This window comes from Lytechinus variegatus, chromosome 15 (assembly GCF_018143015.1).
Source record: "Lytechinus variegatus isolate NC3 chromosome 15, Lvar_3.0, whole genome shotgun sequence".
Taxonomy (NCBI): Eukaryota; Metazoa; Echinodermata; class Echinoidea; order Temnopleuroida; family Toxopneustidae; genus Lytechinus; species Lytechinus variegatus.
Genome location: NC_054754.1, coordinates 25910096 through 26054274, shown reverse-complemented (window position 1 = coordinate 26054274; position 144179 = coordinate 25910096). Strand labels below are relative to the sequence as shown.

The window sequence follows — 144179 nt, the reverse complement described above, 5'->3', positions numbered from 1 at the left end:
TTATTTCCTGTAATAAAAAAAAGGAAAATTCAAACTTTATATTTAAAAATCTTCTGTTATTTGTTGCAGTATCGTAACAATGTTCCATTCGAAGCCTTTGCCGAGCGAGTGCTCAAACAAAAGGCATTTATATTTAGCGTCCATGTTGGTCAGAGAGTTCCTTGCAAGTAAGGGAAATTCAAATTACTTCTAGATGCGGACATTCAGGCAATCTTGGAATCTTCTCTAAATGATGGAAAAACACTTTGATATTCAAGATAAATGTTTAAAGTACATTGGATTTTTGGGGCCCTGAAAGCATTGTGCAGAGATCAATGAATGTACAAAACTAACAATATCCTGCTTTGGAAAGTCAGTGAATATAAAGTTAATGGATATGTCTAACATGGAATTTGCATGATCCATCAGTTATGTTTGCTCTGTAAGCTTTATCAATGGAATCAAGCAATGAATTTTCAATTTGATTTCACCCCTTTAATTCTTATCATAAATTCTGAAGATACTGATAGTGATTTTTCTTAAAACTTTATTTCATCTGTAAGCTTACTCAGTAAAGATTAATTCATAATTGTGACAGAACAAGTGATTTTGTAGTGAAACTCTCGGCCCAGGGCATAAATGCATTGGTGCTGGCTAACTCGACCCCGCTGAAAACTAAGTACACGAGAGGTTTATGGTAGGAGATGGGAATGAAAAAAGAGGAGGGAAGGGGGGGGGCACTGTATCTTGGAATAGTGCACCCTATGAAGGCAGTCAGTATGGACAAGCAGATACAGCCCTGGATTTTTTTTTCAATTTACTATTTACTTTCCCATATAAGCCACTGAAAGTGTGTGTGTTTGTGTGAGAGGGGGGTATGTTCTTCTTTTTAAATTGAGTTATTAGTTCTTGGAATTAGTCTACCAAAAAATGTGGTTTCAGCACCTTTTTTAAATTCCTTTAAGAATCGGCTTAATAATCACTGGAAGGATATTGCTTTTGTGTACGACTTTGAGTAATGGATTTTATATCTTGCCACATGTAACTAATTGAAACTGATAGTGTGGAGAATATAGTGTATTCCCATGGACCGATGAACAGGCATAGTCCTACAAACATCTTTGGATAAAAGTGTGAGGGGTGGGGCTAGGGGAGGAAGATATATAGATGGAGGGGGGGGGGGAGTGCTAGACTGAAAACTCTGGATATGTTGCACTGAGACTTTGTCTGGCTTAGCGGCATAAACCTTTAAGAAAAACCCAGATTTTTCTGTCGGGAGGGGGGGTACTCTAATGGAGAGGGAGTATTTGAATGGAGATAGGCTCATCATAAAGACCACTATACAGTATAGGTATCCAGACACAGACCTTGATTGTAACTTTAATCAACAATTGGCCGGGTCTATAAGGTCTGTCCAATTAACAGCCTATTGTGTTTCAAGAAGCCGATATATCCATATCCTGCCTGTTTGTAAAGATCATTGAGCATATAACATCATAGACCTATACTACAAGTTTCAAGTTAATTGATTTCAAAAGGATTACAACTGAAATAAAATTAACATTTTTTTTTACAAATTATCAAACCCAGGTTACAATGATGAAGCAGCTAGAGAATGGAACATGAGAATGCAGCGTTGTATATAGAGATAATCGTCTTTCCCCCCCCCCCCCTCAACATGTTCCTCATAACATTAGGGAGAAAATTTCCATGTTTGTGAACTGGGAATGCATTTCTTTGTTTACTTATTTGCCGATACTTGCCACGCCCACTGTCACACCTGTAAAACTAAAATTCTTGAAAAAAAGTCTTGATACAAAAGAAAAAATGGTAATAATGATTAATGCACTGTTATCGTTTAAGATAATGAATTATCTCAATAGTATAATTGTAACACTTTTAATGATCATTTGTGATTTCAAAGTCAACCTCAGCAAAAAATTATTTGGATTCGGATTTGGGGATTTTCTCACTCCACAATGAAAGCTCGTGAATTATTTCAAAGAAATTAACTCGGATAGTCTTAAACGAGGCCAGACCCAGACTAACAAAAGCAGATCGGCTAGTGCAGTTATACAGCCTAAAGTTACAGGTATACAGCTTGAATACATATATAAATTAATATAAATTGTTCGTTATTTTTACTATCACACCATAAGTCTGGCTTCTTCTAGATTGATAAAGTGAAAGAAACGTATATCCCAGTAGACCTGTGTAAAAAATCAGAAATAATTCGACTGACTTATATTGGCATTGCTTGGCCTAACCATAGAGCTATAGCTCCATGTTTCAACCAAACTTGGATGGTAGATGGACTTGGGGACGACGGCGGCGGCGTCAACACAAAATCTTAACCTAAGGTTAAGTTTTAGAAATATCATCTTAACTTAAAAATATATGGACCTAGTTCATGAAACTTGAACAAAAGGTTAAGCAAGTATTACTGAACGTCCTGCTTGATTTTCACGTCGCATGACCAAGGTCAAAGGTCATTTAGGGTCAATGAACTTTGGCCAAGAGTAATCAAGTTTCACATCCTGTGCGAGTTTCAGGTCACACAATCAGTGTCAAAGGTCGTTTAAGGTCAATGAACTTTGGCCATATTGGGGGTATTTGTTGAATTACCATCATAACTTTGATAGATTAATGGTCTAGTTCATAAAACGTGGACATAAAGTGATCAAGTATCACTGAACATCCTGTGCAAATTTCAGGTCACATGACCGAGGTCAAAGGTCTATGAACTTTGGCCATGTAGGGGGATACTAGTATCTGTTGAATTACCCTCATAACTTTGAAAGTATATGGATCTGATTCATGAAACTTGGACATAGGAGTAATCAAGTATCACATCCTGTGCGAGTTTCAGGTCACACAATCAACGTCAAAGGTCATTTAAGGTCAATGAACTTTGGCCATGTTGGGGGTATTTGTTTAATTACCATCATAATTTTGAAAGTTTATAGATATAGTGTATAAAATGTGGATATAGGGGTAATCAAGTTTCACTGACAAGTTTAAGGTCACATGATCAAGGTCAAATGTCAATTAACGTAGTATTGTATCATTATATGAATGGTGTTTTTTGTGAAAAGTTATTTTATAGTTGTTATCAAAGTCAGCACTGGTGCTATATTGAATCACATGATGCAGGTGAGACTGCCAGAGGCATTCCACTTGTTTTAGCAAGGCTAGGCTTACTGTACCTGTATGTTTTTATGTGTTAATAAAAAGCAGGGACAGAGAGAAGAAAACAACATTATGAAATTTTATGTGTAAGAGAGGATAAAGGCCACTCCAGAACTTTATGTAACATCCCCATTAAAGTTAATGTCTTGCTATTTATCCTTGCTTTGTAATCCAAGATAAAGTTATATTGTGTGTGCAGGCAAAGGAATCAGCTATCTAATTTCATTTTTGACAATAGTGTGAAATTCATGTATGCATTTTAAGTGATTATTTTGTGATGACAATCATTCCAAATATTCCTAATCAGATTCATATTTGCATTCCCAAAATTTGCAGCTGATGTTGATATAAATTTGGTATTTAGAAACATGATATGTAGAGTGAATAAAGGTAGTGATAAAAGATATATACTGTCCAAGGAATGTTTTGTATTTTTAATATTGTCATTAACTTTCTTGCTGATCATATAATGGTTATTCCAATGATGGTCACACACCCAACAAAAAGTTGATCTATTCCTTGTGGTATTTTGGTCATGAGGAGGGGAGGGATGGGGGCAGAGAATCGCTGCCCCCACCTCAGGTGTAAAAGGGGTGGTGCAATTTAAGACACCGCAAGATTTTGATTGTGGGGGGTACATGGGGCAATATGACCTAAAGGTGATGTTGGTGACAGGGGAAGGAGGGGGGGGGGGTTGCAGCAGACAGACACTGCCCCACCTCAGGTGTGTTACTAGATTTTGATTGTGGGGGTGGGGCAATATGACCTGAAGGTGATGTTGGTGTAGTCTGCTATGCTGACTCTGAATGGCTCGTGAGTTGGGGTCTGCTCCTGGTTTGCGAATCGAACCATGCAGCCTGAAAGGGCGAGCGAAGCGACCTTGTCTGCTATGCAGACTCCTTCAATCAGCTGTGGTACACACTGCAGATATGGGTCTACATTTGTAGACTAATGTTGGTGAGGGGTAAGGGTGGGGGTGCAGACAGACACTGCCCCACCAAAGGTCTTGTGGGGGGGATGTGGGCAACGTGACCTAAACTGAAGGCGATGTTGGTTATGTCCTATTTTTTTTCCATTGAATTTTAGGGGTGTCATTTAGTTACCCCGTGTAGTTACATAATCGTGGGCATATTTCATCAACAATTTCATCCCACATGTCCGATCTGACCACCCTCCCTCTCTCCCTTTATTTTTTCTCCTCTAATTAAGGGGAGGGCAGTAGTCCCCTGCTACCTGCCACATGCACCACCCCCCCCCCCCATTTTTTATCTCGCGATCGCCAAGATTATCAACTTTTCATCCATCCACTTGATAACAGATCTCGCCATTTTCTTCAAGTCAATGGTTTTTTAAAGCTTTCGTAGAAAACATCTTTTTTTTCTTCTCTCTTTCCAATGCCCTATTAGGGCTCACAGGCCTATTTAATTCATTCCCATAGACTCGTGTGTTAAAGTGGCACTTCAAAAGAATTCATGAAAATAAAGAGGAAATTCGAGGGTTGAATGTTTACTACCAGTGGATAGGATAAATGTCTGACATTCCACATCTGACCAGAAAAGGGTACCTCGACCGGCTCATTTTAAAAATAAATCAGCATTTACGAAGACTACACCTGACGGGACTAAATTCATCACTTGAGAGAGTAAAATGACCCTAATTCTTCTGCCAGTAAAAATATAGTTCCATAGTGGTGAAATATCTTTCCAATTTAAAAAAGTAAGTTCAGTAGGTACCCTCCCTAGAATCAGTGTTAGATTGTCAGTCATATTCATACATTTTTGTCAATCAGCAATGTAAAATTAAAAAATTGAGGTTGGCTCGAATGAATATCTTTCGCCTGCCAGTTGTGAATAGGCCCGTGCAGCTTATTAACCAAACGTTGGGGGTAATATATACGACTTTTTATGTCAATATCGCATGGCTTGATCATCGGGCTTGACTGAACTGACTTTGGAAAATGGATCCGGATGCCTCTAGATCTCCCCCATCTCCCTCTTTATCTCTTCCCCTTTCTTTCATTATCTTCCCCTAGCTCTCTCCTTCCTGTCTTCTCTTATTCTCTCCTTTTCTCTCTTTCTTTTTCTCTCTCTGTGACTCGCCATTCTTCCTATTCGAAGCCCCTCCCTTTTTTTTAAATGAGTAAAAACCCGATATCTAGATTCCCACTCTTTCTCCATACACAAACTCACCATGTCCTATGTTGTACTCATGCAGTCCCTTAATTGAAACAAATTCAATTTGCTCAGATTTTATGTAACCAAAAGGTCTTACAATTTATTACACGAATGAAAATACACTTAGTAGAAACAATAGTAAAAAAACATTAAAAAACCCATTTGATTGTATTATTATTTACATCATTTTATGAATTTAAAATAGATAAGTATTCAAAATTGTCTAGGCCTACTACTCATTTACACACTATAACTTGACATTCGGGCATTTTATTTACACGTCTATATTTCATGGTCTGTATTATTTTAGTTAGAGTCATCTGGAAAATTACAACAATAAGGCCATATCTCACAAACGATAATAACTTAAGATTTATAACGCAACTTCTGCGACTTGTTAAACTAGCCGTATGCGATCATCATTGGCTGTCATGATAGGGGAGGGGGAGTTCAGATCACCACTCAATCCATTTTAAATTACCAGTATAGAAAACTGTAGCTGAATTACATTCACTTAATATACATTTCTCATTTTTCCCATCAAAATAGAAGCCTGGCATTTGAATATTGGGTGCAAATGGGGCATTCTGTGAAGAGAAAAAAGATATTTAATGTTTATTATAAACTTTAAAATTCGAGGGGGTGTGACCCCCAAAAAATGATCAAGGGGGGGGGGACTACCGGGATCACCCCTGTATGAGTCCTCATATTTATTCATTATTTGTGAAAGTTTCTGTGATATTCCTATTCCCGCGGGCAATAATTATTTCTAACTTTTTACATTATCTAGTATATCTATTGAGAATAACTTTACAGAAGAAATCTGGAGCAAATCAACGAGTGTTTCTTGAAGTCTGGATAGGAATCTTCTGGGAGTATGGTTTCAGGCATCCATGACCAAGCTTTGTCCACCGATCTGTCCCCAGTTAGAACTCCATTGAGGTCTCATGAGTACGAAGAGTCTGAAATGATATGATAACGAGTTATTTTATAAAGCTAACCGAAACATATACAAAAGGTACCAATATCGGTTTGGTCGGATTTTTAACTGTTATTTCAACCCCTCTCTGGTGTGGACCGATATAGATGCCGGGCTGATGTTTAATCAACACCAGTGTTTTTGCAGTGTTACAGCCAATCAATATATTCCTGTAATTTTGAAATGAATTTATGAAGGAACCGAACAGCATTTAAAAAATAATGTGTGGACCAATAGCGTCGGATGGGGGGGGGGGACTCGGGGTATGACCCACAACAATTTCATGACAAAGAAAAAAAAGGATAAGAAAAAGGGTTAACCCTAATAATACTTTGGGGACCGCCCCCCCCCCCTCAACATTTTTCACAATTAATTCGCCGCGCAATTTTTTTTTACCGTGTCGCTCGCTGACTTATAACTTTTAAGTCTCGCGCAACTTTTGAGACCGAAATTGCGACCCCCGGGTACATGGTTCCGAAATTACGCAACATTTCGTAAGTGCATGCATGCTGACCAAAAGTAGCCCCAAAACGTGAATTCATTTACAAATCCAATGCAAATGGTGTTTTTAGCAAAAATTCATAAATGTGTCATTATTTTTCCTTTTACTGATTAAAATTAATTAATTTCACCTTTTTTATGGTCAAAATGAGATCTTTGACAAGTCGAAAAACAAAGAAATGCATATAAGAAATTTAGAAAGCCATTTAGGGGCATTATTTAATTAATTAGAGCAAACTTTTGATTTTTTTCATAAATTGGCATAATTAATTAGCAGTGAGATTATTCACAGAATTTGATCTTTCAATTTTATTTTTGTTTAGATTATGCCATGGGTAATGGGAGTGTCATCGACGTGATTGACGGTCGAGATCATTCAGCCCCCCCCCCCCCCCCGTCTTCTTAGGCAATAAATAGCCCAGTCTGTTTAGGGTCAAACTCAATATCATGTCAAAATATATCACAAAATAAGAAGTTTATATTGAAAAAAGGTTTAAATGTGTTATTTTTCTCATTCCTAGCTTTGTAGAAATTTTGGTCCATTGTCAGGCTTCATAAAACATAATAATAACTTAAAGAAATAGCCTCATGACCAGTGGCGGACCGTGACTCGGAGGAGACAAAGCATGGGGGGGCACGGCATTGTTCACAGACAATGCAGTGCCCCCCCCCCAATGCTTTGTCTCGTCCGGGTCACGGTCCGCTACTGCTATGACCCTACTTGTTTTTAGTATGTAATTCTTTCCAAAAATGTAAATGGGGGAATGTACCTTGCCTGAGGTATCCCTGAATCTTTTTGTAATAGCTGAATAAGAGCCGTTGTATCCTCTCTGTTCTTCTCCGCGTCGTCAAACACACCTTCACAACCAAAGAGCTCGATATACCCGCATGGATCCAGGGTCCCAGTTCGCATAAGACGGAGACCTTCTCGAAGTAAAACGACGATGTTCTAAGAAATAAGCAGACATATATAATTCGTTTACCATCTGATTATTAAGACCAAATTAAATCTCACATTTTATATATTTCTTAAAGTGCTAACGTCACTGATAGGCAAACCTTGAAAGATATAAAGGCATTTAAGAATTTTCGTAATTAATTTATGATTTATATCGGGGGAGGGCACCGACAACGACCAAAAATGTCTTAAATTCTTAGTTCAATAAACACGACGAAGGTGTATTAGTTTCGGTTGCATCCATGAAGTAAAAATGCCCAGAAATTTCTAAAGAAGCTTCCATAAAATCAAATATATATATCCTTTCACGCCGTACACAATATTTGGGTCAATTGTTTTGCGCAACATGTGCATGTGAAATTTAATCCATTATTCTGACACACACAAAAATATTTTTCCCACTGGAAACCGAAGGGGGGAACTCAACCTCCCTTTTGATTACTAAGTAGTATGGAAAAAAAAAGAGAAAAAAGGGAAAACTGAATGAAGGAATAAACAAATGATTATAAAAAGAAGGGTCTGTGACTGGCGCCAGTTGTAACATAAGCTAAATATAATTCAGTTCCGAGTCGACGTAACTAGGAAATGATCGAATCACTTTGACTTGAAACAGCGTCAAATACCATCTGGCACCATTCCGAGTCAAACTTGACTTCTTAATTTCGTTTTTTTACTGATAAGAAAATTGCCCCCGATCAAAAAGTTGTTTAAGGAGGATTTCAAAATCTTGATTTTGCGAATGGTTTTGGCACGATCCCACGAAAGGAAAGCCAGGATTCCAGCCATACACGTTTGGCGAAAAGCCAAAAAAAAAAAAACAATTGTAAAGCCTTCGATTTGGAGAAGATTTTTTCTTGTGATAATGAGGTCGTTGACCATTCTTGCGCAATTTGTACTTCATATTCACGACATTTTATTATGCAAACACCGCGACTTTCGGTAAAATATCCTATGTGGTTTGGGATTTTGTGAACAAATGTCGAACGTTTTGGGATTTTGTGAACAAATGTCGAACGTTTTTGACGAAGCTTTCATAACAAATTACGAATAAAAACACTATACATGATGAGGGGGCCGTAAAAACAGATTTTTTTTTTTTATTTTTGACGATGCTTTGAACATTATATTTTGCTCTGAAACTGGATAACGTAAGTAGGTATTATAAAGCACAAACTGCGTATCTCAATAATCCTGCACGCGCGATGCGAAAGCTTTTCGATTATAATCATTTTTTTTAATTTAAACATAGAATCTGGACATTCTAAACACTTTTTTTTCATCTTGAAAGGAAAGGATATCATCCTAAATCAATGGCGAGTGCAAAGCAACAGCAGCAAACTTTTGATATTCCGATTTGAAAAGGGTCAATGTAAGCATTATGTCAGGCACTGTGCTGGAAAGAAATAAGTGATGCGAGCGCGATGGGTTTTTTAATCATTATTTTGACCTATAGGAACAAGACATTTTAATCACATTTTGTCATCATAAATATGAAAAGAGTAACTATCTTTCTATTCCTTTTCCATAGCGCGAGCTGAAAATTGCTGATATTCCGATCTGAAAAGTGTGCAATTCAAGGATTAAGATTTCATGAAAAGGATATCTTAGAAAGCCTATGCCTGAAAACTGGACATTTCAACCATTATTGTATTTATGAACAAGATACATGGGTTAATATATTTTTAACATAAGCGTGAGCAGAAATTTTTTGATAAACCCTCGTGAAAAGGTGATCTAAAGTTCACTCTAAAAAAATATTGGGTAAAAATGATCCATGAGAGTAGGTATGTGTCCAAGAAACCAACATTGGGCATTGAAAATTATGCCATTCTAAAGTAATTGCTCCTTATTTTATTTTGTTAACCTAACTGGAAAATATGCTTCCCGCATTGGGTACAATACTTCCCCTCATTGGTTGGATACGTACTTACCCTCGTGCTAGTTACAATTTTACCCAATATTTTTTACAGTATTTTTTATTAGGATTTAAATAGAAGTACAAGTATCTCACTGATCAAAATGCGAGCGCACAGCGGTAGCTGATAAGTTTTGACATTCAGACCTGAAAAGGGATGTTTTGAGAAGTAATATAATACACGAAGAGAATAGGTACGACGGTACTTCAAAAATCAAATAATGCGAGAGGGCAGCACGTGCTGAAAATGTTTTATATTCAGACCAAAAAACGAGACTTTTACAGAGCACTTCTTTAATAATCGATTTGTAAATCAAACAAAAAAAAAAGCTCGATGGACGATCTGAAATTTGTTTTGTATATTGACTTCCAGGCTGAATATTTTTAGCACCATTTTAGCTTATATTGAGCAAACACATGTATGAAATGCGAGCGATTTTTTTTATAGTGACATGATTTTTTTACAAGTGCTCCTCTCTCCTTCCTCTTCCTCCTCTTATTTTTTTTGTTTCTCCTCTCCTTTCCATCCTTTTCTTGTATTCCCTTTTTTCCCCTTTTTTGCGCCGCTAGGGGGGGGGGGGGCGTCCCTTATAGATCCGCAGTTTGACTTAGCATGTTTTGACATTCGCAAATCGTTCGCATGCCCCTTAAAAATCACAGTTATTTTAATGACAATTGCCGGCTGAAGCTTTGAAAAGGCACGACTTTCGCTCAGCGCAAGAATAATGGACAATTTCGACGCCCTATTTTAGTCCGGATGCACGGATGCAGCAAGGAGTGAGAAGAGAACGTTATCAAAACCCTCTGATATAACCTCAAACTTCGGGCATCCTGGTTGCGATTTCTAAGCAGTCGGGTGCAATAACCATTACCTAAGCGAATTAGCCAATATTATACTCATTGTAATAATATTGTAATGAAACTCTCAATTAATCTCTGTCCACTAACCTTCCTGCAAATCTAAAGGCCTTGTAGTCTCACAGTCTTCTTACATATAGGCTCATTGCCTTCCTCTCTCATCTATGAAGTATTTTGAATTTGATACTGGTTACCCCCCCCCCCCCCTCCAGAGGTCTAAGATAATTACGTTTGTAAGACTTTCTTATATTACAATGTGTTTTGATCCTTGGAACCCATGGAAGAACAGTATACTGTCTATGACCAGGGCTGAAATGGGTGTCCTTCCGTTTTCACCATCCTGATGCCTCTTGGTATACATACATATATATATATGTATATAAATATATATATATAATATATATATATATATTTGTTTGTTTGTTTCTTTGTATATGTTTATTTCTTACTTGTTATTTTATATCTCGCTTTTATATGTTCATTTGTTTTTTTATTGTGAATTTCGGAGAATACATAAATACAAAACTCACCCCTTTTTCAAGATTGTATCGTTTTGAAAGCATAGTCGTCAGCTGATTCCTGAAACCATCGCTTAGTTTGTTGACTGGCGTGTTCACATGTACCACACAACGCATCATCTTGAATAAGCACCAATATGGCAACCGAAACCAGGCAAAAAAACCCAGATGATATTGATATGGACTGATGAATTTCAAACTTGTTCTTCTTTCGAGTTTTCCAGCCGCTTGTCCTTATTTCGAAGGGAATTAATTTTCAGGAATCTTGCCCTGGCAGCGATAGGATTTCGAAATGGAGACTTGGAAAATTCTGTCCTTACAAAGTGAAAGATAATTCACTTTTGAGAGAGGAATAGGCTTATCAATGCGGGTACCATCAAAAGTATAGGCCTAGTAGTTTAGAAATAGTGAACCGAGAGAACGCAAATTTATGCAAATGGGGGGGGGGGGTATGCATACGTCGTTAGGGTTTATGGATCACAATAATAATTGATCTATTTCTTCATAATATAGTTTTTGTTCTTCATCGTATTCTTATTATTCCTATTCTATAAAATTGTGTTTTCTTTTATTTCTGTCTCTCCTTCTCCTCCTCGACTAAAGATCTTTGCAGTAGTGTCGTTTAAACGGCTTAAACAATGCGTTTTAATTCTTAAACAACAAACTGTAAGGTTGTTTAAACTGTTCATGGAACTCTGTAAGAATCATATAGTCAACTAGCTTGTATACAATTTTAAAGATTTACTGACAGTGTTACTGAGTAGTTCCAGAAAACCTAATTAAAAATATGACTCAATGGCACAGGCAAGAATGGCGGGAAAATGGGAGAAAGAGGCAAAGAGAAAGGGAAATGAAGGTAGAGTCAAAAGCTAAATTGAAAATCAGAATATGAAGAAAGGGACAAGAAAAAAAAGAACACAATAACACGAGCGAGCTGCCGAGGATTTAAAAATAGAAAGAACGGATAAAAAGGTGGATGGCATATATTACAAGCTTGCTAATTTTTTTATTGCAATAACGGTCTCAATCATTACAAAAAGATCCTTAGCCAAGGGCTAGTTATATACCCCCTAGGTCGATCATAACCTATAAGTAAAGTTTTACGCCTGTTAAATTTACCGTACAAACCTCTCAATGTTTACTTTGGTTAAATTTTCAAAGTTGTTATCACATAATTAGAATTTAATTTCAAAATCTTTTTATAAAAGTCAAAATTTTCTGACTTGCTTCGCTCCCTGGCGATTTTTTTTTCTTTTACAAATTTTACCACAATTGCTATGTTGTGCTGCCTCAAAATATTTCATTTATTATCCGCAACTGCTTTAAAGTTATGTGTTGTGTATGTTCCCGCGGTTAGATAATTAAGTGGCCATCTGCAGTGTTTAAAATATCACGAGGTTCCGGGGGCTCCGCTTCAGACCAGTGACGTCACCAAGAGGGAGGCACGGGGGCCTTTGTCCCAATGAATTGGCCCCCACTTGCTCCCCCCACCCAAAATTCTGGAAAAAAAAAGATGTGTAATTATTGTTGTCATAAGCATCCTAATAAATCTGCAAAGTGCTCCAAAACTAATTTTCGTTCTTTAAATTTTGAAAATTTTCTCATCCACTCACTGTTAGCTCCCAACAACATTATGTCAACATAAATCTCTCAGGTCTTTATAAAATTCAAAATTTCGCTCGCGCTACGCGCTCTCAGTAACTGTTGACTGAATAAAACATCATGTGTACACCCAAAATCGGGCCGACAGTCATAATTATCTAGCAGGTGCCGTGGCCGAGTGGTCTAAGGCGCCGTGGCTATACATGAAAAGCCCGGGGTTCGATCCCCGGCCGCGGCACCTATGCCCGTGAGCAAGGCATTTAATCTACAATGCTCTTTTATCCTGCTTTCAGATAAATGGAAATGCTATATGCATTACTGGTAACTAGGTGTGCACTTGTTTAAAAAAAATTATCTAGCAACAAATATTGTTTGATCCACCTGTTGTACATTTGGTTGAATTTCCTTTGCAACTTAGTGGTGTGAAATCAACACGGGTTAACCAACGTACACCATCACCAACCTTCGCTTATTTTTCACAGTATATGTAATGAAGTGTTTTGTAACTACATCTTTGAAATACTACCAGTAGAAAGTTTATATCTGGAACGTACTTCCTATTCATCATATGACAATAAAAATTTAGAATCCCCTGTCATGGCACGCAAACCCCACAAAAAATAATACTGGTACTATTACAATTCAGAGGTAGGCAGTGTGTTTTAATGTTAAGAGGGGGGGGGGGGGGCAAATGACCCCAAGAGGAGAAAAATAAAAATGGGGATTTTGTTTTCGAATTTCACGATCGTGATCAAGTCCTTTACAAGACCTTTCTCATCTTCGCTGACAACCTTTCTTCTTCTTTGCCCGTTTTCCTCTCTTCATGTAGAAATATTGTTAATTTCTTGAACATCATGGGGGCGTTCGACCCCCGCCCCGTGTGGCATCGCCCCTGTTCCATTGTGTGAGGATCGGCTAACATGCTGGTATACCGATCATGAGAATTTTCTGTGCCCCCGGATATTCCTACCATGCCGACCATCTTATTTTCGTCCTGACAGCCCTGCCTTTGCTTATCTCGATAATCATTAAATTGCACCAGTAAACATTTTCATTTTGTATCCTAGCTGATATATTCTTCTGTAGTTTACTCTTGAGCTTCCACTTTACTAGTTTACCATTCATTTTGTTTTTGGTCTTATGTTAAAATTCTACCCCTCGTATTTGACGCAAGGTATTTGAAATTCATCATTCATTCTATTCTGATATTCTTGACCGGTCTAGTCCGCTCTTCAGCTTGAATAATTGACCCACATTAAACACCGAACTTCCCTTGTTTTTGGCGCCAAGTAAAGATTCCTGAACAACATGCCTCTCTGCATCTTCCATACCAACATTTCTTCTGATCGCATCAATGATGAGATTCATTCAAAGCTGTCAAAGATCATTTCGGAGTTGACGGGGTCAAACGAAGCGGTAAGTCGAACTCGTACCATTGTAATTTTTGTTGTTGTTTCGGTTGAGGGGGATCTATCCTTAATAAAATGATGAAAATAGTATTGTGTTTTGTGCAGAATATTGAGTGTTGGGGAGGAGGGGCGGGGGTGGGGTGTGTTTCGTAAAAGTTTTTAGAATTGAATAGATTGTCAGTATTGACATAGTGAAGTGCTTGGTTTTAATTGACTAAGCACTGGCCTTTGACTGTTAAGGTCTGGTCACACCGCCCGATCGTTGTCGGAGCGGAGAGAAAAAAAAATCATTACCGCTCGCTTCCGTTCACCATTTTCGATTGTTTTTATTTTGTTTTCGATTTTTGTTTTTCGAATTTTTTCCCAAATTTTGTGAGCGAAATTCGACCCCCTCTCCCTACCGCTCCACGACCGCTCCAACAACACTCGGGCGGTGTGACCAGGCTTTAAGGCATGGTCACACCGCCCGAGCGTTGTTGGAGCGGTCGTGGAGAGGAGGGAAAAAAATCATCACCGCTCGCTCCCGTTCACCATTTTTTATTTCGATTGTTGTTATTTTGTTTTCGATTTTTGTTTTTTATTTTTTCGCCAATTTAGTGAGCGAAATTCGACCCCTTCTCCCTACCGCTCCACGACCGCTCCAACAACGCTCGGGCGGTGTGACAATGACTTTAGTATGGTAACTTGAAGGAGAATTACGATTTTTCAATAATGCCAACTTTAATGAAACGGTCGCTAAACCTCTTCCTTTTATAGGCCTATATGCATCTTTCTTCTTTCTCCCTCTCTCTCCACATATTTTTCTTCTTGTTTTCTCATTAGCACTTGGTGGCCACCCCTGCCCCCCCCCCCGTGGTGCCGCCTATCTCTCGCATCAATCAGTAATCAATGTTATTATTATTATTATTTTTTTAATCAAGGTTATTATTTCTTTAATTCCCAGTGAGAAATGTTGTAATTATTCCTCTAAATTTCCTTTCATTACTGCTTCTTTCAGTCCATCACCGTCGAGCTCCGTACGGGCAAGAACATGTGCAGGGCGGCTCAACCAGAAGCAGACTGGGGGTTCTTCGAGCTCCATGCCATTGGTGTTTCTGGAGATCCAGACCTAAACCGGGAGCGCGCGGGCAAGCTCTTGACGTTCTGCGAGACCGAGATAGGGTTACCTCAGACAAGGTGAGATCATTAGCGTAATGACCCCCCCCGAAAAAAAAAGAGGGGGCAGATGTGACGTATGGGGCAACATTTCTAAAAATAAATAAATAAATAAATAAGGAAAAAAAAAAGCTGCGAGAGAGCATAAATTTTTTACCTTTTCAATACGAAATCTAAATAAATTTTGTGATAGATTTTGACATAATATCCAGAAAATAATATAGTCCTATGTTTCCCCTTTCCCTTCTTACTCTTTCTTCCTCCCTTTTTTCGTAGCCGTAAAAAAATCGGGGATCCATGGTCCGAAAGCCCCCAATCTGCCTGCCAGTAGGTGATTACGAAATGTTGCATTATTAGGTTTACTTTATGCTATGTTTCGCGAAATTGTGATTCATAGAAATTCGTTTTTATTTTTATATGAGAGAGAACATAGGGAGGGAGGGGGGGGGGGAATGAGGCATGGCGGAAACCTCTCCCCAAAGGTAGAGGGACCAGGGGCGGATCCAGGATTCCCCCGGAAAATTTGACAAGCAAACAAGAAAAGGTAAACAACCAAACTTCTTTTTGTCCAAAATAAATTTGACAAGCAAAAAGAAAAAAAAAGAGAGAAAAAAAGATTATCACCCAAAATGTAAGGTCATTTCTTCATTTTTTAATGATGTATTTTTTCTCATTAAAAGACCACAAATAGTTGGGGGACATTTAATATAATGCCCCCCTTTCCAACTGTTAGGGGGATGCGTCCCCCTGGGATTTTCGTCCATTGGGTGAGGTCAGGAGAAAACTATGTCAGACACCCACAGCATACAGGTGGAATGCGGTCATTAGTTAACTATATTTCACGTTTTAAACTTTCTGGTGGCAGCGGTGGGATTAAGTAGTAAAGTTGAAGTCACATCAACAAAACTGAACTACAAGAGACCTCTATCATGTCTATTAAAAATAGCGTATTCAGTGGAAAGCCAGCAACGTCAAAAATCTAAAATACTTGTTTGTTCGAAATATTTTCTACAAAAAATGATGACTTTTATATACATACATTCAACGTTTTATTGACAAATAAGTATGCTTTTCTTTGTTTTCAAAGGACATTAGGCAAATTTCCTAAAGAAAAAAATTATGACATTGATGGGTTTCCATAATACTTGCGATTGATCAGATCAATTATATGAAAGACGGGGCCCTAAGTGGAGTCTATCTCGCCTGTGTGACTGTCGCATCACCCAAATGGGTATACTACAAGGATTCAAGTAATGCAGTTGAAAGTGGTGTTCTGAATAAAATTATATCATGATTGGGAATTTTCGCAATTACGACGCAGACACGTTCTACAACGCAGAGAATCTATTGTCAAAAACGTGCCAATTACAAATCGGTAAATCAAAACGGCAGTGACGTCCTAGACTATATGTGAAAACCATATATTTGCATTTTTTTGTCTGCTGTCCCGGGGGGCGTTTCATGAAAGGACTTGTCGGACGTTTTATCCGACAAGTCCCATTTTATCCGACAGTTACCATAGGAACAGTGCCTTTCAGCCAATCAAAATCATGGAAATATGTCAGATCTGACAACTTGTCGGATGAAAATATTGATGAAACGCTCCCCAGGTCCAACCTTTTTCGACAAAAACCTCTCAGCTGTACATTGTGATTTGACTTTCATTTTCCAAGGTATTGGTGCGTTGTAGAAGGCGACTGATTGTAGAAATTCCCCCAAAGAAACCAGGGCCCTTTTCATAAACATCTTACAACGTTTGTAACTTTGTGTTTATGACAACTACCCGCGGGCCACTGCTCAGCAGCCAATCACTTTCAAGGTTCCCTTGGTCGCGATGCCATAATTGCAATCGAATCGGAACTCTTTATGAAACGATCACCTGATTAAGCCTTTAATATTTGTGTTGATACTATCTTGATGTTTCTTTTGTGTGCGTTTTTTTTTCGAATCGGGACGTCTGTTTACTCTGTCATGCCTTTATTAATGGTCATCATGTCGCTTGACTCTTTGTCATTTTTTTGTTTTTGTTGGTTAATATCAAAATGTATTATTTGTTGTTTCATTTTTTATCACAAATTTAAATGAATTAGGCTTATAGTACGTGTTTTTTTGTATAATTATTTTCCCCTTTCCGTTCTCTCCATCTCTCCCCCATCCCTCTCTTCCATTTTCTTCTGCAGTTGCTTTTTCATGATGCATAACAATGACCCGAAGCACATTGGACTAGGTGACAACAAGTTGTGTGCTGATAAACCCCACTTCAAGAACTACACACATATCGAGCTCTTCGATAACATGCGATCATAGCTCCTGAATTGACAAGAGGCGGCGCCGCAAGGAAAGGGAGGGGGGGGCATCTTTTTTTTTCAAGCAATAATGTAATACCTCGATCCGACTGTCATGTGATCCGTAACAAACGCCACAACTATAACCCTTCGTTGCTGATCGCGATTTGATTTTAATACCTCGGTCACATTTGCTCTTCGGTGGCCTTACAGCGTTTCGAAAACAGCCGTTTTATTCATTTTTATTCAAACCACCTATATGTAGCTGGCACAAAAAATGTTAAAACGGCTGTTTTCGACTCGCCATAAGGCCGCCGTAGAGCAAATGTGACCGAGGGATAAGCGACAGTGGGAGTTATAGGTATAAAATGAAATCATGGGGGAACGAGAAAAGGGTAAGAAGCTAGGTAGAGTATTAGAAGAGAGGAATGGGTCGTAGATTATTTCCAGACCTGCATCTTTTGGTTTCATTGGAAAATAATAACGGCACCTTCTCCATGTGTAGCTCGCCTGTGTGAAATAGAAGCCCTTCAATGGTTGATATTCATAGCATTGAGGCTCAGATCATTTGTTAATATATATCTCGGATGCTCGTTGCATGAAAATGTTGAAATGAAAAAAGAAGAAACGGATAATTTGAAGATAACATCGATCAGTTGATTATAATGAGTTAGAATTCTATATTGAAAAATATGAAAAGGAATATAAAACATTCCTCTCATTCCACAGAATGTGTTGACAAAGATTCGATAAACTAGTTACCATGGAAACCCATCATAATGATACAATTTCTATACAAGCTGGATTACTATGTGAACTTTCGTGTGTGTTTTTCTTTTAGAGGTTGAAAAGACTTTAATCAAATGTTTTGAAAATTATAACATCAATTATGTTCATTTTTAACCAGGAAAATCAATACTAAAAAGAATACATTGCTGTCTATTTTGTAACATTTTGTTTGAAAATTACACATTACCTAATCCGTGCATGTTGTTAAAGCAGGCTGTAGGAAGCATGTTAAATTATGTAGATGAATTACTTTTTTTAATGAGACAGGTCAATGCTTTCTTTTATTTTTTTTCATTGATTGTGCTATAAATAAACCATCACCTCCCTTAGATGATAAAAGGTGAAAAGTACACTTATTTATAAGGTATGGAGTAAAGAGGGTATTCTCCCTTCGATTTTTAATGACACCAAACTCATAAGGTGGGTTGTTCCTTTCTATTTTGATGTTGTTATTCTCCTTTTTGTCTAAATTGATGATGTATTTTGTATTAAAAAAGAAATGTACAAGTGAATGTGAATGACATAAATACTGCAACTGATTTTCCACGATCTCCCCTCTCGTTGATTGTCATATACTCCAGAGAGTGAAGGAAGGAAGGAGGGGTGATTGGGTTAAGAAAATGAATGAAATGGACAGATCGGACAGGGAACAGGGGGAAAAAATCGGAAAGAAAATCTAACAAACAGCTAAGCAATTCATGCTCCCAAGAAACACTTCATTTACATGTTCCCCAAATGGAATATTCATTTGTTAAGAAGGGTGTATTGAACGAAAAAGTGACATGATTTTGCCATGCCAACGCACATCGTTGATAGGTCGAAGTCGCCAACGTAAGGTAAAATATTTCGGCATCTCATTAAGAAAGAGGGGGGGGGGGAAGAAGGTGAAAAAGGGAGGAGGGGAGGGAGAAGGAGTACGGTTAGAAATATGAGGGATGGAGCATGCAGAGAGAGAGAGGAGAGAAGGGGGAGATACACTCTAACAACTACAGTAACTATTAAAATTTTTCAAACAAATGTTTAGACTTTTTAAACAACCTGTTGTTAGAGTGACAGGCTTAAACAACGTGCTATTTTTTTACTGTGTAAGGAGGGGGGGGGGGGTGAATGCAATGTGCAATGAGCTCCTCTCCTGAAATTCGACATGCATTTCAGCCTCTTTGCTCTACTCTCCCCCTCTATCTCTTACTCTCTCTCTCCCCCTCTCTCTTTCTTGTTTCATCTCCACTTTTCCCGTCCCTCTCATTCGCATTAAATCTTTATTCTTCAGCTTTTCATTTCTCCCTCTCTCCCGTTCCGCCTCTTTCTGTTTCTACCTCTAGCGGGTCCAGGGGCCCAGTCGGCCCGCCGTGCCTCCCTTTTGAAGAAAAAAAATATTAGAATATTAATTATTTAATTTGTGACGTCATATATTGCCGAATATTGCCTAAAATTTGAGGAAAATCCATGAAAGAAAAAAAAAGTTATTAGAATTTAATTATTTGCTCTGTGACGTCATATGCGAGCAGCTTCGCTAAATCGTATAGTAAAAAAATCAATGAAATGTCATTTTCTCAGAAAATTGAAAATGGGTTTTGTGTATACCTTCTGTATATCCATATACAGCCCGTCCAAAAAAAAATGTCCCTCTGTCATAGGACTGGATTAATTCTAAAATATGGAAGGATTCTCAAATAAATGTGCATGAGTAGAAAGCTCATTTCATGATCTAACTTCTATGAAAATTTCATTGGTCGCGCTTCAGCGGTTTTGAATACACACTCTGTTTCGTAACATTGGTGCATTTTAGCCCATTCCAAGTTTGCAGTATTGATGCATTTCTTCATTTGTCTATGGCATGTTAACCCCCATTCTTACATCCAGGATCTTAGCAGGGATATTTCCCTAATCATATCCAGGCTCATTAAATCATAAACTTGAGCATGTTCAGAAGGACAAGAAACATAAGAATTAAGTTTGTTTGATGATTGATAAGGCGAATCAGTGCACCAATTTTAAAGAAAATGTGAATGATGGATGGGTAAAATAAGCTGAAAGAAGGGGGAATCCACAAGTTAATCACCCTTTGCGCAAAGGATTTTTTCCATAGAAAATTTTGACTTTTTCTTTTAAAAGTTACATTGAATTATTAAACTTGACCTCAGTTGCTTACTAACAAAAAAAATAAATTAAAACAAAGATACAGTATTGTTGGAATTATGCATGAAACAGACATGACCTGTTGTCTCAATCCTTGTGCATCTCCCGTTTATCAAACATGAAATGCACTGTCAAATACTGTTTTCGCCCTTCTGAACATGCTCCAGGTTGTGATTTGACGAGCTTGGTTAGATCATGGAGATTCCCTGGTCAGATCAGGGAATTCCTTGGTCAGAACAAGGAGATAGAGTTAATATCTCCTTGGTCAGAATGGTCAAAGGGGGTTGATATGCAAGAAAATGCAGAACACAGAGCAGTGCTGCATGCATGCAAACTTGGAATGGGCTGAAAAGCACCACTGTTACATAATAGGCTGTGTATTCAAAACCACTGAAGCGAGACCAATGCAATTTTTATAGAAGTTAGAACAAGAGATGGGCTTCCTATATCCATACATTTCATTGAGAATAATTTTATTTTTGGAAGTTATTTAGCCGCATATCAGAGGGACATTTTTTGGGGACGCGCTCACATCTTTTCCTAAAAAGAAAAAAAAGTCATCGCGAACCATTAAAGATTCTAAATTTATTCATTTAACAAAAGGAGGCGCGATAGCTCAGTCGGCAGAGCGGGGATCCGTTTTCCGGTGACCCAGGTTCGATTCCCACTTGGTGCGCTAGCAGGCGCAGATCCAGGAGGGGGCCGAGTCGGCCCCGGCCCCCCTATTTTTTGACAACCTGCATAAAAAGGTGTACTCTTTGCCTTCACAGAAACTACGAAAACAGAAAGAAAAGTGAGAAAGAGATATTATACCCATGATGTGTAATTTATAGCCTCGTAAAGACCGGCCCGACCCCGAAAGGAAACTAGAAAAAGGTGAGGGGAAGAATTGGAAAATAGACTTTATATACAAATTTTCTCTCGCGCTCGCATCGCCTGTGTAATGAATCCCATTCAAGTGGGTTAAATGACACTTAATATATCCAGTTTTGATATCAATTTGCACACAATGTTTTAGCTCGCACATCAAGCTTTCATTATTTTGTTTGATTTACACAAATTGTTAATGTATATCAAAATTTTCAGCTCGCGCTGCGCGCTCGCATTTTTTGATTTGTGAGATACCTATCCTCTTAGAAATTCTTACCAAAGTTTGTCAAAATATTCCTTTATCATGTCCGTATATCAAAAAATTAAGCTCATGCTTGGCGCTCGTATTTAATTCTTTGAGACACACAGCTTGTTCTTTATCTGAATAAAAACGCGCTTAGACTATCCATTTTTCAGGTCGGAATATCTTAAATTTTGAGCTCGCGCTTCGCACTCTCATTATTCAATTGGTGATATTTGTATCTTTTTCATTAGTCACTAAAAAGGGTCCTAATTTTCACGTTAATATGATAAAATTTCGGCTCGCGCTTCGCGCTCGCATTGTTTAGTTGGATACTTATCTTTGTTCATGATTATAAAAACTGCTCTGAATCTTCAGTTCCAAGGACATAAAAATCAAAGATTTTTAGCTCGCGCTTCGCGCTCACATTATATATTAGGACCACATGAGATACCTTATATTGTTCATGGCAATAAAAACTAACATATACTTAAACTTCAGTTTTTAGTTAGGACTACCCCCTGAAAAACAAAACAAAAACAAAAAACAGATTATAGCGGCCAATCGATAAAAATGTTGAAAATATTTTTTCGCCCCCCCTCCCCCTATTGGCGAAAGCTGGATCCGCCCCTGGCTAGTGCCCTATGGTAAGGCATTAATCCTCAGTACCAGGTCCTTCCGAAGCCGTCGGTCCTGTGGTTGCTTGCTTACAAGCATTCATGCTTTCTTAGCAATCAGGTAAAAAAAAATCACCACCATAACAAAATATATGGGATAGCTGCTCGTATATGACGTCACAAATCCGAAGTTTAAAATTCTAATAACTTTTTTAATCTTTAACGGATTTTTCACAAACCTTCACCAATGTTTATTTTAATTTTATTTGATATTTTCACAACAATTTTTTTTCTTCAGGGTGAACTTCCCCTTTAATACTTTGATGTCTTCTTTATTCGTACATTATTTTGAATTGTGCTTTCATTAGTTCCACTGAAAACCTACAGTCCATTAGCGGCTGGTATCTTACAGTTGGCCAAGTATGTCAATAGCAACATGCCGATGTATTCAGAGTAGAAATGCAATACCTTCCTAAAGTGTTCATTGATGTGCCATTCCAGTCACCCGATCTATGCAATAATGCTCCCTGCTATGTCAGGCATGCTTATATAATATGCCAATCGTAATGAAGTAACTACGAATTGGTTTAGGACTTTGCTATGTCGAAAATTCTAAATATTCTTTGAATTCACCATGTATTATGTTTGTTTTTCCATGAATATATTGTGATCGATTGCTGCATTTCAAGAACTCATGAGTGTTTCATAAAGCTGCTCGTAAAGCTACGCACAACTTTACGCACGACTGGAACATGTTCTTAGGTCCTAACATATAATAGAGATATATCACTTGGCATGAGAAACGGTTACCAGTCGTGTATAAAGTTATTCGTATCTTACGAACAGCTTTATGAAACGCCCACCTGGATTCTACTATGACCCCGCCTGGCCCCCGTAACACGTTTTGCGACGGATACTTAAAATAATTAAAAAAGGAGAGAAATCTGATTAGTTTCTGGTTAGTGTTTTGAGAAAAAATGAGGATGTAAAATTGATTTGATTAATCATTGCCACTCCGCGATTGATTGTAAACTATTGTGTGACGGCGTCCTTGGGCATCGTAACATGTAAGCTAAGCAATTATCGTTTAACGTTCTTTTTTACAACGATTGATTGCAATGGCTAGAGTGTACAATTAATTTAAAAACCGGTACCCAGGATTCCTTTAGTAGAATTCCTTTATACTATAGTTTTGTAATATACGTATTGAAACTAAGTTACGGGGGCTTGCCTCCCATACAAGCTTCGCTTTTCTTGGCAAGCCCCTCCGTTCTGTTTTATTATAGTTATATTCAAAGTTACTTTAGTTTGCATTTGTTCTCATTGTTATACCTTATTCCGATGGATGTTGTACTTTAAATTTGACTATGTACTGTTTGTTTTTGTTGTGATTTGTGAACGGAAAATGAATAAATCTAAATCTAGAAAGAACCACAGGGGCGTGTATGGTGTTTACCGTGTTTTAATAAGGGACAAAGTGAACGAAATTTAACATGTTTAAGTTATTAATTTTCATACGAGTATAGATAGTAACGGTCAACTCTAATCCTTTATGTAGGCTTCAAATTTTTCTCTGTTCCACTCTCTGTGGTTCTTATTACTTTCCTTCCTTCTCCTGCATCGGGCCTGCATCATTTGAACCATATAGGCGAAAACTATTTGTCCGTCCCGTGTATCGCCACCACGAGAACCGGCCACTAATTACCTACCAAGATTTCCATGGTAACCAGGGGCAGATCCGGTATTCTCCAAGGTGGGGGTATATGTTCACAAAATTGTTAAGTGTTGTCATGGCTTTCAGAGGAGGGGGGGGGGGCAGATTCGCCCCGACCTGGATCCGTCACTTGGCCTGTAACAAAGTATGAGAATTGTTGTTTCAATTTGTTTGCTATGAGGCCGTGATGGCGCGTCTTTTCTTGGAACCCAGTGACGAGGCATATGGACCCATTCTGAGGCAGCATCGGATTAATCTGATATAGGGGCAATACGACCTAAATACATTTCTTTTCTTCTTTCAATTAGTTAACAGGAGGGCAATTCCATGAAATGATCAATCTTTTGTACATCCGACCCCATTGTTCCAAAGTCTTACTTCACTTAATAAACTGACCAAGTCATGGTCATTTGACAGCATTACAGACTGTGAAAAAGAACCCCAAAATCAGAGACAGAAAATTTCATGAAGGTCCCAAATATAGGGGGTCGGACGTACATATTTTATGGAATAGACCAGTTCGTAATTACTTCATGGGCAATTTTGGTCAAATGACCTTTCATTTCTTTCATCATGATAGGCAGATTTCAAAGCAAGATATTACGTAAGCTTGCCTTACATAGCAGGATGAAGGAATTGAATAGACCAGGTGACCAGAATAGCACACCAATGAACGCTTAATGAAGGTATTTGTTGCATTCCTACTTTGAATGCATATCTTAGCATGTTGCACAATGTACTTGACAAACTGTGAAATACTAGTCGTTCGTGGAAGCATTGTTGTTTTTTGTGGATGTAAATGAAAACGACAATTCAAAAGAATATATGAATAATCAAGACATCAAAGTTGGTGCTTATCTCATTAGATTTTAAAGCACCATGTCACTTTAGTGCAAATGACCTTCTTCTGATCATGCGCAGAAAGGAACGACGAACTGGCTATAGCACTAGTGTATCCAGCATCAGCAATAACAAATAAATGTAAGGGCCCCTGCACAAGCATAACAGAGTCATTATTGTCCCCAGACAATTATTATTGGGCCCATGAATTAAATGCTTAAATTTGTAGAGTCAGATGCTGGATACGCGCCTGACGGGTTGCAAAGACCTAGATAATGATGATAATAATAACAATAATGATGATAAAGATAGTAATAATCATAATGATAATGATGATAATAATATTTTTATGTAGCGCATATCAGCCTACTAATATAAGTATGTTTATATGCACTTTAGGATATAAAAAATATGTCTCTATGCAATCCGCTTATTCTTGCTTCATTTTTCTTCCTTTTATTTCTTCCTTCTTCTTTCTCCCGTTTCTACTTCTTGAAAAATCCCAGAGGCGCACTTGACACCGCCCCTGAATTTATTCAGCCTGATAATAATGGATGAAGTAAAATGGAATCCAGTGTATCTGACAAGCATCTGGCAAGTCTTCAAGTTGTTAAGAAAACTTTTATGCAGATGGTATGCATGAAATGAACCTACTGATGTAATAGACCGGTTTACTAATGTAGTCAAATTTATCAGGGGCCGCGGAAGCGCGGGGTGGGGAGGGGGCGGGTTCAGACCCCCACTTTTTTCTAAAACCGTGTACAAAAACGTAAAAATGACCATGTGATTGTGATCTTTTGCAAGGTCAGCCCCCCCCCCCACTTTGAAAACCGTTCCGCGGCCCCTGTTTAAGGATGTTTCTTCCCTCGGGGCCTAGTAAGGAGTTATTCTATTAACCTGTAACAATGATATTTCCATACTTGGAATCCACTTTGCATACATTAGTTGTTGCTATGTCGGGCAAACCTCGGACAAGCTGTCCAGTTGTTAGGGGAAACCTTTGTTAAACTGGTATGCATAAAATTTGAATGTTAGTAAACCGGTCTATTGAAGAGGTCGAATCCATGCATGGTAGTAATTCAAGAGATCATTATGAGCATAGCAACATGGGACGGCGCCAGGGTATTTTAATGGGGGAAAAGATAAACTAATTGTGATCTCATTTTTTCTCAGTTAAATAACAGAATTAAGAGCCTGGTTAAGATTTACACGACCTATATCTTTCACTTTCTTCTCATTTTTTTTCTTCTCGTCTATCTCCCCTTTTTTAACGCAACAATTATAGGGAGCGGTACCCCTGTAGCCGCCATCCCTTGCCTAGCAACAGCTATTGATTCTGCATTCATGGCATTAGCACAAAGAAAATGAATAGGCTTCAGGCAACTGTTTAGTTAAAATTGTCCATTTTCGGTTGAAGTAGCTTGAATATTTTAAACATGCACTAATACCGCTGAAGAATCTTATAGGCCTATTCAAACAGCATCACATTTTAGCAGAGAATTTATAGTTTAAGGGTATAAATACAAGTGTCTTTCCCTATTTCGGTACACCTTGTCACTGCTTCCTTGCCACAGGTCTCTCTGTCTCTCGGTCTGTACCATCAAGCATCGAACAGCTTCAAAATGCAGTCTTTCGTCGTATTCTTGACCGTCCTCGTCGGGACTGCTCTCGCCAACCCGATGGTTGTCACGTCCGACGACCTGAAGCAACAGAACAGGGAAATCTCGTCCAAGGAATACCTGAAACGAGTCTTTCAGGGCTCTGACGTTGCTTTTGTCGGAAAAGAGAGCCAGGACATCGTCGAGAAGCTTAACGACATGGGACTTCGTAAGGCAGCGGCCATCGCCCTGCAGGTCGATCTGAGGTCGATCATTAGAGACAGCGATGTTTGTAAGTTTCCCTAGTATTTCAACAAGAGACGCGTTACAATAATGTTGGTTAATTCTTTTGTGTGCCTGTAAACATAGGCGGCGGAAGCGGGGGGGACGTGTCCCCCCTAAATTTTAGGTGGGGGGACGGTCCCCCCCTAAATTTTGTTTTGATAACCTTTTTTTTTTGTTTTGTTTTTTTTTTGCTTGTCAATTTTTTTCCTGCGTCCCCCCTAAATTCACGTGGACCCCCTTGACACGTGTGTTGTCTCCCCCTAAAATTTAGGTTGACCTTTTTTTTTTTTTTTTGCTTCTCAAGAATTTTTGGGTCGCTTGTCCTATTTTTTACATGTGTCCATCCAAAAATTTCAGGTGGACACCCCCTAAATTTATTGGCTTCCGCCGCCAATGCCTGTAAATACAATATTTTCCGCTGCGATTTAACGATCTGATTATTTGCTTTTCAACCAGTTACAGAGCTCACTTTTATACCATTTTCACTGAATTTCATAAAATATTTTCCTTTTTAGCATCCGTCACTCTGTGCATGCCCAGTGACAAGGCTGTCCAGAAGTGGAGGCAGGAACTCCCCGAAAGCCTGAGACCGGACAAGGAGGAGTCTTTGAAGAACCTGGTCAAGGCTTGGATTATTTCCGAAAGGATCGGATCAACGGAGATCAGAGACAACCAGAAGGTTCAGAGCTTGAATGGCGCCAAGCTGAGATTCAACATCTACCGTGATGACGTCAAGAAGGTAATTCTGAATGCATGAAATCGTCCATTTTGACCTTATGATCAAATCTTAAACCATATGTATTCAAATTGCACACTATTTTATTTCGTTTTTGCATATAGAAGATAATTGAAGAAACATTTCATTTAAAATTCCTTAATGAAAATCTACACTTTCCATACTTTAGTGTGTATGAAATCATTTAACATAAATAGTAATAAGCGGATTTTCTTGCAAGTACAAGAATTCACATAGATGAAGAGAAATCACTGTTATTGTATATTGCAAAGAATAAACCATTCCTATATATCCATTTTACTAACGATTTACTTTCAGGTGCTTACTGTTAATGGTGCTCCCATTGTTGACGCCGATGTAACATTCGCCAAAGGACTAATCCAGGTAGTCGACAAGGTTATATATCCACTTCCGTTTGGTGACGTCATCGAGACCTTGGGAGATAACTTCGTCTTCTCCGTCTTCATCAATTTCGTGCGCCAAGCCGACCTCGTAAATGAACTCGGTAAGATTAGTCACAAATATCGGGTCAATGTTAATTTTGTTTTTTCTTTCTATGTGACACAGTGAGCACAAATACAAAAGAGGCGTAGGTTTTCTTAAATGATTGTAAATTTTTTCTCCAAGTAAATTGGGATTTCATTTGCCAATGAATCCTATTGTAATTTAGCATTAATTTATTACATTAGGTGTCGTGACGTGCATCTAGCTCGTATAGTATCACCAACATCCGATTTTCGTGATATTCACTGTTTTGCAGAATGAGATTTTAGTATTGCAGAAGAGAATTTTCCTGACTATTTTTTTTACAACCAAAAGATCTGTTCGTAAGAGTCTCATCATGATTAGCATGATTTAGCACAGACTCTATATTATTACACATTGTGTTGGTAATATCAGGGGAGCGTTTCATGAAAGGACTTGTCGGACGTTTTATCCGCCAAGTCCCATTTTATCCGACAGTTACTATAGTAACAGTGCCTCTAGCCAATCAGAATCAAGGAAAGATGTCAACTTGTCAGACAAAAATGAAACGCCCCCAGACCTCGACCAATCACCTCTTCACTTCATGTGCATTTCGTGCATTTCGTTGCTCTAACTAGCCTTACATAATTTTTGTGGTATCCTCCTCCAGAATCGGACCCCATCACAGTTCTTGTACCAACCATTGACGCCTTCATGGAGCTCCCAATGGATGTAGTCAACGACCTCGATCGCGATAGCGAAAAACTTCGCAACGTGCTCAGATACCACGTGATCTCTGACGTCAGATATTCTGCCTCCTTGTCGTCTGGACAACGCATCCAAGCTTCAAATGGACAGGATGTTTTCATCACCCGCGACAATGATGGTAGGATATTTTCAATCGACCCCCATTTTTGTTCTCGAAATCGAAAATTTACCCTTATTATAATAGGCCGGCAATCTCAAATGTTTGAATCAAGAAATTTTATTTTAGTTCGCATAAGACTTAAACTTTTATCAATCGGATGGGAAAATTGACATTTTAACTAAAGGTGAAAGGACTTTAGTACATCACAATTTTTATTAGGGGTGCTATAAGGTTTCCTACACTTTTCCGTTTTTTATGTACTTAAACATCTATTGATATGTATTTAAGAATGCTTGCTATTTATACTTTATACTCTACGTGTGTAATGGTTAATTGTTTTAGTTATGTAGGTTAAAGGACAAGTCCACCCAAACAGAAAATTGATTTATGTAAAATAAGAAAGTTATGGCATTTTATGCACATCTCGGTCGGTATGCAAATGAGGAACTGATGACGTCACTCACTATTTTGTGTTTTATTATATGAAATATTTTTATTTTCTCGTCATGTGAAATGAAGTTTTATTCCTCCCTTTATTTTAACATTTTGTGCTTCAGGCCAGGAGGTGCGAACCGTCAAATTCGTAAAAATTAAAATATTGTATAATTCAAACAAAAACAAGAAATAGTGAGTGAGTGACATCATCGACTCTCTCATTTGGATATAACTTGCTCGTTCATAGAACTATTTTGTTAAAAATAAGCGAAAATTTGAAATGTCCTTATTTTACATCCGATTTTGAAATTTTCAGCATTGTGCTTGTCTGATTTTTCTCTATTGATTTCAACATTTTTCTGAGGTTAACTTGACCTAAAGTTTTGTAACATAACGGATTTGTGGAAATAATGAAATGAATAAAATTAAAAAAAAAAAAGCTCAACCCGGGTAAATCTTAGGGGTGTTTCAGCACCCTCCCCCTTTCATATAGATCATGTGACAAAATGTCACGAAGCTATCGAAAATAGGCGATATGTCATTTTTCTTTGAATTTGCTCTTCGATGGACCAGGCCACTGGGAGAATGGTCATGCACATGATATGAGTAAACCCATTATCACTTTCTCTTTAAATTTGAATTTTTCATTTTCTCTATCATGTCTATTTCTGTTTTCCGCGGTACAAGCGTAATTGCGTAAATAGTTTCATCATTCTCCTTTCACTCTTGCAATTTTTTTAGATCAAATTTTCCTGAACACACTGGCTGATCTGTCCAAAACGGCAAAAGTGATCGAGCGTGATATCCCCACCACCAACGGAGTCATCCATGTTGTCGACCAAGTCCTTCTCCCGCCTCAAAGACACTTCATTCTCGTTTAACCCGACCTGACAACATACTACAGGACTGTACACCTGTATAATTAAGTACATTCATGATCCCAATATGATTTAAATAAACGTATTTTCATTCTGTATTCAAATGGCAGAAATAAAACTCATTTCTATATTGCAAAACCAAGAGTTATGATTATTTCTTGAATGATTTGTATAGTGTAAAGCCATTGTGCTGTGTTTCAAGAAGCTTGTTATGTTCAATTACAAATCCTATCATCTATCCTTGATCCCATTGGGCGTTGCAAGATATTTAGCCGACAATGAATTCAAATAATTTGCCCCTTTTTCTTGGATATGACAGTTGATCGCAAGTTTCTTGAATCAAATGTAAAGAATGATAGTGATCACGTGAAGCTGAGATTTACTTTTTTTTTCGTTACACTTACTAGCAGCCCTGCACGCACCTTTCCTGAGCTTAAGTAAGATTCCATCAAATTCGATTTTTTTTCTCTTGAACCCTAATGAATCACAAGCTTGTTGCTCAGGAAGGGGAGGAAGGGTCATCGGTCATGCTGGATTTATAAAGGACAGGTCCACCCTAAGCAAATTGATTTGAATAAATTCAAATTAATCATCGTTTATTCAAACGAGGCTATATATTTTCAAATCTGCAATGTTTATTTGTTCTCAAATCCTTTTATTTTCTTTTGGTGGACTTGACCATTATAAATCGGCATCTCCCTCAATTTCCTGTTCTTTAATTACCCCCTTAAAATGTCTTCGTTTTTCCCTTTTCTATTAACGCCCCCTATTCATCGTTCAAAAGGATGTTTCAGAGTGGAACTTTTCCGCTTCTTATGTCGGAGTATGAGAATAAGACGAGTGCACACCCTTTCTGAAAGAAACTATTCAATAAGATAATGCAGCGACCGCATGACGCTGTTTATAATTAATCACACTTAATTTCGGGTCACTTTCAATGTATGATAGAATTGTCGTCATCGACGATTATTCATGTTCAAATTAATTTTTAAAGATAAGATGAATTATAAACTGCCGCGTCTGGGGATCAACCGTGTGACATGCCTTGAAATGATTTAAAAAAAGTATGTAATATACGCGTCTGGGTGTGAGTGTGTGTGCGTTTGGTTTGGGAGGGGGGCACAAAACTTGACTCTCAAATCTTCGGGTTATCTTCCGGGTAACAGGCCTACAACAAATACAAGTCGGCTGACGTCAACCAGCTAGTATGGGAAGGCGGGGTAAGTTGTGACACTTTTTGCATTTTGCATGTTAGAATTGATATGACTAGTACTATTGTAGAAATAAGTACCTTGCCTTTAAATTTGATTCTTGGGAAATGTTTTTCACCTACATATAACTTTCTAACCCCACACTGAAAGTCATAGTGACCTTTGAAAAAACCGATGTCAAATGGCTCAACTTGCCCCATAAATGGGGTAAGTTGTGCCACAAAAACTACGTACAAAATGTATGGGGGGAGAACCAGCATGTCATTTTTTTGTTTAAAGTCTTTTCACTTGCTACTTCTCTATAAATACTAATGTCCTTTAAAAGGAAAAGAGCAGTCATGTAAATTTGCTCCTTTCAGCCTGCATTTCAATCGATTTTTATGGTTTGTTTGTTTTTTAAGATACATTACCATAAGAATTACCATGGCTCAACTTGCCCCATGCTGTTTGGCTCAACTTACCCCAGTCCGAATTTAGTGCGATAATTTTGTATCCACACATTTATTATGCATCCATCATATAAAAGACTATAATAAGAATGAAGATCCATACCTGGACTAACAATGTTATCATGTCTTTACTATATTCAAAGACGTGTGTGTGTATAAAGCACTTATCTATTTCACACTCTTTTTTTACTTTTTTGGCTGAAATTCATACTTTTCCCTCTAAACTACTTTTTGTTTCAAAATGGAAAACAATGTGGTGGGGTTAGGGGTTGTGCTATGGGTCATCAATACATGACACCACCACAATGTCTGACTCATTCATTATTAGCCTGGGGCTGATGGCTCAACTTGCCCCTATGCTCAACTTACCCCGCCTTCCCCTATAGATTTTTTTTATCAGGATTGTGATGCCCATCAGGGGCGGATCCAAGATTTTCCAAAGGGGGGGCACATTTTCCAGAGGAAAATTTTGACAAGCAAAGAAAAAGGTCTTAACTTTCAAAGGGGGACACACTTCTGTTTAACGGCATTTTTACATTACAAATTTTAATTGTGCCTCTCAAGGGGGGGGGGGCACGGGCCGGCTTTGCCCCCCCCCGTCCTGGATCCGCCATTGATGCCCATATTTTACAGAATCGATTTATGCTCTATATTATACTGTTTTTTTTTTACGAAGTAAGAATGCCCTTCTGTAAAATTGTATTTGATTTGTATTGTTTTATATTACTTTGTATTATGTTTTGAATGGAAATGAAATAAAAGAATTGAATTGAAATTGAATTGATACGTGCCTGCAGATTTCTAGCGAAATTGCTACGAGGAATGATGGCATATCAATGACTTTTTATTTCTGCTCTTGTTTGCTGCCCTCTTTAGGGTTATCCATGAGACGTCTGGGGCCCGGGGTGGTCGGTTTCTGGGAAAACTTTTTCACATTTGAATTATTTATTACATTTTTACTCTAATGATGCAATTTTATATCTCCTAAAAAATATGGAAAATCATTGCTGTTTTAAAAACGGCATTGGTTTGACAATGTAATCAGTAAATCACTGTAGGCCTAAATTGGAATATGGGAAAGGCAAAATATGGAAAAGAACAAATTATTCCCTGCTTCCAACCCAAGGCTTCCACAATATGTCCCCCATTTACACCAGTGTATCAAAATGTTTATCTCGTGATGGAGCGGAATTAAACCTTTGCAATGAAGCCAAAGGCAGGATTTTTCGCGGTCAGGGCTTGTAATTATGAGCGCGTAATGGGAGCGACCGCGTGAGAAATTTTTCGTTTTTAGGATGAAAAATTAGGCAAATTTCAGCACTTCGAATGCATTTTTAAATGAACAAAATTTTCTGACTTGATTTTGAAGAGTGTGTATTTGAGGGAGGTGGGTAAAAGTCCCCTGGTCACTGGCGTAGTGGGGACCCCTGGGGCCATGAACTCTTTTCACAACACAAAAAATGGAATTGAAAGAGGTGAAATATGATACCTAAATGAGGAAAGGTCAATTTTTTTGCTTGCTCGCTTCTCTCACTCTCACTGACTTTTTTTCAATATTTTTTTCTCTTTCTATATCATCATCATCATTATCATAATCATCATCATCAATCATGATCACCATCAACCATGATCACCATCAACCAGTGTTGTAGTGCCTTGATGCTCGGCCTTGGCCTTAAGGCGCCTTAAGGCCTAATTTTTCAAAGCCTTGGCCTTGAACATTCAAGCCTTGGCCTTGAGAGGGCCTTGGCCTTGAGGATTTTGAGCCTTGAAATTTCAAGGCATTTTCAAAGCTTTTTCAAGGCATTTTTTATTTTGTACTTTCATTTGGTTTATATAAGTAATTATAAATGTTTCAGTTGTTCTGTATATCTAATGACACTAAATACTACACCAGTCAGCAGTAGCAGCAGCAGCAGCAGTACTTAGCAGTGCCATCAATTGCAATTATCATCACATAAATATGTAACAAAGAGAAGTGATGAAAATTAATATTATTTATTGGTATTATGATGTAATCATGACTAATAAGGATAATGACAATATCAATAATAATGATAATAATTATGATTAGGATTATAGTCAGTGGCGTAACTACAGGGGGGGGCATGGGGGCATGTGCCTCCCCCCAATCGGCTGACAAAAAAAGAGAAAAAGAGGGAGAAAGGAAAAGAAACGTAGTGGGAAAGAAGACATTATTGTTCATTATAATGTTATAATTATGTTATGTAACATTACATAAGAAACATTTTTTTTCATATAAATGAAACATAATTTGCTCAGGTCTTATGTCTTCATTGTTCCTGGTGCTCCCGTTGTCTGTTTACCAAGATATATAATCCTGTTATACTAAAACCTCCCGTTTTCAAGTCAATATACACCAAACTACCAAATACATTTCCTCGCACTTCGAGTTATTGTTTTACATGTACAATAGTATGCTTCTTTTTCATGAATACTTTAAGTGATTGTCATTATTATTATTATTATTATTATTTTATTCGGCACTTAATCGAAAAGAAAACATGTACAATGCAAGATTGACAAATATTACAAAAATACAAATAGTGTTTAGACCTTTTCTCACCCAACCAGGTAGCCTGGGTAGGGAATATAAAACATCTTAATATAAAACATTTCCTGTCCGTGCTTACGTTCGCAGTAGTGGATTGGTGAAATATGTCTGCTCTCCATCAGTTCTGAGAATGAGTCCTTACAATGTCCCTTTTTCTGTTTTCTGATCTGAATAACAAAAATTTTGATTTTGATTTCTATTCCATTAGGTTTTCCTTGTATTATTTTCTTTGACCAACAAGAATGTTTTAAGTCTTAATGATATTCTGAAAAGATTCGGTAAACTTGAACACAAACTTCAATTTTGTCATTTCCAAATGGGCTAAAAAAAGATGGCATCAATGGCATGATGAGCCAAAAATTCTGAGGGGTCAAGCATGGCATACAGAGCAAAATTTTAGGTTCCAAAATCAACAAATTTTGGATTGTGCTCGCATAAATTATTGTTAAGTAAGGTTCGCATTCAATTTACAAAAAAAATGCTTAGAATGTCCAGTTTTCAGGTCGGAATATTACAAATTTTTGAGCTCGCGCGTTGCGCTCGCATTATTCAGTTATGTATCCTATTTATGAGTCACTAAATGCAGTCCAGAACAGCTTCCTTTTCTGGTCAGTAAAAATTTCAGCTCGTGTTTTGTGCTCGTGTTAATTTGTTTAGTATGATGCACACCTTTTTCATGATTACAAAAACAGCTCGAAATATTAAAATTTCATTTCTTATTACAACATCTCGCAAGGATGCCCTTTTAAGATTGATTAGCACCATAATTGACCCAAATCAAGTTTTACAACTTCAAAATTGATTTTTTTTTTCAAAACCGCTTGCTTGCTATGCTTTCTATATAGCGGAAAATTAAAGCCTAAATCAAAATATCTATCTTATCAATTAGAAATCACTTAAAAAAGCTTTGCTGAACTTAATTTCCACAAAACACACAACTTCTTCTCACAGTTGATAATCTCATTTTGAAAATATCTGTTTGCACCAAAATTCTCATTTTGACTTATACTGTAAGTGCATTTTTGGCTTTGACCTCCCCCCCCCAAAAAAAAAATACATTCTGCCTCCCCTGTCCCGGGGAGAGGAGAAAGACATATGTTGAGAATGGGTATGCCAGGATCAGATCACATTGGTAATAATAATTATTGCAATGTGAATCGCCTAGAAAAATAATTAAATGCACAAAGGTAATATTTTAATATTATGTCTAAATCTAAATGATCTATCATGAAATTTTCGTTTTCAATGTACAAGGGTCAAAAATTTTGCTCGCTCACACCTTTTATACATTTGGTCCTGTGTGTCGTGTCTGCCGCCTAAGCATTGTTGTCTAATTGTTCCATATATTGTATAATTGAAATGCCTTGACCTTGGCCTTGGCCTTGGGTTTCCATGCCTTGGCCTCAGCCTTGGGTATGGAAGCCTTGGTCTTGGAGGTTTGAGCCTTGACTACAACACTGCCATCAACCATGATCACCATCAATCATGATCACCATCAATCATGATCACCATCATGATCATCATCATGATCATCTTCATCCGTGAAAGTACAATCAGGTTCAGGTTGGGTGCTTCATCATATTTGTAGAATTATCGAGGAGTATGTACAGTGCTGTGGAAGATTCTACGTGCGGGAAAAAAAGAACAGTGGTAGTAACCAAACTCATTTCGTGATTTTCAAATTTTCAATCATTATGTCACATACCGCAAAAACTCAACTTTTGTTTGCTCACGATTCCACGGAGCAAAAATAGTCATTATTATTTTGTCATCAAATATATATTGGTATATTGGGACACGAGCAGATATCACAAAATCAGATTTTCATTAAAAAATGGCCAATATATTAATTTATCTCACATATTTCATGTTGTGCACCCTCAAAATCTTAGCTCGTTTCACAACTGGCGAGACTTTTGAGAGCGCATTGCACAGCGTTGCCCAGTATCATATGTCACCTGGCTTTCAGCATAATAATTATCCACTAATTTTGACTGGTTCAAACTCTTTCTCATCCTCAAAAAGTTGTGCTTACTTTGAGTCTTGTAACACAGACCCTACTTTGTATTTTTACACAAAAAGTGAGTAAAAAAATAAGAACACGTTTCAGTTTTGATTAGGTCAATAACAGTATACAAAAATGTTTGATATATGTTGGTTGAAAACACAGAGTAATCAGAGCATTTCGTAAAATCGAGATTTTGTTCTTTGCAATTTTGAGAGAGAATTACATATGACTAAAATAAAAGACTACGACACGCTGCCAGGCCAGCCCACGACTTCGACATGAATAATTCATGAGCGCACTCCATGGAAACGCGCTCGTTGATTGTCATCAAGGCGATACGGCCACGGTGAAGTGGCTGCTATTTTTCTGTAAAATTTGTAATATCTTGAAACGAAAATGACATCGAGAGAAGATACCAAATCGTACCTGTCCAGGAATGAGATACCTCAACTTTTTGAGGTGAGTGTTCGTGTAGTTTTATTGTTTGATACATTTGAATTTCGATTTACAATTTAGGAATTTGCAGTTTAGCGAGTCTTTAGTCCCACGTATAGGAATTGCAGTTGAGATGATTGCTTTAAAGCCTCAGCTCAGCTCCGCGACCGTGCAGCTGCTGCAGTGAAACGAGAGGTATCGGCCTTCGGTCTTGTTCATGATCATGCTCTTGATTGACCCTTTGAAATTTTGAGAATTCACTTACATGTTTGTCATGTGTACCCTTTTGTCTGGTTGAGTGATGAGTAGATTTATAGTCATAGATCTCTATATTTTTTTTTGTCCTGGGCCTGGCTTCGGCCTTCGCCTTCACTTCAGACGAGCCTGGAGGCGTCTGGGGACTAGGCTACTCTACGTAGCCGGGTTACTCCCCACTGACGCCTGGCGCACTCATCCTACGAACGAGGTTGAATATATAGGCTTCCACACACCAAGGGAAAAGGCAACTATAAAATTGCGCCAAACTGCTAGTTATGTTAAGAATCTGAGGTTAACACTTCTGTACATCATTGGGTAAAAATATAGGTTGGAAATGTTTGGCAAAAAATGGATAGTTATGGTTACAAAATATTAAAAAATGCAATAAAAAGATAATAGTAGAACACTCATGGTTTCAAATCGTCTCGTGTGTGAAGGATTCATATGCACCTGGTGCACGCGAATCTTTCACACCCTTTTTACTAAAATAACTATGACTTTACATCGTAGCTAAGCATCATATTTATTCTATGACACTACCGTACCATATGTTTGTTGAATTCTGTTTGGTGTTGTTTTTAATAAAATAAGAGCATTTTTCGTGATCTTCACGTAGATGCCTCTTGATCAGCGTTGATATCAACTTTTGCCTAAAGAGGGCGCGCGATATTATTTCAAAGTCGGTAGGCACTTAAGAACCAAGTTTGAAAGGATACTCGTAAAATTATGTCACTCTCGCCGATGAATATTCATTAGATCGTGGTCGTGCGTGTTCAATACACACTGAGTGCATGCATGCAGAGAGTTTTTATTGAACACGCACGACCACGATCTAATGATTATTCATTGCGAGAGTGACGTAATTTTACGAGTGTCCTTTCAAACTTGGTTCTTAAGTGCCTACCGTACCTTTGTTTACGGCGTTGCAAGCTAGCTGCATTCTAGGCGATCAACATTATTTTCTTGCTCGTTCAATCCACTTTCATCATCATCTTGTCAAAAGATGGCGTACTTTACCAATAAGTATATACATGAGATGCAACCTGTTGATTTTTGGTACAATTTCCTATTATGCGCTGACGACTTGAATTGAGAATGTTCGATACGAAAAATTGCTTTTCGATTGTTGTTTGCGTACTTTCCACCGCAGTATTAAGGACGGATCGAACAGAGTATCCTGGTTGAGACTTGGAGGTAAGCGATAAAAACACTTTTATAAATAATTTCCAATTCATTGAAAAAAAATTTAAATCATAAAAACAAATTTCCATTAGTGGAGAAATACTCAAATGTTTGGCGCTTTTCATTCCCTCACATTCGTGTGATGAATGAAAACGTCAAAGTCCACTATGAAACCACATGCGTTGTGCGAGGTTAGTATTACTAACCTCGCATGTTGTGTGAGTGATAGTAGAAAAGAGTTTACTCACATTTGTTGTCATTGCCATCTTTGAGCCTTTGTTAATGTTGTTGTTGAATATGATGGCACTCTTCAATCTCTCCAGATTATACGCGCCAGTTGCTTTCGTAAGTAGGACGTCGTTGGCAAAGGATATCCACACGATGTCAAACCATTGGTGACGATTATGTGACGTATTAATATAGATTAGTCACCCATCCACCGATTATATTACTAGTAGTAGGTCCTATCACATTAAACATTTTTGAGGAATAAACATTTTAATACAAATAGGGAAATTAAATATTATATATGATTCTTCGTTAATGCAACCTAGTTACTAGACCAAAAGCTTCGGACTCTGTTTTGTTGGTTGTTCAGCTGAACTTCGTTGGCTTCACTCACCAAATACAGAGACCGAAGTTCTAGCGCGATCTGTACAGGGGACTCAATGGCCATATGTTTATGTACTTAAGATCGGATAAAACGGGGAAGTGAATTTGCGCGACAGCCGAGGTAAGTCACTGTTTTTGTTCCTTTTAACTTCATTTTTCTCCGTTTTTTGGCAATTGATGCCAAGAGGGAATATGAATTTGCACTCTGGTCACTATAATTTTTGAAATTTTTATTCATTAAAGACAAAAATTGAAAAGCCCCGACAGGGGGATTTTGCATTGCAAGTCCCCTAATGGTGGCTGCACGATAGCGAGCCGTCTGTGTACGAGGAGAAATAAAAAAATTGTTTAAAAAACTCCTCGAAACAGACGGCTGCCAGCTGTCTACCTAGTTACGTGACGCGTATAGAGGGCGGCAAAATCATGAGCGGTGCTACTGCTAGATTAGAAAGTGCTAAAATGTCCCGCTTCAACCACTGAACTAGAAATACATACATGTATATCTGTTTCGAGGAGTTTTAAACATTTTTAATTGTTTGAAAATTTCTCCTCGTACACAGACGGCTCGCTATCGTGCAGCCATCATTAGGGGGTTAACAATGCAAAATCTCCCCAACGGGGCTCATTAATTTTTGTTTTTATTTCATAAAAATATATAAAAAGAACTGTACCAGAATAAAGATTATTATTCCCTTTTGGCCTGAAATGCACCAAAATGGGGAAAAATAAAGTTAAAAGGGGGAAAAACAGTGACTTACTTTGGCTGTCGTGCAACTTTACTTCCCTGTTTTATCTGAACTTAATACAGGGATGCCAGTTTTCAGGCAAATTCAGGCTCTGGCAATTTATTTTCAGGCCATAGTTATAGCATTTTTGTGTACAAAATATTGTATTCTAGGTGATTTTCAGGCCCTCTAATCAGTTCCAACTGGCATCCCCATTAATACATAAACATATGGCCACTGAGTCCCCTGTACAGATCGAGCTAGAACTTCGGACTTTGTAATTTTGGTGAGTGGAGCCAACAGAGTTCAGCGGAATAACCAACATTAAGAGAGACCAAAGCTTTTGGTGTAGTATTTCTGTAGACTTCTATAAATGTTGAATATATTGATGTTAAAAAAAAGAATTGAAAAAAATATGGTAGATCTATTATGGTAATTATTTCCTTACTAAGCTAAGATAACCAGGAGCTTGTTTTTGCCAAATATCGGCCTCTGAACTCTGAGTTTGTGTGCTGCGATAGATTTTGATGATTTAAGTCACGCTCTAATCCCCAAAATAATTGCTTGATTTTTGAGAAAACAACTTATTTCAGTAGCGCAAAGGACGATTTTGATTATAGATACCATCAATAATTTTGATATAGAAATTTTGATTTACAGAATAAAGCCATATTTTGGTATGTATTCAACTTTTCCTTCCTAAATCTCTTAGATGTTAGATAACTCTTGATAAACCTTCTCCATATTTTTTTTGCAATTATAGTGGAGGGGCCATATATGGAAGTCTTGCCAAATTGGTAAATAATATTAATAGTTATTTGCTTAGCAAACAGACCTCTTTCAGCTAAAAAAAAATCAGGCGTCTTCACTCAGCTTTGCATACGTGTGCCTCCATTCTGAAAACCGAGCGCGTGCACGTTTACAGCACACATTTCCAACTCAATCAGCTGAGAAGTGAGATGTACAATATTTGGGAAAGTGCCATATTTGGAAGGGTGTCGAATTTCCTGCCATGGGGAAACCCTGTGGCGGCCATTACAGATTTTTTTGCGATAGATCGAACATGCATTCTCGGCGGCGATATTTTGGCTACAAGCACTTCCCCTTGCGAGAGTTTTTTTTGGGGTCATCAATCTTTTGGAGTCCAAGCTTAGTGAGGGTCATAAGAATCTTTGGAAGTCAAACTTGTGGATTTTACCACTGGAATAATTTTTTTGAGCAGCAACTTGGGTCTACTTTGTATCTTGTATCACATGCATGCAAGTCTTTCGCCAGTGCAGGTCCCTATAGTTGTGGAAAGGGGGTTGGAAGTCGTTTTCGTCCAATATTTGGGCATTCTACTCTGTTTTTGACAATGTCAGTGACTGAATAAGTGAATGACTTGCTTGATCTGTCTTTGAACTATTGTTACGTATTTCCTGACAGACAGTGACACTTTAATCTTTTTCATGTTCTCCTTTTTAGTTCCCCCTCAATCCTCTTCTCATCCTTTTTCTTTTTCTTCTTGCTTTTTTTGTTTCCTCTTCCTCTTTTCATATGACTGAGTTGACATATTAAGGGCGATATCACTGATCATTTTGTATGAGTTTCAGGTCACAAAACAAAGTCAAAGGTCATTTTTTAGGGTCATTGTCACTGTGACCATATCTAAAACTTCTGGTTATGATTTTGAATTTTCAAAATAATATTGAAAGTATGGTCTATATATCCTTTGGCATATTGTGAGTATTATCAGGTATTGGTCAAATGTATGGAATTTCAGGTCATTAGGTGAAGGTCAAAGGTCATTGGAGGTCAGTGAAACTTAGTATCTTATTAGCAAAACATTTTAATTTTGTTGTGAACTATTATTCATCTTGGTTTCTTTCAAAGTCAGCACTGCTGCTATATTTGCATACATGGACATGCAGGTGTTCCACTTGGAAGACATTCTGTCCAATCGATTGCCTCATTATTTAGGGGAAATGATTTTGATGTTGCCAGATTTATTTCCAATTTTGCATAATAGATGGACAGAAACTGTCACTTATGATTTTGAATATATACATGTAGTGAGCGACCTTGTTCAAATTGAATTTGAAAGCCATCATGGTCTAAAAGTTGAAGAGAAGTCTTTAGACTGATATACAGTAGGCCTATATGTGAAATGTCTTTCAGAAGGGATCAAGAGAGAAAGATAGAGGGATGGAGATTGCAGGATGTTAGTCGTTTTTTTCAGATGGTAATAAACTCTTCAGCAGGCCTTACAGTAGGCCTACATGTATATTTACAGAGGAGATCCTTGCATTAGCCTTTAAAGGGGAAGTTCACCCTAAAGAAAACTTTGTTATAAAAATAGCACAAAAAATAGTAAAAAATATTGGTGAAGGTTTGAGGAAAATCCGTTAAAGAGTAAGAAAGTTATTAGAGTTCAAAGTTTTGGATTTGTGACGTCATAAATGAGCAGAGCCCCATGTTATGCAGGGTTATGTAATATAAAACGCATGAATTTCAAATTTTGTATGGTTCCAGATGACTTTATTTTGTTTTCTATTCATGATCGGGTGTGAAATGATTGTTCTATTTATATACAACAGGTACAGTGAAAACCATTTTCAATTTTCTGAGAAAATGACATTTCATTGATTTTTTACCATTCGCTATGTAGGAATGCTGCTCACAGATGACATCACAAATCCAATAATTGAAATTCTAATAACTTTTTAATTATTTGATGAATTTTCTCAAACCTTCAGCAATGTTTTATTATTTTTTTCTGCTATTTTTATAATAAACTTTTTGTCAGGGTGAACTTCCCCTTTAATGTTAAAAAAATAATTTTCTCGAGTTGAATTGCAATTCAAGTTCAAACTTTTTGTTTCTTGACAAAGTGCATATGTACAGCAGACTGTAAAGCATGATCCAATCTTTTTAATACATGGGTATAAAGAGTATAGAACTTAGTTGCTGATACCTGATTCATGTACATGTACAGATGGTGGTCATAATGATCTTTGCTCTCCTTCATTCTTACAGAGTCTGATGACAGGGCTGATGTACCACAAACCCGAGAACCATGTTGAGTACATGTTGAACTGTCTTAAGAAGGTACAAGGCGAGCCAGATAAGACCAACTCGGTCAAATGGAACACGTTCGTTGAAAATGTCAAGCGGACCAGTCCTCTACCTCCTATCCAGCCTGACAATGGGGAAAGGCAGCCCACCTTCACCACAGGTGAGAATTGTTCCTTAATATTCTTGTACCCACAAAAAGTGAAATCATGGTTTACTGCATTCAAAATGAAAAAATAAATTATAAGCTTCTTGTATTCTCAACAGCCTACAATATAACATATTTGGGAACCAACCTTTATTTGCTATTTCAAATACATGTACACTTGCATCTTATTTTCTTAAGAAGCTGTAGTCATATCAGTTGAATTGTTTGAAAGTGTCATTGTGGCCACATGAAAGTGCCTGATTAATAGCTTATATTTACCCAGGGGAGGTAAGTAGCTACTTTTAAAAGTTTATTATTACCCCCTCCTTTCTTATATGCCAAGCACTTGGCTAGATGGTAGATGGTCTCATTTTCATTAGTCTTCAGTGCATGTATGTGTGACTTAACTGGCCAGGGATCGAATCGATGGGTGCTTTATTACTGAGCCACCATGTTTTCCAACTCGCATTTTCAAATGTACTACATGTATCATGAGGGCATACTGTACTGTCTGTACATAGTGTATGCTTTTTAGACTGTATGTCATCCTCCTGAGTTTTATTTGTGCAATATGGACCATGCCCGTTAGGAAATACTGGCAAAAATCAAAAGAAAAGAAACATTTCAACTATCGGGCCATAACTTGCTTTCGGCTGGACTTTCTTTTTTATCTGTCACCTTGTTCAACTAAACTCGCCCTGTTTGTTTATAAGGACCTAATGTACATGTGTATTAAATGGTCTTTAATTCAATGAAGCCACAATCAATATTATTGATTACTTCTCCCAAAGGTGAAAAGAAAACTCCCTCTTTGTGAAATGTGCAGGAGTGGCCAATTCATAAAGAGATAAAACACTTTGATTGCTACTTTTAACAAGTGTGGATAGTGGATAGTACATATATATAGCTGATTTAAGTTGATGAATTAGTGCACAATATTTGTTTAGATCATTACAAATAGATGAAAAGTGAAAACAAAGTGAAGGAGAAGATACAAAAGGAGTGAGAACAAGTCTGAAAAGGATACTGAGAACGAGTAGAATGAGAACAAGCAAGAAAATGCAGAAGCAAGATGAAGAGGCATTCAAAAAGAAAACAAACAGGAGGGTTGAAATAGAGAAAGAAGAGGAAGAAGGAGAAGAAGAGAAAGAAGAAGAAGAAGACCATGAAGAAGAAGAAGAAGAAGAGGGAGCAGAAGAAGAAGAGGAGGAAGAGGGGGAGGAAGAGGGGGAGAAGATGAAGAAGAGGAGGAAGAAGAAGAGGAGGAAGAAGAAGACAATGAAGAAGAGGAAGAAAAGGAATAAGAGGAAGAAGAAGAGGAAGAAGAAGAGGAGGAAGAAGAAGAAGAGAAAGAGGAAGAGGAGAAGGAAGAGGAGGAGGAAGATGGGGGAGAAGATGAAGAAGAGGAGGAGAAAGAAGAAGAGGGGGAAGAAGACGATGAAGAGAAAGAAGGAGAAGAAGAAGAAGGAAAGGAAGAAGAAGGAGAAGAAGGAGGAGAAGAAGAAGAGGATAAAGAAGAGGAGAGAGGAAGAGGAGGAGGAGGAAAGAAAAAAAAAGAATGAATGAAAGAAGAAGGAGGAAGAGAAAAGAAAACAATAAAAAGAGCAGAAAAGGATAAGGAGTGATTTAGGAGGAGGGTGTACCATGATTCAACAATTAGAGAAAAAAAATTTTGGTTCAATTATTTGTTCAAGTGATAGCCATAATTCAAGATCTCTAGATGTAAATTCTCCTGTTAATCTACATATGTATGGCCCATGATATTATCTGTATGGATCATACATGCTCAAAACATCCATATTGTGAGTTTTTTATTCTCTTTAATGAAAAACCAGCTCAAAAATATAGTTGGTTCAAAAATTTTTGGTTCAATTATTTGTTCAAGTGATAGCCATAATTCAAGATCTCTAGATGTAAATTCTCCTGTTAATCTACATATGTATGGCCCATGATATTATCTGTATGGATCATACATGCTCAAAACACCCATATTGTGAGTTTTTTATTCTCTTTAATGAAAAACCAGCTCAAAAATATAGTTGTCTTCACATGTACTTTTCAGTTCAATAGTGGACATGGCATACAGCATGGAGCTTCAATCTTTCAGATGTACTGTATGTTGAGTGTACTCTGATTCTTTACTTGAAAATTATAACATTACTTTTTTTTATTCAGACACTATTTTCTTGTTACCCATCAAGAAGACGGTGGTGCCTGTGTGTTCGGTTGTGGGTACTGTATTTTTTCTTGGAATATATTTTGTACAGCTGTACTTAAAACACAAGTGCATTATCAAAGGGAGTTTAATTGCCTCTCTATAGCAGTCTAAGATAGCAGTTATCAGCTTCAAGGAACCTGCAGACATTACAAACTGCTTTTTATGCAGGTTCATTCATATTTCACTTAATTTACCGCCATAATCTTTTGTATTTTGTATGTAATCAAATGTATTTCTTGTATTACATGTATGTTATTATTTTGCTATCTTGTGAAGTATGAAAATAAATTCAATTCAATGAAATTCTTGGTCACCTAAGAGTAAAATACAGTTCTTAATCTTATTTAGATTTAACTGAAAGTATTCCATTTTGTTTTTTCTCTCTCGGTTTTAGAACCAAGTCTTGCTGATATGAAGCGATTAAGTCCACTGCCTCCAATTTCTCCCAAACCAAATCTATCCCATGTACGCATTATTCTTGTCATTGGTAAGTTATCTATTTTCCTTTTCATGTTATTCATTCAGTAATTTTGTCAAATGAAGTAAAGTACATAATATGTACAGTACCTACACTCTATTATGTAAAAGACTTTATCTGGTCCCTAATTGCATTCCTCTCAGAGTGAGACGAGAGACTGGTTGTTTGGAGTGGAATTTCTTTTGAGAGTGGATTTACCTTTTTTTTTGGAGTGAAAATGTCTTAAACTTTACACTGTTCACTCCAGAGAGCTACATTTGTATATATGCACTCTCAAAAGTTGTAAATCCCATTCTAAAATGACTGGTCTTGTGTCTTCCTTTGAGAGGAGTGCAATTAGGGCCCAGGGGCCCCGTTTCATAAAGGACTCGCAACTGTTGTAACTTTTTCATTATGGCGACTACCATGGTAACCTAGATTATGATTGGCTGCTGAGTCCTGTTACCATGGTAGTTGCCATTATGACAAAGTTACAACAGTTGTAAGTCCTTTATGAAACGGGCCCTTGATTACCTCTTTTGCATTTAGAGTGTACTGTTTTAGATTTTTATTTCAATATCAATTTCATCTTGCAATGAATTCAAGCTTTCAAAATGGACTTGTACAGGTACCAAAACTTAAAGCATACTATTCTCTTACTCTTCATGTTCAATAATGTGAATAGTTGATATTCTTCAATGAGAAAATTTTATGAGAATTACTGTACAAGGGAGATGCATGTATCATATGTATTTAATTTGATAGTAAGAAAATTCCACATTTATGGAACAACCTTCCTACTGTTATACTGATCATCATGTGTAATAGCTAAATTCACTGCTCATACATGTATGTAATTCACTGGTGACATTTCAGCAATAATTGGAACTGTATTGTGCGCTTCACTGTGCGGTTGCTAAGCAATAATACTCAATCAAATATTCAAAGGCAGCGGTACAGCGTATACTACATTGATCTCCTTACAAAATACATATGTGACAACATGTACATGAAGGTCTTCTTTTATAGAAGTTTAGTTTTGTATTTTTTAAAAAGAAACTGACAATTTGGCCTGCAGTGATTATTCACTTTGATCGTTGTGCATTTAAAATGTTCTAAGGGGGGGGGGGTGGTAACATGCTGCCTTAAAACAATAAAACCACATTTTTAGTAACATAACCAAATTTGAATATCGTTTCATATTTTGCCCTACTGTTTCTTTTTTTGCCTAATCTCAAATAGCATATAAACTAAAATGTAAAGCAAGCTATTATTTGTTTGCATAATTGCAAACAGTCTAGGACACTTTGAGATTCTTTTAAATTCATTGATGAATACTCCTCAATTCAATTAACTTTATTGGTAGAGTGGATCTGTTTGATTAAATAATTGACCTTGCTCCCTCTTTAATCTTTATTTAATCTTAAATGAAAAAGAAAAAAGGCTATATATAAAAAAGAAAGAAAAAGGTTATTCACCAAAAAATAAGGAATACAGTAATTCATTAGGGCAATGGGTACATGTGAAAATGCACACATGCATATATCCACATTGTTCAGCACCTTTGTTTCACACAAGCTCCAGGTGGATTTTAAGTCTTAACAAAACTTCAATAATAGGAACATCTGACCTTTAAAAACATGTTGCAAATTGATAATTGCAGTCGTCAGTTTTCACACGCAGGCACACACCCTCCCCTCACCTCCTCGATCTATTCCCCAACTCAAACTGTATTGATGTAGACCTATAAAAGAGTGTTTCAAATAACGGAAGACACTTGCAGTTAAAAAAATGTGAAATTATTTCACAATACATACAGTATTTCTGTTTTGCTGTCTATCCAAAAGAAATAGAAATTTCATCAAAATTTCCATTTTGTTGTTTTTCAAATTCTTGATAATGATAAAAAGCATTCTTATTTTAGGTTATTAATACAATATTTTGTATGAGGGACTTTCTTTTTATGTAATGAAGGTATTTGAAATAAAAATAGTGACATTTGCTTCCATTATCTAAATTGTAATTGTCTTCTATTAAAACAATCAATTTCCTTCTGCAAATTTATGATAATGACATTGGGCAGAGGTACTTTTTACAAATTACAATTTATCCTCCTTGTATTTGTATGGTATGCATTCTTACCCCTGTCAATATGCACAAATATTGTCACAAAAATTTATATAAAGCAAGACATTACGCCAGGCATATACGGTGTACATACACAAATTAATTCTAGTACATGCAGTGTAATCATGCAATTGTGCAAGTGCATTTTAATCATCATAATTGCTAATCCAATAAATGATTCAATCCTTTCTGAAATATGCCTGTGCAGCCACTTAAATTCTTTATACATGTAGATGCAAAGACACTTAGGCCTATATTCTGAAATCTGTTTTAACATTTTTTATGGGAAGGTTAGATTATATTTACATTATTTGTTTCTCATGTTATAACTTTGTTCTTTTCCTTCGCTTAATTTTAATGGTAAAAAAATAATTTTCCTGACAGTTATAAATAACCTGTGTATCAAATGAGCTGATAAATAGAACTTTTATGTTTATAATATAGTCTCAATCTGCTATCCATCTTTAAACCACAACTGTATAGTTAAAATAACTGCAGAATACAGGCCTTAAAGACACTTGATATAAACTAGACTATGTACATACAGTAGCTGCATGCAGTGTTCACATGAACATAGACCAATACTTGTTCTGTAATGTGATCGTTTTGATTGCTTATTTAATTATAATTCAATCCACTTTTCTTACATCAGGTGGCCCTGGGAGTGGGAAGGGCACTCAATGCGCCAAGATCACTGAGCGTTACCAAGGTTACATCCATCTATCGCTAGGGACGGCGCTGAGGAGGAAGGTTGCCAAGTTTATGGAAGACGATTCGTGGAAAAGTGTAGCTGATCTCCTCAAGACGGGAGGCCTTGTCAAAGATGTGAGTCAGAATCCTCCAAATTTTCTCAAGATTTTTATTCAATTTTCAATTCAAGTCAATTTGCATTTATTCCATTCTCATTTACAATAAAAAACATGAGACACTATATTAACAACTAAATGTAAAAATGAAAATGAATCTTGAAAGTGGGAACTGCATAAATAAAGCCTAGAGGCCTTGTACAAGCACTTTTGATCATACTCTTGCAATGAATGTTCAATATTTGAGAAGTAAATTGGGATCTATGTATCTATGTAGAATGATAGGCAGGTGCCAGTTATGTTAGGTTACACTTCGTAATTCCGAAGCTTCGTAATTCCGAAGGTTCGTATTTCCGAAACATGTAAATTGCCTATACCTCGATGTTCGTTAATCTGAAAAAGAAAAAGGGTTCGTTAATCCGAACATTTGTGGCGTTATTCCGACGGTTCGTTATTCCGAAGGTTCGATAATCCGAAAATGAAATAAGGTTCGTTGTTCCGAAGGTTCGATAATCCGAAAACGAAATAAGGTTCGTTGTTCCGAAGGTTCGTTAATCCGAAAACGAAATAAGGTTCGTTGTTCCGAAGGTTCGTTAATCCGAAAACGAAATAAGGTTCGTTGTTCCGAAGGTTCGTTAATCCGAAAACAAAATAAGGTTTGTTTTTCCGAAGGTTCGTTAATCCGAAAACGAAATAAGGTTCGTTAATCCGAAAACGAAATAAGGTTCGTTAATCCGAAAACGAAATAAGGTTCGTTAATCCGAAAACAAAATAAGGTTCGTTAATCCGAAAAATGAAAACCGGGAAAGCAGAGGCAAGGGGAGGGGGCGGGGGACACTGTTGCCGTTCAATTGTTATGAGGATGGGAAGGCAAGGGCGGCCGAACGAATTTTCGTTTGGGGGTAAAGCCAAAAAATGAAACTCATACGTCAAAATGGACACTTTGGTGATATTTTCCCTTAAGATTATCATCTGCTTGAAGTCATTGTGTTTGATAGTGATTAAGTAGAGAAAAACCTTTTTTGAAGTGATTTCTTATTATGGCAAAACGTATATTTAGGCTTTATTTTTCGGGAGAGAGTGTAATGAGCGAGCGGCTTGGTAAAATAAATTCAAAGGTGAAGTTGTAAAACGTTTTTGGGGGTCAATTATTCTTAAAATGGCATAATTGCGAGGTGTTGCAAGCGTGAATCACAAGCTAAAACTTTAGGGTATTTCAATAAAAAATGAAAATAAGTTTTTAAAAATCCGAGCAGATTTCTGCTGTCATTAAAAAGATGTGCATCTAACTAAAAAATTAACACGAGCGCAAAACGCAGCTTAAACATACTGACCAGAAAAGGAACCTGTTAAAGAAAGCATTTAGTGACCTCTTTAGGATGCATATTTCACCAATCGAATGAGAGTGCGAAGCGCAAGCTGAAAATTTGCAATATTCCAGCCTGAAAACTTAACTTGTATACTTTAAAAAGAGTATTTTATTTTGAAAAAACACGAAAAACCGCATATTTATTTTTGAAAAAGGAACTTTCCCATTTTGGAAAATATTCATTTCCCTGTTTTTTTATTTCATTTTGGGGGTGCAAGTGCCCCCTGCCTCCCTCCCGGCGGATCCAACTTTCGTCAAATAGGGGGGGGGGCAATATTTTTTTCAGCCACATTTTCCTCGATCGGCAGCTTAAAGATGATTTTTGTTTGTTTCTTTGAAAGGGTAGTCCTAACAGTCAATAATTAGCTTCATACTTATAAACAAAGTAAATATGTAATAACATGATAAACCCTTTTTTAATAATGCGAGCGCGAGCTACATGTATATATTTTTTTAATATGATGGGCAATATGTTTGTGATCTTCAAAACGAAATGCCTATGTAACTAACTTTAGATAATAACTGCGAGCAAGGTCGCAAACAGAAATTTTAAATATATAAGCTCTGACCTGATCTAAAGGGGACATTTAAAGAATATTTTGCAGTTAGCCATGAAGACGATGCATGTTTCAACCAGTGGCGGCGGAATATATTTTCCTTGGGGGGGGGGCAAATCCAAAAAAGGGGACCAATAGGGGCAATTTGGTGCAAACGTATATTTTCACCATGAGATCATCATCTGTGTAAAGAGGTTGTGTGTATTGTAGTAATTGAATTGAGCAAAAAAAATTACCGTAAGTAACGGTGTATTAACCGCACCTTTTTCTCGGCGGGGTAGAAGCAAAAGTCGGGGGTGCGGTTTATACACGGTGACGGGTCTGAGCCAGCCCGCCGTAACCCCTCCCGTACATGTACGATGTCTGCCAGTTCACAACACATCGAGTGGCCGGGCGTAGCCGCCCAGGCAATGTCGTTTAGAGGGGTATGAGCCGCGGGTAATGGGAAGCAATTATTGCAATATTACTTAAATGGTGTCCATAACAAACGCACTCACTTTCATGACACTAATTTTGACTTTATTCTCGATGCAAAGTAGTGAAGTTCCCTGACTAATTTAAAAGAGACGCCAAGCATACTCGGTAATATTTTGTCACCGCTGAGCGAGAGAGTTGAGTGAGCTTAGAGATTGCGTTGTAATGTGGTTACAGTGCGACTTAAGCTGGCGCTATTCAAAGTCTCGTTTCGCGCCAGCTTGTTTTTTTCTTTCCTGTTTGCTTTTCATAAGATACCATGTCAACCACGCACGAGAGAGACGGCACGAAGCCGTAAAAAACAACTGGAAAAAATGTCAATTTCTTTGTTTCTTAAACCTTCCTATAATCCCGTATCCAAAATTCATGCTAAGACATCAAATTTCTGAAAGTGATTGTGAGATTGTGATGCAAGAAATGTGAATGTTTCTTCCTCCTACGCTGGGAAAGACAGATCATAATTTGATAAGATGTACTGGCATGACTTGTACTGTATCGTAGTTTGCAATGTAATGGCAGTGCTGTGTGTGTAGACTGTGACTGTGAGGTGAGCGAGTGTGTAAGTTGCCAATATTGGCGGGACCGTTCTTTCTTTCTAACATTTGTAGATGAATTGATCAAGAACAGCATATTTCTGCATACCGGTAATCTCTTTGGATACTTTGAAATCTTAAAAGCTTAGATTTTGTTTCTCCGTACCTCAAATATGCATGTAAATGTGAGAAGATTTTTTTTTTTTTTTTTTTTTTTTTTTTTTTTTTTTTTTTAGTCCAAAGTTGGGGGTGCGGTTAATACACGGGTGCGGTTAATACACCGTTACTTACGGTAAGTGATCACTGATTGATAAATTATGTATTTACGTTTCGTTTCTGCGTAGCGAGCAAGCGGGGTTTTTTTTTTGGGGGGGAAAGAAATCAAATCTGAAGATGTAAAATTCGCCTTTTTGGTCAATTACTGTTATTAAAAAGGGCATCCTTGTGAGATGTTGCGAGCGAATCACGTGCTCAAACTTTTGGAAATTTCATGTAGGCCTAGAATGATAATAATGATATAGATATAGGGAAGCCACTTCAGTTCTGAAAACTGTTCTCCCAGCTATTATTTTTATAACAAGAATGCTTAGAATGTCCAGTTTTCAGGTTGGAAATCGGAAAATTTTGGCTCACGTTTCTCGCTCGCATCAAGTATTGTTTATTGAGGAACTCATTCTATTCCTGGTTACAAAAAATATAAAATGTCCAGTTTTCAGGTGGAATATCACAAATTTTAAGCTTGCGGTTCGCGCTCTCATAGTTCGTGAGATATATATTCTATTCATGAGTCACTAAATGCAGTCCTTAAAAGATTACTTAGGTCACTACATAAACAAATTACAGCTCGCCCTCGAGTTAATTCTTTAGAATCTTTCTCATGATATCTTTCTCACGATTAAAAAAAAACTGCTCAGAATGTTTAAGTTCACGTCTTGTTACATGAAATGTCTATTAGTTTGAGCTTGCGATTCGCGCTTTCAACATCTCACAAGGATCATTATTATAGTATTATTTTTTATTACCAGCAGAAGCTGTTATTAAAAATGACATCCCCTCCAATACAAATCCTATTATCTAGAGGTTACTCGCACGCGACCAACACACTTGATCCCCTGCATCTTTAAACCATTTGCTTAGGCAGCAATTGCTCAGATAAAATCGAAATTAGCCTATGCTTGATCAGGGCGCCTATTCTTAATGAAATACATGCTTTTGGCCACAACACATGCATGTATCATCGATCGTCATTGCATAATATCGTGTAATCTTGTAATGACAACACCGTTTTTGTTACCAAAATGAATAATTTTTCATTTTCGGAAATACGAACCTTATTTCGTTTTCGGATTAACGAACCTTATTTCGTTTTCGGATTAACGAACCTTATTTCGTTTTCGGATTGACGAACCTTCGGAATTACGAACCTCATTTTGTTTTCGGATTAACGAACCTTCGGAATTACGAACCTTATTTCGTTTTCGGATTGACGAACCTTCGGAAATACGAACCTTCGGAATAACCGAACCTTCGGAATTACGAAGCTTCGGAATTACGAATGTATGCGCTTATGTTAAAGGGGGGAGTGAACTGTGTTTGGTCTCTTATTGACTGTGTGTTATAAATACATACAGTAGTATTAAAATATACTTGTTCAGACATCTACTATTACTACAGAGAATAAATTGACCTATAATTGTATTTTTATAGAGAAACTAGAATGTTTTGAGAGGGAAAGTAATTGTTTTGCTACTTGTAACATAATCATTGCGGTATAAATGTATGGAGTAGGTAATTAGCATGTTATCATTTAATTGGGTCTATATTACCAGACTACACTAGCATTGTGGGTCAGGAAACTGGCCAGTTATGACTAGTTGAGGACTCGAGATGGCGCTTTTGGTTTGTATCTGTCTTAAAAATGGGGAGAAAATAAATCATGTTCCAAAATTAATTTTAGCTGAAATGAACTGTGCCCTGTTGAATATTAAGAGTTATCAATATTATGGTAACTACAGTAATTATGGTAGTATGACAATTTAATTATGGTAATCTAATAATGGTAATTACTGTGATTACAATGTCTATCAACCTATCAAAATCAAAGATTCAGTGATACATGTAGGTACCATAATCAATAAGTTTTATGCAATAGTTTTGTGCTAATGGTGCTATACTTATTTTTTTCCTCTTGAAACCGTATGTTTTGTTTTACAGGATAGGGATGTATTTTATGTGCATGTATGTATGATAGGTTATATAGTGATTGTTTAATTTTAATATGTAAATTTGCAATATATTTGTAGTATTTTATTGTTTTTTAATGTATTTGTACTTGTTCATAGGACAATACTTTTGAGATCCTACAACACAAGATTGAGAAGAAATTGAAGAAATACCCAACAACGCTTGGTTTCATCATAGAGGGATTTCCAAGGACCATGTCACAAGCTAAACTATTCCAGGAGAAGGTAAGAAATTATTCATCTTGGTCATAGTCAAGGTCGGGCTCAATTACATAATTAAGTACATTTTTTGAGTAATTGTAACTGTAATTGTATTTGAAATTTTGAAAGGGAAATTAATTGTAATTGAAAAAAATGTAATTGATTTCAATTACTGTCAAGTACTTTCACTTACATTCAGTTATTTTACAATAAACTTAATTTAGGATTTAATTTCATTACCTTTTGCATGTCAACTGCTTCAGCATCAAGAGTGTAATAGGCAGAATCGGTGCTCTTAAACCAGAACCTACATCTTGTCAGTTTCTCTGTAATAGGTGGTGTTAGTACAGTGTACATACAAAATACAAATTGATTTCATTTATGACGTTTTATAGAAAGTAATTGGTAATTGTAATAAAAAAATGTAACCTAATTGAAAAGTAATTGCAATTGAAAATTTCTTCTTTACCTAATTGTAATTGAAGAAGTTATTGAGCCCAACCCTCATCATAGTATTAGTACATACAGTCCTTCATTTAGAATATCTTGCATTGTCTATATTACATGTAGTTTATTGCATAGTACTTTTTTAGTGGAGAATCAAAATAAAATTACTAGAACTGAATTCACACTTTAAGGAGTAGAAAATGAGGAAATAAAAGAAAAGAGAGAACGAAAGTTATTCAAGAAAGCATACATGTACATGTGAAGTGTTATTTCCCTTTAATTTAGGTTTCAAGCTGCCATTTTATGATAATGAATAGTACCAGTCATTACACTTTTTTGTATCACCTTACACAAGAGCTCTACATTATTACTTGCTTTTACGCACTGTTAGTTTCAAAGAATAATTCCTGCTACATGTATGTCCCCCATTTACCTCGCCTGAGTTGAGTTGAGTGCAGCAAAAATTTGAACAAATTTTTGGCGAAGGAAATCAACACCCTGATCTACGTGTACATGTACTTCACCATTATTCTTCCAGAATTCAAATCCATCTGAATTCTATTGAATTGAATTGTATTTTATTCAATTGAATTGAATATACGTGTATGCCTATTATTGCTATTTAATTCAATTGAATTCTATTGAATTCAATTTAAATCAATTTAAATCAATTCAATTCAAATACTAACCCAATCAATTTAATCCAGTACCAATCAAATCAAATGAAATCGAGCCATTTTGATTTGATTTCATTCAGTTCGATCAAAAATAGGCCTCCTGTGCTCTTCCTTAAACATATCTTGCGGTATCATTGCTGTGACTTCATAGGAGCATTTACACTTAATTATTATGAATTGATTGATCATTTATTTATTCCATTCTCACAAAAATATATTTACACAATTATTACAAACAATGCATATGTACAGGTATATACAAATATTTAAATCGAAACAATAATGCATAAAGAATGCTCATCATTTACAGAGATTGATAAGGGAAAAGGAGAACCTTTGGAAAAGCCTGATATGGCTTTGCGAACTAAAAGTTCTCACAAAAATATGTATTATTCACATCAATATTTTAGAACATAGATTATACATCAGAAAGTTATAGAAAAAAATACAACAAACGAGACCCAAAAAAAATGCAAGAGATAAAAAAGACAAATACGGATGGGTGAATTATCATTTACACTGTGAATAGAAATAAACGTTTAGCCATTTTATAAACGTTGAATTGGATTTTATTATTAAACGCATAGTTAATGGTATCTTGTTCCAAATGATTGGTAGGGTATTTGATTATTATCTTATTAACAGTATGGATCCCCTGACCTTGTCATCTCATTGGACTGTGATGAAGTGCGTCTTAAGTACCGTCTTGAGAAGAGAAAAGAGACCAGCGACAGGGTTGACGATAAAGAAGACGGTGCGGTTGCCAAGCGACTGGAAGCTTTTAGAGAGCAGACGTTGCCTGTTGTCACTCATTACAAAGCCAAGGAAGGCCTTCTCAGAAGAGTAAGATGCGATCAAATTATTTCATGACATTGAATTGTTTAGTATATGGTGTGTTATCCTGTTCTCTGCGTACACAAACAAATGTAGTGGACTGTTTTCCCTACTGTTTTCATTCACTAGAACAATTATTAAAGCCTTCAGTGTGTTCAAGGGGCAATCTGGGATGAAAATACTTTGAGAAATTCTCCACATTTTAAGAAAAGAAAAAAAGGCACAGATTATCTGTCAGTGTCTGTTACGTATCTCTTGAATGTGACAACATGTGCTATTAAAGGGGAATGAAACCTTTGGAACAAATAGGCTTGTGTAGAAACAGAAAAATCAAAGAATAAGAATAAAGAAAGTTTGAGAAAAATCGGACAAATAATGAGAAAGTTATGAGCATTTGAATATTGCAATCACTAATGCTATGGAGATCCTCCCATTGGCAATGCGACAAGGATGTGTGATGTCACTGATGAACAACTTTCCCTTTGGTGGACTATAAAATACCCTCAAAATGTCTCTTTTTGCTTTTTCTTATGATGATACAAACTCTTTATCCATGATGTATTCTTAAAAATTATGTATTACATGCCCTCATGTAGAAAGAACACATGATCTATGGATAGATGTGATAAAAGAGGCAATTCAAGTGAAATATATACTAAAGTAATGGGAGAGTTGTTCACAAGTGACATCACACATCTTTGTCGCATTGCCAATTTGCTATCTCCATAGCTATAGTGATCGCAATATTCAAATGCTCATAACTTTCTCATTATTTGTCCGATTTTACTCAAACTTTTGTTGATCTGTTTCTTTGATTTTTCTGTTTTCACACAAGCTATCTTGTTCCAATGGTTTCATTCTCCTTTAAAATCTACATGTATATTTGTGTCATTATTTGCTAAGTAGAGAAGAGGCAATTGATAATTTGTGAAAATTGAAAAATCATCCTGATATTACCAATGATGCATGATGATAGTAAACGTATAAAAAGAAATGATCGGAAGAAAAAAAATCACACTGTAATCAAATAGAGTAATCGCAAAATTTCAACGTTAACAGATGAATGAATTTAAATTGCTCACTTCCATTATGAATACATGGGAGGCCGTAATTATTTAATCAGTGCACGTTTTTATTTCTGTTAGATAAATGCAGATCGAGATGAAGATGAAGTTTTCTTTGATATCGCCAATATGATTGACAGTCTCTTCTTCTCGCCTAAGACTCCAGCACCACCAGGTAAATAAGATGTCAAAGGCTGAATTTAATTACTTTATAATAGTACTGCTGGGCAGAATTTTGATATCAAAATCATCATTGAAGTAATTTATGGTACACCATGTGTAAAGTCCAAGAGGGACTAAGATAAAACTTGGATAGAAATGGAGGTGAAATGGAAAGAAGAGAAATTAGAGGTTGGGAAGTAGAGTATTCTTTTGAAAATGTGTGTAGTCCTTAAAAGGACTGTAAACCAGAAGGAGAGGAAAGCTGAGTTGTGGGCAGTTTGAGAGGCTTGAGTAGAAGGCTTGAGGAGATGAAAGAAGGCAGGCTTGTCTGCTGAATGGAGTAATAGCAGGAGAGTAGACTTGATGTTTCAGGCAGGTTCACTTTCCATCTTCAGGAGTCTTCTCCTGAAGACATGAAACTATTTCTGTGGATCATTGCTCCCACCACTCCATACTAGGTTTATTTCCCATAATGCATTGCAATCAAGAATTTAAATACCTTTATTCCTGGATATATTTCATATTTATTTTTTTATTTTAAATTAACTTATCAGGTACAGCAGGTAAAGGTGGGAAATCAAGTCCCCTCCCTCCAATCAAAACACAGAAAGAAGATCAAACAAATCAAGAACAATCACAAGCAGAGGTAAGAATGATCGGAAATGATAAGCATTGGCAGTAAACAATTGTTGATTTGAAACTGATTGAATGGCATGTCAAATTGTATGCCTATAAAATTTCTTATACATGTAGATACATCTTCAAGTCTGACATTGCGATCATGATTTATGATGATGATAATGGTGGAGTCAGTGAGGATTACATGATTTCATTGATTGAATGATGATAATTATAATAGTACTGGATAAAGTTGATCAATGATGATGATGATGTTGATGATGATGTTGATGATGATGAGAGTAATGATGATGATGGTGATGATGATGAATGATAAATGATGATGATGGTGATGATGATGAGGGTGATGATGCTGATGATGATGACAATGTTGATGATGACAATGATGAGGATGATGAGGGTACTGATGATGTAGATGCTAATGCTGATCAGATGCTGCTGATGGTGATTTAATAAATGACAATGACATTTAATTATTTTTTTTTTGCCTTTGGTATTGCATTTTAGGCTGAAAAGGAAGCATTGGCTGAAGAAGCACTTGAATTACTCAACAGTGAAGTCGCTGTGGATTGTAAGTTAATACATATGTATACTATTTGAAATTCCTCATGTATATATTTTTAAATGATAATGACTGCGCAGGAGGGATAAAAACATTTTCATTGTTTTCTTATTAGATTAACCAATCTGTGCTTTGAAAGGTACTAATGTTTCATATCACTCTGAAGAAAATGTATTTTCATATGAGGCCTAGAGGACATTACCTCTGTTTAGACCATTATAAATCAACATTATTTCCCAATCATATACTGTAGTGTATGAAATATCATTGTGTTTGCAAAGGCATTTTTTTTCAAAATGCCCTAGTCCTGCAAGGCCAATAAGTGTGCTATCAAAGTCATAAATATATGTATATTAATTCATGAAAATGAATTAGCTGTAAAAAGTTATGTGTTTGAAATTGAAGATGTATTGTTTTTTTCAAATCCAGATACAAGATACACAATACACAATAAGTTTATATGACTATGATGACTTCAAGCATTATATAGACAAAAATTTGAAAAAAAAATGCAATTTGCCTTGAATGGTTAAAAAGAAATGTGATATACAATTGAAACGATGTGTTAACGATAGAAAACAGTGTACATGTAAGCAAAATAACTTAATAAAATATTGACAATGATGCTATTTCTTCCTTTTTAATTGATTCTTTCTTGTGTTTTTAGTGGTTGTTGAGCCATCCGTTGAGAAAGTTGATTCAAATGCACCTGCAGGTGGCGAAGGTAGGAGCTAATAAATATATTTCATCATTGTTTTGAAGTATATCCCCAAAATTAGTGATTATACTTAGTAAGAATAATTGTCAATGTGGAAGTATTTTCTCAGTCTGCTATTTTCTATTTAACTCTATCTAGGCCGGGGTATTTTGGGAGTTCCTATGGCGGGGGGGGGGGCCTCCCAGGCCCCCCCCTAAGATCTCGGCCGTCGACCTCGTGATCGCGCCGAAAATTGGCACGCAGGTTGTCTGGGACATAATCTACAAGATTGTATATTAATTTATTTCATGCGAATCACTATTAAGTGATTATGCTAATATATGCGTAATTAGTATGCGAAATACTTGTTCCTCTAACTCCCTAAATAAAGCTCCAAATGTACTAATAAACTCTTTGTGGTGTCCTTAGCAAGAGTACATGAAAAAAATTGTGATATCAACTCATTTTCTTATGTATTATATTGTTTTTTGCAATTTCTTATGTATTTCTTTGTTTTTTGACCTTTTGTTTTTCATTGTTTTTTCAATGAAATTTGTTGAGGACTCTTCTGTGATAATAAAAATCATAAAATGAATACATTTAGACTAGCAAAACTAAAAATAATCATACATTTATGAATGCACTTACATAATGTTGCGTAATTTCGGAACCACGTACCCGGGTGACGCAAAATTGGTCTCAAAAGTTGTGCAAGACTTGAAAGTAAAAACTCAGCGAGCGGCGCGGTCAAAAATATCGCACGGCGAAAATATCGCGCGATTTGTTGAGGGGGGGGGGCCTCCGAGCCCCCCCCAGCCTAGATAGGGTTAAAGCCATCGTGAATCGAATGATAGGTGGTCCCATGTGATCGTCACCATTCTATTTAGTGAGACCTAATGATAATAATAATAGTTCTTGTATAGCGCATTACACATTATAAATAACGTCTCTATGCGCTTCCAAAGGACTTGGATATTATTACCCCTGGCTTTAGCTCTGCAGCCTTTACAGCGCTGTGGCATTTCAAGGAATAAATTCCTGCCAGGTACCCATTCACGTCACCTGGGTTGAGTGCAGCACAATGTGAATAAATTTCTTGCTGAAGGAAATTACACCATGGCTGGGATTTGAACCCACGACCCTCTGTTTCAAAGTTTGGAGACTAATCCACTGGGCCACAACGCTCGACCTAAGAAACATTTTAATTCCTAACAAGAACTTTAGTATAGTGAGGCATAATGAAGCCGGTTTATTTTTAAAAGGATTGTGTACATGTAGATCCCCTCTCATAACAAAATAAAACAAAAAACATAAAAAACAAAGAAAGTCAAATATCATTTATGAGATTAATAGTGTTTGTTTCAACTGGGTTTCAAGCTTTTATTTGGGATTCAATAAAGTTTTTGTTATGTATTTTGTTTTTTTTAAATAAAAAAAGATGATTAAATGGCTTGTATATACATATGCATGTTTTTAGTGAAGAAGTTGTATCTTCATTGTATAATGGATATTTGAATATTGCTTATTTGCTTGAATTATTATTTATTCAGTGGTAGAAGAATCAATAGTTGCAGAACAAACCCCAGTGACTGGAGGTGATGATAGTACACTGCCTTCTTCACAAGGTATGTATCGATTCACTGCTGCTATATCTGTAAACAAAAATGGCCTTTAAAGGGGAGATTCACCATGACAAATAGTTCATTCTTAAAATAACAAAAAAAATAATAAAAAATATTGCCAAAGGTTTTACAATAATCTATCAAAGAATTAAAAAGTTATTTGTATTTAAACTATTTGGTTTGTGGTATACATGTAATATACCGGTATATATATCATATAAATAGTGTACAGTCTATTGTACAATATACTGCATTATATGGGTGACAATTGTCCATCTGTCCGTCTATCCGTTTGTTAACTTTTCCTTGTAAACGTGATAACTTCAGTTAAACTTAACCTAGGGTCATATAATTTGGTGTGTATAATACCAGCATGGATCCCAGGAAGTATATTGATTTTGAGGTCAAAAGGTCAAAGGTTAAGATCACAGTGACATGTTTTCATCTTGATATCACAATACCCTTCTGAAATCCTTGTAAACGCAAGGTGAAGTTGCCACCTTCCACTTTTCTTGCTTGACCAATAACTCCATTTCCTGCATTACAGGCGGGCGTATTATGTGCTCGCCTTAGCGACACTACTCTTGTTCTACGATGACAACATAGCTTGAGAACTTAACATTTGTTGCAATTCTTTTCGCCTTTGCAGAGACAAGTCAAGAAAGCAAGCTAAGAGACACCAAGATCATTTTTGTTGTAGGTGAGTCAATTGAAGAATATGAACCAGTGACATTTTATGATTAAAAACAAGGAGTGGCACTGAAGGGGTCAACTGTCCCCAATGATTTTTATGCCCCCACAGACGAAGTCCGGAGGGGGCATTAAGCATTGCCCGTACGTCCGTCCCCCCAGTTGGTTTCCATGCAATAGCTTGAAAAATATTTAATGGATTTTAACAAATTTTGGTGTGAATTTATTGTTTTCAAATGAGAACAAGAAAGGGGGGGGGGGGGGTGAGGAAGAGAAGCGGAGAAAAAAAAAGAAGATCAAAAAGAGAGATTTGGACTTTGTTACTCTATATTACCCCTTAAATTCAATTCATATTTTTAAAAAAAATTACCATTTGATCATTTCTTCCTATTAAAATATCTCGGTGCTAGCCCTGGATAAAAATCATGGAATGCATATATTCCTTTTACATATTTACCTTTTAAGCCAGTCGCACACACTATGGCCCGTATTCTGAAGTCGGGTTTAACTTAAACTCAGGTTTAAAGTTGTGGTTTAAGTATGGATAGCCAATTGTTACATAAATCACTAACAGTAGAAATGTATTATTTCAGCTCATTTGGCTCTCAAATCATTCATAATTGTCTAGGAAGTATAAAAAGATGATTATCTTCACCAACGATGAATCAGGAAAGAGCACAGTAAACATAAAAAACTTACATCGTAATAACAATTTTGAAACTTTTGGCTTCCCATAATTTTAGCACAGAGTTAGCCCATAGTCTAAGTTAAACCTGACTTCAGAATACTGGCCTATGCGATTTGTTGCAATCTGAACTTCAAATTCAGTATACTTTGAGCCTCCCTGTAGGAATAAAAAACATCTTCAATTTCAAATGGTAAGGACGTCATATTGGCTGCGACTTGAAGCCGATTTGGACTTTAGTTTCAATCACAGGGCTTGCCACAAAGCAAATTTATGCTTTTATTATCCCTAACAATGTCAAACATCAAATGAAATCATTTTTCTTCTTGGAACCTTCACATTTAGCAATTTGTCAAAAAATCTTGCTGCATCAGATCGCATAGTGTATACTGGGCCTAATATTGGAATCTCCTTATTTGGAAAAATGCTTATTTCAGGTGCTGGTTCTATGACATTTGCTCTGCCAACAATTGCTCTGCTATACATTCCACACACTAATCGAATGACCAACTTCAACCCTGGGTTTAACACTATACCCTACCCTAAACTTAACATAAAAACCTACTGCAACCCCAACCCTACATCTTAAAATTGAAAATAAAGCTCAGAGCAATTGTCGCAGGAGCAAATGCTGTGTCTCCCGGCGCTAGAACCTGTCAGTCAGCATTGCTTATTTGTGGGAATAGAGTGGGTAGAATGTCATTTTGAAGTAGCAGAAAATACATAAGTAAATTCCCTCTTTCGTACTTGATCAATATTTGGACACACACATATCCAAGACATAACATGGTGCCACAGTTGAAGCAATATTATCCCTTGATCAATTAAAAAAAATCTGATTTGAATTAAAAGAATTTTGAATAATGTATTTGAGAAAGGCATATTTATAAAAGATTTCAAATCCTTGTGACTATAGGTGGACCAGGCTCGGGCAAGGGCACACAGTGTGCAAATATCGTTTCCAACTATGGCTTCACTCACCTTTCCAGCGGTGACCTCCTGAGGGCAGAGGTTGCATCAGGTTCAGATCGGGGGAAAGAGCTTACTGAGATCATGGAGAAAGGAGAGCTTGTTCCATTGGTAAGAAGTAGTTACCTCATTGACAACCGAGTTCTGTCATTCCTGCATCCTTATCATCATCACCATCATCTTTACCATCATCATCATCGTCATCATCATCATCATAGTTGTATTCATTTTCATCATCAGTATCATCCCTGTCATGGTCAATGTCGTTATCATCATAATCATCTTCATCATCATCATCATCTTCTTCATCCTCCTACTCATCATCATCGTAATCATTGTCATTATCATCATCATTATCATCATCACACAATCATCATATCATCATCATCGTAATCATTGTCATTATCATCATCATTATCATCATCATCATCACACAATCATATCATCACCACCACCACCTCCATCGCCACCACCACCACCATTCATGTCATGTTTCTTCATTAGGTTTGTACAATACCTTTTAATTTCTCCTAATTATCCAGGATGTTGTACTAGCATTGCTGAAAGAGAAGATGATGGCTTGTGCCGAGACATCGACTGGTTTTCTGATTGATGGATATCCAAGAGAGGTTGAACAAGGAGCAGAGTTTGAAAAACAGGTAACAGTTAATAATCTGTACATCTCTTTTCTAGTGTAAAGCTAGGGTTACACTGGAACAGAATTATCTCTCCGAATCTGAGATGAATAGGTCTTGAATCAGAGCAGAATCGCCAAGAATTGACCCCCCATAATAACTCAAATGCCTTCCAAAACCCAACCGGATTCCATTGGAATACCGTAAGTGGCCGAGTGAAATTTGTTGTGGCCACGTTTGAAAGTATTTTGGAGGGTGTTTTGAAATGTTCAAAACCAGTCGAATCCCTGCACAAATGGTCCTGAATCCCTCCTGGATTTTTTCGCATTCGAGGAGGGAGAACAGAATTCTCCCAAATCTTCCCAAATACATGTGCATTGATTAGGGGAGCTCCCTGAATCAGATGCGAATTAGGCTCCGAATCCACAGAATCCATCAGAGTCTGGCCATATTCTGGCAGAATCGGTCCGAATTTTATACGGTAGAATTCGGTTTTGGTGTAACCTTCGCTTAATGGCACATAGATTAATTAAGTCAGAACAGGTAATTTGTGTATGTAAAGATAATCCTTGGATTTTTTTTCAGCTGAGAGGGGGTACTTTTATCGTATGGGGTGTGAGTCTGAAAACTCCATGTCCATACCCACACCTTAGGGTCCTTTTAAATATACATCATCGGTGCCTGTGTTTTAGAATTATTTTCTAGGAAATCAGCTTACATCTAAGGAATTTCTGACTTTAAACCTGGCAAAATGAGAGGAATAATACAAGTGAGTGGAGACTAATGTCTTGGGATTTTTATCAAAATGTCACCCTCCCCAGCACATACTTAATATACACTTATAAATATGGGAGTGCATGGATACATTTCTATTATTTAATCATGTTGTCTTTGAAGATTATCCTCTATTGTATTTACACTGTCTGACACTATCAAACAAGATGAGAATCTAATTAGCTGTGATCAAGAATTTGTAGGTGGTAAGACTAAATAAAAGTGATTGAAAAAAAAAGAAAGAATGGAAGGAAGGAGTAAATATAAAGAAAGTATGTTTTCCTTTGCTGCTTGCAGATTTCCGAGTGCACATTCACACTTTACCTTGAGGTATCCGATGAGACGATGACAGAGAGGTTACTGAATCGAGCAAAGACCAGTGGACGGGTTGATGACAACGAAGAAACCATTAAGAAGAGACTCGCTACATTCCATGAATTGACCAAACCAGTCATTGATTGCTATGCAGAAAAAGGCAAACTAAAGAAGGTAAGAGATAAAGATATGTTCATGGTTTCTTTTCTTATTTTACCATTTAGAGATGGTTGCCTTAGATCGTATATCAACCGCTTTTTTGTATATTTTCTAGGTCATTTTTTTATCAATGATATTAGGCCTTCTTAATTGAAATGGGAATTTTCTTGTTATCAAATGTTTTGAATTACACAGTTAGATATTAATGATTATATTTGCTTCATTTGAACCATAATTTTTTTTATATGAAAAGTTACTTTATCAAAGGTTTTGAAATGCTCTACAGTGATTCAAAATAATTCCTAGCTGCATAATGTTTAAATTAAATTCTTGTGAACTGTCAATTCTTTTTTCCCCAGGAAATTCCACATTCAAATTGTGATGTGAATTGTTTGCAAATTATAGGAGCTATATTTTACAGAACACGTTTGGATATTCCTTTGTAGGTCTCTGCTGAAGCTGGTCCAGAGGAAGTCTTCTGCCTGGTGAAGGAGGTCTTTGACGGGTGCGGTTTCAAGGTGCAAGATGCACCCCAGACTTCTGAAGAGTCGGTACCTGCAGAGGTTGCCGCCGAGGCAACAGAAGCAACGGCTGAAGCACCTGCACCATCTGATCCACCAGCAGAGGAGCAGGCAGTGGAAACAACAGCTGAAGCTCCTGCCGAAGCACCTGCAGATGCTCCAGCTGAGGCACCCGCAGAGGCAACAGCAACCGAACAAGCACCTGCGGAGGCATCAATGGAAGAGGCTGCACCTACTGATGGTGCAGCAGAGGCTGAGAAGGAGGAGGAAAAGGCTCCTGCTCCTAAGGACTTCTTCTTTGTATCTGGTGAGCAATTTTAATTCCAGAAAAATGGGGAGAAGCTTTTATGGGTTAATAATGTGTTGTCAAAACAGCATTCATTTCACAAGTACTGTTTATTTCATTGAGGTATAAAATATGTGATTTAAAGAAACTTATGTATTCATAACCCAACTTGGTACTTGCATTTTATTTTGCATTCGCAAGACAGCAAACAATATTTCTCTGTTGTTATTTCTCTCTTTCACAGGTGCCCCCGGTACAGGAAAGAAAGTAGTAGCCAAGGCCCTGGCTGAAAAGCTAAATTTCAAGCATATCTCGACAGCCGGTATCCTCTCTGAAAGATCCAACCTTGATCCAGGAGTGACCGAAGCCATTCTTGCTGCTCTAGCTCAAGGCTCACTGGTTGCTACTACCATTCTCATTGATGTCCTTAAGATGACGGTGGCAGCTAACAGTGATGCTGCAGGGTTTGTCCTTGATGGCTTCCCGAAGACCATGGAGCAGGTCGTCGCCTTTGATGAATCGGTGAGAGGAATATATCTTTGATCATGGTTTGTTTATATGTCTTTCAGCATTGGCTGAGGGGTAACATGTAGTCATACAGGATAGTCCTGGGCCCTTTATCACAAATAGTAGTGATTCGTATATTGCACCTTACAGTCACTGCATGCAATCATTGATAAATTAATAATTTTGTTATAAATAACAAACTCTGCTCTAGACCAATCAAAGTCCACCTTGGATGTTTGCTTATAGCATAGGAATCTAACTTGGCATTGATTAAACAAGAATGATGATATTGGACAAAGGGCTTGTTCCAGAAAGATTTTTACTTGATTGTACCCCCCCTCCCCCCAAATAATAATAACATGAACTTTCAAATAATGGTTTTGATGAGTTGAAAATGAATTTGTATTTCATTTTTGGAATCAAGGTTGTTGGCAAGTTTTTCTGCAGTGGGCCTCAGGTATAGGACCTTAAGCCAGGTGCATTAAGTATTTTCTCCTGGACGATCCAATTTGGGAAAGAAAATGCAGTGGCATTAAAGATTAAAACAGTGTAGAAAAGTAAAGTAAGACAAATGGTATAGCAGATATGAACTAATTAATGGGATTATACACCCGAATTATTGGTACAACTGATTATTTGTGACATTATGAGCATGTGGGCATCAACAGAACAATGCTTTGGTATGGACCATTTTTTTCATGATTTTCTGCTTCTTAAATATCATAAAAAGAAGTTGAAGCTCATAATGACCATTTCAATTTTAACCACCCCTATCATTAATCTTTGCTTGTTATGTTCACAGGAGATTGGGCGGGTGACTGGCTTCATCCAGCTGGATGGAACGCGGCAGGAGGCCGAGGAGAGTCTGAAGGAGAAGAAGGAGGCCGGAGAGAGGGGGGAAGAGACGGAGGAGGTTGCCAAGAACAAGATGGACACCTTTGAGAAGGAAGCCCCTGCCGTCGTGGAACACTTTGAGAAGAGCAACAAGCTTAAGAAGGTGAGGCTTTTACTCAAAGAATCCTTGATTGAATTCCAGTTTGGGGCTTCATATGGCTGTACAACTACACATATGATTGGTGATCTATTCTTGTCATGCTTATAATCAGATTTTAACTATGATCATTCCCATCTGTTTAAATTGAAAGCTCTTCAACGTTCCCATTGTTTTCAAGAAAACTGAATCTGCATTTTCTTGATTTGATCAGGGAATGTAGGAAAGGCACTACCATTATGTCATATTCTTTAGCACATTAAGAGAGGGTCACTAGTCATGTGTAAGTCATGCTTAACTTATGCACAGCTTTATGAAATGGTGAAGATGATGATGACGATGATGATGTGGATGATGATCATGATCATGAAGATAATGAAAGGGAATCCAATCTAGGTCATTATGCAAACAAATAAATAAGAAAAACAGAATAAAAAAAACAGAATAAGAAAAACAGAATTTTGAAAATTTGAAAGGATGGGGCAAGGATTAAGAAAGAGCAAGTGGAATATTATAGAAAATGGTTGAACAGTTTTTACCCTACCTCACAGTGGCTTATTTGGGATCCAGTGATCACATTTTTCCAAAAGCATTGAGAAATTCACAACTATGTCATTATTGGCGTGTTCATGCTCTTACCAATCTGCCCTCTGCTTGATCTTGTTTATTTTAAAATATCTGTCCAGTCAGCATGGATTCCCCTTTACATACTATCTAATTTACAGTGGGTAACCACTTCAGCCTTTAATAGCTGGTCTAAAAGAGTCCTTGCATACTTGCAGTTACATATTTTATTTTTATGATAAGAGTAAAGATTTGTAGTTTTTTTTCTGTTTATGGCCATTACTGTTCTTGAAAACATCCTACAATAACCTGAATATGCTGCAAAATTCACAAGTTGTGAAAATTATTATGTATGCAAAGGAAATGATTTGTTAGTAAAATGTGTCATATAATTTGAGTTTTAAACACTCTTTCAGATCAGGGCCCCGTCTAACAAACAGTTGCGATTGATCCAATCAATGGCAACTATGGAAAGTCAGCAAAGTCAACATATAAAATGCATGTTTAGATTTTTAAAAAATCTAGATATTAATGTCTATACATAAATTCATTAATTTCTTGACAATTTGGTGTGATCTCCTTTGTATACAAAGGACATTTTGCAAATTTCCTGTGGAAAAATATTATAACACTGATGGATTTCCATAGAGTGATGATTGATTGGATCAATCGTAACTCTTTGTAAGACGGGGCCCGGACTGTCATGACTTGGTTTATATTTAGATTCTGCATATAAGCAACACAGTCTTTATATTTTCTGTTTTTATCATTACCAGTGTTCTTGTTCTCTTTATTTCTTTCCAGGTTTCGTTTAAAGAGGCTGCCAAAGACATGTCAACCCTCCTTGACTCTGTGTCTGCCTTCAGTGGGGTTTGAGCCTTGATCATCCCTCTATCACCCTCCATTTATTTCATTTTTCATCAGATCAGCAAGTTTCTTAATTTGTAAAAATGAATAGTATATAAATGCAAGTGAAAATTTTATTTCTAAACTAAAATAAATTGACATGAATTGTCACAGTTACAAATTGACCATTTGCCTTTTGAAATTGTTTGTCTATATCGCATTTCACCACTCTGCCATTGTCATTTTAAAGGTCAGAGGTCATCTATCAGGGATATTTGTTATGAGAGAGGCTGCTTTTACTGTTTTTCTTGTTAGCACTGGGTGTATGTTTTCTTTTCTTTAAATACGTCAAAAACTATATTCCTTGTTTCCTTGATTGGAATTCTAACTCATGTTTTTTTTGGTCAACAATCTGGTAGAATATCAAAGCTCTAAATCTGCACCAAGCAATAGAGAAATCCATTTCCTCTGACATGTTCAAGATGGTAACCAGTTTGTTTTCCCGCTGATTAAAATATTTTGTTATCGGCATAAAATCAACTACCTAAAGTTCCAAGATTGTCAAGCACTAAAATGATTGAAAAATATATTTTTATCAGTATCTTTATTCATTTGACTGAATGACACAAATATAGATTACTTTTACATGTCATGGACAAAAAATGAATAAAGATAATGTAATGCAGATCAGGTGTTATGTGATAAACACCTTTCGCTTTAGTAGCATATACCCCCCATATAGCACTCCATACAAATATCAAACATAGATGCTCGTCAGTTAGATGTCAATAATAATAAAAACAGTGAATTCTATGTGTTTTTTTAATTCTGATATTTCCAGGAGTATTGATGCAAGAATTTAATTCAATGAAGAGATGACATTAGTAATATACTTGTAAACTGTACAGTTGAAAACAATGAAAAGACAAATTAATTATTTATGGTAGACTTTTGATGTATATGAGTTACTCTGAGTATGTTTATTATTGTGACTTGAACAATCTTTTTGTGAAGGTGTACAAATCGTATTTGTATGAAATTTTTCAGAATTGTTGAACTAAAGATTGTATGCTATTCATGTAAATTTTTTTCTAACTTTGAGTAACAAAATGAGCATGTAAATATTCAATGCAAGTATTGCATATGGTATATATATATATATTTTTTCATGAGTTGCCTCTTAAAGAGGGAATATGTAATATGATAATTAAATTTGCAGATGGAATTAGGTAATATTGCACCTTGATTTTCACCTTAACCTGATTGTTTTCAGGGTTTCCCCTTTCAAAGCTTTGAGTTTTGGAGAGATTTATTTTTATGTCATTTCTTGACGACCTCCATAGGCTAATGTCAAATAAATATCAATGCAAGGGGTTACGAAACATGGAGTACTTCAACCATCTGGGGTAGCAAAGGAAATTGTGATCACTTTTGAAAATTAATGTCAGTTTTATGACGAAATTCACATTTTACACTTGAAATAATTCTATACTTGTATTCATTCCTGGCTGGGCTTACAGACCTTTGCAAAAGTGCATCTAATGTATTGTTATTTAACTCTTGAAATCATTTTATAATCATTCACGGGCTTTAATACAGACCCTTTTAAAAAGTGCATCAAATATTTTGTACTATTGTTATTTGTAAAAAATACTCTGCTATTTGAGTTAAGATGTTGTGTGTTGATGTGAATATCCTTTTGTCATTTGTGAATGAAGAAAATGTAATCATAGATCTATGTAAATTGTTGGTCAAAACCGTCCTCTGTGTGAATACAAGTGTATTGCTTGTAAGTGTTGCAGAAATGATAGCTATGCGAGACCATGTGGTGTCATTTATTTTATAAAGTATTTTTTTGTCACAAGATTATTTCTGCTATAGAAAAGTGTTTCTTTTGGTTTGTTAGGTCGAGTGAATATCCACATTCTTTTGATTGTGTGTCTAATAGTACAATTTTCCATCCAAATGCATTGCTGCCTACAAAAATTGTTACCGTAATTTCTAATGAACTGAAAGATTTGTGTGTGACCATTCATCATGTTCGTGTGTGCATTTTGTAAATCTGTATATTACCCAGAAAAAAAAATCAAATTTTTACCACCGGTACAATAATGTTGGAATAAAAAAAGGAAATAGTTGGGATTGATGTGTGGGTTAAGATGCTTTGTGATGTACCCGACTTCATTTTTTTTCTTTAATCAAATAATGTCTCATCTGCCCCCAAACTTGTGTTTTCTCTATATGTGTACATATATGTAATTGCAATTAATTATAAAAGATTAATATGAATGTGGATTTGAACCGCAAAAGCAGTACTGTAACACATTCTAGGAATTTTATGCAACAAAACAATCAAATAATACCATGTTGATATAGTGATAAACAGCAATTGTGTCATTTAATCTGAAGCAGCTGTACCACTATATTCATTAGCCTGGGCCTTATTTACCAACTTTTGTAGACTCACATGGCTGTCATCAAGCCTAGAAATGCCTTTGAAATAAATGAGTCTAATTGACTTAGGTACTAGTATATTTTCTTGTCATTTATCCAGCTTAGATCTGCAATAATTTACTTGTGTGAAGCAGAAATCCCTGTTGGAGCAATATTTGCCTCTTAAGCTCATGTGTAAACTTTAGAGTTTGGATTATCTTTAACCACACTTTGCATAGAGATATTAAAAACATTAGTCCAAGAACTTGAATTTGTTCTAATCATGCTGTTGCCAATTTATACAAGCAATGATTAATTTCAAATGGGCCGGCAAAACCCCGGTGGGGTCACTCACCCGCAGAGGGGGACGCATATGACCGTTACCACAAATACAAGTCACCCCCTATTGCAGTCAATTTTAAGGACATTTTGTGAAATTTACCCCCCTATTTTCATGCAAAACAAGGACAAAATTGCGGTAAAATTGTACCTTGAAACACCCCTAATTATAAGATTGTAAGGACACTTTTGCCCATTTCGCAAACTTACCCCTATTTACCATATTTCAAGGACAGGGCATTTATACCCTTTCCTCATTAGAGGAAATTGCAACACAGGCGTCAGAGTGCTCAGTCCTTAAAGATGACCAAGAGCCATGTCATACTTATACAATAATAAAAAAGAACTTTATTTTTCTTGAAAATAAGAAAAGTAGAATTATTTGTAAAAAATAAATGTAGAGTTGTCCACATAAACATACAGAGCATGATGAGCACGCCCTCTGCGGTTGGCGACTCGGTGACGGATTTTACTTCCCGTGATCGTTCTCCCCTTTTTCCTGACCCCTATTTCCATCAGATCGAGGGACGGTGAGCACCCCTATTTTCACTATACTTCGAGGAGTGTTCTGTTCGCGGACGCTCCATGAAATTGACCCCTTTTCCCACGATTTTGGTAACGGTCATGCGGTCCCCAAGTCATATTGAGTGACCCCACCGGGGGCAAAACCACTATAACTTGAGAGAAATGTTTTCGTTTAAAATGTCTTATATATACATGTATATATATTCAGTTATATTTAGAAAAAAAAACAACAGAAGAATAAACTTTTTTATATTGCTACCAATTCTGACTAGTAAGTAATTTTTAACAATGTTAAAAAAACAAATTAATTTCATCAAGAATGAATATTGATGGTTGAGGTTTAATGTTAATGAATTATTTTTTTTTGACAAATTAATTATTCTGCTGAAAGTTTTTCATGTGACTAGAGGTCAAAATTATTATGAAAATTTAATGTGATATTATGTAGAAAATAAAGGAAAAATTACTATATTCTCTCAATTTCATGTATTCCATGCACATTGATTAAGCATTCATTTATATAATTTGAACCAATTTCTGTTTGATCCCCAGGTACTCATCTAATATACATTCTCAGATCTCAGGAGTATATTTATATAAGTCTCATAGATGGAAAGTAGTGTGTCATTGTGAAACTGACCCAATGGAAAGTATATACATGTATATGTAGCAGTTTAGAACATGAGCCTATGGTCATTTCTACAAGTAACTTATCTGCATAATTCATTCCTTGTGCCCACAAAATTATGTACCATTTTAAATTTTTTTTGAAATTTAAATAGATTATTAATAATCATTCATACTGCCTGATCATTTGAAATTGAATTTATTTTCATTTTGAGACTAAAACTTGAAATATTTGTAATGTTTTGAGAATATTAAGATTAAGAAAAGAACAGCTGCTATACACGTATCTTTATGTTGTATTGAGTCAGATTGTATATGTACTTTAATAAACTATAGATTTAGGTACTATTTCATATAGATCAAATCAAAGTATCATATTATAGATTCTTCATTTTGTAATGTAAATATTTTTGTAAAAAGATTAATTGTGGAACAAAGTTGCTTAATATTGCACACTGTTTACTCTGAAATTGTAACAATTAAGCTAGAATACTGACTGTCTCTCATAATTATGTAGACTTAACAGAATATAGCTCTAACAAATAATGATTCTTTCTTTCTATTTTTGTATATTTATTCAACTGTCAGTTTCTGCAAAGTGTGGCACTTGAAATATTAAAAGAAATTTATTGATAACTTTGAAAGCTTTTGATGTCTGTATCATTTTGTTTTCTTCTAATTTTCACATACTGGACTCGGATTTGTAAGCATGGATTTCCAAATAAGACATCAAGCAACAATAACCAAAAGACATGCATAACACATTTTCAATTCACTTTTTATTTTGTTTGTTAATGTTAAAGGACAAGTCCACCCCCACCAAAAAGTTGGTTTGAATGAAAGAGAAAAATCCAACAAGCATAACACTAAATATTTCATGAAAATTGGATATAAAATAAGAAAGTTATAATTTAATGTTTCGCTCACTTTCAGTGTGCAAATGAGGGGACTGATTCACTATTTCTTTTGGAGGCCCTATAGTTATATGAAATATTCAAATTTTCTCCTAATTGTTGTGAAACAAAGTTTTATTTCTCCCTTGGCTGCAAATGTGGAATTTTTGTTTTAACATTTTTTGACCCTTACTATCATTGTGAAATGGAATGTTGTATAATTCAAACAATAAACAAAATAATGAGTGAGGGACATCATCAACCGTCTCAGCATTTGCATGTTACTGAGTTTTGCAGAAATATACCGGGTAACTGTTTTGTGAAAAATAGTAACTTTCAAATATCATAATTTTCTTATTTTACATCTGATGAAATTTTCAGTTTAATCATCAGTGCTTGTCTGATTTTTCTCTATTGATATTTTTAATCAACATTTTTCTGGGGTGGACTTGAGTTTTAATAGTAAACAAAATATTATTATGCAGCATCTATCTTGTAGACAAACAAGAAGAAAAATGTTTAATTTCTTTTGATTTATTTTTGTATGCATTACATAAAAAGGAATTAACAAACAAAAGGAATTAATGAAAAAGGAAGAACAAATAAATACAGACACATATGATACTATGCAATTTTTTGTTATAATAATAAAGAAAGAAGGAAAGAAAAAAAGCCAAAAAAGAAGAATGAAAATAAAAAAGAAAGGCGGGAAGGAAGATAAAAAGAAGGAAATTTATAAAGAAAGAAAAACAACTGAAATAGGCATAGGAGATCGTTAAGATGTGTTAGGGTTAGAAGTATAAAGTAAATCATGAAATGATCAAGATTGGTAGGAAATTAAAAAGGAGTGAGAAATAGAAAGAAAAGACAGTAATACTAGAGATAGAAAAAACTCGATTAGAAGAGAGGGGAAAAGAGAAAGTGGGTGAGAGGGAGAGAGAGGAAAGAGAAGAAGAGCTTTCCTCCAGACCTCCTCATCTTCCCCCTTTAAATTTTAGTCTGCTTACACAGACCCTAATTGGAATTTTCCATCAACAAGGTAGTGTTGAAACAAGACTCTTTTATATCGAGTCCCAGTAAGGATTTTTGCTGCAAATATTAAGACAATTTTTTTGAACAACAGATTCTTGCAGCAAAATTCATTGTACCATACCACTTTATTTTTATAAGGTATAAAGTGACGTATTGATGAAGGCTAATTATTGGACAACGTGCGTGTTTTGTTATTTGCATGCAATCTGTGTTTAGCACGCAAGCCAGATATCCTCATCGTTTGCTGTGCATGTTTTTATAAACATTAACATCAAAATGAGTGCTCAAACAGATGATGTTGAACAACCTGCAAAGAAAACCAAACAACAGCCCTTGCATTCTGATACTACAATAGATAATACAACAGCTTCCAACTTTAGGCACATCAAAGTCGGACATTTTCACCTGAAAATCAAGGTAGACTTCTCGAAGAAAGAACTCGCTGTGAAGGAGTTGATTGATATCAAATGTTTGCAGAAATGTGATGAAGGTGAGTACCGGTACGGTATCTAAAACTTTAAGGGATGTTAGAAATTTTAATAAAAAATCCAGAAATAAGAAGTAAAAATAAGTTACGCTGCAAATTCTTATGGCCAGCCACCATCTGCCAGACAAAAACAATGAAGATGAGTTCTAACGTTAAATTATAATAGTACGTAGGCTAGACAGCTAGCAGCCGTCTGTTTCGAGGAGTTTTTAAACATTTTTTTAAAATTTCTCCTCGTACACAGACGGCTCGCTATCGTGCAGCCACCATTAGGGGACTTGCAATGCAAAATCCCCCTGTCAGGGCTTTTCAATTTTTGTCTTTAATGAATAAAAATTTCGAAAATTATAGTGACCAGAGGCAGAGTGCAAATTTATATTCCCTCTTGGCATCAATTGCCAAAAAACAGAGAAAAATGAAGTTAAAAGGAACAAAAACAGTGACTTACCTCGGCTGTCGCGCAAATTCACTTCCCCGTTTTATCCGATCTTAAGTACATAAACATATGGCCATTGAGTCCCCTGTACAGATCGCGCTAGAACTTCGGTCTCTGTATTTGGTGAGTGAAGCCAACAAAGTTCAGCTGAACAACCAACAAAACAGAGACCGAAGCTTTTGGTCTATACGTAGGCCTACTACTGGATCACGGGGACGGGGCCGGAGCCCAGGACTCGTCCGTGTACATTTACAGACCAAGAGCTTCGTTCCTGTATTTTGGTTGTTCCGCTAAGCTGGCTCCACTCACCAATATGGTCAGTTCCCCCATGTCTGCGCGGTCTCCCAAGTCTGCGCACCCGCGTATCTGCGCGATATATTATAGTTACAGAAGATGAGCAACGAGCACAAACTTTACACATGCACTCCATAGACAGGTATTCATAAGAAAATCCGACTCAAAATGGTGGGAAAATAATGAATTCAGGGCATTTCATGTGATGGACTCAAAATGCAGCCTTTGTCATCAAATTCACTGAATCGTGTGCAAAGTGAATGAGTGCGCAGACATGGGGTATGGCAGTGTATCCTATTGCCGGACACCTTTATTTCAGTGCTTTAAAAATGACAACTAGAGGAAATACAATGAAGAAAAATGATGCCTTGCTATTCCAAATATTCTGAAAATTATGAATATGATGAAATTATTTTATATTTTCCAACCGTTTTCTTTGCACTGCACTTGCCACATACCCCTCCACGAAAAACAATTATTTTCGTGCGTGACAAATTACATCATAATTCCGGACGCGCGACGGACGGGTAAAAATATTCTTGATTATAATGATGTAAGAAAGAGTTGGTGTGATTTTTTCATCATCTCATGAGTAAATTCTAAGTTTTTGTTTGCTTTCTTATATCGATTTTGAGCAGATCTTTGTAATAAATTGGTGTTTGCGAACTAATTTCATTTAAAATTTTTTTTTTGATTGCGTGTTCGATATGGCACTTTTCAGTATTAATGCTCGTTCATATCGTGACCCTCAGTCAAGTTCTATCGATGCGCAGACGATCGTTGACGGCTCTCTATCTACCTCGCGCACGGACGGCCGGGGTATATACCTTTAGAACTATAGCCGTCGACGATCTGATCGATGGAGCGGACAAGATTGAAATTCGGCGAATCAGGCCCGAAATTAGGTCCATATTGCCATCAGAAAATAGATCAATTGGGATCAATTGTTAATGCAAAACTATGTTATATGATATTTTAAGCATTTTCTGTCATTTTAGAGAAAAATAAGGTAAAAGTTGGATTTTTTCGCCTTGTTTTTGCAAACTTGTTCTTTGAATTGATATGTGAAATTGAACTGCGGAAGTCTTACGATACGAAATTGATTTCGTATACAATAATATGCGCGTCCGGAAATACAATACGTTACTATACCATTTTTTTTTCAATCTGAAAATGACTGCCCGAGGTTTTTTCAAGAAAATCCTATATTTCCTTTCACTTTTTAATGAGAAATTTGGTAAACTTACTTTTAATAATATAACTTATAAGGAACACTATTAATCAAAAGATTTTGTGAAATAAGAAGAAATTCATGCTAAATCTTAACTCAAATTGTTAGGTGCGCAGACTTGGGGCCCACCATCATACATAGACTGACATGACTGAAGAGTTGTTGGCCCGTAAGTACAGACAACGTATTACTTATTCCGGGGGGCACTCAGTATATAATGCAGTGGGTATGTGCCGCGGAGGGGACCCCCATTTTTACACCAAAATTTCCATTCCAAGGCATAGCATTATTGTCTTATTGAGAAAAAAACAGAAATTCCCTCCAAAGCTTCGCATATTTTTTGTTACGCCGTTCCAGTCGCATTGATCTGCTGCAATTTGGTGAAAAGCAGCCGCCGAGCGCTGTCCGACCATCATCTCTGCGCGAGCACACACCCGGCGGAGGCCGCGCTAGCTGCATCATGCACGCATTGCCCGTTCCATAGGGGTGCATACACACTTACTCACACGCTGGCTATCCGTTCCAAGGACCCCTGTTTTCACAAATCGTAGTTCAGAAGCCCGTTCCGAGGACCCTCCTTTTTACAATAAGCCCGGTCCAAGGCCCCTGTTTTTTGTCTCGCCCGTGGAAACCCCTACCACTTTTTTGGTCGAGTGCCCCCCCCCCCCTAGCAGTAAAGTTAGATCTAGATCGATATGTAACATTCTGCGGAAACACGATTTTCGGATCGTTTTTTTTTTTAAAATGACACATAAAGTAGACAGGAATAACCGTCGTTTCTGGGGATTTATTCAACAATTTCTGACATTTTACTATCATTCCCATTCACCGACGGTAGTGTTAGTGTGAGCTCGCATGTGTTATCACGCCCTCCCTTTTGTCGATTGACTGTCCAGATTTGGATGTGCTTTTTTACATCAAATTTACACTCTAAGGACTTATCAACTACAAGATATTAATTTATAATTTCTAATCAATGAAAAAATGACAAAGAGATATATATTAAAAGGTATGAATATCTGGTGCCAAAAGTTAACTAGATCTATACTATCCAAAAGATGTGGCCAGCTAGCATGTGAACCTCTGCATCAATTTGTTACTTCCCCACAAACAACCTGGATTACAGGCGCATGCCGCAACACCAATTAGTGGCAGCCAGTGGCTTATAAATGCAGAGTAATCAAATATTTTTCAATGTATGTGGATGTACACCTTAGAGTTACTTTTAGTTAAAGGTAAATGCCAGTTTTGGTAACGATATCAAAATGAGTTCGTACAGAATCCAATGAAATGACCAACAAAGTGTCTGTTTGTATAAATAAAGAATATGTGCCAAAGGATTCTGGAAGAAATTGTGTAATTGCTGAGAAATTAGCAAATAAGCACAGGATTCGGGTCAAGCGTCGGGCACGACATTCAACTGAAAGCAATGATAATACACTGTCCCACATTTACTTATCTGTTTTGATGATCTTTGGTGTGAATATTTTTCAGCGTAGATTTCAAGATTTCACAAAGTTCAGTTTAGTTGACTACCAGATCTAGATCCTCAATGATATACTGACAATTAAGCCTGGTTTTACAGACTTTCGCATGAAATCAGTCTTTACTGCAACTACTGGCATTTCTCTTTAAACTAGTAAAATATGCACACTGCACCTGAACCCTGCTGCTCACATTCATTCAATCAATCATATCTGCAAGAATCTTCAATCTGCAAGGAGGCAGCTCAACCCCAAAGAAGAAGTGATTTTGAATTGTCGGAGACAATTAAAGTGAAGAAAAAGTTAATTAAAACGATACTGATAAGTGATCAATTGTTTGCTGACAGATGATCCATAATAAGACATGTGTTTATGATAGCTATACATGTAGCTTCACTTGATTGAGGGCTATTCTTAATTGAAGGATTTTTTAAAGGATCTTGAAAGTTGAAACTACAAGTGTTTGCTCTTGATTTGCTCCCTGTACACATGTACAAGTGTCCTTTGTCCATGAAGAGATGATTCCAATAGTGAATGTTTGACAGAAAATTAAATTGCTTTTTTATTTCCATCAGACTTTGTTCATGTAATCTTCTCAGAGTCAGTGCACCCACAATGTCTCACTTTTCCGTACTGCCTTTTCATCTCTGTATCCACACCTGTTATGAATTGAGGGTGGGGTAAGGGGGGGGGGGCGGGAGGGGTATAATCTTTATTTTATCCTAACTAGGGAGATTTTAAAGAATTTTTGACAGTCTTCCTCATTAAGCCGAACCAAGGGTCATGGGCCTGATTCAGAAACAAAGCAGCTAGCGCTTTTTTTTAATTTTACCAGATTTTACAAGAAATGGAATAAAACATTAGTATGCATGCTCTCCTGAAGTCTTAGCATTCATCTTCACAGTGTCTACCATCAAATCCTAACTCACATTAATTTTCGAAGATAAAAAATGTAAATGGCATCCAGTCTCTTCATCTCATTCATCTACACAGTGTCTACCATCAAATCCTGACTCAAATTAATTTTCTAAGATAAAAAATGAAAATGGCATCCAGTCTGTTCACTGCACTTCTTGGCAGAGCCCCGTGGTTAACCCCTCCCCACCCCTTTGGTAGCAATGACATGGTTTTTTTTTGCTCCTTACCCAAACAACATAATTTCCATTTTTTTCATTTCGAGCTAGTATTTTTTTTCTCCTTTGTGCCGAACTTTAATAAGAGGAAGTGTCGCCTGGCAGAATTTCATAAAAAGATCAGTTAGTGATTTTTCTTCACTAATATTTGCTTTCAGCCAATTACATGTAGATACATGTACAAGGATTTGCAGTACTAGCTTAATGGTGAAAACGACACACGTTTCATGAAATTCTTCCCCTGTTTACATGGTTAGCATCCACTTAGAGGTGTCAGAGATCTTACAGGTATTGATTATACTGTCATACCAAACTCTTCACTGCCTTGATAATGCAAACATTGTCATGTATCAGTCATTGAAAATTGAAATAGTTACAGAAGATTTCAATAACAGATGTTGATATTGATTATACGCTTCTCACCTTCTGTGATCTTCATCTCGGCCGGCTATAAAACCAAAAACCCTTCCAAACTTGGAGTCACTCATTGCATCATCTTCCTAAAGCACTGAGAACACTGGTAAGTCTCTGATTGTTAACTTCTATTATTAATTTTTAAAAAAATCTCATTGCACATATATGCTCTATAGCTCACATTTTTTTTATTACCAATGATCATTCATAAATGATCTTGATAACTTAAGATAATTTTTGTGTAATTTTTATGATAAATTTTGGTGGCAATGCAGCTCAATTTTAAACTACCTAGAGGGATACAAACAGTTGTTTTTATTAGATCTCATTCTGTGCATTGCAAGTGTGAAAAATACAGGCTGATTTGATGTTTCTTATAAGAAAAACTTTCTTATTAAAATAATTCTAAAGAATGAAATTTCACCTCCCCCATTAAAATTGCAAAATGGCAGTCCTCAATGCTGGAATGAACCTTTATGAAAAATTGCCTAAATTTTCACTGCTTTGTTTTGTTTTTTTCCTACAATTAGATTGTTTTATTTTTAATAAATAGTATGGTAGTGGATCGTATTACCGAACACTTTTCATGAATTTGATCATATCAAATACATTATTCCAATAAAATTCACCAAACTTTCACCATAAATACACAAATACCTACAAAATATAAATATGCAGAAATTTTGCCAAAATTGTTTTTCATTTTTTACGACATCAGCTTCCAATCGGACCTCTCTTCGCAACTGAAATTTTTGGTCACTTGAAAAAGGTATCATATTACCGAACGTGTGTTTTCTATGGTAAAGTTGGGAAAACAACAAAGTCACTGATTAGCTATTTTGACCATATTTTATTATTTTGAGGATATAAAGACTTCGAAATTGTGTTTTTGATCATTTTTCATCATTTTTCTATTCAAGTGCCCTTTGGAACAATGTTGCAAAGGTTTGATCGTGTTTGATTATTTTCTGACGCATATGATGCGCGCGTTCGGTAATACAAGGCCGGTCGGTAATACAATCACTCACTATAAATGGTCTAAAAATTTGCAGTAAATATGTTGACTCTATGAGAAACTTTTGGTTCATTACATGAAATAAAATAGAATGAAACTTTAAAAGTAAGCCTACATTGCATCTATTCCTTATATAATAAGCACACCATTTCCAGTTTTCTTTGTACACTCCTATTTGACTTTATTTGCCTATTTGAAATTTGTATTCTTAAAATATCAATAAAACGTCCCCTTCTTAACCCGATAAAGACTATAACAACATATATTGGGATGAGGTCTGCAGAAATTGTATGCATTTATCTAGATTTTGAAATCAAGTTGCCTCAAACATTTTTTTTCCTTGATATTAGAGAAATTGAGCTCTCATGATTTTTTTTGTTACTTGTGTCATGCCAGTTGACATGTTAAGATTGACTTCTATAATTCTTCTAAATCTTTTCCTTATTTAGAATATCAATATGTTGCTCATCACCATAGCAACTGTGTTTTTGTTCAGCTGTGATACTGCCCTCGCTAGGACAGAGGATGTCAACAAGGATGCTGCCAATGCACTCTACACTCTGACTGAGAAATGTAGCTATTGTAAGTCAAACTCTAACCTTGAATTTGGTCGATAATGAGTATTTAATTTTTTTGTTTTCATCAATGTATGGTTTGTTAAGATATTTTAAACAAGCCAAAGATAGTCAGTTAAGTTTACAAGCATCCACATGTTCACGTATCTTGTAGATGGATTATCCGTATATTTCTTGTTAACACTGATTATAGAAAAAATAACATTGAGTACAAGTATATAGGCCTATATTTTTTTGTAGAATGAAGAATCTTATCTTTTGGGACAAAAGATTTTTGGCATCTTGGGTACTCCTGTATCATGGTCATGGATGTTATTACTTTGTAGGATTGTAAAATAAGGTGGCTCACAATAGATTCATTCACGATTATGATGGATTTTTTTCACTTTGAAATAGTTTGTAAGCTTGGGGTTTTAACTTGATTTGACAGGGTGAGGGCATCAAATAAAATTAAGTTTTTAAGTTTATGAAAATTTTATTTGGTGTGCTCTTTCTTTTGAAAATGATGGATTTAATTTAAAAACAATTTTTGTAAAGAAAAAAAGTGGAAGGAGCCTGCCTGATTACGTTATTAGAAGAGCACTGATGTGGTATTTGAAAGCAGCATTTATGGTGTCTTTAAAAAGCAGAGAATGTTCTTTCATTGTTCTTTGAGAATTATAACATTTCATTTCCTCCCAAATAATTTCTCTACAGATAACTGCCCAGATAATTGGCCACCACGATCCCCTGGAAAGTCCTCTTGCTACATGTACTTCCACAAGGGAAAGAACTGGGCAAGCGCTGAAAAGAGCTGCCGCGACGTGGGCGGGCAACTTGTCAAGTTCGACAACCAGAATGAGATAACCGATGTCGCCAATTTCCTCAAGTCCTACTACGGCATCAAAGCCATCCCTTGGATGTGGACCGGTCTGAATGACCGTAGCAGCGAGGGGCGGTACCGATGGACTGGCTTCGGAGGAGAACTGAGCAGAGGGAGCTCCATGTGGGCCAATGGGCAGCCGGACAACCACAGGCCATGGTGGGCTTGGTGGGATGATGAAGATTGCGTAGAGTTCAACGGGAAACAGCTCAACGACCAAGATTGTGATGAGGGACGTGCGTACGTCTGCGAGTTCATCCCTTAGACCATGAAACAAATATCCCCCCATTCAACTTTATCACTAAACAGGATGGTAGTGATGCAATCATTCCAAAAATTTATCTCTGCTTTATTTGATAATATTACAAGTTATGTTTAGAATTATTATTGTTAAAATTATGTTATTCTTATTCCTTGAAATTTCGAAAACATGGTCTGATGCCAACTCTGCTTTTGAAATAAATATTATTTCCCTTTGAAATTTAGTCATCAATCCTGACAGATGGATAGGTGCGTACATTTATCAAGTAGCATATGACAATGAAAACATGAAATGTAAATTTTGATTAAGCATGTTGAGTACATGGATTTAGATGTTTGTACAATCACATTCCAAGAATGCCTTGTTCACATGAAAAAAAGCAAAGAATACCCTTTTGCTCAAGGGTGATAACAACTTTCAAGTAACCATCACATGGATTTAGATGTTTGTACAATCACATTCCAAGAATACCTTGTTCACATGCAAAAAAATAAAGAATACCCTTTTGCTCAAGGGTGATAACAACTTTCATCAAGAAACTGGCACATGGTTTGATCACGGTTAAGTAGACCTGGCGAAAATTTGAATGTTAAAACAAATTTTGAGAACTGTTTGCTGTCCTTGACATGCATTGTACAGTAAGTAGGAAAATATGGAATCTTTGAACATACTATACTTCTTTTGATGAATTGGCAAAAAAAGAAAAGGAAAAAGAAAAACTAAGAAAGTTAGTGCATGGATATCCGTTTGTATGATAAATAAAACTTATTGATTTTTCCCTTTGAAGCCTAAATGGCTTCTCTATATATTAAATACTCTCTAATTGAAACCATTCTTGTTGTAAAACGTTATTATGCAGCAGTGATGACAGTGGTATTAGTGATTCATTCTTTATGTTTGAGTTTGTTTAATGAATGTGCAGAATTGTAATGAGTATGATAATGATTGATGATGATGATAGTGATGATGATGATGATGATGATGACGACGATGATGATAATATGAGATGGTGATGATAATATGATGATGATGATGATGATATGATGATGATGATGGTGATGATGACGATGATGACGATGATGATGATGATTGTGGGAGTGATGGTGGTGGCAGCGATGATGATGATGTTGTCGGTGATGGTGATAACTGATAACGAATGTTCTAATGATGGTGGTGGTGGTGGTAGTGATGATAATAGTTGTAGTGATGATGGTGGTAATGGTAATGATTGTTATGACGGCAAAAATGAGGACTATGAAGGTGATAATGAACACTGGTGATTGTGATGATGATGATGGGAATTGTATTGTTGGTGGCGGTGATTATGATGATGAAGATGTGGTATTGGTGGTGATAATAGTAATGATGGAAGAAGCTGCATACTAGAGGTTTTTCTGGATGTGATGGTAGTGGTTATATTACAGGTTGTGAATTTGAAGCAGCTACATGTATGATTATGATGGTTATTGTCATTTTGATTGTGATGGTGATAATTTAGCTGTAACTCTGACAAAATGAGGATGATTATTGTGTTGGTGATTATGAATTTATTGTGATACGTTGACAATAGCTATGGTTTTTCCTCACGGAAGATATAGGTGTTTGTGGGTTATCAGGAGATGGATTTTATTTGGCAAGTCACCATAACATATATACAGTAGCAATAAAAAAAAACAACAGGCTTGCACAGTATGACCCACAAAAGCTCGAAAGCTTATTTCCAGTGGGGTCCTCAAACACGGACAGAGAGAAACAGATGACAGCGTCATAGTTACAGCTAAATTATCGCCATCACAATCACAATGATTGAGCCATGCATAGTATCTGCATTTGTCGACATTTAGTTCTTTTCAGTAATTTCATAAAAATATTTCTTTATTAATGCAAATTAATCACTTTATGTACGTTGTATCTTACAGTGATTCTAGACAGCCACGACAGTATACAGATTTCGAGCATCGTCGAGAAGTCTTCCGCCGATGACATTGATCTCCAGTACGAGGTAAAGCCTTTCACCAGCTATGGAGCTGCTCTTCACATCTGCCGAGCCTGCAGTGAGGTCGGAGAAGAGTTCCAGATTGAGGTCACGTACACAGTAGGAAAAGCTCCTGGACTATGCTGGCTAGACCCTAGTCAGACTGCAGGTAATTTTTAGTCCTCTTAAAATATGGTATTCTCTGGTGACAGCTGTATCTGAACTTCCTTTTTCATTTGTTTGTGTGTCTGTATTGAATAGAGTTTTGTTTGATTTATTTTGTTTTGTCTCTATGGTTGTTATAATACTTAAATGATCATGATGATTGTGGTAATAGTGATGATGATGATAATCATCATCATGATCATTGCGATTATGTCAGAACGCAAAGCCTGGTGTACCATTGTTGATTCATTCTCGGATGTGCCGGATTCATAGTAGTAGTAATTGAATTAATTAATTAATTGATTGATTATAATTAAAGCCTTTGTGTCATTCATCATTATCATTATATTCAAATGATTTGGTTTAGTTAATTTCAGCTTTACTTTTAATTGGTTTCATTTAATTTCATGAGGTTGCACTAAAACCTATATGAAATTTTCCTGTATGTGTTGCTCCTCCAAAGTTAATCAAACAAACGGATCCTCTAAATCATCTTTTTGGTTTTTTCATTTTTGCGATGTGTTCAGGTAAGTCCAAGCCATACCTGTACACTCAAGGGCAGGCCGTCTTGAATAGATCCTTCTTCCCTTGCATCGATACACCAGCAGTCAAATCAACATATTCTGCATCTGTTCAGGTATGCGAGTAGGAATGCTTTTGGGGGAGGGGGATGTTTTTAGCACCCCCCCCCCGACACACACCCACACCCTTCCCCAAAACATTCAAATTTTGGGGAGAGAAAATACATTTTGACCGTTCTTGAAATTTGTTTTCAATCTATGATTTCAATTAAATTCAATTGTCATTGTCATCCTGGTTCTTTTTCATTAATAGAAAGTTTGTTGGTATTGCCGCTTAGTCTTAAGTTAGAGAGTCAAAAGGGGCCTAAGCTTTCGATCCTCGCAGAATCTTCTTCGGAGGCAAAATGACCTGTCTTAAGTTAGTGTAATTTCTAGATATCTGACATGAATATGTGACCTTCCACCTCAAAACCACCAATAAGTTGCCAGGTAAGGTTCTACATGTATGTCAATAGCCAAAATAATAATTTAGTCTCCAAGATCCAAAACTTAAAAGAAAAAAGCTTATCTGAAAGAGCAATTCTTCTTCATACTGTGAAAATTTGAAGTTGTAATGTTGAATAAAAGAAACGATTCAAGAGTTTCTTGGATATTACTTTTTCAGACTACTTGGAAGCTTCACTGAGATTACACAGAATGCACATCTCATGCTTGAGTGAACCCCAAACTTCAAACCTTGTTTTCTCCTTATTCTTCAAGCTCTTGCTGAATTTCCTCTGCATTCAATCAAGTACTTGTAATGGATATTGTTGGTCAATTTTAACATATTATATTTGAAAGCTTAGGAAATGAATTTTCATGCTCAGTAAAAATTTCAATATTCATTTTGGTAGACTTATTGTTGGTTTGGGGTGTCGGGTCACATATACAGTGTATTATTGTTTTATCATCAATTTGTACTAACTACTGTTTGTTCAATCATCATTTAGTCTGTCTAATACCAGTTGAGCTAGTCATCATTTTTGTATTGCTTTGATCACATTGACTATACTCAATTTGTCATATGTCCTTTGTTGTAATATTTGGTTCATGAATTTAGAAATTTTGGTTGAGAAAAAAATCACTCTTGATTGTTTTCCGTAAATGAGCCTTCCTCCCGTCTTAATTCAACCTTTGACCTAGGTCCCATCAGGCTTTGCTGCAGTGATGAGTGCAGACCAATGGGGTAAGGACGTCAATCCAGATATCTTCACTTTCCGTATGAACCACCTCATCCCTAGCTACCTCGTGGCCTTGGCCGTTGGTGATATCGCTTCAGCCCAAATAGGACCTAGGAGCAATGTCTGGACAGAACCCTGTCTTCTGGTAAGATTTGATTGGTTGCCAATCCGGAAGTGTATAGAATTTAAAATGCTTTTCTAACTTGGAAAGTGTTAAATGGTATAGCACCAAAATATTTACAAGACCTTGTCACGCCTTATACACCAGCTTGTAGCCTGATATCATCACACCAGCATCTTCTTAAGACTCCCAAAACACGTGTAGCATACATGTATGGTGCTTGAGCTTTATCTGCCTCAGCACCTTCTCTCTGGAATAATTTGCCGTTGAATTTAAGAATCATATCATCACTGGAGACTTTCAACTGAAGTCTTATCTTTTCTAAAAGTATTACTTATTGGCACTTTGACACTCATCCAAACTCTCTCATTCTGTCCTTTTCTTGTGTACCTCGGAATAGAATATTTCTAGACAGATGGCGCTATATGAATGCCTATTGTTATCTTCTTTTATTTGCTATTACTATGTAAAATATGCATGCTATTGAATTGTAGTTTGCAGTGGTAGGCTTCAATAGAAGGCATGCATTGAAGTTTACCCAAGATTTGCCTTCGATTACAGGGCTGAACTGCACTGAGACTAAAAAACAAACAAAAATAAATGGATGAAAAAATATAGTGAATCATAATCATTATTGTTAACTTACAAATTCACAAATATTAAACTTTTAATGTAAAAGATATCTCTACCAATTTCTATCTACATGTTATCTAACATATTGGTTTTGAAAAGAACAAAAAAATGGAGCAATGTAAGAAAAGTGCTTAGGTTGCCAATTTGAGGAAATAATACATCAGGTCTGGCTGCAAACATGGTTAAAATGGTTTATTTCCAATTCGTCCATTCGCCAACTCGTCGACTATCATTTGGTCTACCATCAAATTGTCCACTCACCACATGGTCTACTTTCATATAGTTTAATGCCATTCCGTCTAATAACCAGTTGGTCCAATAGCCATTTAGTCCATATACTATTTGGTCTAATTGGACAAAGTGCTACATTGTGCAAAATGAATGAAAATGAAATGGATATTAGACCAACTGGTTATGAGATGAAATATAGATTAGACGAAGTGATGTTTGGACCAAATGGTTGTTAGACAAAATGTTGATGGAAGGAATGGCACTAGACTAAATGAAATTAGACCAGGTGGTGAGTGGACGAGTTGGCAGTAGAGGAATTGGCAATTTAACATTCAAATCACTTGTTATACCTTGTGATACAGGACAAAGCACAGGCAGAGTTCAGCGTGGTCGTGGAAGACTACATCTCCACCGCAGAACGTCTCTTTGGACCATACGTGTGGGGGCGCTATGACATTCTGGTCATGCCTCCGTCGTTTCCGTTTGGAGGGATGGAGAATCCATGTTTGACCTTCGTGACCCCGTGCCTCCTTGTTGGTGATAAATCGCTCACAGATGTTGTCATGCATGAAATTGTAAGTTGTATAAATTTCCACTTCTTTTTATTCTTATTCTTTTTGTTTCTTTTTATTTGAGGTTCAAATTAACTGTAATTGCAATCCTTTATTTTGGAGTAAATGCCAAATTGGTTTCAAATTGTAGCCAATCGAAGCTAATTCTAATAAGGAGCATAGTCACAGATGTAAACATAAGTATTTGTTTGATGATTTAGAACTTTACACAGATGTTCTATGTCTCAGTGTTTGCAGCAAATATGTTTTATTTCAAAATTGGTTCACAGACCAGTCGTAAGGTGTGTGTTGGTCTTTAAGAGGAGTTAACTGCATTGATTTTCTCTCATTGACATGAAGGCCCACAGCTGGTTCGGCAACCTGGTGACCAATGCAACGTGGAGTGATTTCTTTCTGAACGAGGGCTTCACCATGTTTGCCCAACGTTGCATCATCGAAGAAGTCCTAGGTGAACCGTACATGTGCCTGGAGGCTGCGACAGGGAGGTCACTATTGAAGCAACAAATGACAGATGCAGGAGATGTGAGTGGTGTAAATAGGTTCCCTATACAGTGGGTCCCAGAAAAAAACAAAACCGAGATGTATCAATGATTTATCATAACTGAATCACAAATACAATAGACAAGTGACCTACAAAACATCGTTTTCTCCTTTTATATTTTTTAAAGCTTGTACTAAGTTTCTTCTTCAGTCAATCAAGTACTTTCAATCTCAAATTCATTGTGGGAGACTTTAGACCTATGGTTGGTTTTGGGGTGGCTGTTTACATATGGAAGCATGATTTCAAGAATTTGATGTCTGAAAGTGACAGACATAAAGCCTTGGGCGAATGCTGTATGGTTGTATAGGCCTACTGCCATTCAAAACTATGTTGATGTAACACAGTAGTGTATGTTCAGAAAATATTTATATGATTTTCTGTCACTGGCTACTTGAAGATGCTTATTCTTATTCTGTGTAATTGTTTTGTTTTTCATTGCTTTATTGGTATTTTGTATTCATTTATGCATTTTTTGGGGGGGGGAGGGGTGAGGGGCTATGTTTTGTAATTCCTTTGCTAGGCTGTTTTGAATTAGCAAATTCCATTTGGTTTCATTTTTAATGCTCTTGTAGAGATCAACACTTCATACTTACTCTGTCAAAGCAAGACCTACATGAATAAAGAAAATAAAAATTGATAGCCATAATACCTGTAATTATTAAGCCTATTTATTTCATTTTTTTCTCCAGGATCATCCATTGAACAGATTGCGTGTTGTAATCGACAAGGGAATTGACCCTGAGGATACATATAACGAGGTCCCGTATGAGAAAGGATTCGCGTTTGTAAGCTACCTGGCCAGTCTGGTTGGCGGGAGGTCAAAGTTCACAGATTTTCTCAAGTCATATTGTCAACAATTCAAGTTCAAGGTACATATCAGATTTTTATTTATCTTTTTTTGTGATGGTTTTCCAGAATGAATGGATTGATGAAAGCCCTGTTCGCAAGCCAAACATGAAATAATGAAAACCTTCCAGAAACAAACTTCCTGCATTTGACAAAAAGAAAAGCATGCATATGCACATTTATCCTTACTATAATTTGGCTAATCTTGTGTGTCCTTCCGTTTGTTTGAAGCAGCTTTTCTCCGTGGTTTTCCACTCAATCGAGCTGGAATTATTTCTAAACATGGTTAAATTGTTCACAGATGGTCATGAGGGGGGTTATTTGTGGTATTTTGGTCGCATTATTTAAAGTTTTTTTTTACAATTCGTAACTTTTTGGCATTCCTTTTCGCAGCCCTGAGTATAGCTTCGAAGTATTCCCAGTCCCTTTTACCTCTCTCGGGTCAGCGAAATTCAAAGCACGGTATACGGTACGTACTTGCTCATGTGCTGGCTGCATGCATATGCGCATGTAAACGTAAACAACATACCGTAATCGGCCGAATCATGTCCTCAGTCTGTGGTTACTGTACAAATTGTGGGCAGTTGGACACACAAAGAGGTTAACCCTATTCTGACTTGGCTTTTTAGAAAACAAGTGTTGACTGCGGGTTTGCTGGGGGTGAGGGTCTACATCGAATGTTTCTGCCCAGTTTCATTAACACATCCTTTGTATTTAATCCTATATTTTAACAGATTTGGCTACCTGCTACTCAACGCTCCAAAATCAAACTGTGCCAGTGCTCTCATGACGAAAATTTTGCGTTTAAGAGCAGTATACCCCAAGTTTCCCTTATCAAATCTCTTCTCAAAACAAGCATGAAATTTAAGTATAGAAACACCTGTTTCTTGACCTCGGTCCGAAGATAATACACCCCAGCATCAACGGTCACAGCAGGGGGCCACACACGATGGATTGCATTCTGTTGAGTGCATGGAGTTCCATGTATACACGCGTTGATAGAAACTTTTTTCTTCCTTTCTTTCTTTTTCTTTCTTTCTTTCTTTCTTTCTTTCTTTCTCTCTCTCTCTTCCTTCCTTCCTTCCTTCCTTTCGTTAAGACTGTATCGTTGCGCGAGTGAATTAACGGCATGCATCCCATATTTTCTTGCTGTACGGACAGAAACTAGATGGGATGCATCGCGGTCCTTGCATGCTAAGCATACCATAATTTTTATTCCGCATACTTTCCTTATTTCGAGGTCGATTTTCTTCGTTCGAAATTGAAAATGGACTAGTATTGGATGTCTGAATGTAATATGCCTTTGAAAACGTGATTAATATCAAATACAATAATTTCATTCCGAAGATCCTTCTACAGGCAGACAAGTCTTACGTAATAGCACAGCTGTTGTTTATCATTTCGTCCTTGGCTCAACGCTCGTTTAGCTGGCCCGTGGTGGTGAAATTGAGACAAGGGGATTACCTGGCCAAGATGGGTTTATCGGGGTTGGAAAAGTTGTTTGAGATTTGCAAACACAAAACGGGGTATGCGACCGCAGTTTGCAGTCCGAAGTGAGGTCGAGAATCAAACGGGAAATTTTCGTAATGTGTTGTACCATGGTTGTACCATAGAGATATATACTTAACATCTCTATGTGTTGTACACAGTTCAGTGCATGGTTAGTATTTTGACGTAAAATGTAATATTTATATTGAATGATTGATGCCGCAGTAAATCTAAATTCCAACATATGATGAAGTTGTTTGGTTGAGTCAGATAATCAACTCAGTGCTAAGTTCCAAAACCCAAAATTAGAATTGTCTTAAATATAGATTTGCTATTAACCCTTTTATTTAAAGGCAAATTTGATCAGATTTTCTTCTGCAAATTGGCAACACTGGCATTTTTCTTTTTTTGCTACACCTATTTTGTTTGACATGTATTCTACAAAGCTCTGTTGTACATATGTATATGTTTTTTATAAAAAATGTAGATATGAATATAACAGTGTAAAAATGGTTTATCGCTTCAACAGCCAATACCGTGTATCTATAACAGACATACGGGACCTATGCATTATAACATGCCATCTCAAATATGATATTTTCATCTGTATACTGTTGTAGCATATCTTGCCTTTAATTAACATGATTATATTTTATACATTGTGTGTTATATTTTTATGAAAAAAGACATAATCTAACATACACGTATCAATATTGTTATTTATTTGAATGAAATTAAATATTGTATTATAATCAGTGAAGATGCCCATATAACTTTTAAAAGACACAATAATTCCATAAGATATACATTTACAGTGTACTTTCTAAGATTTTTATCAATTATTTCAATGCATAACTATTTGATCCACCAGTAAAAAAAAAGATATCTAAAACCTCTAAAAAAGCATTTAAAAAGCCTATGTAAGCCATACAAATCTTATCTTTATCACAATTAACATCTAAAACTTTTTTTCTCTCTCTCTCTCTTCATCTCTCTCTCTGATTTTCCCACTGTCTCTCACATTCATTTTCCCAACTGTCTCTCTCATTTTCCCCACTCTCTGTCTCTCTCATTCATTTTTCCCACTGTCTGTCTATCTCTTTCTCTCATTCATTTTCCCCGTGTGGGTCTCTTTCATTTCCCCTCTGTCTCTCTGTCATTCATTTTCCCCTCTCTCTCTCATTTTTCCCATTCTCTGTCTCTCATTTTCCTCACTGTCTGTCTGACTCATTTTTCCCACCACTGTTTCTGTCTCACTCATTTTATCACCCCCCCTTTCTCTCACTCTCACTTCTTTTCGACATCCTGCCATACTTATATATGACTGAGCAACCTTTAATTTAAAAAGTACAAACAACCGCAGTCTAATGTACATTGTAAGGTACATGTGCAATGTACTTACATATTTATTTCTGACCCAATACATGTAATCATAACATTTCTATATCACAATAATTGCCTCTTGACTGCTTACTGAATACACCGTGTTCTAATACATTTTCCATTTTATAGTTAGATTTGAATTTCACTCTGTAATGATTATGCTCCAGTTCAACTCAAGATGCTTAACTTAATTGAACCTCCTATCTATATTGAAAGAGAAGTCTAATATGAATCAGTTGTCTAAATATATTTCATCAATAAACTGCTCGGCTTTCAGTGTGAATAGGCAGTCTAGCTGTACATACAAGAATGTCACCCCCATCCCCCACACACTATGATAAAGAAAAATGACTCCTACCCCCTGTACTGCCACGGGTAATTGCTGCTAGTTTATTATAAGTTTGAAAATGACTCGTGAGCTGACACAATACCATGCTTGTTTTGCTAAGTACTTGGCTAATAATGTTTTGTACAAGTTTCATCTAGCATGTAATTTTGTTCATACATACACATAGCCCGGATTCTCAAAAGAGGTTTCAATTATACCATCGTTCAAAACGATAGACTTTGCATACTTTGTTTTTTGTCTAATTACAAATTGATGCTTTTGGCTAATCTTGCCTAATTGAAGCACGATAATATGAGAAATCTGCATAGACCATTGTTTTGTCACATGGTAAAATTTAAACCTCTTCGAGAATATGGGCCATACCAAATGTGTCCGGTGAATCTGTTTAAATGTGTTAAAATTCATTCATAGTTTACTCTGTTCAAATTCTTTTCTTGTTTTGTAACCACAACTGGAACCAATCTTCAATCTGTACACCTTTCTTGCCATATCTCTTTAAATGTTTAGAGCATTGTTGCAGAGGATCTGTTTGATGCTTTCCTTGACTTCTACCCTGAGCTTCAAGAACAAAAGATTAAAGATAAGTGAGTATTAACAGCCACTGTCAGAACTTCACTTAACCTTGCAACCATTGAAAGTGCAAATTTGTATAATCATAGGTAGATTTGAGTATTGTTTACCTTCATGCGATCTTAGTATAAGGTAAAAGAAAGTAGTTGCAGCAAACAATTATTTCATGAAAATGTCTTTTAAATCAAGGTTACTTTTCACCATATCATATATCTAGATCTAGTACATAATGTTGACTTATCTTTGTGAAATCATGAAATCTTAGCTCAAAACTGATAATTCTGGTGATCACTAGCACAGAAAAGCATATGTTGGATAGTGTATTAATTTTGAATGGAAAAATACCTGATATTTGATGGAATTCTGTGTTTATTTTGCTTGTTTTTCAGCAATTACACATTTTCCAAGAGTCATTTAGCACATATTTCATATATACAAACACTTGGGTGGCCATTTTTATTGGATTGTGTTCAAACTCATTTTTAGATCGTTACCACAACTGGCACTTATCTTTAACATTGAAACCAATGGCAGTGCAATTTCTTATAACCATAGGTAGATCCAAGTATTGTTTACCTTCATGCAATCTTAGTTAAGTCAGATGGGCGTTAGCTTTCATGGGGAGTGGATTATTATTTGCTGACCCCAGACTTTGTGAAAGGCATTGGAAATACCTGTAATAGAGACAACTTTGGGGAACAGCAAACTCAATGTACCAGTGAGAAATTCTTATACCAAGCCTCATTAGCCTTTAGATAATTATAAGGGCAGGGAAAGTGAGATTAGGACTTTACTGTAAGGCATTTTCCAGTGGCATTGCATAATGTCTGTCATAAATCTTGCTCTACCATCTCTCTACCAGGGGTAATGTATATTCCAGTGGTGTTATATTCCACAGGAAAACAGAGGACAATCTCTCCCTTTAAAAGTAGATGCTTTATCACAAAGCTTGTTGCTAAATGGAAGATAATTCAAAGATGAACCAAGGATGTTGAAGCTTTATACATTGTATTGATTTACACACTGGTTTCGATCTTTTACCAGGGAAGGATTTGAATTTGACCAAGTCTGGCTCAACGGCACCACATGGCCCCCCTATGTCCCTGACCTGTCGGCCGGCCGGACGTTGATGGATCCAGCAGAGGAACTTGCCAGCTACTGGCTCTCGTATCATAAAGAGGTACCTTTCTGAAGATTGTTTGTTTGATGGCCCAACCCAAAATGCCACTACGAGTCACCCAAAGTAAACATTGCTGAGGATCTTTTTAAGTACAATTAAAAAAATGGTATCCTAAGCTTATTAAAAGTTTCTTATATTTTGGTGAATCTCCCCAATTTTGCTGTCAATGTTTCTGTTCATTGCTGCATTATATATGTGTATGTCTAAAAAAAATGGTATTTTTGTGGATGATATGAAACAAAATTTTATGATCTTGAAAAAACATTTATTTTGATTGGCCTTTACATTTTTGTAAGATTGGAATATTAGATGATATATGAATATAGTTCACATTACTGACCCTTTACTGAAACTGTTGACGAGCTTTGAACATGTTTTTTATTCATTTTTTTTGTTTTGATCTGCAGAAAGATAACAAAGATCTTTCACTGGACATCTCAGAGTGGAAGACGTATCAAGTTCTCCATTTCATAGACCAGTTGGTAGAAGCAGAAGAGAGCATACCTCATGAAACGCTCCAAGAATTTGCCAAAACCTACCCTCAGATACGGGATACTCACAATGCTGAGGTAGGTATTATAAATACTATCTAACTTTTAATTCCTTGTGTGATGCAATATAAAATCTTTTGCAGGTTCTTATGTCCGAACTCTGGGATTGTTCGCTGGTTTTATTCATTGCACAGAGTTTTGTAGGATTTGATCTGACATGTGCTAAAGCTGGGGTCATAATAACGTAATCATTTCTTTTGCTGGGAGAACAGTTTTCAGAACTTAAGTGGTTATCCTTGGTAAAATATGGTATTATTGGTATATTATGTGCAGGGATATCGTTTTCAGAATATTTAAAGTAGGATTTGTCACTTTTCTTAAAAAAATGTTGCCAATAAGAATAATGGTATGATTTATGATGTTCCAAATCCAGTTGCAAAGTGTATATTTGATTGGTGTATAATCAAAACAAAATTTATTTTTTGTTCGTTTTTAAATTTGTTCATTTTTGTAGACATAAGTGTATACAAATCAATTTATCAAAGAAAATGTAACTATATACAAATTATGTTTTTAGAAGAAGTCCCTAAAAGCAAAGCTTGTGGCGGGATATGGTGACATGTACAGTAAATGCAAAATTCTTGTAAGTTGAGCACAGGAGTAGAAGAACCGTTTGAGATATTTTACGGTTTTATAATGCAAAATTAGGCCAATTACAACACTGACAGTATTTAGAAATAAATTTACACATTAAAAGTAGTATTAAACATTTGATAATTAAAAAAAGATTACAGTTTCTGTCTTGGAAAGTGGGGAGGGGGGATGATTGTACATGCCACACCCCTCTCAGAAAAGTGTTGGATATATACCCACCCCCCAGGATTTACACCTGTGATGAACATTGATAACTGTTGAGTTGAAGTATACTAATACTATCCCACTCATACTTTTGTTTTCCATTTATCTCAGATTCGATTAAGATGGTCACAAGTCACAATAAGGAGCGACTTTTCAGACGACCTTCCAAATGTCAAAGCTTTCCTTATCGCACAAGGTATGAATATTTGCAATTTCATACTTAGAAGAATATCATAAAAATTATTTTGTATAGTATTTTCTTCGCCTAAACCAGAAAGATATTGAATATTAGTGTAATAGGCTTTGTATCACTGCTAGGAGGACATCTTACATGTAGGTTTAAGGAATGAATATTTGCCAGGTACCTGTTTACTTCACCTGGGTTGAGAGCATCAAAAGAAGAATGATGCGTTGCCAAAGGATTGAGCATAAATTCATTATCTACATGTAGTACCTCATGTATATGATTTGAATAGAGAAATAATAATAATGAATATATAGGTTTTTAATTTTAATTTGAAATTATGTTAAGTTGTTAAATTATTAATGTCGAGGGGAATCGCAAGGATTGAAATGAAATGGAAAAATTATTAGCCATCATCAAGTAACAAAACATCGTACGGGATTTGTGTACTTCGTCATTAAATTTGATGACGTTTAAGAAGCTGCTTTACTAAAATATATCAGTTCTTCTCCCTCTTCAATATACTGGATGTAACACTGAACATATTTCCAGACTTGCAGATGTACTTCTCTTTGTTGCCTTTTAGATTATTCATTCTTATTTTAATCCCTTTGGCGATAGGAACCAGACTGTATTGAATTATAGGCATATGAATTTGATTGAAATAGTATGTTTTAAGGTTTTTATTTCCTCTTACGAGAAATAAAATTAATTGATCGATCGATCAATAAATAAATGACTGAATGAATGAAAGAATCAAACAAACAAAATTCTTAAACTTTATTTTCCATCCAGGCAAGCAGAAGTACACTGTCCCCATCTATGGTGCCTTGATGAAAGGTTCGACAAGAATGAAAGACTTTGCCGCAGAGATGGCCGCGCTGACCAAAGACCAACTCCACGTTAATGTTAGAAAATATGTTGAGAAAATGGTCAGTGTATCATAACCACATGTCTTTTCTGTTCGTAAATAGGACTTTATTTTTTTTATGATTGAGAATTAAATTCTTGTGTTTTGTTCCGATGATGGACGTTAATATTTTGGTCAGCTTGCATGGAGAACAAATTCTCCCTACTGCAGATCTAATGGTCAACACTGAAGGGTAATATTTTCTAAATATCAAATTGGCAAAGCTGCATCTAGTTCATGTTCACAAGTTCCCCCACTCCCACAACAACAATAACAAAATCTTTTCAAGCCATGCCAGTGCAAATAACAAATGTTAATTAACGCTTTATATTTATAAGGAAAGTATATGAAACTTGAATAATATTTTGTGAAATATGGAATTTCTTTACACACCCGTGAAATACTTCTAATAGATCAGAAGGCCTGGTTTTGTCTGAGCCCTTGATGCTGAATTGTGGTAGAAGTACATGTATGTACCATCTGTTTTCTAATTCTATTATGTTGAATGAAATATTTAGGATAGAGATGTAAATCCTAAGAGTTTTTTTTTTCTTTTACAAATATCTTTCTTGATGTTATTTAGTGTATTGTGCTTATTGTATCAAACACATGCACACATATCTGCTGTACTTTGGCACAAGGGAGCAAGTTACAAAAGTATCATTTGTTGTGAATGAGCAATGTGAGTTCGTCATTTTCATAGGCGTCAGTGCAATTTAACAGCATATTTTCTTCAACATCTTTCCATAGAACGGTAATTTCTTTCCCAAATTTTGCCTAAACATGCAATATAGAAAGGGTGTTTAAGAAACAATAACTCAAATTTGACTGATTTGTCATTTGCTTCTTTTTGCCAAAGTTGGGCAGATATTTACCCATGTGGGATTTTTCTTTATTAAGAGCTAGACGTGTAATGAACCCATTTCTTGTGAATGAAATATGCAATTTTCATATTTCTTTTCTACAATGTGGATATTTCAGTTGTATCAATTAATGTTCATCTTTGTTATTTTTTTTTCTTTTTTTTTTTTGGGGGGGCAGGGATGGATCCATGGGTCTGCGGTGGCCCTTTTTTGCAAAGGCCTTTACTATGCTAATAATGACAGTTGATCACGTCTGCTTTTTGTTCTTTATTTCTTGCTTGGCAGAATTTTTTTTATACTGCTTCCCCTCCTCCACCTCTCATCTCCTCTATTGATTAATTCTGGATCTATCCCCGTTTTGGGGTAGAAACAATTGTAATTATTCATTTTTTTAAGAACTGTTGAAATCATGTAATAATTTGTTGTAAAATTTCTACACTGTTATCAATACTTGTAATTAAAATCATGATAATTTTTATATCATTTTCTGAACCATAAAAAGGTAATTTTTGTAGAACAGGATGCATTGTGTGCTCTCTTAGATTAAAGTATTTGTGTAAAATTCCTTTACTATTCCTAGTACTTCAAATAAAAGTCATAATACTTTTTATATCATTCTCTGAACCATGAAAAAAAAAGTAATTACTTTTCTTAGAACAAGATACATCATGTGCTCTCATACTCGATATTTTTGTGAAAAAGGCAAATGAAAGGGTTAAATCTTACAGATATTAGATTTTGTGTTGAATCGCAAATAACCTTCAGGATCTGACGGCCGGATATCTTTTAGTACTTCTCTGTTATCCATGTTCATTTGATGAAAAGCTCTCATTCTGTAGTTAGTTCAATATTTGTATGTGCCACATGTTGGGTATAACTTGTTTGAATGATTAAATCATCATCTCTTTGAGAGTAACCTTTGTTTTATTGGTGTGCAAATTCTTCAGAAACTTAAAGTTCTTGTGTCTGAAAATTTTTCCAGTTACATGTATATATGCTAGAAGAATGAAGAGAAGGAGATAATTTTCTTGAGTTTTGATTTTTTTTAATGTTCGAGAAGAGTGGCTACAGACTAGAACAACAAAATAGATAAATAATGGTATGAGGCTGATAAATTCTAACCTCCAAATCTTAAAACATACATGTATATCATATATCATGGCATATGACAACTAGACCGGGGGGCCACTTCCATTGACGAGTGGATACCATGCGTGACCATGGGGTCTTGAAAAGCACCCTAAACAAGTATTATCCACATTCTGGAAATGCACCCCTTAACAAAAAAACCCTACCTATATTAAGTATTCAAAACAAAACAACACCCTTGGCAATATTCCCTGAATTGAACCCCTGTACAAGTACAGCGATATTTTAATTAATATGTCACGGTCGTCGGTTTTATCTTTACCTATATCATTGGGTTTTAGTACTGCCACATCTCGCGCAAATCGGACTCGAATCATGTAGTGTTGGGGAAAAAAAGTACATCCTTTATAAAACATTTTAGTCTTTTTTATACCCTCGGTCCCTCGCAAATTTGATTCTTAACACATAGCTTTCCTAGCGAAATAGATACCCTTTTTCATTATATTAATGTTTTTGACACCCTTATTACGTTAAGTACGTAACGTGCCCTATCTTGAAAAAGACATTCTTTTTACATGTTTTTTTTTTGGTGGCGCATGGTATCCATTCGTCAATGTATGTGCCCCCCCCCCGGTGACTAGAGGCATTATGGTATGTGCGTGTTATCCAAGCTACATGGTAAAGTAATTTTTGAGGCAAAGGTTTGTGTTTCAAGTCCTTGGTTACGGCTATCGAATGGTAAAGCTGGAGGACAGTCCCAGAAGTATTGTAATATCAGATTGATACATGTCTGTAACAAAATCAGTGACGCATATTGTATGTTTCATGTGCACAAGAGTGCAGTAAAACAATACCTGCTGATTTTGCCAATACCACAAACACTCATTCTTTCCCATCATTAACATAGATACGGTACACTTACGGCCATACATTTCACGCCCAAGAGAAAAGGGAGAAAAGATAAGGAAAGGTTGAAATATATCATATTCTGAAAAAAAATTGATTTCTGTATTTAAAAGAAAAAAAAATTTTGTCTGACCCCCTCATATTTTGCGCTCCTTACCATACTGGCCTCTTATCCAGAAAGCTCTTAGATGTGTTGTTTCCGTTTTTTGGATGCTTTACAAAAGGATATTATTATTGAAATTGTATCATATTGAACCTCATGACACAAAATTTTTGGGATGCAAGCTTGTTTTTTATATGGGATGAGTGTATGTTTGTCATTGATTGAAATCATGAATTGAAATAAACACAACGCTGATCATGTTTGGTTTGTTTGTGTTAATTCTCTGTCAGTGTCTATATTTAATACAAAGATGTGTTTTAGTCTGTATATTAAACACTCATATCTTGCAATGAGAAACACTCATTGGATCTAGGGATATTTAGATGTGGTGGCATGAATTTATGTCACAGAGGAATTTGTCATGGTAATTAGAGGCCTGAAGTAGTGAATAGTATAAAAATCATTATTTGTTTATTTGTTATAACATTTTTGGTAAACATTTCACATTGCAATCAGTCATATGGACAAGCTGCTTAAGATGGAGTTTCACCCTGAGGAAGAGTTAGTTGTAAATATAGCAGAAAAAATAATGAAAATATTGGTGAAGTTTTTCTAATTGATCATGATGACTTATTTTTATTTTATTTTCATAAGCGGGTGAAAAATGATTTTAAATTGTCTATTGATATACTTATTAAGGTACAGTAAAAACCAATTCCAATTTTCTGAGAAAATGATGTTTCAGTGATTTTTTTTTTGCCATACTATATGTAGTAATGCTGCTCGCATATGACATCACAAATCAAATAATTAAAATTCGAATAACTTTTTTTATTAGTTGATGGATATTTCTCAAACCTTCGACAATATTATTTTTTCTGCTATTTTTACAATAAACTTGTCGGGGTGAGCTTCCCCTTTAACATTGAATAATGCATGATATGTCCCTGGTACATCTATTTGTTTATTCGTTTGTGCAAGCTGTTAACTGAAATCACCTAGTGTATTCAATATGATTTTGAATATGAATAAATGCACTTTAATCACTGTCTGAATTTGGACCCCAGTTAAGAAAAAAATGAATTGAAGAAGAGGGAACATTATAGAAATAAAGAGAATTAAAAAGGGATGTTGATATCAAAGAAAAGGGAGTAAAGTGAGATGGGTCTGAGAGAGGGACAAATTATTTTTTAGTCTAAAAAAATATGTGCCCCCCCCCCAAAAAAAATGGAATAATAATAAATAAATGAATCTAAATAAAAATGAATGAATTAATGAAACAAAGAAAAAATAAATAGGGACATAATTTATGATAGAGGTCCCCTCATGCGCGCGAGACTGTCTGCCCTCTGTAAATCTGAATTAAATTTAATTCAACTGAACGAGCCTAATTGCCGATAAAATGGCAGCGCCCATCAGTCTCTTTAATTTCTCCATTCTACTTGTCTGTTTCACAGAGATTTCTTCAAAAATTCTCTCTGAAAGTGACAGAATAGTAGTTCCTGAACAGGAAGAGTGTTATACTGAAGATTGTGGTGTCGAATATAATCCAGTTGAGCCGCTCGTGAAGTGTTCATTTTTGTGAGTAGACGAAGCCCTCCCAAATTTCTGCCGTTAGTGCCTGCCAGTGCAGTGGCTCGATACGGTCGTCGATACGCTATACGTTGACTCGAGGACAGGCGGGCCGTGGAGGCCTTGCTTGCCGTCCTCTAACCCAGGGAACTCCCGCCCGCCCAGGAGCTTACCGTGGAATTGACCATACTCACGGGACTAGCGTGGGTAATCCTCTGTTTTAGGGGTCCAAATTATTTTAGGTTGCTAACTTCAGGCAAAAGTCACAAATGCACTTACAATGAGAATAAGTCGTCCGCAAGCTACAAGGCCGTGAACGTACGAGCGCGCTTGATCGCCTATCGGCCTGGCTGGTCAATTGACTGCTCTCTCCCGGGAGTCAAGGCGAAAGGGGGGGTCCAATAGATACATATATATTGCTATATATCACCTCCTCTAGCTGTTTGAGGGGATTTTATTAATTGTGGCATTGGGGGGTACATTTTAGGGCATAATGATGACATTGGTAGCAAGAAGGGGTGGTGGCAAGAGGGGATGAACTGCTCCATTATAAAGGGGCGCAGCTAGGCACAGGGGGGGGGGTGCAATAGATACATATATTAATAATGGAGCAGTTCATCCCCTCTTGCCACCACCCCTTCTCCTTGCTACCAATGTCATCATTGTGCCCTAAAATGTACCCCCCAATGCCACAATTAATAAAATCCCCTCAAACAGAGGAGGTGATATATAGCAATATGTATCTATTGGACCCCCCCCCACCTTTCGCCTTGTCCTTGACTCCCCGGGGAGAGCAGTCAATTGACCAGCCAGGCCGATAGGCTTATTGTCATTGTAAGTGCATTTGTGACTTTTGCCTGAAGTTAGCAACCTAAAATAATTTGGACCCCTAAAACAGAGGATTACCCTAGCGTGAAGTAGATCTATGATCAAAATAATTCTCTGAATAAATAGTTAAAACAGAAATCAAGTGACCAAACATTTCACTTGCGAAGAGAGGTCGTATTGCATTGGAAGCTGATGTCGTAAAAATGAAAAACAATTTTGGCAAAATTTCTGCATATTTATATTTTGTAGGTATTTGTGATACTATTTATGGTGAAAGTTTGGTGAATTTTATTGGAATAATGTGTTTGATATGATCAAATTCATGAAAAGTGTTCGGTAATACGATCCACTACCAATACCGAGATAAGCGCCAATATCTAGCGTTAGCCTGGCCTAGGGCCTACTCCTAGACCTCCGTGACCGTCACAGGGTGACCAGATTTCACATACTGACTTACAGGACAATCAAAAACAAAGATCAACAAAGAAGCCCACACACACTTGTCAACGGTGAAAAAATATTAAGAATTGGAAGGGAGGGTGAACGAAAGAATGAAGGACAGAAAAAAAGAGATGAATTGAAAAGGGGTTTAAAATGACAGAAACAAGTAAACAGAAAATTGAAATTAAAGAAGGTTGAAAGAAAGAATAAAAGAGATTTAAAAAAAAGGTTTCTGTCATTTGAAATGAATATAGAAAAAAAGGGAAGATGAATAAATGTGTGAAAGACAAAATAAAGGAGAGAAAGCAAAAAAAGAGGAAAGAAAGAATGAAGGAAAGCAATATGTTTACTCCATTCTTTGAAAGAAGGAAGAAAAACAGGAAGGGAAAGAAAGAGTAAGGGAAAACAATTAGAAGGAAAAAAGAAAGAGGGAGGCAAAAATGAAGGGAGGAGAGGACAAAAAAAATAATGGAAGGGGAGAAAGAAGGAAAAGAATCGAGAGAGGAAGAGAGAAGGAAGCCAAGGAAATAAAGAATGAAGGAAATTTTATAAAGAAAGTAAGAGAAAGAAAAACGAACAGAGAGAGAAAATGTTCAGGAAAGATTGGAAATAAAGATAGATGGAACAAAAAAGGGCAAGAAGGAAGGTAGACCAAAAGCTTCAGTCTCTGTATTTTGGTTGTTCCGCTGAACTACGTTGGCTCCACTCACCATACATACTGCGAATGGGGATTACAGTAAAATGTCAGAAATTGTTGAATAAATCCCCAGAAACGACGGTTATTCCTGTCTAGAAGGAAGGATACCAGGGTAGAAAAGAAAGGAAGAGGAAAAAAGTTCAAACTTCAAGCAGACAAAAATCCAATCTAACAAAAATCATAATGTTATTTGGTGTTTTTTTAAATGTATCTAAAAAAATTTTAAAAAGTAAAATGTAGAAATAAATAAAATTTCAAAGTGAAACATATTGTGAAACTTAAACATTAGATGTCAAAACATCGCGGCATCATACACACCAAGACTCAAAATGAAGGTTAAACAACTAGATCTATGAAAAGTCAATAACTTGTTCCTCCAATTAAATCTCCAAATCACTAATCTGAGAATCCATTTATATTATTATTAGAATTTCCCGCCGATTTTGTGATTATTTTGGTGGAAAAACTGTTTATCATGTGAGATTGTTTGCACCATTGAGAATTTGCTCCGATTCTACATGCCTAGCTAGTAGCCTGCCACACACAGGCAGGAAGCCAGTTCGTTTGCAATGTATTGGCATGATTGGGTTAGCAAGAAAATCACTGCAAAACTGGCAAAAGTTTACAGTTATCGATTAATTGTCTCAAATTGTGTATATAACTAGTATTACATGAAAAATAGGTGTCATAACTTTTTTATTTTACAGGTATATCCAATTTTGATGAAATTTTCAGCATCATGCTTGTCTGATTTTTCTTTATTGATTTTTATCAACTTAAATTAAATTAAATGCCCTCCCATCTCGGCGAGTTCACTCAATCATATCCACAGTGGCATGAAATGTGATTGCCATGGCCACGTGCAACATTGTGTAAACATAGCATCACGGACTATGTTCTAATTCCAAAGAAGGAACTCCTTAGGTGAGAATGATGTCCAGGCGTTGGATCCATTGGGTAGCGGAAGGTGCTCATGCACCTCATAAAATTTTAAAAATATAGTGGGGCACCCCGTAGAAGCCTTCATTACGCACCCCGAAAAGTAGAATAATGACCTTATTTGACAAATTTGCAACTGTAAAAGTTTGACTCTGGATCCGCAGCTGTTGTCATCATCACTGTGGATCGAAATTATTATTTTTTGCATCACCTGTGCCTGGGTGGCGAAAAGTGAACTGAATCACTCTGATTGTACACGTACTTTTAATCATGTATTTATCATTGTTTTTCTTTCCCCTAGACCCGATGACTTCATAGAGTGTGATGCACCGGAGGATCTAAAAGGCAATGAGACACTGAGAAGAGAACTTGGCACTGGGTGCTCAAAGGTATGTTTACTATGCCTGTACATGATGGCCCTCAAGGTGGGGGGGGGGGACAGACTGTATGTGCCCCCCCCCCTCCCCCGGATCCTCCACTTGTCATCTACTGGTCTGGTCTACTGGTATTTGACCAAACTTGCTAGACCCAATGCAAAATTGAAAAAAATGAAACTTTCAGGAACTGAATTTTGTTGTTCATATTTGAAAGATTTTTGCATGATGTTAAATTTGAAACCATAAATTAAGTATTGAAAGAAATCATTTAAAAGAGACCAAGTGGAATCAACGATTCTTCAATATTTTGGAGCTTATTGCACCATTCTATGTTTTTAATCTATGGTGCAATATTTTATCTCCAATAGTCTCTAATTTGAAATAATTTGAAGTTGTGAAGTTGGTCTTAAAAGATGTTTGAGACTTGAAAATGAAACCAGACAAAAGGTTCTGTGACTCCAAAAAATTGTGCAAATCAGTATTAGGGGTAGGGGGCTGGGAGCCTCCCCCTCTACATCTAGCCTGGAAGCCCCCCCCCCAAAAAAAAAAAAGGGAAACACAGCGATGACATTAATATGATTTTGATTTAACGTAACCTGTAGAATTCTGTTGAGCTCCAATCATTACAGATACATGATTGATCATGTCATTTCTGTATACTGTCTTTCTTTTGATTTTTCTCATTGTGTTCATTGTCTCTCCTCTCTTTGTGGTATCTAGTACGGCAGAGAAAAAATTCAAGATGTTCAGACATCACCCGTCATCTGTAGGGTACTCCCTGGCATAGAGTGTCATGGAAATAGGACTTTTATTAAAGAGAACATTCCTTGTTTAAAGTAAGTATCCACATTGTTTTTGTTTCAGGGAGGTTGCCTAGCTATTAATAGCTAGTGTTGCCAATTAATTTCATTGGTGGTGGTGGGGGGGGGGGGGGGGAGTAGGAGGCAGATGATGCAGAATTGAATTAATTTTATGTTAGTAATTAAAATTGATGGTTTTGTGTATTAAGAACAGTAAAATCAGTCTATTAACAGAACCCAAGAGAAACAGGAAAGGGTGACCACTGTAGAAAAATGACCTTTATAGACAGGTTATGCAACACATATTCCGTTCAAAGTGAAGATAATTTTATGGCCACTAAAACAGGTTTGACTGCATGTGACAAAGACATCACTTTTATTCTGGACTTTTCGCTGGAAGACGCCGACGGACGTTACGACAGAAGTTGATATTGGAAAAGACTTTTGGGCCCGTCCTAAAAGACTGTCCTTGCACAATGCAAGTTACATGACATGAGTTTATTTATCTTTAGCATCAACAACGGAAACATTCAACCTGTGGTTCGTGTGCAGATACTATGGTAACAGCGACATCCGATTTAGGACGGGTTTCAAGAGCCACATTTGGTTCCTCCTAGAGCTCGAGGTAGCCGCCCAGGGGGGGGTCCACTTTCATTGATGGGTTGATACCAGGCGAGACCACGCGTAAAAAGGGATTTCCTTCTCTAGATTGGGCATGTTACATATATGAAAGTAACGTGCCCACTTTGTGGCAAACGGGTTTGCCACAAAGTCAAGCTAAGCTTATAATGCCAACCCCTGCAACGTTTTTCAAATCTTTATGCTATAGAAAAATACCTATTCATATATTTTGTATTGTTGTTAAATATTTTGTTATGTACTTTCTTTGTTACCTTGTATAATTCATGAAAAAAGTTGCAGAAACAATAAATGAAATGAAAATATAACCTAAAAGGGTGTCAAAAACGCTTTATTAAATACTGAAAAGGGGTATATATTAATATATTTTGTAAGAAAAGCAATGTCTTTATGATCAAACTTCCAATACTTGTTAAGGGTATAGGGTTTCACACGCCAAATACTTGTTGTAAAGGGAAGCATGTTCATAATCTGGAAATGACTCGTTTCCCTCGTTTAGGCTGCTTTTCTAAACCCTATGTTCGTGCCTGGTATCTACCCGTTATCCACTTGTCAATGGAAGTGGTCCCCCCCCCCGGAATTTGAAATCTAACCCCCCATTTTTGGGGAAAGAAAAACAATGCCCATCACATTGTGTGTGAGATAGCTTACTGTTTGTTTAGGAGGAGCGAGCAAAATAAAACAAAAGTAAATTCGGATATTTTTGGGGACGGATATTGCACTATCAACTAATGCATAATGGTTTAGCTGGAGAGGTGAATACATGTATGACCCATGGAATTATTTGCCAGTGATCCACCAGTAATCCATGTTAGATGCAATAAGCCAGTTCACTGTTAGCTGATGATTACGGTAACTTTTCTCAAATGACCTTTGCGATTTTTCATTAAGATGATCACTAATATTTTCAAATGAAGATGTTGCGTAAGTTTTCTTGGCAAAGCATTCAAATTCTACAAATGAAAGGCATTGTATAGAGCAGGTGACTAGAATAGTACATCAGGGGTGAAGTTTTTTTTTAATCTGTTTGTTTTATTGTCTGCTTCTGGCACATTTTTTCTATAGCTTGGGCTAATGTTAAATACCAGTGATTATGAAGGCTTTGTTACTCTTCAGCTTGGATGTGATGAAAAGAATATTTTAAAAGAAATACATGAATAATCATCAAAGCACAAATGCCTATGTCAGTGAATTTGAAAACCACCTTCATGGTTTATATCAAGTGACCTTTTACTGCTTGTGCGCAGTTCACAACCATGAACAAGCATATTAATATCAATTCGATGGGCTGTAATGATATATACCTAAGCCTTATTTCAGTAAGTTTTTCCTCAATTAATATGGAATCAATTTGTTTGAAAAACCACTTTCTTATCCATGTCATAATCTGTAAGCCTAGCGTTTCTCATATCACCAGCCAAGCCCAACTCCCGGAGTACAGCCCCAGGCTCAGGTGGGCATGGTATGATGACCGATCGTCCATACGCAAAAGCAGGGGAAGCACAACATGGAATGGCATGCATAGTGTCGCATGAAAGAATTTCACACACGAAATGCAGATCTAGGGCCTGTAACACGAAGCTTAATAATGATTGAAGAACAATTTTCAACGATTGATTCCATTGACTATAAATGTACAATCAATCGTAAAATTGAGTGTACGATTAATCATTAACTTTTGTTTTACCGCGTCCTGAGGTCTACAAAAAGTGCCTAATTACTCTTCTTTTTCGTCCTCATTTTCTTATGGGCCTCTCAGCTATTTTCCATCATTTCATTATAGGGGGGACATGTAGTTCTCCCATAATATCCTTGCCTGTGTGTTCTGTCCATGTCTGGTTCCAGTGGATGCCAGTAAAGCATAAAAAAGCGTTATTGGAAATGCAGTATACTACCACATTGTTATTGATTAATTGGTGCCCTTCCTGAATTATTAGTTGGCCATTTGATTTTGACTGAAAGCTTAAAGCAGAGAGATACGAACCAATAGCACCATCTCGAGTCCTCAACTACTTGTACCTGGCCAGTTTTGCGACCCATCATTCTAATGTAGTCTAGTAATATAGACCCACTTAATTAACTACTCAATACATTTATACTGCAATAAATATGTTACCAAGTAGCAAAACAATTACTTTCCCTCTTTTCGTTTCTCTATACAAATACAATTATAGGTCAATTTATTCTCTGTAGTATTAGTAGATATCTGAAAACTTATATTTTAAGACTGTGTATTTATAACATACAGTCTGCTGTGTCTGATTAAACCAAGGAGAGCCCTGAATAGACTAATCAAAAGGTTCACAGCTGCTCAGAAAAAAATGTATATCCTACTGCGTAATGTGGTAATTGACATGCCCTTTGAAAAATTGGACACCTGAACTTTAAATTTCTCCTATTTAAAGTTTCTTGGAGGGGTATGTGGGTAATATCCATTGTATTCTGGGGTGGAATTCAATTCAGAACATTGATGGAATAAGTAAATAATAAACAATTTAATCTTGTTGAGATGACTATTTTGTTTTTACATCCTGTGTAAGCTACAAACATACAGTACATCCAGATTTAAGCCAGTTAGGGACCTGCCTTAAATTTAAGTGAAATTCTTAGCCATAAAACAAAATGAATGATAAATGTTATGTATCTTATTTTTGCTTAAAAACTAAATAAAATGCTTACATTCCTAGCTTAAGTATTTAATTTGATACCTTAAAAAGTATAAAAATTGTATTAATTCGTATTTGCAGAAAATATGCTTAATGTTTATCTATGCCAAAATTGTATCATAGACCAGAGCTGCAAGATGTGCAGTTCCCTAAAGACATCAGTATCAAAGTGAATCAAATGATTCATGTTCAAATAATCATTGAACTTCAATTAGAATAATTATTTGCAAGAAAATATCACTGCACATAAATTTTCTCTTTGTTTTGGTAGATTTTTTTTATATTTATATTTTTTATATCCGGCCAGAAGGGCCAGATGAACTGATGCCGTGGCGTCCGTCGTCCATCCACAATTTCAAAATGCTTCTCCTTCGCCATTTCAAGTCCGATTTCAATTCTGTTTGCTTTATATAATAGCACTAGGTGGGGGATTCGAAACTTCTGCACAGAATTTTTGAAACTCATTAAATATGCTAATTTGTGGGCATTTTTCACAATTCACAAAAAATGCTTCGTCTTCTTTATTTGTCAACCGATTGTGATTTTTTTTGCTTCCATCTGGTAGAGCTTCAGGAGGTTCACCAAACTTGTACACAGAATTTTTAAATCTGGTGTAGAAAATTATTTATGCTAATTTATGCAAAATTCATAAATCACAGAAAATACCTCTTTTATATGTTGACTGAATTTCAAAATGCTTCTTATTTCAAGTCTGATTTCAATTCTGTTTGCTTTATATGATTCATGTAGCTTTAGATGGGAGATTCGAATCTTTCAAGTCGTTAATATGCTAATTTATGTGTATTTTTTTTTAAATTCACATAAAATGCATCTTCTTTAATTGTTGACCGATTTTGATTTTTTTTCTTCCATCTGGTAGAGCTTTATGAGGTCCACCAAGTTTCTACATAGAATTAAAAAAATTTGTCTAGAAAATTACTAACATGTATGCTAATTCATGCAAAAATTATTCATAAATGTTTGTTCTTCATTTGCTGATCAATTTCAACTTTGTTTGCTTTATATGATAGCTCGAGGTGGTGATACAAAATTTCAACACAGAATTTTGTAACTCATTAAATATGTTAATTTATTCATATATTTTCAAAACTCACAAAAAATACTTATTTATTTGTTGATTGATTTTGATTATTTTGTTCTATCTGAGAGCTACATGAGGTTCACCAAGGTTCTACACAGAGTTTAGAAATTTTGACTAGAAAATTATTTATGCTTAATTTATATGAAATTTATTCATAGATCACAAAAAAATGCTTCTACATGTACGTCATTTCTTCATCAATTTCAATTCTGTATCCTCAATTTATGTCATCAATATAATTCACTACAGTGTCGACTGGGCTGAAATGAAAATTGTGTTAAATTTTGTTGCGAGATGCCGGATGAGTTCCACATCATTGATGTGCTAGTTTGGAGAAAGTTCAGGACACTTTGGTCCCATTTCATAAAAAACTTACCGTTATTGTAACTGCATTTCTGCGAATACCATGGTAAAGAGGACACAATAAAGGCAATTCAGTTTATGAATCTCTATGAAATTTTACCTGACCCTAATGGATTGATCTTTTGTAATTTGTACTAAATTTGTTCTTTTCATTTATTTCATCCTTGTGTTTCTAGATTTGAAGGACAGCACTTCATCAGTACCTTGCTATTCTCCATCTTCCTGGGGTTCTTTGGTGTAGACCGATTCTGCATGGGCCATGTCCCGACAGCAGTGGGCAAACTTCTGACACTCGGTGGATTAGGTGTTTGGTGGATCGTGGACATTGTGCTACTCGTCACAGGAGGACTGATGCCAGCTGATGGTAGTAATTGGTGTCCATAGACCAATATAACGAAATAAAGACGCCCAACATTTGTTTTAGTACTAACTTAAATATTCTTGACTGGATTTTATGAAGCGGAATAGACATTGTGCTACTCGTCACGGGAGGATTGATGCTGGCTAATGGTAGTAATTGGTGTCCGTGTATAGTATGGCACTAGAATGAATCCCCAACTCAAGTTTTAGTACTAACTTAAATGTTCTTGAGTGGAGATAGAATAAAGTGGGATAGATCATCAACAGAGTTTATGGATTTAGTGTTTGATTGATGGTTACAGAACAACTAATGTTGACCAATGAAAGTGATTTGTGTTAAGAGATAGTTTGGTGCGGTAATCAAGTCCAGAGATCAGTAGCAGTTCTCAATTATTTTGAAGTTGGATATATCATCAAGAAAGCTTCTTGTTCCTCCTTAGAAATGTTGCCAATCAATGGAGGTTTTAAGTGTCAATGGATTATGTTTGTGAGAGTCTAATGGACTGTGAAATAACACTTAACTCCTTGAATCAAATACTCTTGAGACTTTATGGATCCTACTTCTGACAGAAACTACGTAAACTTAATGTACATTTGAAATGTTTGGAGAATCCTTGATAAACAAGGCAGAAACAAACGGCAGTGGACTCAGAGAGTTTGAAGACTGTACGCTGAAGTTTACATGTAGCAAGGATTACCAAGGTAATTGGTGTCATGTATCAATATAAAGTGACTTTAATACTACATGCATATGAAATATTTTTGTTGCTGAAGGTTACCAAGTGCCTCAAAGTGAGCTGATTGATGAACATTGAATATCCCTATCTCTTTCTGGAGACTCGTGTGAATGCCAATTTTTTTCCAGCTTCACTACAACACTGTCTTGAGGCATGTGTGAGCATTAAAGAATCATAATTGGAATGGACATAATTAGATGGATCAAGAGGCATACCTTTCTAGACGTAACACGTGTTGAACTTGGTATGCACATAAAAAGTAATTAAAGGTGCAATCTTCGAACATCACAGTTTGACGTATTTCCCTGTTGATGCCATTATATGAGGGAGAAGATATCCTTGTGGAGATATATGACAGAGTAGTGCAATATATAGATTTTTTCGTTGTGACAATATCAAAAAGGAATAATGGAAGAATACCCATCATCCATGGGAAAGGAATGGCAAAGTGTGCCAGTGACGATCATAACACTTCTTGTCATCCTAGCTGGTATGACTTCGATTCTTTATGCAACAGTTAAAAAGGGTGATACAGATTCATCGTCTTGTAAAATGAAGTGATAATAAGTAATTTGTAGCCTGGTAATGATTGTAATAATTTGGTTTTGATGTTGCATGATATTAATCTACAATGTACAACTGCTCAAAGCGCTTCACAATCATTACCTAGTCACTGAAATCATAGCTTTATTTATAGCTATAGTTTAGCTGGTAGTAAGAATGAAATTATGACTTCTCTCTCTCTCTGTCAAAAGAAGAATGTCAAATGTTATCTTCAAACCTCTTTTCAGTTTTAAAGTAACAATCAAATTTTTCTTGATACACAACTCCCCCCCCCCCCCCGGGAAATGGAATCTCAAGTCACTGAATTGTGACTTGTGAGTGTAATGTTGAATTTATTTCGATGTTTTAAGTGAAATTCTATTAATTTGTGAAAGTACCTTCGCGTACCATGAGATGATTAAATCAAAATTCAAGTCTAAACTCAATCTTTTATTTTTTTGTAGAGGAATGCTCATCCATTTTAAATTGTAGTTAACGAGTACGAAAAGTTGAACATTAAATACATAAAGTTCTCAACAAAATACAATGATAATTGTTTTGTTTGAAGTGATGAGATGTACTTTTATTACTTCTATGATGTGAATATACTGTTTGGATCCATCTTGGTGGATATTTCATAAAGCTTTTCTCAAGTTACGAATGACTTTATGCCCGACCGGTGACCCTTTCTTCTGCTAAATGATATATCCCTATGTAGCTGACTTGCCACCGAAGAATATGTTCCAGTTGTGCATATAGCAGTGGGTAACATTACAATCACCTTTACGAAACACCCATCTGGGCCCTGTTGCATAAAAGTTACCATTACTTTTATGGAATCCTTGATTCTGATTGGCTGTTGATTAGCATGACCATGGTAGTTACCATTGGGTGTCAAAGTTTCCATAATGATAAATTTTGTGCTACGGGCCGAGCTTTGCTTATTTTTGTGGGGAGGGGAAGGGTAGGGGCAAGCGAGAGTCAATTTTGTTTTCTCCCCATTTTTGATGAAAGCTGTGACTGATGATAAAAGTTTTATCTTTTGCTCATCAAATGTTTTTTTTTTACTATCTGGTAAAGCTAAAATCCATGGCTTGGTAGGCCCATTAAACATTTAAATTTATATTTCCTTTCCTTTGTTGAAGAAAAGTGGCTACATCTAGAAAACTTGTGAAATGGTAGTATGTCTTTACTCCTCAACCAGAAATAAATACATGTATTTGAATACTGTACATGTATTCAAAAAATTGATGATAATTTACAGTGAATTAATTTTGTGTTTACATGATAAAGCTTAAACCACAATATATAATTTATGTTTAGTAGGATTATGAACAGGTTCTGATATCCTTTCCCTGTATGTACAGGAGCCTGAGAAGGTATAGAAAAAGAAATCATTGTTATATATTTATATTAATAAAGCAGTTTTAACTGTATAAACATGTTTTGTTTGCTTTTTTACAATCAAATGTATGTTAGTAATTGTAGAAATCATACATGTATTAATGAATGCAAGTGTTGGAAGTGATATTACATGTAGACTGACCTGGATATGTGTTTATGTAGGAGTAGACTATTGTATCTGCATGGGAGAGGGGGAGAGATGGAAAGAGGCGGGGGGGGGGGGGGGTAGAAAGAGAGAGAGATGGAAAGAGAAAGGAGTAGAAAGGGAGAGATGGAAAGAGAAAGAGAGAGAGAGAAGGAGAAGGAGGCAACAACGGTCCTTAAAACATTGTTTGTCCCAAAATGTCCCTTCCCCTTAACAAATCAATGATATGCGCCATCATGCTCTTAGAATCGAGGTCCAGTTGATACCTACCTGACACATGTCTTGTTAAAAGTCCACATCAGCTGATGCGTGGAACAACTCCTAAGTGCTCCAGTCTTGTGAGCAAACTGACTTTAATTCCTTCTCTATAATGGGTCGTCTCAAGATCAAAAGTCTGTGGTGTGAATGGTAAAGGGGTGACGATTGTATTTTTTATAGAGGCGGGGTGAGACGACATAAACTTCTATCGAACTTAAATTCTTTCACTTTCCCCCTCGACTTCTCTATTCTCTCCCTCTTTTTTTTGAACCCCCTTCCAAAAGGGCAGATTGTGTAATTAAGGAAAAAATAATGAAAAAAGTCCGCAAATATGAGGGGCAGCATTTTATCCCTCTCTACAATAGCATAATGAGACCACCCCCCCAAAAAAAAAAAAAACAAGGGGGGCACTGCTTGGCGCGTGTAGCAAAAAGTTCCAAGCGAGCAAAATTTCAACCTTTTTGAAATGAAATCAAATTGTGCGTAAATAAATAACATAGTATCTTGCACTTTTCCTTTTCTTTATTTTCTCTATCTTTTTTCTTTTTATTTAATCTTGGTCGTGGAACTTTTTCGAGAGACCATGGCCTCCTCCAAGCCTCCCCCCATATGTACATTAGCACCTCTATCATTTCCCCGTCCCTCCCCTATTCCCTCTCTCTCGTCATTCCCTCTCATTGCTTTTCCTCTCCCGTGCCTTTCTCTGTCTCTGGTCCGTCTTTCCCCTTCTCTCTCTTCTCCGCTCCCCTCCACACTCTCTCCTCCCCCCCTCCCATCTTCTCTTATTTGTTCTTTCCAAGTCTCCATCCCTTCTCGTTTACTCAATCCATATTCTCATCCCGATCTTGCTTCTATTATGTGATATAGGCTCGCATCTCCCAGGCTGTGCCTTTATCTACCATGACGCACTATGGTCAAAGTCCTGATAATAACGCTTGAGATGCCAAAAGGCATTAGCCGCCACACTTTTCTTTGCTACTATCCTGTCCAAATTGTTCTGACAGCACGTTATAGCTGACCTTCCAATACTCTAGCTTTTTGCCAAATGAACCTTTATCTGCTTGCCTCTTCCAAGAGCAAAACAATGTTATCAATACAACATATTTAGATAAAATGAGACACGGATTTGAAGGGGCAAATCATTTGGAATGCAGCAAACATTGTTTTATAATTCTGTTTTCATTGAAAAAAAATCACAATGTTTACAAGATTATTGCACGATTAGAGTACAAAAAAATGGAACATTGCAGAACAATCACTACAAACACCTCTCATTCAATGGTAGGGTTCCAAATTCCGTTTGTTTTCCCTTTGTTTGTTTACCCCATTCTAATTATACAAAATATTCATGTACTTTGATAATTTACATTAAATTTTATTTTCCTTTCCCACGCTCCGTTCTTCTCACTCTCAGTATTGTTTCTCATTCTTTGTGTGTGTATTTGAGTTTTGTCAGACGTGTATCAATCAGATATGATTATTTACGTCTGGGACCGACCTTTAACGTCACCATCCGTAAGACGTGACCAGGGCTCGAACCTCGACCCTCTGCATCAATTTGTAACTTCCCCACAGCTTGGATTACAGGCGCACGCCACAACGCCCAGTTTACGTTTGTTGTATAAGAGCTACCGTCATGATAATGGTGATTTAGCCGTTGAGTTGCAGAACTGATTAATCAATTACCATCAATATGGTAACTACGCTCATCAGCCAATCAAAATCAAGGATTTTACAGTTACCATTGAATGATAAAAGACACCAAAATACTAACTTTTCGAACATCGGTTCTTATTTTTTTTAAATTAAGCTTACACAGTTTTAGTGCGTGAATATGAACTGAAACCAATTAGTTATCAAAAGAAAATGTGAAGTTAAAGGGTATACGAACCAGAAGCCTTAACAACCCAACCTGAAGTCCAGAACGACCCATGTATTGCCAGGTTCCTAACCCATAATGCAACATTCTAAGCAGTGTAGCCTGTATATAGGCCCACTCCCAGTCATGGGTGGCGACTGAGGGGAGGGGGGATGCCCCGAATGTACAAAGTACAGAAAGAGAGAGAGATAGTCGTCTCGTCCCCCTCCCCGCCCCTATAGGGATAAAAAAGAAACTCCGAGAAAATAATTTCCTGAAACATAGTTATTGTGTCGCATTTATACATTAGTTTATAAAAACACATTATAGCCCTATTCGATTATGTGAAAATGCTAGGGATTCAGCCCTTCACCGGTGCCCATAAGACACCATTTTTAGACTGAGTCTATAATGATAACTGTGACCAGCTTGAGTATGCTGCTAAGTTTTTTTTAGATGAGAATACGACGGTCAGATTAAGGAATAAACGATGGTTAGTGACCATAAGACTTCACTCTAAAAAAAGAAATGTTAACTAAACATGTGAAAGATTAGAGGAGTGACAACATTTCCTAAATGTTGCATTAACCACTTTAAATGGTTCTACCCAACACTTAAAATGTTGGATTCAGCTTTATACAAGGTTGGATATAACATTTGGAAAAGGTTGTCACTCCTCCAACCTTTCAATTGTTGATTTAACATTCGAAGTTTTAGAGTGTTCTGAAAAAAGACAGACAGGAGCTCGGCCACAGAAGAGCCCATCAATTTTATCCTCCATCTGAATGACGTCAGAGGTCAACAACCTAGAATGAGGATCAAAGAAACGCAGCACGCATTTCTGTCAAGAGTATTATTTAGATTTAAAATGTGTATTTGTTCTTTAAAAATATCAAACATAATCTCGCTTTTATTGTTCATGTGTAACGATATTTCGTTAGGAAAAATGCAGAAAATTTTCCAATTTGTGATTTCTATGAGCTATAGTGACCAGACATATAGGCTATAAAGTGGAGTTACATGGCCAACCACCGTGGTCTAAGGCGCATGACACAATATGTGCAGGTCCGTGGTTCGATTCCTGGTCACAACAACCATAACCTTGAGCAAGACATTTAATCAGCATTGTTATTTTATTTTATCTCAGTGCATTGAAATAGATGAAAATATAATAGATCTTATTGTTACAAACATGTGCATATGTTAAAATAGTTAACTTTAACTTCCAACAGAAAAGAAAATCAGATGCCAATCATTCATCAGTTTTCATCTAAATCGAATAATCGGATGGGGAATCTAATGTTGGAATAAATTTTAATCATTGATTTAAAGAAGAAGAATATTAACGAAGATGGTAGTAATATACGCTTCTAACTGATTTATTTCCACTTTCAAATGAAATCTCCCCAGGTCTCTAGTCGGCATCATTTGCTGTTCCACATTAATAAAGCGTCTTCATTTTTCTCTGGACCATACGCCATTTTACAATCGCACAGATGTCATATACTGCATCTCTGTTATCTAATCATAATAACGTTCGCATCCTATGTACTTAGGACATCGTGCCAGAGAGAGGAAAATGCGTACAAAGAAAGCCTTCATTTTTTAAGAATAAACGGCCGTTTACCACGACATCTTCATATTACAATAGCTATCCAGAGTAGATGTGATCCTACTGGAACTTTCTGCCAATTTTAACAAGCACTCGAAGTAAAGTAAGCAAAGATGTCGTTGAACAGGTTAACATAGTAAAAATCATATCAGACCCTTTTAATTGCAATAATTAAAAAATGAATTAGAGTTAGGCTTATATTAGCCTACCTATCGGTTAAAAAAACTCATTTTATAATATTGGAAACTGTTTTCCAATACGTCAATGGACAGATTAAAGAAGTGGATGACTATCCCATGCTGGAACTCTGTAGAGAAATTAAAAAGAAGTAAAATATATTTTATGCATCAGTTTAACCTCTCAAAAATGAATTTATCATTAAAAAATATAGAATACAACTTTAACAGACTCAGGAGGAAGTGATTTTCTCTATAGTATCAGGTATTTACAGAATTTATCAATATAATTATTTTCATAAACCGTTTCGTTTTTACTCGTGTTTTGGGCTTCGAAAACAAATTGGATTGTGGTCGGACCTTACATGATACGCCGATTCATGGGGGGGGGGGGGTGGAACAGAAGGAAATCCTTTCATATTTCCGGATATAATCCATTTTTGAAATATGAAGAGAAACAAAAATCATGATCAAAGGTTCCATTGCAGAAAGAGTTGCGAGAAATTCAAGAAATTGAACTCTACTTGATTTTCAGCCAATCACAGACGCGTATTTAGACTTGCGATTGATCTTTTTTTAGTTTCATTTAAACGCAAATCTTTATGCAACCGATCCCATGGAAATCCGGAAGAAAGTCCTCTTACAGTGATGTCCGATACATCAAAATGCAGGTTTCGTACCATTCCCTTCTTTTATTTCAAAATGAAATTCAAATCCCGGAACGGATTTCAGAGATAGAGATCATCAAATGGGTAAAATTGCTGGCGGATATGGATCAGGTATTGTGCGACTGGGAAAAAAGATTATCCGTCAACCTAGATTAGCGATGATAAGGCGATTTGAGAATAAAAAACAGGACCGAACTTTTGCTGATCATTGGAGTATAGGGGAGTCCTGGGGTTAGGGAGGGGTGGGGGCGTAACGGAGACATTGGGAAGAAAGTAGGATATCCGTCAACCAAGATTAGCAATGATTAAGCGATTGGGGAGGGATGAAAATGTATGGGAGGGATGGGGGATGGGTGGAAGGATGTAGAAATTATCATCCAGGGTATGACAAAAGGTGGGGAAAGTCTTTCAAGAGTAAGGGCCGAATAGGGTAGGATTATTGGTTACCATTATTCGGTAGTCACATTATATACCCTAACTGTCACTTTAGTCTGTAACAAGTTAACAAAAATTCACATTTTCTGCACATTGCAGTGCTACAGTGTACAATTCCGATTCCTCTCTCGTCACCTACGAGTTCAGACCAAGTAAGATCGTTTCAAAAATATGGGGGAAGGGGGGGTACAAGTAAATTCATGCCTCTCTCCGAATGCAAACGGAAGCATGCACTTTTCTTCCCTTGCATTTTCCATTTCTTAATTCATTTCTATTTCCTTCATTTCAGCCCGTCCAAAACATGTACTTTTTCGTACACCCGCTCCATATTGCCATTAAAACCCGCGTGCTTTGTGCGAGGGAATGAAACGATCGAGCAACATGTATGTGTCGAACGCCAGAATAAAGTGATTTCCGGATCATTTCATAATAATAATTGATCACAATTAAATAATATGTATAAACTTAAATGATGGACTAGGACCCCTGCGGCGGCAAAGTCATTGCTTAATTTATTTTGAAAGAAATGTATAGCAAATAAGGAGGTTAAGCTATCCTCGCCTACAAGATCATTATCATAATAAAGCTTTCAGATGCAATAATCCTTGAATGGGAATTAGATCTATAATAGCATCAAAGCAAGTAGTGATACATAAATCCATTATCGGATTATGAGAGTAAAATTATTATCCTTGAAAAGGTTAATGGCTAAAAGCACGATTGATATCGATTGATATCGAGTATAATAGCTAGCATGATTATTATATTGTGAGCCCAATGACAGAAAAGTATCGGTTCCTGATTATTTTTGCAAAGACTTTTCACACCTTTTACGTGTGATTGAATTTCTGGAAAAATGTTATATGTGAGATGTGTTCCTTATAATTATGATGCCAGGCAATTCCTATTTGCATTATAGCTCGTATGCGTGTATTGTCTGCAAGAGTGCGAGAGGGTGAAGGAGGATGTGTATGCAAAGATGTTCAAAAGGCAACATAAACAAGTAATCGTCTTTCATAGAGAGATGTCTGTAGCCATTCTATGTCAGAGTACTAGTACCCTTAACAACTATTTATCATCCCCCATCCTACATTCGGGTGAATCAAACTCTTTTCGCGTATCCAGATTTGAAAAATATATCCAATTTCCGGACATTGATACCCTTTTCATTTTACGCGCGAAATCGTCCATCCCAATGTGAAAATAAACAACTATTTTTTGCACTTTTCGTGGACGAGCGTGGTGTCCACCATTCACACAGCAACTTCAAACGCCATTTTAAAAAATTGTCAAATAAAAATTTCCGGCTTAAAAAAGTAATAGGGCAGGAAAAAATATTTTTTAAAAACTGAGGTGAGATAACTAATGCAACGTCTGTAGAATTCAATCCCATATCTCACATATCTTAATGATTTCAGGGTCGCTACTCCACTGCGCGGTGTTAATGTGACAATGCAATTTCGTGAAATTACACCTAAATAACTCTTTTGCGAAAATAATGAGAATAAGGGCTCTTTTGCCTGCGATGATTACATTATAAACATTATCACAACAAATGAATGTTCTCATGTTCTATTAAGTGGCGGTGGATCTCAAAGAAACCAGATTCTCGTCCCTCGACCATCTTTGAGCTGACATCAGATTTTTTAAAAATGCTTTTTAGCCTTTATTAAGATAATATCACATTTTTCATACATGTAAGGGTAATAAATAAAATATACACAATATACAGTGAATTCACTGAAAGTAGAGATACCGCCCTCTATTGTCTACCAGATCGCATCATTTCTAATTTTAGGAGCGCGTTGGTCGCTATCCATGCAAAACACGTTTTGGCAGAACAGGTCAAGCGGTAATCGCTTATCAATCGCTATTTTCTCCTGTCATTCCATTTTGTCAACGAATGAGAATCGTGCAAAGTTTACAGGTACGCATGGCTGTTGCCTTCCGTCTGCGGCCCTGGAGTACAGATGGAAAAGGGGTGGGGGTGGGGGGGAGGGCATGGGGGCATGCCTCCCGCAGTTTCATGACCAAGAGAAAACAAGAAGAAAAAGACAGAAGATAAAAGGGAAATAGTGAATAGTCATACTTCCTTCTTAATATTAAGTAAAAATCTATTTAAAAAAATTTTATTTTGTATTGTAAATGTAAAGAAAATTGTTCACTCGCTTTGCTCGATCGCATCTTTGATTTTTTTTTTCATCGGCCATATCTGCACCCTTCGATGTTTTGTCTCCTTACGCCCTGGTGGGTGTTTCATAAAGCTGTTCATAAGTTAAGAGCGACTTTAAGAACGACTGGTGATCCTTTCTTACGTGCTTAGCCATCGCCAATGAATATATCATTTACCACTCGAAAGGATCACCAGTCGTTCTTACAGTCGCTCTTAACTTACGAACAGCTTTATGAAACGGACCCCTGGTCTCCGTCATCAAGTTGATGTGAAATCTTGAATAGACTTTATGTACTAAACTTTATATACAGTGTTTTTACTGTCCCGAACAAAATTTGAAAATAATCTATTGAGTTTTTCAAAATGTAAATCTAAATTTGTGATGGATTTTGACATACAACATTCAGAAAATAAAATAATATCTTACATTTTCCTTTTCTTTTCCCCCTTTTTTTCTTTGTGGTTGATTTTTAGGGGGCCATTCAAATCCTCAGCCCCATCTCTACGCCAAATTTCCCATTTTAAGGTCAGTACATATAACATTTCAACTCGCGCTTCGCGCTTGATTTAAAAAAAATCTATTACTTAAGAAGTACCAAGTCTTGTATGAATAAAACTTACATGTATCTAAAACTCAGTCTTAAAGACTATCCCCTTACTGGCGTACAGATGGGAGCGCTTTGATGCATGAATCCCAAAATTTTTATTGACCAAGAAAAAAGAGAGACAATGGAAAAGGGTGAAATATGATATCCCCCTACTACATGAATACTAATCGACACCCATGTATCGAGTTTAAAGAATCTTAACATCTCGATTGATGTTTTTCTTTTCACCCCCCCCCCCCCTCACTAAATGGAAAAATTAAGGGGACAGTTTTCTCCCTGCCCCCTTATCCAATGTGACGCCGCGTCTCAATTTGAATATCTTGGAAAATAGGTCTTTGGGTTCTAAACAGGTTCAAGGAAGTGTCCGAGATTAACCATATAATTTGTGCCTATAAAGAACAATTTTGTTTCGGTGCTCTTAATTATTATGCAAATTTCGAACAAAGGGATTCAAGTGTACCTAAAATAAGCCATGCACTGAAATAGCAACACACCTGGATCAGTACATACCATTGAAAGTGATTTGCCGTATAATGTAGCCCCAGTTATTGGTTGTCGCAATAATACATGTACAGCGCTCTTTGGCTTGCACATTGTATTTTATGTTTGGAAACGTCGCTATGATGAAAAGGCTTGTGACCTAGAAATTTGACCACCAAGAACTACATTGATTAACCAATTTACCAAGTTTTCCAAGAGAAAGATAAAAAGGAATGGGAATAAAAAAGAGTTTGTCATAGACAATATGGGACAATATGCCGGCCCTGGAAGTAGGCGCACTGATATTAATTATATCCTGGCATTCTTCCATCCATACGGGTTGGTGATTTACATGTAGTCATGATAATAAAATACATACGTGATTATCATAATGAGTTGAGACAGGTTTATAACATTGCTGTCAATTTTCCAAAATAGTCATTAATCACAGCTGTACGCGAGCCGCAAGATAATGGGAAGATATTAAATATTGCGGGGGCGGTGTGCTTTATTTCTTTTTCTTACACACAGAATCCACCTTGCACATGCGATACACGCACAACGGCTGATCCGAGTTTACACACACACACACCCTCACGCACATGTGTGTAATTCGCCTATCGGAACTCGCAGACGACTTCGCCGGGAAAATATGAGTTCGTTATGTTTTCCCCGCCAAGATTCATTGATGCAAATACATATTCGGTGCTTTCCGTCGGCACTCGTCGGAGGAGGCCATCTCTAGCGGGGACTTTTGCAGGTTTTGTTGCTGTTGAAGCTGTTCCGATGTTCCTTTTTTTTCTGGGGGTTTTGCATCCATGCTCCCAGCAACTGAATACCCCCCTCTGCAGCGATTCTGCATATGAATGGGTGGATGTGTTTCCGCAGCGTACTTGAGTTCGATCTGGAAGGCGATGAATGCCGCATTAAGGGGAGGGGGAAAGGTACTTCGAAGAACCAATAACATTCGTCCGCGGTAGATTTGTGCTGCCACGAAAGAAAACATCTAGATCCCCTCATCGGATGTCATACGAGAACCCCAATATTTCCCCGAATTCGGTCTCGATATAATGTATGCGGAAAACCTGAGCCAATATGGATGTTTAATGTTGCACATCAGCCCTTATTGGAAAACAGTATTACTGCCAGCGATCAGACTGCCTTCATCAAGTACACGCCGGTAAGTCAAAATGTCAATTCATTTTGAATAATGCAATAAATGCAAAATGTGCATGCTCCTTCCATCAGTATGGTCGTATTTAGTCTAATATCATGTTATTTCGTCAACATTGCAAGCTTGTGTAGTATATAATGATTGATGCCTTTCAACAGATTTTAGACATTTTCTAGAGACGTTTCATCTGATTGCTTTTGAATTACTTTATAATGTCAAGAGCGATATAATATCGTCAAAATGAAAAACAATGACATTATTCTTAGCTCTAGGTTTTACAGTTGTTCTTATCTATAATTCAGTGTATATGACCGATGCAATCTTTCCTTCGAAAAGTAGATAGTCTTTCATTTAAAACGTTGAGAAATTACATAAAATTCTCAACATTAATTTATTATTCATCACATTGATCTTTTTCGTTTGGTATATTCCTAGCTGCAAACATTAGTTTTTTTTTTGCATTTCGAGTGATTGGCCTATAGAAGAATTGAATTTCAATGCATGGTACACTGTGGCGGCCATGGGGGGGGGTATTTTTGAGCGGCCGACTATTGTGCAAAAACAATACGATCCCAGAATAGTATTGCGTTTATATGGCTAGATCCGGCATTGATGCAATGAGCCAGGTGTGTTGCTATGTCAGGGCATGACTGATCGTTTGTCAGGCATGATATTGAAGCCCCCAGTTTGAAATTAGTGAATTTTTGCGACCACTGCGCATGCGCTTTCTAGAATGTAGATTAATGTCAGAAGCCCTTCATGACAAATCAGCCTTTGCCGAAATCGGTGAATCAAATCAGTGACAAACGACATATTTGTGATTTATCGTCATCTCCGAATTATGGCCTGAAAACTGGACATTTCAAGCACTTTTGTAATTATGAATAGAATGCATCAGTTAAAAATATTTTTTAACCATTAATGCGAGCGCAAATCGAGAGCCAAAATCTTTGATGAACAGTCATGAAAATCAACATTGAGACATACATAACTCGCCAATCAAAATGCGAGCGAGTAGCGCTAACTGATACGTTTTGACAATCAGACTTGAAAAGGGATATTTTTAAAACTAAATATAATACACGAAAATAATAGGTACTTAATAAATCGAAATTTGCGAGCGCTCAGCGCGAGCAGAAAATGTCAATATTCAGACCATAAAGCTGTCATTTTTACAGAGCACTTTTTAAAAATCAGTTTGTAAATCACACAAAATAATGAAAGTTCGATTTTCGAGGTGAAATGTGTAATGTATATTGACTTCGAAACTTGATATTTAAGCTCTATATTGAATAATCACCTAACAGGCAATGCGAGCGCGAAGCGCGACTGAAAATTTTATATAGTGACATGAAAAATTCTTTTTATTTCCAAGTCTTCCCCTCATCTTATTTTATTCACTCTGGAAAATTTGACAAGCAAATAAAAAGGTTTTCACCCAAAATGTAAGGTCATTTTGTCCAAAATACATGTATTATTTCGAATGTGAATGATGCATCATAAAAGACCAAAAATAGTAGGGGGACATTTGATATTGTGCCCCCCTACTATTTTTGGTAGGGTATTTTGTCCGAGAAGGCGGAGGTTTGTGGGGGCAATGCATTGGTGAATATCATTGCGTTATATACCTGAAAAGCTATTGCAGGGGTTGAGGGGCCTAACTAATTTTATGAACTAAACCTCCCTCCAAAAAAAAATGAAATCAGAAGTTTGGCTAAGAACAAGACGTAAATAATTATGAGCAATCTCCTTGTTTACATGGTTTGCTTTATGTCATATTTGAAATAAACTCATATCAGAGGTCTTTTATACCAGGAAATTGAAAAAATGACAGTATTACAAAATTATAATACATTAAAATAGATATTTTAAAATCTATTTTGACGAAAACTTATAGGTTGCGACGCTTTTTCGCTCTCACTGTCACACAATTTCTGTATTTTTAGATGAAGTTTTTGTTTATGTACACTCTGTATAATGTCATTGGTTTCCGGCAGCATTTTCTGTTTCTGATCAAATTACTCATCCGTTTGTTTTGTTTAAATATCAAAGTGGGAATATTACATTTTATGTTCATTATTATGCGAGCATGCTTTGACTTCGTGGTATCCATGACAAATAGCTTTTTATATCGATTTAGCATTTGATGTTACGAGAAAAAAAGTGTGTGAGCGTGTGTGTGTGGGTGTGTGTGCGGGAACACCCGCAAGAGAAGGTGAAGGTCTAGTGCCGAAGTATTATGAAGAAATGGGCAGCGCCTCAGGGAAGGAGAAGATAGGAAATTAATGAATATTGTATAAATTCGACCAGTGAAAACGTGTTTATTTCATTCTTATTCTTTAACATTTGAATTGAAATAGAAGGCTGGAGCAAGCGTGTCAGCAATATTCAGTTCTAATAGGATTCGAGTTTAGGAGATTTCGGAAGGGTTGGGTTCGTGAAGACTCCTTTTACCACCCTCGTTGCTTACGCGACTCTGACCACAAACATATCTTTATTATTTGGAATTGTCCTTTACTGTTTTGTGTTGTTTGTATTTTTAAAATTTCATTTGTTTTTCTTTTGTCTTTAAATTGGGATGAAGTTGCTAAGGATGCGTGCCAAAACAAAGGCAGACCTACGCAGTATCTCGCAAAGCAAATTATTACGAAATATCTCTTACCCCCTCTCTCTCTCTCGCTTTTTTAAAATTTTCTGTTTTGTTTTACCTTTACCCTACATTTCCCTTCCTGCCATGGTTTGCTTCTCACGATTCGAACATATCAATGTTCTTCCACTTCAATTATATTCTATTTACCTGATCGCCTTCCATTCAAACAAGCATCAATAGATATCTAGGCCGACCACATCACTTTCACCACCACCCCTCTACCCTCTCCCCCCTTTCGCTATTTTTCTTCCCTCTATCTTGCTCTCTTTACATTTTTTTTAAGACAGAGCACATATTGGAACAACCAAAGCAATAATACTTATACAAATAATAATAATAAGATATATTAAGAACATAGAAAATAGCTCTGCTGATACGCATACTACGTACGGAGCTGTATTCATTTGATTTTTCCCCCACACACGCTCTCTAGTCCCCGTCTGTATTGTTTGAAAATGGGGCATAACATTGTTAGTGTTGCTTGTTTGTCGAAGTGAAATTAGGCTTCGCAAGTTACGGTAATTCGGATGACGAAAATGATGAATAATTAAGCACGATTTTGTAGATATACTGTAATGAGTTAATAGAGTAGATACTGAGAATCTATGAGATACCAATACAAATTTCAACTCGTAGCAATTACATTCCCCAAAAGGCCTATTTATTATCCGAGTACACACCTCATCTCGCCATTGATAAAAAAAATACATTAGCAGTGACGATTCTAATTCGACGCAAATGGTGCCATTTACTATAGATATTGATAAAAAAATATTACATTAGCAGTGCCAATTCTAATTCGACGCAAATGGGTGCCATTTACTCGATTACTCTGATATTCTAAAATAAGGAATGATGCAGTCGCTTAGTCTCAATTCCAGCTGTTATAAGTTTATTGATAAGTGTGCGTGTCGATGTGTGAAAAGGTGTGTGTGGGTGTGTGAGAGTGTGTGTGTGTGGAGGTGCCGTGGCCGAGTGGTCTAAGGCGCCTGGCTATACATGGAAAGTACGGAATTCGATCCCCTGCCGCGGCATCTATGCCCGTGAGCAAGGCATTTAATCTACAATGCTCTTTTATCCCGCTTTCAAATAAATGGAAATGCTATATGCATTATTGGTTACTAGGTGTGTGTGTGTGTGTGTGTGGAATGATGGAGATTTAAAGATAGAGAAAGGTGGGGGTGAACATGTAGTTGTGTTTTGCGCTGGTCTTGAAAGGGATGATCCGTCCTTACGAAACTATGTTTTTTAGTAAAAAAAAATCATCAAATCGCGAGCAGCGCTCCATGACGTGTTATTTACATTCTGCATGGTAAAATAACAATTTGTACTTTTATTTTTACCTCATCATGCTTCCACATACATATTTAACATTAATATCATAACCAAGAAGAATTTGAAGTATAGGTAATACCAGGGATATGCAACAACAGTGTCATGATAAAGGCCCTGAAGGGGGTGTGCTCTCGTGTGACGTCACAATATTTAAACCTAAAAGATCAATAGCTCCATAATTCTTTGATGGATATCCATCAAACCTCCATTCATGTTTTTTTTATTTAATTTTATTATTATTAGAAAGAATCCGCCGTAAAGAAGAAATTTTCCTCGGATGAAAAATGAATTCTAAGGCAGGAAAAAAACCACTTAAAAAAAACACACATAGAGCATATATGAAGGGGGGGGGGGGATGGAAATGCAAACCAAAATATGGGTTTATTCCGTCAAATTTTCGAGCAGAATCGAGTGCGTGTAATTGTTTGTAGACATCGGTCTATTCAGTCGCTAAAGGGTCTGTGAGTCTAGACTAGTGGGAACTATCGGTTCATGATCGCTAAAAAACCGCTACCGGTATCAGCACTTCTTAGCGGGTAGAGGTTCTTGACTGCATTTACAACGAGGTTAGTTCGAGTCACAAGCAAGGTAAGCAACACTAAAAAAAAATCGATATAGAAATATGAAGTGTACAACTGGAAGTCCCGACAATCTTTTGTCACTCTGGATGGGGGGGGTGCATATAGATCTCTTTCCAAAAACACACACAAAATACTCTTAAAATGATGAAAAAATATCCCTTCATCGGTTTGTCTCATCATTTGTCTGTTTTTCTTGGCACAACGTTCACTATGCTCGCTCACGTACCTTCCTCTGATTTAGACCTTCTTATCACGTGATCTAAATTGATGTCACCTGACAGATCATAAGGAACCGCTGAACCATAATTCATGGAACATATTTTCATGCTGAAATTGATAGACCAGCTCCATATCACCAACCAGCGATCACTACGGCAATTTGATGAAATAAGGGGTGGGGTGTCTGACTGGATTGAATCTAAAAAGACCTTCCCTTTCATTTCCTTTCTTAGTTATTTATTTCTTTTTTTTGCCTCGATCGAAAATTTGTATTTTTAAGGGGGGGGGGCATCGTCCCCAAGCTCCCCTCTGCACAAAATAGTAATATCGTAGTAGTAGTGGTAGTAGTAGTAGTAGTAGTAGAAGAAGTAGTAGTAGTAGTAGTAGTAGTAGTAGTAGTAGTAGTAGTAGTAGTAGTAGTAGAAGTAGAAGTAGTAGTAGTAGTAGTAGTAGTAGTAGTAGTAGTAGTAGTAGTAGTAGTAGTAGTAGTAGTAGTAGTGGTATCAGTAGTAATGGATTCAAGTACTAGGAGTAGTACATAATGCAGACGGTTACACTTCGTAATTCTGAAGGTTCCGAAGGTAATTCCGAAGGTTCCTTATTCCGGAACACGTAAATTGCCTATACCTCGATGTTCGTTAATCCGAAAACATAAAAGGGTTCGTTAGTCCGAAAACGAAATAAGGTTCGTTAATCATTACGTTTTCGAACTAACGAACCTTCGGAATTCCGAACCTCATTTCGTTTTTGGATTAACGAACCTTCGGAATTACGAACCTCACTTTGTTTTCGGACTTACGAACCTTCGAAATAACGAAGCTTCGGAATTACGAATGTATGCGGATGCAGACATAGTATTCGCACCAGCATCAGGGTGCGAAAAATTATATTTTTGCGGTAGAGGTAGTAGTACGTAGAATATTATGAAGAAAAATAACAAAGAAGTCAAATTGGAGAAAGGCTTTAAGAATGAATACGATAAAAGAAGTGGAAAACATCAGGGGGGGGGGGGTCACAAGGAGAATGAGGAGGAGACGGGCAGAAGAGAGAGAGGAACGAAAATGAGACGGAACGTTCAGAAAAATTCGTAAACCTCATAAGAGCAACGGGGCTGCAATAAAAACTCATGGGAAGAAGAAATACGTTGCTAATAACTGATTAGCATCCACAATGGGATAGTAATATCTGAAATGAGGGATATCAACAATTCCCTGCTCAAATGGGAATAGTTTTATGAAATGGATATGAAACCAATAAAACCAATACCAATACTTCTCTTTTTTTTTTGGGGGGGGGGGTTAATATACACGCTTTCGTCCAGCGCTGCCGAAAAAACACCACAATAGTACATTAACAGAACACCATAAAGATGTTTATTATTTTGTTTTGCTCGATTTCGATGAAATAAAGTCATTCTTTTGATCCCGTATTATTGTTCATTAATCGATTGATGTTCAACGTTTATGTTAGGGTGGTTACGGCGTTTTGATTTCAAAGTATAGAGATTCACTCAATAAAGATAAAAGGTCAGATTTTTTTTTTTTTTTTTTTTTTGGGGGGGGGGGGTGGCTCCTGTCCAATCGTTATCGTTAATGAGCTCTCCCTTGCTTAAAATGAAGTGCTCCATTAGTGTTTGAAAACCGCTATGACTTAGGAAAAAAAAAATCCCAGCAAAATTGCAAAATAATTGAAGTGCCCAAAGAAATACCACACCAAAGAAAAATAAAACAATCAAAACTTCACATTGCATCATGTACATCTATATTTGTGATATTTTATGGTATTCCTATGCTCACAGGTCCTCTTGTTATACGATACCTAAATTGAGTATAATATGGGGCGCGCGATACTTCAGCAAACACACTGTCTGGGTATACGAAATAGCATCGTCTATTTGTAGAAAGAAGATTATATTACTTAGGATGGATGTAAGAATGGACTTAGTGCCTCGTGATAAAGTGGAAGGGTTTGCAGCGCCAACGTCAATTACAATAAAGACATACACATTATAAAAAAGCCTACCGGAATTCATTTTCAATAACATATTTTTGGCCTAGACAGCTACGATTACAAGGAGAAACATCCACATTAAGTCGTTATAATGTTATATTTAATCTTTTAAGTAGTGACGGACTTTAAACTTGGAACTGCTCCCATATCCAAATTGTCAGTCCACCTCTTTAGAACTTGTCTTGAGATTAGTTTCATCCTATATCAGAGGCGTAGTGATCCCAAAACTATTTGAGGGACCAAACATGGAATAATATTTCGAAAAGTCGCAAGCGATCACGTTTTTACCTTTGTTTTACGAATAGTTAATTTTGTGAGAGATTTTGAGTATGAGTATATGAATTATATCATATTTCACCCTTTCCATTTCATTTTCTTTTATTTATTAATTTTTGGGTGTTTTTTAAAGCAATTATCGCCCAGAAATATACGCTAGTCAATGGTGTAAGGAGCCAAATACTTTGAGGGGACTAAACGTGGTGCATGGTAGGATTTTTTTCATAAAAAAAAAGTTGGGAGCGAGCCCCCCCCCTTCCCCCTAAATTCGAAAAGCTTATTTTGTGAGATATTTTGACAGTTTTATAGGAGATAATATTTACTCTGATCCTTTTCGTCATTTTTTCTTTTGTTTCTCAGTCTTGAAAATTTTTTTTTGGAGGGCGATGCCCCAAGCCCCCATCTACTTCTATACACCAGTGATTATATTACGTTGTGCCTGTAGGTCTATATGCCACAATCGCAGAGCGATTAATAACTGAAGTGGCTCTATCTGGTGTAAATAAAACATCATATTTCTTTATCGTGTTTATAAGACCAAAGGATATCAACTTGTTGATAGTATACATTACTGATTAAACCAATGATCAAGGTTAGACTGACACCGATAATCAGTTTGGCTGACGAAATCTTCAGCATAGTATTCGTTTTCTCCTTGCCTGAGGATATTTCATTAAGTTTTTCGTCAGTTATGCTTGACTGTACGTATACGGCTGGCGATCCTTTCCTGTGCTAAATTATATATTTAACATAACCGTGCTAAAGCCGGGGTAATAGTATGCAGCGCTTAGAAACATTTGTATTAAGCGCTATATACATGTAAATGTTGCATATTATCATTATTTAGCACAAGAATCATACATGAGATTCATTGCACAATTAATAATGTCATGAGTGACCAAAATGAAAAAAATCAACCAGTATAGAAAAATATCAAAATGATGTGACGTCAGTGTAATTGATAGCAGAGTGAGAATATAGGCGCCGCTCTTCCGACGACGACGGCGGCGGCGTCAACATCAAATCTTAACCTAAGGTTAAGTTTTTGAAATGACATCATAACTTAGAAAGTGTATAGACCTAGTTCATGAAACTTGGCCATAAGGTTAATCAAGTATTACTGAACATCCTATTAGAGTTTCATGCCACATGACCAAGGTCAAAGGTCATTTAGGGTCAATGAACTTAGACCATGTTGGGGGAATCAACATCAAAATCTTAACCTGAGGTTAAGTTTTTGAAATGTCATCATAACTTAGAAAATGTATGGACCTAGTTCATTAAACTTGGATATAAGGTTAATCAAGTATCACCAAACATCTTGCATGAGTTTCACATCACATGACCAAGGTCAAAGGTCATTTAGGGTCAATGAACTTTGGCCGAATTGGGGTTATTTGTTGAATTACCATAACTTTAAAAGTATGTTGGTCTAGTTAATAAAACTTGGACATAAGAGTAATCAAGTATCACTGAACATCCTGTGCACATTTTAGGTCACATGACCAAGGTCAAAGGTCAATGAACTTTGGCAATAATGGGGGTATTTGTTGAATTACCATCCTATCTCTATAAAGTGTATTGGTCTAGTTCATAAAACGTGGAAATAAGAGTAACCAAGTATCACTGAACATCTTGTGCGAGTTATAGTAGTTTTCAAAGTCAGCACTGCTGCTATGTTGAATCGCGTGATGCAGGTGAGACGGCCAGAGGCATTCCACTTGTTAATCTTCCCTTTCGAAAAAAAAATGGACAACACGCTGACTTGGTGAAAATGTCCAAGGATGGCCTCAAGATTCATGACATCAGCATTGTAAATATCAGATGCCATGATCTACAAAAAAAAACAAACAAACAAACAGAAACATCCCATTTTCTTCCCAAGAGTGCGAACTGAATAGTTCAGAATGCAGGAGAGTCTTGCGGGAAAATTCAAGAACGTCTTTTATTTTGTGGTTATTTATTCATGATTTATTCAGTATGTGTTCGTGCTCTCTCCAAACATGTATATTGATTTGGTTTGCATTGATGGTTGCCGTGATTTGGACAGCTGTCCGTTAAATAACACTGGCGATAAACCACAGCCCTGACAACCTACGTCTACCGCATTTCGTATTCTATGACACTTTCTTTGGGCGTAAGCCCCTTCTTCGCCCTGCCCAGAGCAAAACGGAATTAATTAAGTAGTGGTTGTAGACAATGACGTCCCTGATCAGTGGTGTGAGTGGAGGGGGGGGGTGGAGGAGTTGATGGTATTTTTTAATTTGGTGAAGATGCACTTTCACTCAAAACAGTGATTTCGCTATATATCTTTTTTTTTCTTTTGCGAGGAGCAAGTCATATACATTCAGAATTTAGAGTTCATGGGGTTCCTGATCTTATCGCTCTGTTAAAAGGAACTTCCCACAACGGGCCGCCATATTTTCTTTAGCTTCGAGAAAAAAAAAAACCCTTACCCATCAAAATTAAAGACTGAACTCTTGTTTTTTCTCGGATTTGGAAAATTGTATATAATCTGGCTGTTCGGAGTCGGTTTCGTTACAGCATACCAGAGAAACTGACTCCAGACCGATGGCTTACGATCGGACGGTTCTGAGTCGATTTCGTTATAGCATACCAGAGAAAGCGACTCCAGACCGATGGTGTATGATCGGTCGATTCAGAGTCGGTTTAGTTACATCATACTTCAAAACAAAAAAATACCGGGAAACCCGACTCCTGACCGATGGAATATGATCCGGGTCGGTTCGAAGTCGGTTTCGTTACAGCATACCGGAAAAAACAACTCCATACCAATGGTATGATCGGTCGATTCGGAGTCAATTTCGTTACAGCATACCAGAAAATTCGACTCCAGACCGATGGCGTATAATCCGACGGTTCGGAGTCGGTTTCTTTACAGCATACCAGAGAAACTGACTCCAGACCGATGGCTTACGATCGGACGGTTCTGAGTCTGTTTCGTTATAGCAGAGAAAGCGACTCCAGACCGATGGTGTATGATCGGTCGATTCAGAGTCGGTTTCGTTACAGCATATACCAGAAAAAAACCCGACTCAAGACCAATGGCGTATGATCCGGGTCGGTTCGGAGTCGGTGTCATTATAGCATACCAGAATAACCGACTGAAGATCGATGGCGTATGATCGGTCGGCTCGGAGTCGGTTTTGTTGGTGTGCCCTTAGCTTTATTCCCTGTAAAAATATTGGGTAAAATTTTAACCAGCACAAGGGTAATGATGTGTCCAACCAGTTTGGGTAGTATTTTACCCAATGCGGGAAGCATATTGTCCAGTAAGGTTGAAAAAATAAAGAGCAAATACTTTAGAATGGGCAAAATTTTCATCACACTGGATAAACAAAAATGCCCCAAAGAAATGCCCACTGTTGGTTGGACATTACCCTCATGGAGCATTTTTACCCAATATTTTTTTAGAGTGTACTGTCTACCGTGTCTACCAGTTAATCAAAGGATGTTATACAAGAATAACTTGTTTATGCATGGTATAATTTCATGATCACGTACCAGTACATATTAAGCTAGGGGCACTTCAAATGAAGTTCTATTGAAGTACCACCTACATTGTTACCAAGTTGAAAGCAATTTACATGTAGGCTACATGATGAAGGGCGAGCACTTGCATTTGCTGCAACACAGAACGGGATAAACTCCTGATTATTGTTAGGTCTGAAACCTCCCATGAAGGATTTAAGACACAAATGGAGATTCGCCTGGATCCAGCGTATAGATGTAGTCATTTAGAACTGTTGATATGAAGGTATGTTTGCATATACTGTGTACACGCTACGATATAATTTTCTTTAAACCGTCTCAATAAATCCAGTGGCCCGTATTCTGAAGTCAGGTTAAAGTAGACTACGGTTTATCTCTGTGTCAAAATTATGGGGAGTCAAAAATAAAAAATATTTCTTATATTTACTATTTCATTTCCTTTTGCTCTCATAATGAAGAAAAATACTACACTTATCATTCGCATGGAAGGACCCCGTGGAGGAACAGTGGTGTTTTGTTGAAATACCGCTGAAATTCCCAGACAATTATGAACAATTTGAGTGTCAAATGAGTTGATAAATTAGATTTGTACCGTTAGGGTTTTCTGCCCCAATTGGCTATCCATAGTTAAACCACAACTTTAAACCAGGGTTTAATTTAAACCTGAGTTCAGAATACGGGCCAAAGTATTAAACATTATCCATGCGATATGGAGAGATCTTTCTGTGACCGTTGAAATGCATTTACATTCGTTAGGTGCATGTTATTTTAGGTCCCTTAGGCATCGACGCGTTCAACTTAGAACAGAAGATTTTATTTATCAAGATATTAAATTGGCTCATTTAGTTATAAAAAGATATTGACCCTGTTGTCAGTTATATTGCCCACTGGCACATACAAAAAACATTTTCCCATCTATACGTTTACATATGTAATATATAGAAGGAATCAAAGTCAAATAACGTTCAATATCTCGTAATAGACACTTTGCAAGATATGTACATTCTGGAGCTAGAATTTTTAAAGATGAATAGGCCTATAATAACATGAAAAGCAACCGAATACTGACAACTACACAACTGGTGATATTCTCATTTATAAATTGATGATACCTCTCTTATTAAACATCGGCGTTTCATGAGGGTGAATTCAAATTTTCTTCATCTTTGGCATTTGTATTCAATATATATATATATATATATATATTATATATATATATATATATATATATATATATATATATATATATATATATATATATATATATATATACATGTATATATATTTATACATATATATATGTACATGTATTTGCATATACATTTGGTTAGTAAGTGTTAAATGTTCATTATCTTCATTAAGTTTGCGATCAATTAAACATTTAAAACCACTTGGCAAAATATAAGAAATGAGAATCATAAAGCAAATTTGTTTCACGAGCATGGACTCTTTTTTTATACCTTCAACTCTACATAGGAGCATATATCATTCAAAAGTTAAAAACTTATTTTTTATTATTGTGATAGAACGTAAGGAACTAAAATTTATAAAGTGACTTTGATCCATTATCTTGTTTTCACCAATACATTTATCATTCGGCAAATAGCATCTGTTTTTAGATAAATAACCACTGGTGCTCGCTAGAAGTCGAGCTCTCAGCTAATTTTGTCGACGCGCAATAATTCTTAATACCTGATCTCTAATTGATCAGAGTCTTGAGAAAGCGATACACGAGTTATTTGAACACTGGCACCTGTTTTGGATTTGGTAATGATCCCGAAGAGTCAATGGGTATTATATCGATCTAGTTTATTTTGTCGTCTTCATAATACTGCATCTATATCTCCATCTCTCCGTTAACCTTCTCCTTTCTTCTCCTTTTTTCTCCTTTTCTCCCTTTTGTCTTCCTACATTGACCCTGGTCATATGCGTAATAAGCCAACAATTTGAGGGGGCCAGGCATGGCGTATGGGGCAAAATTTTTATATGGCTGTGAGTGAGCAAAGCGAGCGAGCAAAATTATGAGTCAATAAGCCAGTTCGTAGTTCGTTTCTGCGCATGATCAAAAGACTCTACGCATGATCAGAGGAAAGTCATTTTGTACTAAAGTGACATGGTGGTTTAAAATCTAATGAGATAAGCACCAACTTTGATGTCTTGATTATTCATATATTCTTTTGAATTGTAGTTTTCATTTACATCCAAAAAAAAACAACAATGGGTCCACGAGCGACTGGTATTTCACAGTTTGCCAAGTACATTGTGCAACATGCTATGATATGCATTCAAAGTAGGAATGCAACAAATACTTTCATAAAGTGTTCATTGGTGTGCTATACTAGTCACCTGGTCTATTCAATTTCTTTATCCTCCTATGTAAGGCAAGCTTACGTAATATCTTGCTTTGAAATCTGCCTATCATAATGAAAGAAATGAAAGGTAATTTGACCAACATTGTCCATAGTGAACTACGAACTGGTCTATAGCTTTTATATCGCGATACCATTTAAAAAAAAAAGATTTTTTGATAGATTTTGACATAATCAGAATATATATATATATATATAATAATCAAAATAAATGAAGAATAGTCAAAGAATGCTCAAATATTTCACTTTAACTAGTTTCGTCTTTAATTCTTCAGAAAGTGAAATATTGATTAACAACAAATTCATACAAAAATTGCGCTCTAGCGTAAATTACGTAATGGTGATAACATAATGATTCCGTTGCTACGCAACGCATCTCATCAGCGTATACATATGCTTAATATATGGCGCTAGAGCGCAATTTTTGTATGAATTTGTTGTTAATCAATATTTCACTTTCTGAAGAATTAAAGACGAAACTAGTTAAAGTGAAATATTTGAGCATTCTTTGACTATTCTTCATTTATTTTGATTATTATTTACTTTCCGTGACGGGGGACATACTTCGTTATTTCATCGTATATATATATATATATATATATATATGTTTTGTTAGTCGTTTACTTGTTTATTTATTTATTTATTTGTCATTATTGTTAGTTTTTTTTTTGGGGGGGATTCATGGCCCCCAAGGCTCCCCCGTCCCTGGTAGAGTCAACGGGAATTAAAATATCGATCTCTCTCATCTTTTCTGATGCCATATCTGTCGGCCCTTTTCCCTCTCTTTTCTCATGTTGGTCTTATTCTATCATCTACCCCCACCCCTTCACCCTATCCATTATCTACCCTTTGGTCATGATCCCGATGGATTCAACGGCTATTATATCGATCTCGACTGGTCATTATTTACTCCATCTATAATTCTCCATCTCTCCGTGGTCACTCTTGCCTCTCTTTCCTCATTTCGGTCAGTATATCTGTATCTATAGGATTGCACAGTCTCATGTCCTTTATCTATTTACCTCTCTTTTTCAGTCTCTCTCCATACCACACCCACTCTCTACAACATCTATTGTAGTTGAATAGTTGTGACAACAGCCTCAATTGTTTCGACGATTATTTTCCATGATGGCAAGATAAATTTATCATTTTAGATCTCCCCCTCTAAACCAATCTATCTCTCTCTATACCCTCTCCCTTTCTTTCCATGTCTGTCTGTCTGTCTGTCCTTCAGTCTGTCTGTCTGTGTGTATGTATTTGCCTTTCTCTCATCGTCTCTCCATGGTTCCTCCTTCGATTATCTCCCCCTCTTTCTCTCCACCTCTCCATCTCTTTCTTAAACACACACACACACATATACTCTTTCTCTGATGGCCTTGTCTTCTCTCTCTCTCTCTCTCTCTCTCTCTCTATCTTTCTTCACGGTGTTTACTTTAACGCAATACTAAAAATGATGTTCTATGAGACATTCATTTTTACATCGCAATACGAATCCATTGGCACAAAAAGACAAATGCAAATTAAAAATAATGACACTCGCTTTAGCTGCAGATGTAACATATATGTTTGATATTATTTTTCCATCTGGCTTCAAACAATCCCGAACCTTTATTTATGTCTTATTCTTGGATTTTGCGAATTAATATCGTAATACGTTTCATATTTCATAATTTGGTATGCATAATCACGAACTGCGCGCTGGATGGCACGCTAAATACTTCACCCAGGGGATTTGTTGACATTTCGAGCGAAAAAAAACCCTGCTCAAAATCCGTTTATAAGATGTTGCAGATAACAGGTATGGCAATAAACATCAACAACAACACTTACGGAAACAACAACAGCAGGTTACCACAGCACTACTTCCCGTACAACATTTGCCATTTACCCCAATGCTACAGCAAAAGCAGCAGCAGCAGCAGCAACAACAACCGCCAATCAAACATCTACTGCACTACTACCACTACTACTACTACTACTATACTACTACTACTACTTCTACAACTACCACCACCACCACCACCACCACTACTACTTCTACTACTACTACTACTACTACTACTACTACTACTACTACTACTACTACTACTACTACTACTACTACTACTACTACTACTACTACTACTACTACTACTACTACTACTACTACTACTACTACTACTACTATACTACTACTACTACTACTACTACTACTACTACTACAACTTCTACTACTACTTCTACTATACTACTACTACTACCACCACCACTACTACTACTGCTACTACTACTACTAGGCCTACTACTACTACTACTACTACATTTACTACTACTACTACTACTACTACTACTACTACTACTACTACTACTACTACTACTACTACTACTACTACTACTACTACTACTACTACTACTACTACTACTACTACTACCACCACTACTACTACTACTACTACTACTACTACTACTGCTACTACTATTATTACTACTACTACTACTACTACTACTACTACTACTACTGCTGCTACTACTACTACTACTACTACTACTTCTACTACTACTACTACTACTACTACTACTACCAGTGGCGTACCATGGGTCACGGCATTGGGGGGCACCAGCAAACATTTTTAGTCACTTAGTGAGCGCGCGAAGCGCGCTCGTTTGCCAGGTATACCTTATAGACACATTTTAAGGACAGTGTCATATATTAAACAGATATGTATCTCACTGATCAAATAATGCGACCGCGAAGCCCGAGCTTAAATTTTTTGATATTCAGAGCTAAAAAGGGACATTATAATCAACTTTTTGGAATCATTATACGTACCTGTCTTGTTAAATAATGCGAGTGCGAAGCGCGAGCTGAAAGTTTTGTTTATATTGTCCCCAGACAGAAAGATATTTAAGGAATCCATTACATATCTCACCACAGTCATCTAATGCGAGTGCTAAGCGCTTGCTGATTTTGTTAGAATTACATGAAGCACTTGTAGTCATTGTAATCATGATTATTAACATACGCATCTCAATAATCAAATATTGCGAGCGCGAAGCGCGAGCTGAAAATTTAGGAAATCGAGACCTCAAAAGGGGCATTCTAAAGCTTGTTTGTAGGAATTCACTAAGACCATACGTATTTCATTTACCAAATGATGCGGGCGCGAAGTGCGAGCTGAAAATTTTTGATATTGAGATCAGAAAAAATACATTTTAAGGACTGATTGTAGGAATTCATGGAGAGCAGACACATCTCACCAATCCACTAATGCGAACATAAGCACGGACAAGAAATGTTTTATATTAAGACCTAAAATGTGCCAATCACTTTAAGTTATCATGAAAAAGAAGCATACTATTGTACATGAAACAATAATAACTCGAAGTGCGAGGAAGTATATTGAAAGTCAGTGGCGTAACTACGGGAGGCGGGGCATGGGGGCACGTGCCCCCCTCCCTATCGGCTGACCAAAAAAAAAAAAAACGGGGAAAAGGAGAAAAAGAGGGAGAGAGGAAGAGAAACGTAATGGGAAAGAAGAAATTATTGTTCATCATGATGTTATATTACATAATAATCATGTTACATTACATAAGATACACTTTTTTCACAACTTTATGAAACATAATTTGATTAGGGCCTATGTCTTCGTTGTTCCTAGTGCTCGCATTGCCTGTTAAACTTTAACGAGATATATAATCATGTTGTACTAATTTATAACCCCAGACAAAAACATTCCGTGTTCGCTTAAGCATGAACGAATCAAAATTTTTTAATGGCATTCGAAAGATATGACATCAGAGCACCTATTTACACCAAAATATATACATTATAATAAAAAAATTATAGACTTTTCAAATTTGTCCCGTTTTTTATACGCACTGTATATATGAACATTGGTTTCTGTACGATATTAAGTTTAATCATATTGAATGAATTTCTGATCGCGTTAAGCGGGTGCATCTGTGTCCTTTGGACACGTCAAATTTCTTGTTTCATAATGAATTTGGATGAACAAAAAGTAGAGGTTTTTAAGTGTAAAACACACATGACATTGTCGCAATGTGTCTATATTTTCATTTTTAAAGAATTTTTGAGGGTTTTGAAGTTTCCAGGTGTCTTCCCAATTGCTTTACAACTTTTGTTTTCTTCGTTGAATACTCGTGTCTCCAAATCTTTGTTTTGATAATTAGAATCTTTCGAAACCTATTTTAAATCTCGAACTGAATTTTAATCATTGAAGATTAATCACTAGGATTAAAACTTTTCCCGCTATTCGACTGAACCCTTGTGTCTACTTGGATTAGATTAAAATTCATATCCTTGAAATTATTTTTTTTTGATCAAATTTTTGCTAAATTTTCACCCCGGAAGCCATTTTCTGCTCCCATAGTTGTCCACCAATTACGTCACTATAAAGTAGAATTTGCTTTGACCATGCGTGTTAACTTGCTTAATGCTGTGCGTGCATGCAAGTGTATTTAGGGCCCACTGATGAAAATAGATATTAAATTTTTTAATGGTAGGTCTATAGCTAATGGTAAACATTAGCTACCATGGTAACGATAGTCAACACTTAAGTTTACTATATATATGCAACCAATCAATACCAATGCTTACATGTTTCCATCAATGGAAGTTATAATCAAATGTACATTTTCTGCAAAAGGGTATAATTTTTCTACCTGCTTCCGCAGAGTATAAACAACAATGGTAAAACGCTTCAATTGCTTCTCCTCAGCTTATAAGAACATTCTTCATTTGATATGCATTCATTAAATTTGGACCTTATAAACTGTTTGCGAATTCATTGCCTCTTAGTTCCTAGGCTATTATGGACAACTCGGATCTCCCATTATTTTTTAACACTATATTTCTTGTAAACCTTATTCTTGCATTCATTGATTTTGTACCTGATAACATGTTTGAGTATTCATTGCGTGTTGATAAATAGTTTCTAGGCCTTTATGGACAACTCGGAACTTCCACTAAAAAAAACACTATGTTTCTTGTGAACCTTATTCTTCATTATTTTGATATGCAATCATTGACTTTGTACCTGATAAACTGTTTAAAAATTCATTGCCTTTTAATAAATAGTTTCTAGGCATTTATGGACAACTCGGATCTTCCATATTAAAAAACCCTCTATATATCGTGTAAACCTTGTTCTTCATTTGATATGCATTCATTGACTGTGTACCTGATAATTGTTTGAGAATACATTGCCTGTTAATAGTTTCTAGGACTTAATGGATAATCCGGATCTCCCAATAAAAAACACTACATTTTTTATTGTGAACCTGAATCTACATTTGTCACAAAACAATGATTCCATCGCAAGTGGACATTTTCTTGCAGTCATGCAGTGGCAGAAGCGGCGATGGCGCGAAACGAAAAAGACCTCGCGAGTAATCCAAACTGGGGCACTTGCCCCTTTTCTCTAATATATTACATCGATTTAAAAGGGAGATGAGCCGTATGTCAATGTACTTATCTTTGTTAGTGGAGGGTACAGCCATATATTTACGGTTTGATGAAAGACCCCATCCTTCTACTCGAAAGTGCAGCATCCTTGTGAAATGATATTGATATATACGAGATGGATGCTGTGATGGCGTTTACCAACTGTTGTCATGAGATTCTCATGAAAACGGTCATTCCTCTTGATCGCACGGGCCTTTTAACAATGGAAATGCAAAAGATATTCATTCGAGCCAGCCCATTCTCAATTTGTTTATTTTGATATATCTAATTGACAAAGTGTATGAATATAATTGTCCATCTAACACTGATTTTATGGAGGGTAACTACTGAACTTCATTTTTCCAAATTGGGAAGTAATATCATCAAGTTTGGAACTATATTTGCCCGGCGGAAGGATTAGAGATATTTTACCGTTTCAGGTGATGAATTTGATCCATCAGGAGTTGTCTTTATAAAAGCTGATTTATCTTTAAAATGAGCCGGTCGAGGGACCATTTTCTGGTCAGACATGAATTGCCAGATAGATATCCTATCCTCTGGTGGTAAACATCTGACCCCCGAATTTTATCCTTAAAAAAAAAAGATTTTTGTCAAGTGCCACTTTAATACACGAGTCTATAATGGAAATGTTTTAGGCCCGTGATACCCCATGACCACGTGCTCGTGCTTATGGGTACCACGTTAAGGCAACGCACCATTCTCCAGAAGGCTTATGTGTTAAAAATGAGAATTGATAAAATCACTAAAAAAGTGTTGATAATGAAATAATTCATACCTTTGCTATTAAGCCATCATTATACTTTTTTTCTGAGAATATGATGCTTTGTTTTTCTGCTATTTTTTCTTGGTAGGGGGTCTTAAACCAAAAATACTCTGGGACTTATCTGAAACAGTAATAGACCCATTTTGTTTTCATGTGACAAAAAAGTTCTCAGATGTGCATTATTGATTAAATTGGATAACCCCTTTCAAGCTTTTTTCCCATATTTCTCTTACAACATAAATTTTATAGTTTTAAATTCATAAACCTATTCAGTATTAATATTGATTCAGTTATTGTGTTTTTATTGTTTGAATGTACATATTCTTTAGCGTTTTCTTCCTGAGAAAATCAATCAATCAATCCATCAATTGATTGACTTTATATGGATTTATTTCCATGAATGACGTCATTTTAGGTACCGGTCGGGGGGAACTCCCCGATACGACCGGAACCCTTTAGTGGTGTGCGGTCTCACTTTGTGGGTCTACACTTGGCGCACCGCACGTGCGCGGCTGCACAAAAGATTCCAGTCAGTTAATGAATACAATCAATCTTAATATATTATCATTTGTCAGAAGTTGCAATATAAAATATACAAAGGTTAACAAACCTGCAGAACATCAAGGAACTTCCACTTGTCGAGCAAGTTACTCCATTATATAAAAAAGTAATAGAATAAAATAACATACGAATGAATTAATAACATCGAACATAAATATAATACATTTATGATACTGATGGCAATAAGATACAGTCAATGAAATGCATGCATTGATTTTACATTATCCATTTCTTATAATAGAAATTAAACACTGCATTTTTCAATGTGAAAAAGAACAAAATTGTGAAAAATGTGGAAGTAACTACTGCCATGTGGGTGCATATACGGAGAGATTTATTGAGATTTTCTTTAGATTTAAAACTGAAATACAAGGTTTAGTTTTGGTCTTATAATGGAATGTGAAGGGAATTGTCTCAAAGTGTGGGAAGTGTTCTTTAATAATGTACTCAATACCGAACACAGAACCGAGTGTACGGGACTTGCTAGCCCGATTGTATCACATTTTGTTTGGTCATAATGATCACTGGCGTAATTGGCCCAACATTTTGGAAACCAGGAAATATCCCCTTAACACATTTCTGTGTAAATCAAATATACAGATTTGGCGGAAGGAACAAACTTTTTAAAAGATGCGAGTGAAGTGAATGTTGACCTTATTAATACAAGATATCACATTATCTCTAAAAAAGCAAACACATCATTTGTTGTATAAGAGATAATCATACACAGAATGAAAAGTGTGTAAAATTGTGCCGTGTAACGTCAGTTACCGTGAAAATGCCCTTACGGGCTACTATCTCGAGTGCCTTCTTATGCGTACCACTTTATTTCTTTTTGTACAAGAAATAGGCAAGTTGTTCTGTATTGATATTCATTCTTCTCTTCCATTCCAATCTCATCGGTTGTGAATATTGATCGACGCTATCTTCTTGTACGCCTAATCATGGCGAGTGTTGTACAATCCCTGGGGAGTATATAAGCCTAGTACCTACGTATTTGTCCCCTTTCCTTTTTTTATCAGCTCTCCCCTTTCTTTCACTTTGCATACACGGGATGTTTTATAAATATGGTTGACTTTTAAACTAGACAATTTATCTTGAAGTTGTATTGCTTGTCTTCTAGTTCTGCCCGAGGCGGGATAACTCATTATTCCATTGACTCCCTATGGGATTGTTTAAAGATGGATCGTTATAGGATTTAGATGGAGAATATTTCTCGTAAAATAATGACGCACATTGCAGAAGAAGGAGCGAGAGAGAGGGAGATTAATAAAATAAAAAAAAGCCCTTTTCAATGCGATCACATTGGGAAATAACACCACGAATTAAACAAAACAAGAACAATGTTGAAAGAACGAAAGATAAAGAGACGGGGAGAGAGAGAGACGGGGGGGGGGGGGTCGGGTGGTTGGTGAATTAAACAGATGAACAGAAACAAACACAGAGGGAGAAAGACAGATGGACAGGGAAAAAGAAAGGCTGTTGCGAGAATGGAAATTTTGTTGTCGATGCATTGAGAAAGCAAAAACAAACAAACTTACAAACATACAAACAAACAAACCAAAACAATAGGCCTATACTAATCAGTTTTTAATTCAAGTCCGGGGAGCATTCCTCAATATTTTTGTCCGACAAGTTGTCGGTTTGACATTTTTCTTGATTTTGATTGGCTGAGAAGTTCTGTTTCTATGGTAACTCTCGGATAAAGGAGGACTTGCTGGATAAGATAACACTTCGAATATATCCTTTTTTTGAAACACTCTCCAGTCGATTTTTAATGAAGTCTAAAGTAACACGAAAATACTTTTTCATCATCATTAGTTTGAAAATTGGATGAAGTGGCTTTCGACTTCCTTGACC

At 36.5% G+C, this 144179-nt stretch overlaps 7 protein-coding genes across 7 annotated transcripts; 6 read left to right on the top strand and 1 right to left on the bottom strand.

Moving 5' to 3' along the window:
* Window positions 1-5661: 5661 nt before the first annotated feature.
* LOC121429206 lies at window positions 5662-11417 on the bottom strand. Its single transcript, XM_041626163.1, has 3 exons — window positions 11084-11417; window positions 7593-7771; window positions 5662-6304 (listed from the first exon to the last, which is right to left on the bottom strand). The coding sequence occupies exons 1-3, from the start codon at window positions 11189-11191 to the stop codon at window positions 6226-6228; spliced, it is 366 nt and encodes a 121-aa protein (XP_041482097.1). The 5' UTR covers window positions 11192-11417; the 3' UTR covers window positions 5662-6225.
* Window positions 11418-13628: 2211 nt separating this feature from the next.
* Window positions 13629-18850, top strand: LOC121428867. Its single transcript, XM_041625735.1, has 3 exons — window positions 13629-14089; window positions 15080-15258; window positions 17418-18850. The coding sequence occupies exons 1-3, from the start codon at window positions 13982-13984 to the stop codon at window positions 17542-17544; spliced, it is 414 nt and encodes a 137-aa protein (XP_041481669.1). The 5' UTR covers window positions 13629-13981; the 3' UTR covers window positions 17545-18850.
* Window positions 18851-26261: 7411 nt separating this feature from the next.
* On the top strand, window positions 26262-30139 carry LOC446158 (30 kDa yolk granule protein YP30). The gene is made up of 5 exons (XM_041626189.1): window positions 26262-26622; window positions 27131-27354; window positions 27670-27856; window positions 28487-28702; window positions 29861-30139. The coding sequence occupies exons 1-5, from the start codon at window positions 26355-26357 to the stop codon at window positions 29998-30000; spliced, it is 1035 nt and encodes a 344-aa protein (XP_041482123.1). The 5' UTR covers window positions 26262-26354; the 3' UTR covers window positions 30001-30139.
* Window positions 30140-36536: 6397 nt separating this feature from the next.
* LOC121428479 (adenylate kinase isoenzyme 5-like) lies at window positions 36537-70723 on the top strand. The gene is made up of 19 exons (XM_041625106.1): window positions 36537-36699; window positions 42468-42666; window positions 45264-45356; window positions 48106-48278; window positions 53535-53660; window positions 55406-55603; window positions 56740-56833; window positions 57375-57466; window positions 57967-58030; window positions 58689-58745; window positions 60269-60343; window positions 60990-61040; window positions 62632-62795; window positions 63227-63343; window positions 64391-64582; window positions 65014-65395; window positions 65619-65896; window positions 66684-66878; window positions 68241-70723. The coding sequence occupies exons 1-19, from the start codon at window positions 36637-36639 to the stop codon at window positions 68310-68312; spliced, it is 2685 nt and encodes an 894-aa protein (XP_041481040.1). The 5' UTR covers window positions 36537-36636; the 3' UTR covers window positions 68313-70723.
* Window positions 70724-74326: 3603 nt separating this feature from the next.
* On the top strand, window positions 74327-97028 carry LOC121428383 (aminopeptidase B-like). The gene is made up of 12 exons (XM_041624972.1): window positions 74327-74621; window positions 84244-84468; window positions 84992-85101; window positions 86168-86350; window positions 87553-87765; window positions 88102-88284; window positions 88993-89172; window positions 92877-92953; window positions 93984-94119; window positions 94527-94688; window positions 95580-95664; window positions 96448-97028. Exons 1-12 carry the CDS (start codon window positions 74408-74410, stop codon window positions 96597-96599), a joined length of 1920 nt encoding a protein of 639 aa, XP_041480906.1. The 5' UTR covers window positions 74327-74407; the 3' UTR covers window positions 96600-97028.
* LOC121428384 (perlucin-like protein) lies at window positions 79372-83007 on the top strand. The gene is made up of 3 exons (XM_041624973.1): window positions 79372-79716; window positions 81075-81207; window positions 81897-83007. Exons 2-3 carry the CDS (start codon window positions 81084-81086, stop codon window positions 82325-82327), a joined length of 555 nt encoding a protein of 184 aa, XP_041480907.1. The 5' UTR covers window positions 79372-79716; window positions 81075-81083; the 3' UTR covers window positions 82328-83007.
* A 3860-nt stretch (window positions 97029-100888) lies between the features above and the next one.
* Window positions 100889-113020, top strand: LOC121428382 (TM2 domain-containing protein 2-like). Its single transcript, XM_041624971.1, has 4 exons — window positions 100889-101104; window positions 104302-104389; window positions 105098-105213; window positions 110124-113020. Exons 1-4 carry the CDS (start codon window positions 100926-100928, stop codon window positions 110329-110331), a joined length of 591 nt encoding a protein of 196 aa, XP_041480905.1. The 5' UTR covers window positions 100889-100925; the 3' UTR covers window positions 110332-113020.
* The last annotated feature ends 31159 nt before the right edge of the window (window positions 113021-144179 follow it).

Coding starts and splice junctions, on each gene's coding strand:
- LOC121428384 (XM_041624973.1), top strand. CDS start 81,084: ATGTTGCTCATCACCATAGCAACTGTGTTTTTGTTCAGCTGTGATACT. Junction 81,208..81,896: donor GACTGAGAAATGTAGCTATT/GTAAGTCAAACT, acceptor ATTTCTCTACAG/ATAACTGCCCAGATAATTGG.
- LOC121428383 (XM_041624972.1), top strand. CDS start 74,408: ATGAGTGCTCAAACAGATGATGTTGAACAACCTGCAAAGAAAACCAAA. Junction 85,102..86,167: donor CATATTCTGCATCTGTTCAG/GTATGCGAGTAG, acceptor CCTTTGACCTAG/GTCCCATCAGGCTTTGCTGC. Junction 89,173..92,876: donor GTCAACAATTCAAGTTCAAG/GTACATATCAGA, acceptor TTAAATGTTTAG/AGCATTGTTGCAGAGGATCT.
- LOC121428867 (XM_041625735.1), top strand. CDS start 13,982: ATGCCTCTCTGCATCTTCCATACCAACATTTCTTCTGATCGCATCAAT. Junction 14,090..15,079: donor TGACGGGGTCAAACGAAGCG/GTAAGTCGAACT, acceptor TGCTTCTTTCAG/TCCATCACCGTCGAGCTCCG. Junction 15,259..17,417: donor ATAGGGTTACCTCAGACAAG/GTGAGATCATTA, acceptor TTTCTTCTGCAG/TTGCTTTTTCATGATGCATA.
- LOC121428479 (XM_041625106.1), top strand. CDS start 36,637: ATGACATCGAGAGAAGATACCAAATCGTACCTGTCCAGGAATGAGATA. Junction 42,667..45,263: donor GCAGCCCACCTTCACCACAG/GTGAGAATTGTT, acceptor TCTCGGTTTTAG/AACCAAGTCTTGCTGATATG. Junction 58,031..58,688: donor CAGTGAAGTCGCTGTGGATT/GTAAGTTAATAC, acceptor TTGTGTTTTTAG/TGGTTGTTGAGCCATCCGTT.
- LOC121429206 (XM_041626163.1), bottom strand. CDS start 11,191: ATGATGCGTTGTGTGGTACATGTGAACACGCCAGTCAACAAACTAAGC. Junction 7,772..11,083: donor GATACAATCTTGAAAAAGGG/GTGAGTTTTGTA, acceptor CTTATTTCTTAG/AACATCGTCGTTTTACTTCG. Junction 6,305..7,592: donor TCAGGGATACCTCAGGCAAG/GTACATTCCCCC, acceptor ATATCATTTCAG/ACTCTTCGTACTCATGAGAC.
- LOC121428382 (XM_041624971.1), top strand. CDS start 100,926: ATGGCAGCGCCCATCAGTCTCTTTAATTTCTCCATTCTACTTGTCTGT. Junction 101,105..104,301: donor CTCGTGAAGTGTTCATTTTT/GTGAGTAGACGA, acceptor TCTTTCCCCTAG/ACCCGATGACTTCATAGAGT. Junction 105,214..110,123: donor GAGAACATTCCTTGTTTAAA/GTAAGTATCCAC, acceptor TTGTGTTTCTAG/ATTTGAAGGACAGCACTTCA.
- LOC446158 (XM_041626189.1), top strand. CDS start 26,355: ATGCAGTCTTTCGTCGTATTCTTGACCGTCCTCGTCGGGACTGCTCTC. Junction 27,355..27,669: donor ACCGTGATGACGTCAAGAAG/GTAATTCTGAAT, acceptor ATTTACTTTCAG/GTGCTTACTGTTAATGGTGC. Junction 28,703..29,860: donor CATCACCCGCGACAATGATG/GTAGGATATTTT, acceptor CAATTTTTTTAG/ATCAAATTTTCCTGAACACA.